General features: G+C 40.5%; 3 protein-coding genes across 11 annotated transcripts; 2 read left to right on the forward strand and 1 right to left on the reverse strand.

The window, feature by feature from the left end:
• Positions 1-1,343: 1,343 nt before the first annotated feature.
• creb1 (cAMP responsive element binding protein 1) lies at positions 1,344-45,600 on the forward strand. 3 transcript variants are annotated; one of them, XM_062962552.1, is made up of 9 exons: positions 1,345-1,684; positions 20,064-20,161; positions 23,973-24,088; positions 25,862-26,008; positions 28,015-28,115; positions 29,715-29,857; positions 33,277-33,459; positions 37,191-37,341; positions 39,443-45,600. In XM_062962552.1, the coding sequence occupies exons 3-9, from the start codon at positions 23,981-23,983 to the stop codon at positions 39,585-39,587; spliced, it is 978 nt and encodes a 325-aa protein (XP_062818622.1). In that variant the 5' UTR covers positions 1,345-1,684; positions 20,064-20,161; positions 23,973-23,980; the 3' UTR covers positions 39,588-45,600. The 3 variants fall into 3 exon arrangements, with proteins under 3 accessions (XP_062818628.1, XP_062818622.1, XP_062818618.1); XM_062962558.1 differs by lacking the exon at positions 20,064-20,161 and having other exon boundaries at positions 1,344-1,684; positions 23,973-24,058; XM_062962548.1 differs by lacking the exon at positions 20,064-20,161 and having other exon boundaries at positions 1,347-1,684.
• A 2,002-nt stretch (positions 45,601-47,602) lies between these two features.
• mettl21a (methyltransferase 21A, HSPA lysine) lies at positions 47,603-69,500 on the reverse strand. 6 transcript variants are annotated; one of them, XM_062962592.1, is made up of 5 exons: positions 57,545-62,324; positions 55,181-55,335; positions 54,104-54,340; positions 53,363-53,474; positions 47,603-50,763 (listed from the first exon to the last, which is right to left on the reverse strand). In XM_062962592.1, the coding sequence occupies exons 3-5, from the start codon at positions 54,149-54,151 to the stop codon at positions 50,366-50,368; spliced, it is 558 nt and encodes a 185-aa protein (XP_062818662.1). In that variant the 5' UTR covers positions 54,152-54,340; positions 55,181-55,335; positions 57,545-62,324; the 3' UTR covers positions 47,603-50,365. The 6 variants fall into 6 exon arrangements, with proteins under 6 accessions (XP_062818662.1, XP_008116984.1, XP_062818635.1 ...); XM_008118777.3 differs by lacking the exons at positions 54,104-54,340; positions 57,545-62,324 and adding an exon at positions 69,375-69,500; XM_062962565.1 differs by lacking the exon at positions 54,104-54,340 and having other exon boundaries at positions 61,403-62,322.
• A 22-nt stretch (positions 69,501-69,522) lies between these two features.
• ccnyl1 (cyclin Y like 1) lies at positions 69,523-119,704 on the forward strand. 2 transcript variants are annotated; one of them, XR_001730766.2, is made up of 11 exons: positions 69,523-69,933; positions 94,734-94,808; positions 95,607-95,641; positions 98,285-98,385; positions 101,169-101,204; positions 104,169-104,220; positions 104,878-104,997; positions 106,386-106,552; positions 112,929-113,091; positions 117,182-117,367; positions 119,068-119,704. XR_001730766.2 is itself a non-coding variant. In XM_008118772.2 (10 exons), exons 1-10 carry the CDS (start codon positions 69,687-69,689, stop codon positions 117,296-117,298), a joined length of 1,113 nt encoding a protein of 370 aa, XP_008116979.2. In that variant the 5' UTR covers positions 69,523-69,686; the 3' UTR covers positions 117,299-119,026. The 2 variants fall into 2 exon arrangements, 1 of the variants encoding a protein (XP_008116979.2); XM_008118772.2 differs by lacking the exon at positions 119,068-119,704 and having other exon boundaries at positions 117,182-119,026.
• The last annotated feature ends 3,249 nt before the right edge of the window (positions 119,705-122,953 follow it).

Consider the following 122,953-nt stretch of genomic DNA (forward strand, 5'->3'; position numbering starts at 1 on the left):
GCTGGTTCTTCGGCCTAGAAATGGAGATGAGCACCCACGCCCAGAGCCAGACACAACTGGACTTAATGTCAGGGGAAAACCTTTACCTTTATCTATTATACTTTTAATTTCTATTTTAATATTTATTTAAGTATACATTGTGTTGTTAGGCAGTGTGGTCCAACTTTTAGTTAACTGGGGGCCAGTCAAACTTTAGATTAGGAATGTGAGGGCCAGAGACGTTCCATAAAGAAAACGAATTACATACTGTATTCAAAAACTTAAAGCAGTAAGGAGGGAAACGATTTCCCCCCCTAATGTTAAATATTTTTCCAGTCAGAAGGGCAAGGGGCAACAGAAATGAATTGGTGGGCCACATGTGGCCCATGGGCCGCGGGTTCAACCACACTGTTTGAAGACATCAGATCATTAAGGTAAGGTAAAGGTTTCCCCTGACGTTAAGTCCAGTCATGTCTGACTCTGGGGGTTGGTGCTCATCTCCATTTCTAAGCCGAAGAGCCGGTGTTGTCCGTAGACACCTCCAAGGTCATGTGGCCGGCATGACTGCATGGAGCGCCGTTACCTTCCTGCCGGAGCGGTACCTATTGATCTACTCACATTGGCATGTTTTCGAACTGTTAGGTTGGCAGAAGCTGGAGCTAACAGCGGGCGCTCACTCTGCTCCCGGGATTTGCAACCTTTCAGCAGCTCAGTGCTTTAACACACTTCGCCACCGGGGCTCCTACAGATTATTACTGACATGTAAACCTGCCTTACATACAATTCCTCTCCGGGGTGCAAAACGCGAGGGTAGAAATGTTGTAAATAAATAAACAACTGTCTTAAGGGGTTGCGTGCGGCATTAGGAAGGTTGTGCACCACTGCAGGCTTAACCCCTGGGCCCTTCCACACAGCCATACAACCCAGAAAATAAAGGTAGAAAATCCCACAGTATCTGCTTTGAACTTGGTTATCTGAGTTCACACTGCCATATATTCCAGGTCAAAAACAGATATTGTGGGATTATCTGCCTTTATTTCGTGGGTTATATGGCTGTGTGGAAGATCCCCCAGTTCCTCTGGTTACAGGCCTTCGAGGAAGGGGGGGAAGCGCGCAAGACAGAAGAGAAGGGAGGGGGGAGCGCGAGGCAGGAGTGGAGGGAGAGGGCGGGGGAGCGCAGGGTAGAGAGACAAGGGAGACAGCGCGAAGCAGAATAAAAAGGGAGGGGGGCAAAGAGCGCGCGAGGCAGGAGGGGAGGAGGGAGAAGGCGCGAGGCAGATAATAAGGGAGGGGGGAGAGTGCGAGGCAGATAATAAGGGAGGGGGGAGAGAGCGTGAGGCAGAAGGGAGGGGGAGTGCGCGCGAGGCAGGAGAGAAGGGAGGGGGGAGGAGAGCGAAGGCATGCTCGGCGGCGCTTGCTCCCTCCCTCCCTGGCCTCCTCCTCCTCCTCCCCCCCCTTCCCTTACCCTCCCCTCCGTCGGCCGCTCTGCTGCCTGCCTTGCCTTGCTTTGCCTTGGCTGCCTGGCCTTGCTGTCGCCGGCGCTGAGAGAGCCGGAGCGAGCGAGCGAGCGGGCGCGTGGTGTGTGTGTCCTGTGAGTGACGCGGCGGAGGTGTAGTTTGACGCGGTGTGTTACGTGGGGGAGAGAATAAAACTGCGGCGAGAGCCTCGGCGCGAACGAAAGCAGTGACGGAGCAGCCTCTGGCCGGTAAGAGGAGAAGGAAGGAGAGAGAAAGCAAAGCGAGCACGAAGGAAAGAAAGAGAGGCCGAGACAAAGGCGGACCAGAGAGAGAGAGGAGGCAAACAGGGAGGGGCGGCGGCAAGAGCAGCAGCCGTTGAGGCAGCGAGCGAGGGAAGGAAGGAGGCAGAGAGAGAGCGGGAGAGCCAAGCTTGGGCCTAACGCTCGCTCGCTCCCCCGCTTTCCTTCCCTCAGTAGTGAGGCGTTTTTAATTTCTAAAATGGAGCCTCTCCTTCCTGGTCTCCTGGCCCGGCTCTGCTGCTGGAGGAACAAAGAGTAATGGCGGATGGAAGCGGCCGGGCCAGGCAGAGCCGAGGCGAGCCAAGCCTGGCGGGCGGGCCGAGGAGGAGGAGAATGGCGGCAAAATGGGGGCAAAACTAGGCCACGGCGCCCTTGGGAGAGGCGTGAGGGTCTTCCCTCTATATTCCTCCCTTATCTCCATCCCTAAACGCTTTTTGTAATAATGATTTGGTAATAAACGCGCGCTCCTGGGGTGCAATGGCGAGGTTAACAGCCGCCTCTTGGTCTTCAGTCCTCCCTTCTCCGCCCTTTCGAGCCTCTTCCTCTACTTCCAAGGTGTCCCCCCATTATTAGGGCGGCAATACGGATCTAGTGGATCCAACACACACACGCCTCGCTCTTCAAGCTTCCAGCCAAGGAAGAAGTTAGCCGCCCCACCCCAGCTTTCTCTTGTCTTTTCCCGCCCATTGCTGAGCAGGGATTTCCTTGACAATCTTGCACTAGGAGTCCTGGGAGAAAAGGGAAGTTGTGATCCTCGTCATGATGGATCGTCATAATACCTGCCTTAGCTGTGCTTGAAGCAGATCCCCGAGTTTGCCCCATGTGGTCTAGTGGGGCCCTCCAGGTATTTTGGACTTCAACTCCCATAATTCCAAACAGGCTGTTAGGAATTATGGGAGTTGAAGTCCAAAACACCTAGAGGGCCCAAGTTTGCCCATGCCTGATCTAGTGTTTCCTCTTTTCACATAAAGCATCCATTTGGCAGGAGTCCCCCTCCACTGTACCAGCAAGACGTTTTTTTTGGGCTGGAGGAGCTACTCTACTAGTAATGGGGGTTTGCCACTTCCTCTTAACCCCACTCTATTGTCTTTTTAAAAAAACAAAGTGCTCCAAACCCTCCGAAAGTTCCTTTTGAAATAAAAGTATTTTGGATCAACGCTATTTTTGAACATCTTGTTTTCCTCACAATTCTGTGTGGATATGATGAAAGCTTGGGGGCTGGAAACTTGTATTTGCTTCATCTCTAATCCTCACTGCTCTGGGCTTTATTTTTATTTTTTCCCTGTTGATCTGTACTTGGTTGAGTGCTTAGGAGCAGCGCTGTATTAAATGCAGCAGTTGTGTTATTAATGCTTTGTTTTATTTGTAGGTTCAGTTTACATGGCACTCAGCAAAGCAACAAAGGGAGATCACTTAAAGCAATGCACTAAATTGGAGGGCTAGGAAGCGTGCAAGCAAGAAAAGTTTACACATACTGTATTTTAAGTTTAGCTTCAGCTATGAGTAGAGTCGTTCTGAATAAAGTGTTGAGTGTGTGGTGGGCAATTTCCCACTTCCCATTCCATATTGCTTCTCCCTCTGAACAAGGCAAATACAGTGTTTTATTTCCATTTTATGGGAAGCATTCTCATTCATCTTTCCCTATTTCTGAAGTTATTAGGATGAAATTTGGAGGCCTATTCAAATCTTATGTCCATAAGAGTCCAAGCCTCTGAGAGAATGTCTTTTCCCTCAGCTAAAAGTCATATTTTAGAACAGGCATGGGCAAACTTCAGCCTTCCAGGTGTTTTGGACTTCATTGTGGGAGTTGAAGTCCAAAACACCTGGAGGACCAAAGTTTGCTCATAGCTGTTTTGGAATCTAGAACGGGGGATTTGTCGTTGGGGTTAATGCTCACAGGCCTCTTTGGGCTGGAGGAACCAGTCTACCAGTAAAGGGGGTTTACCACTTCCTGCTAACCCCTCTCTGTTGTCTTTCAACAATGGTTGGGATTTCAGACATTGTAAAACAAAAACCTGGATTTTTAGCTGCATTGGAAGTTCTGAGAATTTTTTATGTTGCAAAATAGGCCACAAAGTAAAAGAGCTAATTTTAGCAACAGTATCGCAGTATATTAAGTTTCAGGGAAGTTACTTGGTGCTGATTAATGCACACTTCATAACAACATAGGAGAGGTTTTACCATGCTAACAACACAGTTTAGTTACTTTCTGTTATAGACAACAGATTTAGCCATCCCCCAAAAGTGAATTTCACTAGATAGATAGATAGATAAATAGATAGATAGATATAGTTGGTACTCTCAGTCTAGGATTCCTTTAAAATTTGCATCTCCTGAAGTTCCAGTTTTCAGCCAAACATTGCTCTTGATTGTTTTCCCTAACATGCTTTAATATATAAGCAGCCATATTTGAAGTGTCACTTTTTGTTATTGTTTTTGTTGTTCCTGTATTGCTTCCATTTCACAGAAATGTTCTCACGTATCCTTGTTTAGGCCACCAAACTGTGGCCTAAATCCAGTTATTACCCACAATTAGGAAAACTAATCTGAACTTGGTAGTTGAACATGAATTCAATAGATTCGATTGATCTAGTTGGGGGTGGCAATTGGATTTATACCTGTATTCACAAATGCAACAATTTCACACAGTTCTAAAGAGGATTTGTTACTAAATTCTAACATAATTTTGTGGCTTTACAAAATATTGCATACTTTTAATGAACAAGAGCTTCCTAGCTTCATGGACTAGAGCAGTGGTTTCCTACCTTTGGGCCTCCATGTGTTCTGGACTTCAACTCCCACACTTCCTAACAGCTGGTAAGCTGGCTGGGATTTCTGAGAGTTGAAGTCCAAAACACCTGGAGGCCCAAAGGTTGGGAACCACTGGACTAGAGCCTTCCCTGCCAAACACACTAGATGCTATGGCCTGAATGTAATAGAGTTAATGCCTTTATAGAAAGTTGGACACTATATCTCTAGATCTTTTTTCAACATAGGCCATAGCCCCTTTGAAAATCTGTCCTTAAGTATTGAGAAATTTCTAGAACATAATGGATATAGTGCAGTCAATTGGGGATTTGGTAATATGGGCCATCTTCCACAAACAAGCTGCAATTGGCATTTTGAGAGTGCCAGTTAAGTGTAAAAAAAAACACACACCTTAGGTATAATCCTCTGTTATAAAATATATACATTGATAAAGTGTGTGGAAAAAATGAGCCAAAAAAAATCAATTCTCAGTGTTATGGTCACTGACATTTTTTAAAAATAAATTTTCATTTTTGCTTATTTCATATTTATAACAATTAAATGATTTTCCTTCCAAAGTAAACTCGAGTAGTTCATACCACTTTCTTAGCTTTGTGAAAGAGACCTGCCAGGAAAAAAGTTGTGTCCTGTGTTTTAAAGTCATGCTACTCAACATTGTGGTCCATGAAATTGTGATGATACTCAAGCCATCTGCTGCCAGACCCTAGAAGACTTCCAAGACAAAAAAAGACCCCAATCCAAAACAAAACCCAATGGACACAAATATACTAGTGCATTGGGAGAAAAGAACATGTTGATTCTCCACATCAGATAACTTAAGAAGCACTGTTGAAAGTACGTACTTTATAGACTTAAGAGGAGAAAGTACCTGTGCCCATCACCATACTAATTGAAATCCCTGTAGCAGAGAACAGAGGAACTGGGTCATCTGCAAACAATATCTTTAGTTCATTTGGTTCTTCTGTCACATAGTTCCAGATTTTATGCATGCTTTGTAGGTTCTCTTTTGGTTTCTCAAATTTGGCATATTGGGTTTATTTAGTTGAGTATGGAGTGCACATTCACATCCCAGGCACCATACACATAGGAAGTGATTAGAGATGGCTTTTCTCTTACTTCAAAGTCATTTGTATTCAGTTGCCTTTTGTTGAGTTACGTGGAGAGCTACCCTGTTTCCCCGAAAATAAATCCCTGAAAAATAAGACCTAGTAGAAGTTTTGCTGAATTGCTAAATATAAGGCCTCCCCCAAAAGTAATACCTAGCAAAGTTTTTGTTTGGAAGCATGCCCAGCACCTGCCAAACAACACCAGAGCATGCAGGATTGGTAAATGTACATACCAGTTGTACATGGAAATAATGGTAGTAACAAGAAATTCTTGATAGGATTCACAGTTTGTCTGGTTATGCTGGTTTGTGATAACTACTGTACAGTATATAATAAATGTTCATTTTTTGTTCAACAATAAATGTGAATTATTCTTCATGGAAAAATAAGACATCCCCTGAAAATAAGACCTAGCACATCTTTGGGAGCAAAAATTAATATAAGACACTGTCTTATTTTCGGGGAAACACGGTAGATTGTGAAGTACATATTATGTCTAATAAATATTGATTTGTGGTCACTTTACAATTTTCATACTGTAGGTGTCCTGTTCTGATAGCTAAGGATCTTTCTCAAAACCTAGTTGTGTATGGCTCTCATCACATTATGCTAGTTTCAGACTCCCTTCAATTTAACAGAAGATGTTGCTTAGGAAACAATTTCTGTTAGATTAGTTATTTCTAAAGTATAGATATTGTACCCCAGTGAAATTGTTGCAAGTGTATGTAACACACACAAACCAATTCTGATGGCTGTTTTTAACATTTAAAAGAGTCAGTAGTGTCCCCAAGACTCTGTAATATGTTCTTAGACATTCTTTTTTTCCCCCCAGGTGTTTTTGGCTTGCTTCACCTTTTTTTACAGGCCTGTAAGACACTGTTAAAACAGGAAGTCTAAAGAAGAACATAAATAGTGTCCACTCTAAAATTGGATTGCAGGCGTAACAAAGGCAATGAGGCCTTACAGAATTCCAGTAAGAGCTAGTGTGCCCCTGACAACAGCTCTTCCCTGTAGTCCGAGGTGAAACCATGAGTTAATTTCAGATTATCTTATCTAAAGAAATTAGAAAATAATATGACCACTGACTGACATCAGTATTATTACAAGGGCAGTAGAAAAATTGCTTTTTTGATCATTTGTCCTCTGGAACATCTGGCAGTGATGAAGACCATCCTAATCAGTGTTATAGTCAGGGAACTTTCTTTAGTTTCATGTTTATATTGGACTGCCGTAGTTATTTCATCTAGATTTTTTTTATATCTTTGACATATTTAGTATATGCTTTGCCACATAACTATTCTCCTTGTTGACACTTGAAGATATTTGGAAGATGTTTGAAAGTTGTACACAAGTCATGCATAATAGCCAAATACTGGAGAAGGTAACCATAGCTTCTAGTCCATTAACCAGTCTTATAAAATGGAGCCATTTTTAGTTTTTTAAATGTGTTTATCTATAATCTGTATACTTATAAACCAAGAATGGGTAATTGTGATCCCACTTTAATGGACTTTTGTCAAGTAGTTTTCAAGTTTTCTGTCTTTAGAAGCATAACCTTGTCGACCTTGCTGCAATGCCCTTGTAGGATATAAGATCCGAGGACATGTTTGTGAATATATATTTCACAGGTAGTTTTAACAAAATCTGTTGGAGTTCATTGTTGGCCTATATGAATTCAGTGTGCCCTATAATAAGTGGTTCTCAGGCTTGCCTCTGCTTCCCATGAAAACCTTGTGCATTGTCACTACTGGAATAAAGTAACTTTTATTTGTGGATCATGCTGTGAATCAGTAAGGGTCCCTTTTTAAAGTGTAATAAGCCCATTTTTGTTTTGGCTGGTAATCTGCCTCAGGATCTTATCACATCTCTTCCTGATGACCTAAGGAGACCTATCTAACAGTTTGAGAAAAACCTCCTTAGAACATATCCAACTCTTGTGGCTTCAACAGCACAGAGGAAAGTTGGTGATATTATTATTATTATTATTATTATTATTATTATTATTATTATTATTATTATTATTATACCCTTCTTTATCTCCCCTGAAGGGGATTCAAACAAGCTAAATAAGCTATCTGTTCATTTAATTGAAAACCCCTAAATATTATCTTGAACCCAAATGTATTCTGAAAGAACAGCCATAGTCACAATTTGCAAAAAAATGTGTTAACAGGGCTTATGATTGTACTGTAATCAAATTGATCTCATTACACATATGAGCCTACAGTCACTTGAAAGTAAACCTGAATGAGCTCAGTAACATACAACATACATAATATATTGAAAATGATAACACTAAAGCCAGAAAACCCTTGTGTTTTTTTATTTCCATGTATATTTCTGGAAATCAGTTTTCATATCTTTTGATAGAGATTGTTTCCTTTAGGCTTATTTGAAAAATGAAATAAACATGAGCATCTTTTTACTTGATTCTAATCTGTATATTTTAAGGTTTACGTGTTACATAGTGCTCAATCTAAAGGCATTTGGATTGGCATTTTCAAATAAAATGAAAAATTGAACTGGTTTTTTTAGTCACTTTTCTGAATATCTGGAAAATGCCTCCTTTTCTATTTAATTTCAGTACAGCATAGCATACAGTATTTTTAGCTGTAGTTCTTGGAAAAATAAATTATATAATCTCATGTATAAATCTAAAAATGTTAGTAAATAAGTCAACCTCAAAAACCTGGATTGGCTTATTGATGGGTCAACATAAGTACTGCACCTTAATTCTTATTTACTATGACACCACTTCTGGCCTTTATGAATCCCTATGTGGGGAAAATGATGGAGACAGTTCTATGATGCTTCTTCTCAAAGGAGCGTATAAAGAGTAGAGGGCTCCGTGCTTTTAAAAAGTTCTCTCAGGACAAATTAAGCTTTTGCCTGTCACGACTCTGCTCAAAGAAGGAAATGGTTCCTAAGAATTAGTAATGAACCTTTTATCAAAAAGAAAGAACCATCACCATCTCTTGTATATAGTGGTGAAAGGCCTTTTTTAATACCTGAGTGGGAAAATGGTGATGGTGGTAGCAAGGACCATGCTGGCGCTTTCCCCTTTTCATGAAATGACCCTCAACTTATCCAAGGGTCATTTCAAAGTCCATAAATTGGCCCCTAAAATTTATCCTCAACTTACACATGCGGTCGAGTTATACACCATGTATGGTACTCACTGACAACTTTGCTTTTTGTACATTATCATATTGTTTTCTTAAACAAATATTTAGCCAGAAACTGATAAGGAATTCAGTTAGTTGCTGTTTTTACGGCTATGTTCAGTTTTACCCTGGGGATATAGCGAGCAACACTGTAAATAAGATTACCCCATCCCATATGGATTTGGCAACTGAAGCAATGTTGTCTTCTGTTTTCTTTCACAATAAAGAAAATACTAAAAAGTAAAAAAAGAAAATGCAAGTGGAATTCCTGTTCGCAAACTTTTAATTCTTTCCAATTATTAGGAAACCAGTCACTTTTATTTCAATAAAACATTCTTCCAAAAAGACATAAGTAATTTTTGTGAACAGAAATTCCTTATGCAGGTTACCCCAGCTAACTTCTCTGTTCTTATATATGCGAAGGAACAACCTGTGAACTGGACAACCACTCTTTCTGTACTGCACCATATATTCCCGTTTGGAGTGCATTCATTTGTCCTCTTAAAATCATGAAAGGTTTGGTTTTTAGTAATTGAGATTGATTATCTTCCTGTCTTTATAAGTTAACCACTATTTCATTTTTTACATATTTTATTTGGTGTTTGCATATTGAGGAAGCCATGTATTATTGTACATAGGTTGGTGTATTGTACCTTGTTTTCAAAGTCACATATGTAAGGCTGAGTTCAAGTTACTTTTGGAAAAACTACCAGTTCTGTGAAAATAATTTAGATGTACTTTTACACCAAAATGAATTTAAGGTGTTATATAGGGTGTCTCAAAAGTCTCTAGACATAGGAAAAATGAGCAAACCCATATTATATTATATTTCCCCATTTGAGTTTTACTTGTGGAAAAACTTAAACACCATGGTGTACAAGGAAAAGATCACGGATCACTTGGAACACATTCAAAATGCAATTACTTGCATAACAACAGATATATTGGAATGTGTTCACCATGAGTGGGGGAGAAAGAGGTGGCCAACACAGAGAGTATTTTGTAATGAATATTTTGTTTTTAAAAAGATACGTTTAGCTACAATTTCCCTGTGTCTGGTGACTTTTGGGATACCCTACATATAAATCTTTGGTGTAATGGGAGCTTATAAAGACTTGGACAATTAAAAACATTAGCAAATAAGACAAAAAGGGCATCAGATTACTTTATTGCAGGGGCAGACAAAGTTTACCTTACAGACTTTGGACTGTAAATCCATCAGTCCTAACCATCATAACCAATGTTGGGGTTGAACCACCAACATCTGGGGATACAGATATTCCTCATTCCTGATGTAACATTTTGACTGTCTCACACCACTATTTAACATATCTGATAACTTACTGTACTAATTTCTCAAACAAGAAACATGACTATAGCACCTATTATGCATTTAGAGAAACCAACCAAGACGAATAGGAAAGAAAACTGCTTCCTGATCAGATCTCACTTTGTAATTAGGAAGGATGCTCTTTCAGAACCAATAATTACATCATGAACATAGTCTTGAATACAGCTGCTATTTTGAAGATTTTACTGTATTAATATACATAGGGTATTGCCTGTATGGACACAATCTACATGTTATATATGAATTGTTTTATATTTTACTGCTGTTGTTTACTTCAAGTGAAAGAAAAATAATCACTTCCCTGATATCATAAAAAGGGCAATCCACCCCAACCAGAATTTAAAAAAACATAGCATAAGAATCCTTTAATTCTTAATCTCTTTAGATATATTGGAATTGCAACCTATCAATAAAAAGAGAGCAGGAATATTGTTGTAGCAACTTAAGGGCTCTAAAAAGAGTTATCAGATAATAACCACAATCCTGCATGGCTTAGTATAGCATGATAATTCCACATGCAGAACTATGCTATGCTAAGCCATTTAACATTCCCTGGACCTATCCTTGAGCTTCTGAAGCCACCTGGCCATGCTGTGCCTAGCAGACAGCAGAATCACAGAAGCATCTGGCTGTGTTCCTGTAATGTGATTATGACCCTATAGCCAGATGCAAAGCAATTACTGATTCCACTGAGGTTGGCCAGGTTCTAGAGGTCTCCGTGGCTGATGTAATAATTCACATTTAGCTATGGTGACATAGCCAGATATTTATCTGATCTTCCCTCATTTCCCACATGCAAAATGCAAAGTGGACTTCAATTTCTTTACTAAAGGTTAGGGGAATTTTGGACACTGCTGGTGGAGGAAAAGAATCCCAACCCCCATAGTCACCAAACATGGAGATGTAAGGCTAACTTAGACTTGCATATGCCACTAATGGTGTGCCAGCCAATGAGTGTGGCGAGCATGGATTATTCATCTAGTTGTGTACTGTTCTGTGTGGCCACTATTCATTACTCCAGATTAAGGAAAACCCTTTCACAATATGTGACCTTGTATCACTTTTGAAACTAAGAACTTTGTAGTAGACGTTTTTATGTATGTTATCTTCATCAGACACATAATATATTAGGATTGTGTATACTGGATGTATAGGATGCATCTGATGAAGGTAAACTGGGTACAAAAACTACAGACTTCTTTCTCTCAATTAGTTTCAAAGTTGATACAAGATTCCCTACAAAATTTGCATGCTTATTTCATCACAAAGAAAAGGATTTTTTAATTACTTTCAACATACCATATAATATGCTGTGTTTATTCTAAGGAACTGAAAGCTTGCTTGCTTCTCTCTTTATTTTATCTTATTTATGCATATAGGTGTGTATGTATGTATGTGTGTATGTGCGTGTAAGTGTATACACACACTCATTTGTATATACTGTACTCAGTCGTCTTTGAAATGGCTATTGCTTTCAAAGCCATAACACGTCTACTTCTTTAAATTGTGAAGCTGCAAGACATCTGAGAAACAATGTCTGGAAAGTAAGCCTTCTGTTAAATAACAGATTACCTGATGTGCAACTAATTTAGGCAATCAGGTCACTTAAGGGTATTTTCATATATGGAGTAAATTGATGTAATAAAAGTGATCAAGATGTTGAACTGCAACTCCTGTCATCTTTTACTACTGAACTAGGGTTGGTGGGAATTCTAGTTTAAAAATTTCTGGAGGAAAATAATTTATCTATCTGTGCTGTATTGCAACATAAGGATGACAGAAATAGCACTTACATAAATATTAAAATATAGATTTATCTCTCTCTGGTTCAGGAGTTGGAAACTGCAGAGTTTATATGCTGTAATGGCTGCCTTATCTCATATGCTAAAAATGCCCTCAAAAGAAGAGGAAAAGCTGGGCACCTTTGGTGGGTTGCAGTTCATTTAAAGGATGAAGCTATGGATCTTCTATCTTAATTCACTTTGAGGGGAGGAGGTAGAAAAGATCTGTTGGGAAGGGGTTAAGGGTGGCAAAAACTGTCTCAGAAAGATACATGAAATCCAAGGGCGCACTTCGCTTCCCTCACTCTATTTCCAGGACAAAATGAAAATGCCCATGTCTTTAATGCTGTCTGTTCAGACTGTTAATCTTAGCCAGAGGTCCTCAAATTTTTTAAGTGGAGGGCCTGTTCATGGCCCCTCAGACTTTTGAGGGACCGAATTATCATTTGAAAAAAAATTCAAATAAATTCCTATGCACACTGCACATGTCTTATTTGTAGTGCAAAAAAACCCAGCAACAATAAAAGAACAATACAATATTTAAAAATAAAAACAATTTTAACCGACATAAACGTATCAGTATTTCAATGGGAAGTGTGGGCCTGCTTCTGGCCAATGAGATAGTCAAGTTAATTAGGACTGTTGTATGCCTTCAAGTCATTTCAGACTTTGGGCAAGCCTAAGTCTAAAACTGAGAGTGGGGGCCAGGTAAATGACCTTGGAGGGCTGCATCCGGCCCCCGGGCCTTAGTTTGGGGACCCCTGATCTTAGCAGTAGCATACAAGGGGATAATTTCGCCTCTTGTTTTCCTGGAATGCTTTGGTACAATTGTCCTACATTCTTAACATCAGAATGCTATATTGCAAATACAGTAGAGTCTCACTTATCCAACATTTGCTTATCCAACGTTCTGGATTATCAAACACAGTTTGCCTCCAGCCCGGATCCACAGCTGTTTCTCTAGGCAGCAAGGATTGAACTTTTTAGGGATTTAATTTCCAAAAATGTTACTATAAGTTCATTTTATGCAATTCTATCCGAAAATGTTGTCACTGTACGTTCATTTTATGCAATTCTATCTTTATTTGTGGTCAATTTGTTAGTAGCCAATGTTTTTTTAGTCAGCTTTTTCAATACATTGCGATGTTTTGGTGCTAAATTTGTAAATACAGTAATTACTACTTAATTTCCCCATGTATTGAACTGCCTTTTCTGTTGATTTGTTGTAAATCATAATGTTTTGGTGCTTAATTTGTAAAATCATAATGTAATTTGATGTTTAATAGGCATTTTCTTAATCCCTCCTTATTATCCAACATTTTCGCTTATCCAACGTTCTGCCAGCCTGTTTATGTTGTATAAGTGAGACTCTACTGTACTGAATTATGGAGAAAAGAGTACCAAGCACACATTAATACCAATCGTATCTGAGGACTGAATAAATTGATTTTTAAATAGCCTCTGAAATTTTTAGTATGCATAAGCTTTTTAAGTTACACACAGAACAAATAAGGTATTAGGCAGACATTTCTGTGTCTTCTGAGATTTTCGGTTTCACTTTCAAACTTTCTCATCTAGCCCCATTGCCTCTAGCTTTGTAAGTTAATTTCTATTTGAGGCTTTAATTTGTTGCATAGCATTTCACCTATATGTAAGCTCACAGGTGCTTTATTAATATTTTAGTCCAAGCACTCCTTAACAATCTTTATCGCTCCTTTGGTGTGAGAGTATGTTTTTTTTAATGATTATAGGATTCTTAATTGTACCTGTGAATAATTTGTTATTTCTAATATATTGAAGCATGTAGATCACAAGACAGCAAAAGGTGAGCACTTTATAGCTTCATTGCTTTAAATGAGGGCTTAAGAGCCTGACTGCAACTCTCAAGTTCCATCTGGCCTTTCAGGTGTTTATCTTTTCACTGCACTATACCCTGCAACAGCCCTAGGAAGGCATGTAGCGTCAAAGCAGCTGCTTGATAAGGACGAGTCATGACCAGTGTATCATCATCATGCATATTCACACTTTCCTTCCTGAACCATCACTGTACTTGTCTACTGTTTTAAAAATATTCAATTACACGTTCAGTTTTAACATAAATGTATTGAAAGTTTTGAAAATCTGAAGTGAAAAAATATAGTATCCCAGCTACACAGTTTATCTGACAGGGTTAATAAATATACTTGCTCTCTGATGTGCTTCCAAGATATTGGCATATCTTTTACTCATAGCCCTAAAAGTTTCTTTATGAGGCTCTGATAGGCAAACACAAAACATTCAGCTTGCTGGTTCACACTCAACATTTTACTAAGTGGTATATGGTATCAGGAGAGTAATTTCTTATTTTCTGTCCTGCAATTCCTTTCTCTGTTGAAGAACTGCTATAAATGTTTCTGTTCCTCCACTGCAGGTCATGTGAGCATTCAGAGCTACAGAAGGGAAGGAATCATCCCTCTCATTTCACTAACCAGAAGTTAATAATAATTTTATTTTTATATCCCACCACCATCTCCCCAAAGGCTTATATGGGGACCAAGCCCAACCTAAACAAAGATTACAAACTAAAATACAATTAAAAACTTAATAAACACACAATCTAATTAAAATAATTAAAAACAGAGTTAAAACATCATAAAAATACACCAACCAACATCAAGAACCAGTAAACCAGGACATTGTGGGCATGATCAGATTTGAGAGGAAAGGGCAAGGACTTGTGCAAAATGTAGACTATAGGGCCAAGGCTGGGGTAAAGTGCTGAGAAAACCTAATCAATAAATTAAGGCTGGGCAGACCTGATCAGGGACTAAAATTGTCATTCAAAGGTCCATTGGAACATCCAGGTTTTCAAGTCCTTGCGGAAAGTGGACAGAGTGGGGGCTAATCTAATCTCCCCGGGGAGGGAGTGCCAAAGCTAGGGGGCCACCACTGAGAAGGCCCTGTGAGGTTGCACCCTGTTCTTGAATGTGGATGAGACAAATGCACTTAATTACTTCTTGGAGTGCTACTAAAAGTATCCATAAAATGTGCTTGCAATAGAGAGTTAATAATTTTGTTCTTCCATTAATTTAATGTATATTTACCAAATATGTAGAAGAAGTCACATTAGTGTTGTCTTCTTTAGGAGGATAACTCATTCTGGTTCCTTTTGGGAACATTTTGCCCCTGCTCTTTGTAATTGTAAAACTCTTACCTATAAAGACTAGAGTGAAGGAGCAGTCTCGATATTGATGATGGTAAGAAGGTTATATGTTTCTTAATCTAAACAGCATTTTGGAGTCTTCCAGACAATTGAGGGAAGGCTGTAGCCTCTTGCTAATTTCTGTGGGTGCTCAGCTGCAGATTTGTTCATGATGAGGCACTTTAATTTGTCATTCAAAATGTGTGCAGGACTACACTATATATCCATAAGGTAATCTGTCTTTGGGATAGATATAGTACTGATCAGAAATATAATGCAAAATAAATAGTAGGGGAAAGCAATAGATACTAGTGATACAAAGCTCTTGTTAGAACAGTTTGCAGATATATACACTAAAAATAAGCCGACACACTCTCTTAGAGAATATGTGTTTTGATTTGTAAACATTTCCCAATGTAAATATTTAATTTCTATTAAATAGTTACTACATCTGTGCTAGTCTAGAAATTTTAGTCAAAAAGATCAACCCAAAAAAACTGGGTCAGCTTATCCAGTGATTAGTGTGGGTAGTGTACCTTGACTTATCAAAAAAAGGAAAGAGCCTATTCTCTAAACAGAGTGGAGAAAGGCAATGGCTTAGTCTGTCCCAGGAGAACTTAATAGAAGGCCAGATCCTTTCTAGTGTCTTCACCATGGTGCTTTCTTCTGGCCATTTTGAATGCCGGGATAAGAAATTTGTGGTAGCAGCCAGGAGTAACTGCCCCACGCACAGGGCTGTTGGTGCTTTCCTCTCTCCACAGAATGACTCTCAACTTATCTATGGGTATATCAAAATCCACAATTTTGGCCCCAAAACATGCCCTTGACTTATACATGAGTACATATGGTAGGTTATTTATATCAGATCCTCAGATTCTTCCTCTATCTCGAACATTATTATCTATCCTGACAGGCAGCAGTGGGAGGTGTTGTTTTATGTTTTTATGTATTATGTTTTAAATTTTTATCTGTATTTTAATCTGTTGTTGTCTGGGCTTGTCCCCATGTGCACCACCCCGAGTCCCTTCGGGACGATGGAGGCAGGATACAAAAATAAAGTAGTAGTAGTAGTAGTAGTAGTAGTAGTAGTTGTTGTTGTTATTATTATTATTGGGCAAAGGTCTTTCCCATCACACATTAGCTGTTCTTTTTAACAGGAACTGCTAGTCAACCAGGAATATTCTTTATGCAAACCATATCCATGTTACTCAAGTTATTCCTTCCCAAGAACATATGGATTCCTGATTTCTCTAATAGTATACAAATTAAAGCGGGCTTTGAGGAGTTCTCAAATTGTGGAAGTGTGAGAAATGTATAGACCTCCAGATGTTGAACAGCAACTCCCATTGTCCCTCATCCATTATTGACTCTACTAAGACTGGTAGTAATGGTAGCTCAAAATATGGAAACCAACATGTTCTCTGTCCCTTCTGCAGTGTGATCACAAAATGGTACCCACATAGGACAATGTAGATTATTGGTTTGGGTTGGCCTTCCAAAGGGACCTCAACTCCTAGGAGTCTCTGCTGGCATGACCAGTGGAAAGGAGGTGTAGGAGTTGTAGTAGAACCTATGTGAGATCCCAGAAATTCCACACCAAGGTCAAAACAGAATCACACTCAATTCCCAATGAGGGATATGAGACAAAGAAAGCGATAATCTGGAATTGCATTATGGAAGGTGTGTAGGAGTACTGGCTCTGAGAGTTCTATGAACTGAAGAAAACATAAGTAATAAATAAATAGCAGGCCTCATCACTTCCACAGAGATACCTCTGGTCATATCACACTTTAAGTATATAAGTGTCTGCCATTCTCACCTATGAGAAGAATGAAAGCATATTTCTTAAGGGCATGAAAAGCCCTCTCCCATCAAGGTCTAGCTCCAACAGTCCTCCCATAAATGATACATTCTCCTTGTTCTCGCTTGAATCCAGTATCATAGAAATAACTTATTTTGACAGACATCACACATGAGTTAAATATAAAGCTCTCCCACTTGCATAACAACTCAACCTAGCATAGGAATTTAAAAGTAAGCATTACTAGGAGTCAGTAGTTCTGTTATTTACAGGCCAGGATTATACTAATTTTTTTTAGACATAATGGGATATTTTTCATATGTTAGCATTGACATACGTTCTGATATATTAAGTACATAGAACATTTGATGTCTAATGTTAATCCTCTGTTCTTTTCTTTGCTTAATAAAAAATAAACACTCACCTTGTGGCAGATGTGTCTTTTAAAAATGCATATAATAATAATAATAATAATAATAATAATAATAATATAATTCTTACCCGCCTCCTCAAGGCTCAAGGCTGGTTACAACACCGCTAAAAACACACTATCTAAAAATGTTCTACAAATACACATATTAAAACATATTTCTACAAAATACATATTAAAATACACAGAACAAAGATTAAACATAAGACACAGATTTAAAATTCGTAATTAAAACTCGCTGGGTAGGTGTGCCGGAAGAGATAGGTCTTTAGATGGTTTTTCAATTCCAACAGCTCATTTAGCTGTCAGATCTCTTCCAGCAGGTCTTGTCTGCTGTGTCTGCCACAGTTGCATCTACAGGAGGTGAAGTTTCTCACTCCTTGATAGGTAAACTGGTACTTCACGCACAATGCAAGTTGACCTTAACTGTAGTAAATGTTAGCCAGTGAGCTGTGGAATCATGCATCCAACTCCACAACATTTTGGGACCTCATCACACTAGAGTATGGATCCACCTTAAATCCAGTTTCTTCCACCTGCAGAATTCTGGGACTTGTAGTTTAAGGAGGGGCCTTTAAACTGCTCAGTAAGAGAGTTCCTGGGTCTCACTAAACTACAAACCCCAGAATTCTGCAGGAGGCAGAAACCGGATTTAAAGCGGTTCGCTGCTTTAGTGAGTTGAGGCTGCATGATGCAAATTATTCTAGTTCATCCTTTGCTTGTTCCAGTAGAAACTCACAACTTTGGTTTCAAATCCCAGGCAAGTAGATAACTGAGTTCACATTGGTACAACTCTTAACACTGTAGTAAAGAACAACAGCTGATGCATAACACTGACCTATACTGAAGGGGAGTTGGCAGCTAATATTGGAGGGGTGGAGAAGAACACAGAATTCTATTAGTCACGATTTTTTGTTTTGGGGTGCGGTGATAAACTTCAGAGCTGGTAACAGGATACTTTGGGAGCATAAATTCATTTTAATAAAAGTGTCAGGTGCAGCAGTGAACATCAATAAATGGAATGTGCAAAAATGGGAGAGAGCCAGTGTGCTGTAATGATTTCAGGATTAGACTGCAACTCTGAAGACAAGGGTTTGAGTTCCCAGTCAGCAATAGACATCAATTGGGTGACTTCAGGCAAGTCATACTCGCAGCTTCAGAGGAAGACAAATGCTGCCAAGAAATCCCTGTGATAGGTTCACCTTAGGATTGTCATGAGTTGGAAACAATTTGAAGACACATCAAAGAACAAAATAAATGAAGGCAGGCTTTATAGAAGACTTGTTTGAATCTGAAGCAGGAGTTTTTTAATGGAAGTTCTAGATGTTTTGAATACCTATCGGTATTCACACTTAAGTCTCAATCCATAAATGACCTGATATAAAAATCTGGTGTTTCTGTATTCAGAATTATCAAGGTGTACTTAAAACAATCAAGTCAACAACACTCTAAATACAAACCCAAAGAAGTAGCGAGCTATATGATATCTGCTCTAAGATACCAGTGTGTGAACCTGTTATTTTCTCAATATTTAGCAGCTACTTTATCAATACACTCTGCCCTCTTTGAAACTGAAGCAGAATAAAGTATTCCCAGTTGATAGTTTTTTTAAAAAAACAAACAGAATGAGGTTTAACTTCACAATGTGATCAAAAAACAGTTTTTAAACTTTAAATCCATCATTTATCCTTCTTTCAACCACACGGTGTCTTGCAAGAAGAAATTACAAATTGAGCAGACTTTTATATATTCCAAATAAAATACATTTGCCCACTGGTGTATTTTATAATTCCACTAACACAGTCCAGAGCTAAACATATAAATAAATAAAATAAGATGATTATTTAAGAGTAATAATAATATACATATTTTAAAGAGTTGTTTTAAAATGGAGCACATATAAATAAATATTAATTAGTAATTTCAATCTGTAAATAGGAAATGGGGTATTTCTGGAATCTCTAATGCAGAGGGTGAAGAATATCTGGCACACTAGACCATAGTTCCCATCAACCTAGCCAGCATAACGAGTGACAAAGAATACGAATTCAGTCCTTTTCTAATACTAGTGAACAAGTACTGCCTCATTGTCTCCCAAGCAGTTCACTATTCTGGCCCCATACTCACTATTCAAATCATATTCTGTAGCTAGCTATTCCTAGGCTCAGGCCAGCAGAATGATCCTAGGGCTATGTCAGTGCCAGCCAAGAAAAACATGGGAGATGAGAAGTGAAGCAACGCACAGCACACACAGGCCATAGCTCTGCAAGTGTTAAATGTCATTAGCTCAGCCCGTCGACAGCGGAAGCTGAAGCTCCATACAATTCCTTATAGTTACTATTACCACATAGTGTGCCATAAAGGACAGTTTCTATTGGCTAGTTCTTTGGGTTTTGTGAGTACAGCCAGCTAAAAGCTATGATTAGCATGATGCTTCTTAATGGGAAACAGAAAATATAGTTAATGGAAAGGATAGCATATTTTTGAAAGTTAAAAAAATACTCTTTAAAGGTGTAATTTCTTTAGTCACTATGAGTTTTTCAAACTTGCTTATATATAGTGGTATTAGTGGTATTAATTCAGTGATGTCTTCTTTGTGTGGTTAATACAAGGTACTGGCATTTGGGGACAATGCCAAAAAATAAGTATTGTTTGGATGCAGGATGACATGGGGCTACTCGTATATTGGGTACTCTTATGCTCTTTAGTAAGAACTAAAGCTTATGTTTCTTGCCAAAATTTTAGGTTTTGAATCAACTTACGTTACCTGAAAGTTACAACAATACATTTGTGTGATCAACAGTACAGTATCTCCATGTTTATTGATACTGCAATTCATTAAGGTATTTGGTGATATTTTCCATTCATAATTCCTGAGATGGCATGGGGTGTTTAGAAAAACAGATATCTGCTTGTCTGTTTTTTTTTAAAAAAGATCAGTTTGCCTGAGAAAAACCTTTGTTTTAGTTCAGAGGTAGGAGAAAAAATATGAATAAGTTCCATGCAAAAACATTTCAGAAAGTAGGTGAGCCTTGCCTCTAGTTTATTGTTGATTGGGTGAAGCTGGGAGCTAGTTTCATGCCCCAGTACTGGCCATGGGTTCTACTTCCCAAATTCATTTGCAAAGCAATCTGATGTGTTTTGATGGCAAAGAAATGTTAAAACAAATAGAATATGTATCTTCTAATGGATCTTTCCTGGCTGGCTACTAAGTGTACTGTTGCAAGTTTGTTTATGCAGAAACTCTTTTAAAACAAGTGCTTATTTCAATGGCTTTTAAACCAGATTTTAGCAGTTTTGCTGCCAAGTTTTGGTGGCATAAACCAGGGCAGGATAGGGACTTCAGTGGTTGCATATGAACCATAGGTTAACCATTTTTGCTTTACTGAAACCAAGCCAAAGAAAATATAATAAATAAAGTGATCACAAATTAATCTTTCTCTGCTTAACCATATCATAATATCTTCTTTTCTTCAGTGTTTTCCCTATGCCTGTTTTAGATTAAAACTCCTGGCATAGAAACCTGTGCTAGTTAGAGGAAAGAAACTGGGGATACATTGGACAGTAAAAGCCTGCAGTGTTCAAATGAGACATTACCACTTTTAAATTATTAGCAGGTATACCTTTTTTCCTTTGATAAGTTGGAGGAATTCCTGACAGTCCCAATATTGATTGCAAATGCTAATTGTGATTTGATTCAGAATTAGAATTAGGAAGGGAAGAGTATCCAACTCCCAGAAATTATAGACATTTTCTGTTATCCGTGCTACTAAGATCCTAGGCATTGATGCTGACCATGCAGTATATGGTTTTCTATGAGAAGCAGTTCATGATGTAGTTAAAGAACTGAAGGAGATAGCCAAGGGGAAAGTAGTTGAGGGCAAAGCATAGGTTTTTGGAAAAGGTAGGTCTGAGAACAAATGGCATGAAATGAATCTCTTTCTAAAGGACAGACATATGCTCAGTGATCTGAGAAGTAAAATATTCTTCCACATTGTTGAAAAAGAAGTGTGTTCAGACATATTTCAGAGTTTTCTTGTCAACCTTTCTAGAATTTGACTTGTCAAAGAATGTGTTCTTTCAACATTCAGTTCTTGAGTTATGAAGGTACGAATAATGGAGAATCTAATAAATGATAAGTTTCTGAATAATCAAGCAGTGGTCTGAATTATACTGTCAAATAAAATTCTATGTGTCAGCCCAAAACTAATTTTCTCTTTTCTAATATTGATTTGAACCTTGATCCAGTATTGACAATCATCTGAAAAACAATGTCTGAAATCCATTGTCCTGTGATTAAGCTTTTGAATTTTATTCACAGTACAGCCTTCCTTTCCGTCATAATTATACCATCAACATTATAATATAATAATGAAAAACAGACCAAATCTCAAAATCAAATGCAATGGAGGACAGTTATAAAACAGTAGTTCCCGACCACAAGTAACCCCAAACCAAATTTCAGTAACATTTTCTCTAGTTTTTATCTACCTACAAGTGCTAAGTGGAAAGTACAAATTTCTGGTGGAAGAAATGCCCAATGGAATCAGCACCACCAAAAGGCCAACTGACAGTAGTGACCTTCTTTAATGGTTCTTGGCCTGCTGTTATGCTTCATTTCTGAATTTTAACACATGGATGTATTTGTATTTGAGGGAGAAACCAACCCAAATACACATTGCATTTGGGCTTGCAAACTCTAATAACTAGTGAAATTGTGGCAGTAAGCATATTTGATGTGAAAGTTAGAAAGCATATTTTAGACTATGATCATGCAATGTGTGGTTTCATTTCCAATTTTCTCTTTAGTGTGAACATACTTTGCTGTGAAATTCATGGTTAATTACCACATATACTCATATATGAGTTGAAAAATGTTTGACAAAAAATTGAACCAGAAATCTAGGTCAACTTATACACAGGTTGATGCAGCAATGCCACTTCTGACCTTTTGTAATGCTGCATGCTTGAAAAGTGGGAGCAGCTCTTTGACACTTCCCTGCCTCTGTGTAGAGAGCAGAGGCAGTCTTTTTAAATGTTACTGGGACAGACTAAGATAAACCTGAGTTCTAAGCTACTAGAAAAGCACACGCCCCTTTTGCAGACTGCCTCCTGTCTCATCTGTTGCTGCCCTGTGTTCACACTTCTGCTCTGGCTTTGATGATGATTGCATACTTGTCTCACAGCCAACATAATGGCTATTTCTCCTTGATTATATGTTAGATACTACAAATCTAAGCAAGTAGATTACCACAAATGTGCAGCTGTATTACAATGGACAGTTATAACTAAAAATACTATGGTGCCTTTAGATCAAGAAATTGCAGACCAGTCAATCTATTAGAATGGATTGTAAAGGAATCTCTTTGCAAGTATCTTGCTGACAATACAGTGAACAACAGAAGCTAAAAGGGGGATTTCAAGAATAAATCTTGCCAAATTATTAATCTTATTTTTTAATAAGGTCTCTAGCAGATAGTGGTAGTGCTGTGGATGATTTATCTGGAATTCAGCAAAGCTTTTGATAAGGTTACCCATAATGTAAACTGATTACATGTGGAATAGATGGGAACACTGTCAATTGGAAAACGGTGCTCAAAAGAATAATTGTCCATAGCAGCCCTTCAAACTGAGTGGAGTTCTGCCTTACCGCCATTCCCCTTCAACATTTTTATCAATGACGTAGATAAATAGAATAAATAAGTCCATGTCAAGTTTGCAGTTGACACAAAACTGGATGGGTGACTTACAGTGAAAGATAGGAACAGAATTTAAAAGGACCTATATAAATTAGAAAATTGAGCAAGAATTAATAAAATGAAATTTAAATATACTGGTATAGTGCACAACATGGCACGACTGTACATTATATAAAAAGAGCCTTGGAATTATAATTTATCATAAATTGATAAATTGCCTTGTTAAGCTCATTTTAAGCTAATTTCATTTTAAGTTAAGTTGTTTTTGCAGATACATTTTGCGACACATCGTGTTAAATACAGTAATGTAATTTTTTTGCTACATGAATTTTTAATACAATAGTTCTTGTTGACCTTACATTTATTGAATAAAATTTTAAAGTTGGGAATCAATTTTAAACACAAGGAGTTTGATCCAGAGAAAAGATCACAAGACAGGGTTGATGGAAGCTGACTTTATTGTTCCCCCATCCCTATGGCCAGGCTCCTTAGCCCCCAAACAGGCTCTCCCAAGGAACAGAAGATCCTGCTAAATGGAGTGAGTGCAGTATTGAGGCTGTGGGTTAGGAAACACCCTGAAATCTGACAAAGGCAACTCCTCACATCATGTGGTCCCCTTTAGCACCAATCTCAAGCCAAGTTTGTTTGGGAGGCTGCAGCAGGAGGTATCCTCTGCAAGCTAAATTACATGCCTTTCTGTGGGCCCTACCCACTTACTAGAGGGGTTGACAATAGGTTTAGGCTTGTGTTGTTAACTCCTGGTTGTTTATACGCATATCTGTAATTGCTAAAATATCTATGCTTATGCTTAAAGCACTATGTGTAAAAGGGGGGAAAGTTATGTGGCACAACTTATGCAATAACCTGGTGATATATTTAATATAAGCAAATCCTTAGGAAGGAAATGTACAGAACATAAAAAATTAAAACAATAATGCAAATTGTTACATTATAGGTAACTAAATGACCATGGAATCTGGTGCAGACAACCAGCAGAGTGGAGACGCAGCTGTTACAGAAGCAGAAAATCAACAAATGACGGTACAGCCACAAATAGCAACATTAGCCCAGGTACAAAGCTGGCCCGATTTGGCCTGGGTGCTATTTTCTATATTTCAACGTTCTATTTCCATTTAAAAAACAAATCCTCCTTCCTCGTTTTTTTTTAATGGGAAGAATCTTCTTGAATGTATGACACTTGGTCTGTCGTACTCAAACTCTTACATTTTTCCTCACTCTCAACTCCTCCAATACAAAAAAAAGACAATAGCTGTCCAGAAAGGTCAGGAAAAACTTGATGAAAATGCAGTCCAGCCCCAAAAACTGCTGTAATGTAGGGTATGCATGTCTGCACACGCACTTTCCTCTCTGATCCCTTGGCTGCAAGCACTACCTGAAAGGCTCCTTAATAAACAATTAGAGCAGGGGTCCCCAAACTAAGGCCCGGGGGCCGGATGCGGCCCTCCGAGGTCATTTACCTGGCCCCCGCCCTCAGTTTTATAATATAATATATTGTATATACATATAATATTGATAATAATATTATAATGTAGTACAATATAACACTAATAATAATACCGTATAATAATATTTATTATATATTCTATATTACATATAATATTACTAATAATATTACAGTATAGTGGTATAGTTCAATATACTAATCTATAATGCTAATATTGTGCTATGCTAATAATATAATATATTGTATGTACATATAATTTGTAAGCCAGTCTGAGTCCCCTTTGGGGTGAGAAGGGTGTGATACAAATGTAGTAAATAAATGCAGTAAATAAATAATAAATAAATTTTAGACTCAGGCTCACCCAAAGTCTGAAATGACTTGAAGGCACACAACAACAACAACAACAACAACAACAACAACAACCCTAATTAACTTGACTATCTCACTGGCCAGAAGCAGGACCACACTTAAAATTGAAACCCTGATCAATGTATGTTGGTTAAAATTGCTTTTATTTTTAAATATTTATTGGTCTTTCATTGTTGTTGTTGTTGTTTTTGCACTACAAATAACACATATGCATCGGAATTTGTTTGTATTTTTTTTCAAATGATAATCCGGCCCCTCAACAGTCTGAAGGATTGTGGACCGGCCCTCGGCTTAAAAAGTTTGAGGACCCCTGAATTAGAGTATAATTCTCCTATCTGCACTACTACTGGCATGCTACCACTTTTAATAAAAGTGACAGGAGCCACCAGCTACATTTGGACCATATTTATGCAAACAGTCAAATATGTTGTTTAAAAAATTACATAAGCACAAAACTCCATTCTTAAAGCAAAGCGTGACAATGAATTTGACAGGTTTATAGACTGTTACAATATATTACATTAATTGCTACAAAATGAACCAGTTTCTGAGCAGACAGGGCTAATTTCAGAGCACCTTGGCTCTGTGTGTTCGTTAACCTTTTGCCAACACGCATACGTTGCTTTCCTTCCTTTGTGAAATTAAACCCAGAAGTATCAAATTAACCATACTTTCCCATTTCATCCAAGATAATAATCTATAGTTATCAGCTTCAGAATAAATCAGGATCTTCAACCAAAATCAAATTGTGGTTTAAGATTTTATTTTTTCCCATAGCTGGTGACTGTTGTTTTTCCAATCCAAATTACATGGGAAGCTATTGTCATTTGCTCCCTTGTTTCTTGTTACATTATGCAAAAAGATGGGAGAATGGGCTGCATACAAATGCAAAAGGTTTGTCCATATCTCACCCTATTAAGTCAAATTTGTCCATCACAGTTTTGCTGTACTGTGATCAAGAGATTTCTTCCATTGCTAAAGTAATGGCTCTTGTTGTCTCTCTTTTTTAGGTATCTATGCCAGCAGGTCACGGAACATCTTCTGCTCCCACTGTAACCTTAGTACAGCTCCCCAACGGGCAGACTGTTCAAGTCCATGGTGTTATTCAGGCTGCCCAGCCATCGGTGATTCAGTCTCCACAAGTCCAGACAGTTCAGGTACATGGAAAGGATTTTAAAAATTGCACTATCTAATGAAGCATACCTTAATTATTCCTTAGTGTCATTCGTTAGTATATGCCTATGATGTGTCCATTGATTTTTTAAAGGAAAATTTTATACTGCATTCTGGACTGGACTGGAGACTTGATTGCTAGAATGAAACTTCTCCCCACTTTGATCTCATCTCTTTAAAATTCCTTGTGGCTCTTAATAATTAACTTTGACTCCATTTTGTTTTTAAATCTCTTTTTGAGGCGAGGGCTCTGAAGGACACAGGCAGGGTCTGGTTTCAGCCCCAAGAGATGTTTTTTGAGCAGAGAAGTGCAGAAAAAACCCAGAGAGGTCTAACTTAGTTTTGTAAGGAGCTGTTGGAAATGTATGTGTAAAGGAAAAGTGTATTTGAACTCTCAGAGGATGGGTTCTACACAATTGCTAATTAGTCTGCTATAAACAAACAATGGTTTGCTTAGATGTTTAGACAGCAAAGCAGTAAATGTAACAGTTCCATCTCTGAGGAGATGTTTGTTTGAGTTTGGTAAGACCCAAATATCTCTTTGGAAAGTGTGAGTTTGTGCAGTTTGATGGGCATCAGCTGAGGAGAATTTATCTGGTCCAGGTATGAAGCCTGGGATCCAGGTTACTGGCTTTATGATTCAAGCATGTGAGGTGAAATGACCAAGGTTTCATTTAATTCTGCCAATTTAATTCTGGATTCTTATTTTGATTTTGTAGAATTGCTTTATTTAAATGCAAGGGTACATCTGAAGGTCTTTTCACCTGGACCTTCACAGACAAGCCTTGACACCCCCTGCACCATGAAAAAAGTATCTCTGCCCCCCCCCCCCCCAGAACCAGCAAACTGCACTTTAGGAAGCTATTAGGGTAAAGAAGCCACCTAAACATGTAATTATACCACCTCTCAAAACTTTTCTTTCTTTCTAAAAAGAAATTACATTTAGGAGGCAAGATGTACCCCACAAAGAGTATTTATAGGGCTATTTTTCAGGATTCCGTGCAATTGGGCAAGATCTGTGGAGCCTTCTGGACCATCGTTTGCCCATCCCTGTTTTTTATTTTTAAAACAAAATTAATTTGTTTTCCTGATTGTGTTTCAGATATAAGTATTTTGATAATCTCAAATAAGCAAATTTTTCAAGCTAGTGTTTGCATAGATGTTTGTATCAGCTATACTCTATTTCAGCTGCCCCATCCTCAAAATGAGATCATTTTGATAAAGACTATTGTTCTCTGTTTGCACTTTATGAGTTCTGTAGCTCCTTTTGTGTATACTTCTGCATACACTGAAAGCTAGATTCCAGATTTATCGCGTTGGACAAATGAAGCCCACCAAAATTCAACAGGCATGCAGGGATTTCTAATTACAGTGAAAGAAGATAAAGAGACTGATAACAAAAGTATTTGGAATGTAGAAGGTGAAGATTAAAAAGAAGAATGCACTAAGAATGTTGAAATATGAAGTTCACTGTTTCACAATCTTTCAAAGTTCCATGAAATATTGTGTAAACCTGAAGTGTGCCCCCCCACGTCCTACAGATGAAGGGAACTGATTGCCACGACAATGTGTGCATGTGTGTGCTGTTCCCGCACCCTTAGAAAATATGTTTAGAGTAATAGTTTTGAAACATAGTAATTTTTCCTATATCCTATTTTCATGCTGAATAGTCAACTAGTTCTGCAAATTCTTGCCAGTCTTCTGTGATAAGCATCTTATATTTACTGCCTGCTACCAAGCACCTCTGTTGTTTTTGGAGTTCTGTTGTTGTCCCAAAAGTTGGGATTATTAAAGCCCATAGTACCTCATTTCCTGTGAAAAAAATTCTTCTGTGTCTCAGAATGTCCTCAAGTAACAATTTTGTTGACCTGCAGTCTATTTGGATACATAGAGATGCTATTTGGGTGTACATGTATTGACAGTTTTCCAACTTTATATCTCTTACTTAAGATATTTACAGTAGAAAACATGATTATGTTCTTCATTTTAGATATCCACCATTGCAGAGAGTGAAGATTCACAGGAATCAGTAGACAGTGTCACAGACTCCCAGAAACGCAGGGAAATTCTCTCCAGGCGACCTTCGTACAGGTAGTCATTTAAATTTTACTACACACTTGCAGCAGGTCAGCATATGCAAAGTTGCCAAACCACTAAGGATGCCTCCCTATAATTAGCATCCACAGCAAGTCAATTGGAAGTCCTTTAACCATGGTTGTTAGTTTCCTTAACAACCAAGACTTGTTTCTTATTTTGGAGTCCAGTACAGCATTTACACCAGTGGTTCCCAACCTTTGGGTCTTCAGGTGTTTTGGACTTCAGTTCCCACAATTCCTAACAGCTGGTAAACTGGCTGAGATTTCAGGGAGTTGAAATCCAAACCAACTGGAGGCCCAAAATTGGGAACCACTGATTTAGACAGACAATATCTGTCCCCTGAGTGTTAATGATTCACCATATCTTATCTGAGGGCATAAATGAGTTTCCTATGTCCCATTGGCCAGTTGTAGTCCTCAAGTTTCCATTTTGTCCCTTGAGGCCTTAGGCAAGACCTTTTCCTCTTCCCAAAGTTTCACTCTTTTCAAATAAGGGAGATTGATTGAGAGAACAACTGTATTTGGGGGACCTCCGCAATTGTTATCCTGGAGTTCCTGGAATCCAAGCCCAAGGGAAATTTTCTCCTTCAGCTATGACAGCTTGTTCATAGTAACAAGCTGGGATATTATAGCAAATACAGTTAATCTTGAAGTGTTTAATTGGAAGTCCTAGCAGCTCAATAAAATGTTTTCTCTCTCTGCTAATTCTTTTTATTTTGTAAAATGCTAGCAGTTCTAACTTATATAAGTGTGATTTAAAAGAATTTTCCATTTATGAAGTTTTGATTTATTGGCCAGAAAACCCTGAAAATAAAACACAGAGTACTGTGAAAAAAGCAGATTCCATCTTAGACATAAATGGAAAAGGAATTTTAAAACATTCCAGTACCATCCTGAACTTAAAGCAACCACATTATGGAATACTCTGTATAGTTCGGTCACAGCACTTGAACAGAGATAATGTGGGGTTAGAAATGTTGGAATAAAGGGCCTAAATCAACTTGTTAGCCCTAATTAGAGTAGACCCATTAAATCAGTGAAACTTCAGTAAGTGTTCATTGGCCACATTCCCATTTCTTACTGAATTTGCTGTAATTGAAATTGACAATTGGATTAACGCCAACATTATAAACAGACTAGAGCCAGTCTCCTATGATGAAATGTTTAAAAATAGGACTACTTCTAATACCCTAGAAAGGAGGGAAACAAAGGGTGATATGATAGAGGTGCCCACCATGGCATCACCTTTCCACAGTGTTGGGATTGCTTGCTTCTGTAAGGCAAGGGGCTATGCTGATGGCAGGTAGGTTTTTACTGGGGAGTAGTGGTTCTCAACCTGTGGATCCCCAGGTTTTTTGGCCTACAACTTCCAGAAATCCCAGCCAGTTTACCAGCTGTTAGGATTTCTAGGAGTGGAAAGCCAAAACATCTGGGGACCCACAGGTTGAAAACCACTGCTGTGGAAGCAGAGAGACTACTTCCAATTCCTCAGTCCTCTGCATATCTAATGTGACTTGGTGGTCATTGTGATTGCCCAGAAACATGATAGCTACTAGAACTGGGTGAGATTTCTTCAATATTCTTTCCCTTTTAGAAAAATCTTGAATGACTTGTCCTCAGATGCCCCGGGTGTGCCAAGAATTGAAGAAGAAAAGTCTGAAGAGGAAGCAGCAGCACCTGCCATCACTACTGTTACAGTGCCAACTCCAATTTACCAAACAAGCAGTGGGCAATACAGTATGTGACTTGTGTTTTTCATTAAATAACTGGAGATGAAAAGGACATAGAGATCCTAAATTTTAAAATAAATACTGCTTGATGTCTGCATTATCGGTTTCTTAGAAAGTAGTCAAGAACGTGGAATGCTCCAGATTTCCCACTATCACAATTTGAGAGGAGGAGCCAGAATTGTTTAGACTGCATAGGGAGGACATATGTGGAAAGTGCCCAAAAGATATCCACAATTTGATTCTAGAGATGCTGCAAGAAAATAAAGATGTGTATGTTCCAGTTGCAAGAGTTACACTGATGCTAAAGGGCCAGATCGTATCCAAGCAGCATTGCTAAAGTGACAACCCTCCTATGATCAACATCCTGTTGCGCATCAGCCCATGCTCAGTAAAGATAGCAGGGCAAATAGAACTTGCTTCTACACTCTTCTGCTGGAGGGTATTTATTTTAGGCCAAACACTCCTCAGAATTAGCTGAAGATGCACTATCAATAAGGGCCTTATTCTTTCGAAGGAATAAAGCATCCCAAAGTTGAGAAGCATTAGAACAATAATGGCCCGTTGACAGCAAAAAGTTAAAATCAGAGCTTTTCAAGTGACAAGGTGCCTGCATTTCATTTAATTTCATTTTCTGTTGATAGATTCTGTGATTATTGCCCTTCAATAAATCATGCATACAAGCATACATTCACCTTCTAGTTTCCATTACCATGCAAGAAGCATTGCCACGTGGATCATCTTTAACTTGGCAAACTTTAATTATTATTATATTATTATTACTAGCTGTACCCAGCCACGCGTTGCTGTGGCATAGTCCTTAGTGGGGTTTTCTTCGTGGCATGGAAGGTGGCATAAAGAGGATTCCCCGTAGGTATGAAGCAGCCAGGATTTGATGCTGCAAGGCTATTCAAGGGTATTCAAGTTGGCGGACAATGGAGTCCCCTAGGTATGAAGCAGCCAGGCTTTGATGCTGCAAGGCTATTCAGTGGTATTCAAGTTGGCCAACAATGGAGTCCCCTAGGTATGAAGCAGCCAGGCTTTGATGCTGCAAGACTATTCAAGGGTATTCAAGTTGGCCAACAGTGAAATCGCCTAGGTATGAAGCAGCCAGGCTTTGATGCTGCAAGGCTATTCAATGGTATTCACGTTGGCCGACAATAGAGACTCCTAGGTATGAAGCAGCCAGGCTTTGATGCTGCAAGGCTATTCAATGGTATTGAAGTTGGGCAACAATGAGTCCCCTAGGTATGAAGCAGCCAGTCTTTGATGCTGCAAGGGTAATTAAAGGGTATTAAAGTTGGCCATCAATGGAGTCCCCTAAGTATGAAGCAGCCAGGCTTTGATGCTGCAAGGCTATTCAATGGTATTCAAGTTGATCGACAATGGAGTCCCCTAAGTATGAAGCAGCCAGGCTTTGATGGTGCAAGGCTATTCAATGGTATTGAAGTTGGCCATCAATGGAGTCCCCTAGGTATGAAGCAGCCAGGCTTTGATGCTGCAAGGCTATTCAATGGTATTGAAGTTGGCCATCAATGGAGTCCCCTAGATATGAAGCAGCCAGGCTTTGATGCTGCAAGGCTATTCAATGGTATTCACGTTGGCCGACAATGGGAGTCCCCTGGGTATGAAGCAGCCAGGCTTTGATGCTGCAAGGCTATTCAATGGTATTGAAGTTGGGCAACAATGAGTCCCCTAGGTATGAAGCAGCCAGGCTTTGATGCTGCAAGGGTAATTAAAGGGTATTAAAGTTGGCCATCAATGGAGTCCCCTAGGTATGAAGCAGCCAGGCTTTGATGCTGCAAGGCTATTCAATGGTATTGAAGTTGGCTGACAATGGAGTCCCCTAGGTATGAAGCAGCCAGGCTTTGAAGCTGCAAGGCTATTCAATGGTATTGAAGTTGGCCTGGAGGAGGTACCTGTGACTTCCTCGTTGTTGGTGTGGTTGGCTGCCGTTTTTCCTGACTTGGAGAAGAAGCTGAGGAGGGTGCTCTGGTGAGAGATCATGATGATGGCGGCAAGTGAGGGGAAGGAGGCAGCCAGAAGGAGAAGCTGTGGCTCCGGCTCCCAGGGCGCGTGCGGGGAACAGCCGTTGTCGGCCGGCCGGGGAGTGACGTCATGGGAGGAGGGATAACAGAGAGAGAGGAAAGGCAAAGCTGGGCATTCCCTCTCCCGCCCTTGTTTTGGAGGAGTGTGGGGTGAGTGGATCCTGTGGAGGTTCTGACCTGATGTTTTGTTGTTTCAACCTGGAGGCGTGGATAATGGATTCTGTTGTCAAATTTGGAGTTTGGAGGGTGTTTAGTTTCGTTGTTTTGCTCGGTGCCGCGATTCCATCACTCTTTTATATATATATAGATAATGGAAGGAAGGAAGATGTAGTGCAAGTCTTTGTCCTGGTCCCCAGTGTGGTCCTGATTTTGTTTTAGGGAGTGGTGCTGCTAATATCCACTATCACTATGGCAGTGCTGTGCATGCAGGTATTGATTGGTGTTATCTGTAACAGAGCTGGGATGTCTATACTGGAAGCATTAGATGTGGGCTCATATGTGTGTAGTATGCTACAGTAGAATTAACTAGAATGAATTAAAAGCAGAGAAACAAGAGAAGCTGTTTGTGAAAAAGGAATCAATATCAAGTGGCAACAAAGAAGAGATTACTAACATGAAAGTCTTGGTGAAAAAAAAAGATTTAAATAGAAATGTTGAAAAGACATAACGGAATGTAAATAACGCATGGTGAAGTTATTTTTGGACTAGAACTTCAAGTTCTGGGCAAGACATATAGCACATAATATAGAGAAAAGTGGAAAACAAAATGAACCTTCTTAACCATTGGAATAAACAGATAACACCATAGCCCTAGTAAAAGTGGATTGTTATTTCTAATGACTTAATTGTGCTGCTGATTAAAATTTTTATTACCATACATATTTAAAAACTCAGGAGGCATTTAGCAACTACTTGATGATAATGAAGAGAAGTATTAAATGATAGACTATAAACCAAAAAAATTGCTTTCCCCTCTATCAAATAATAGATTCCTCACACTAAAAAGAAAAGTTTGTTTAAAGGGGACTTTTGAAAAGAAACACAGCCAGTCCCAGCTATAATGACTGGTATACGAAATTAGAGGAAAGCATTAGTAAAGAGTAGACTGTCCCATAGTGGCCAAAAATAATGTGCGAAAAAGAAACAAAAGTCTGCATCAGCTGCAGGGATTATGTCGTTAGGACAGCATCTCACTTCATTGGCAATTGCAGCAGATATCATTTTTAAAACCCACAGTATCACATAGAAAACAAAGCAGGAGTAAGCTTTGAGACAGACTATTTTTAATTATCTGTTTGGGAAAAAAAGTCTGGAAATGTTGTATATATGACTGTGAAGATGTTACTATTCAAAATGGTGACTGCCATTTCCATGCTTTCAGTTGCTATTACCCAGGGCGGTGCAATCCAGTTAGCCAACAATGGCACAGATGGAGTCCAGGGCCTGCAGACACTGACCATGACCAATGCTGCTGCAACCCAGCCTGGTACCACCATTTTACAGTATGCCCAGACCACAGACGGACAACAGATTCTTGTACCCAGCAACCAAGTTGTTGTACAAGGTAAGGCTAGAAAAGTCTTATGGTTTTTAATGTTTTTAGTTGGAGTTACAAAAGTATGGTTACAAAATGGGGAGCAGGGCAGGGGAAGAAGACATAAAAGGGGGAAAAGGAAGAAAGTAGTTAGTATATGAAGATGGACCAGCACTTTACTTCCAGCCCTGCCCTAGTTTCTGTGATTTGCACTAGCCTTGCCCTTCCCTCATAAACCTTAATACTGTATGCCCACATTTCCCAGTCAGTGGTTTTGTGATGTTGATTGATGTATTTTATTATGTTTTTACTTTTTTGTTTTAATTATATTGTTTATTTGTTATGTGTTTTTAATTTTGTAATTTGGATTCTCTTGTTTATGCTGGGCTAGGTCCCCATGTAAGCCACCCCGAGTTCCTTTGGGGAGATGGAGGTGGGATATAAGAATAAAGTTGTTGTTTTTGTTGTTGTTCTTATTATTATTATTATTATTATTATTATTATTATTATTATTATTATTATATACATTTATAGAGCTGGTCATATTTCCAAAAATACATTAGCTTAAAAATGTTTGTAGAATACACATTCTTAGGTCCATGAACAGCTAAAGCAGTGAGAATTTCCAACCATTAAATGATTGTTTATCTTTCCAAACTTGAAGTATAAAAGTATGCAGGCTTCAACCATGTCGTTGTTAGTTGCTGTGAGGTCGATTTTGACTTACAGTGACTCTATGATTCTATGAAAAATCTCCCAAGTCCTTGTCAACAACAGCTCTGCTCAGGTCTTGCAATCGCAGAGCTTGATTGAGTCCATCTGGTCTTTACTTTCTTACTGATTTCTTTTTTGCCATAAATTATACTATGTAACAAAATTTGAAAAAAAATCTATTCCTCGTTTGAAAGTGTTATTCCTGTTTAATTGTATGGTAATTACTTTGAAAGTAGTTGTTATTCTCCAGAAACTTAGTTTTTGTGACTGCCACAAACTGTCGAATTGATGGAAAAAGTTTTTGCCGTTTAATAAAAAAAAGCAGATTCCATATGCTTCCATATTTTTATAATAGAACCAATTAGAAAATGAAATTTATAACCCAGGGACAAAAATCGTGTTACATACTATTACTGTCTTTTCTAGTAATGCTCTTGCCATAATCCTTTTGGCTTCTAAGGAGAGTTCTGGTTTAATTTGCTCTAAGACCCATTTATTTGTCCCTTTGGCAGCCCAGAATATCTTTAGAATGCTTCTCCAGCACCGTATTGTGCATTAGTTAAATTCCACATTACCCCAATAGAATTTAAAACAACTTTATCACCACAAATCACAGTTTTTCCAGTCCAAAATAGATATATTGTAATACCTGCAGAAGAGGTGCTTGCCATTTAGGGTTCTAACCTGGGGTTGGTCTTATCTGAATCTAGATAGACAGAAGTACAGTAGAGTTTCACTTATCCAACATAAATGGACTGGCAAAACATTGAATAAGCGAAAATGTTGAATAATAAGGAGGGATTAAGGAAAAAGCCTATTAAATGTCAAATTACATTATGATTTTACAAATTAAGCACCAAAAACATCATGTTTTACAACAAATTGACAGAAAAAGCAGTCCAAAACACGGTAACGTTGTATAGTAACTGTATTTATGAATTTAGCACTAAAACATTACAATATATTCAAAACATTGACTAAAAAACATTAGCTACTAACAAATTGACTACAAATAAAGATAGAATTGCATTAAATGAATTTACAGTAGCAACATTGTCAGAATTAAATCCATAAAAAGTTCAATCCCTGCTGCCTAGAGAAACAGCTGTGGATCGGGGTGGGAGGCAAACTGCATTGGATAATCCAGAATGTTGGATAAGCGAATGTTGGATAAGTGAGACTCTACTGTACTTGCAATTAAGGTTCCCAACCTAAAATTGGAGGAGTATTAACCAGTCCTGGATGGGGTTACATTCCTCCTGAAAGATTGTGTTTGCAGTTTGTGAGTGCTCCTGGATCCATCTCTCCAAATGTCAGTCCAAGTAGATGTGATAGTCATGAGTGCTTACTACCAGCTTAGGCTGTTATGCCAGCTGCATCCCTTCCTAAATTTGGAGAACCTAAAGATGTTAGCCCGCTCACTGGTAACCTCAAGGTTGGACTTTCGCAATGCGCAATTTAAGACGCAATTGCAGAGCTATCTCTTCCCGCATGCTCACCCAATCAATTTTAAACTGATTTATCCTGCATTTTATTGGTGTTGGTCTTGTGTGTATTTTGTTATATATATATTAATAGTACTGTTTTCTATCAGTCTGTTTTAACTGAATTGTACCCCACCTCGTAGGGTTGTCCAAATATTCGTTATGTTTCTCGTTTCGTAATTATTTCGGATTGTTCTCGTTTTTTGAAACGAGTATTGAAACGTTTTCCCTGGGTGCAACTGGCAATGTAATTCGAACCATCATTGGCCCATTCTCTAATTGTTTCTTAAAATTTTCGTTAATTTTTTTCCTTCCAAAAATTTTTTTTAATATTTTTTAAAAATTATTATTTATTTATTTTTTTGTTTCTGCAACCTAACATGAATGGGAGCCTAGCGCAGCCTAACATGGCCGCTCCCTGGCCAATCAGAGTCTTCCACGATGGCTGCCAAAGGTGGGGGCTAGCGTCCTCCGTGTCCACGTGGAGGATCTCTATAAAAATCCCCAACTGCAGCCGACCCAAGCCATTCTGGGAGATACCGAGGAGAGAGGGTGTTTGGCGCGCGCTGGGAAGCTGCTGCTTTCTTGTTTGGGGGAGAGAGGGCTAACTGGGGGTAGAGTGTTTCTGTTGTTGCTGGTTCGATATTGTGTTTTTTTTGGGGGGAAATTGGCTGGGGGCTTGGGGCAGAGTCCTTGCTGTGGCTGGCTTTAGGGAACTTTTTTTTTCCAAAGGACGTCTGCGTTCCTGCAAGTGCATTGCTTCCCTCCCGCTCCGTTTGTAATCCCAAGCCCCCGGGCTGAGTGTTATTGCAGCAATCACAAAGACACACATTGTTTTCAAACCTAAAGGGTACATTGGAAGAAATAGTTTCCAAAGGACGTGGGGCACCCGCCAAGGCATTGCTTCCCTCACGCTCCATTTCTATTCCCAAGCCTTGGGCTGAGTTTTATTTCTGCAATCACAAAGTCAGACATTGATTTGATTCAATAGAGGGTCCACAGCAATTTATAGTTTTCAAAGGACGTTGCCAATCCTGTCAAGGCATTGCTTGGCGTGTGCTGCATTTCTAATCCAAAGTCTACACAAGTAGAAGAGGGACTTTTACAGTGATAAGAACCCAATTGAACAGGAAATAAGACTTTCAAACCTGGAACAGGTTTCTTCAAATATTGAAAAATAGTGTATTATAAAAAGTTATAAAAATTCGCCAAAAATCATAGGAGACAGGAAACATTCTGCAATTTGTTGAGCAAAGAGTGTGGAATGTGTTCTCCCAGTGTACCAAATTTGATGAGAATAGCTCAAGAAATGAGGGCGGGAGACCCCCAGAAAAGTCCCCCCCCCCCGTTTCCTGTTTTTTGGCGATTGCGCATGCGCGTCCGCCATTTTAGAAACGAAAATTGAAACATTTTTTCCATCGATCGGACAAGCCTACCACCTCGAGCCACAAAGAGAGGCTGGCAATAAACTTATTATTATTATAATCATCATCAACAAGAACACTTACATTGTTTTGCAATTTTCCAGACCGGTCAAAGCTAACAATTTTTTTCACCTCCTAGCTGCCTCAGGAGATGTCCAGACTTACCAAATCCGCACTGCACCCACAAGCACCATTGCCCCTGGTGTTGTCATGGCATCGTCCCCAGCCCTTCCCACCCAGCCTGCAGAGGAAGCAGCACGAAAGAGGGAAGTCCGTCTAATGAAGAACAGGTTTGTTTCTGTGCAAGGCCAGGTAGCGAGATGTCACTGTGTTATGAATAACTTTTCAATAACGTTAAAGCATAGGTTCTTTTTATTGCCATTTCAGTCTGAAAGGTATATCAGAACTTTTACAGAACAACAAAGAATGACATTAGACATACAGACATACCGATTCTATGTAACTACATTGGATTTACAAACAACCTACTACAGTTACATTGGCTAACAAACAGACAAAGGGTGGGTTACATTTTCACTCAGCATTCACACACATCTACATGCATCCATCTTCATGCATACAAAGATTACCATATCTTTTCTCCCTCCTTGGAGAAGCACCTGCTTAGGCCAGACCCAGCTTCCACTGCAGCCTGCCAACACATAGTTCCAAAATGCCAAAACACCAAAACTTCAAAACTCCAGAAAGAACATCCCCAAAACACACTCCTTTCTCTTCCCATGAGAAAACGAGGCTCCAAAAGTGACCAGAATCCTGCTTTCCCATAGCAGATCTGACACATATTTATCTTTCTCCTTCCCAATGGAGCAGAGCATAGCGGGTGAACAGCATCTCTATCTGTCACAATTTCTGGATTGTCATATGGTTACTTATATAGCAATATTTTGCTTATGTTGTCCCAAAGTTGGAAATGAATGATAGACATCTTCCATCCTGGCATATCCTGGCTCCATCTCAGTTTCGTGGACCAGATGTTGATTCTTCTTGGTTGGTGTTGCTCTTGTGTTGACTTTCTTCTTAACATCCTTAAATTAAAAGAACGATTGTCTTTGCCCCAAAAGTTCATCAAGTCAGCAAATGTTGACAGATGTAAACATTTCTCTCATCAGTCACAGTTCTTATCACAGTTGACCAGGTAGGTCAACTATTTCAGGTCTTACTAGCAGGATTTAATTACAATTCAGCAAGCAGGTAGTTAATGGTTTGCAGGCCTTAATATTAGAATGGTGCCTCCAAAATTATTAGCTCTTATTCATTCATCTTCCATTCATACCCACACATAATATATTCATATTTTGTTACATCTGCCTCAAACAAATGAAATGACAAGATCCAGCTTTCCTACAAAAGGCTTTGGTATAGGATGAAATTATACTAGAAACTTGACTATGTCCCAGGTGGAAAAAAATTAAGAAGCCCTAATTTAGAGAAAATCCCTGGGAGCAGTGCTGACTGGTGTTTGCCCTGTCGGTGGAGTAGTAAACCCACTCCAGGTTTTTAGTTTGAACCTTAAAGAAACTATCCAGGGCACTAGGCCTATCTGGCTGTGGGGTTCAGCATCTTGAATCCTTTATAAAGTTCATCATAAAACCTAGAGCACATTGGTGATGTAGGGCCCTTTTTATAAAAAGGACACTAATACATACAACAGAATTTTCAACCCTTTCAGCTTGTATGCTTAAAGATAGCAACCTAATGAGAAGCTCAGTGAGCAACACAACAAGCGATCTTTTAAAATTGCATGAAGTTAATTATTTTTCTTCTGTACCGCGTTGAGTGATGTAAAAAGTTTCTTTTAAGAAGGAGTGGATTTTCACTCCCTCCCCACCCCCACCCCCTTCTTGTTGCTCTAGAACAGTGGTTCTCAACCTGTGGGTCCCCAGATGTTTTGGCCTTCAACTCCCAGAAATCCTAACAGCTGGTAAACTGGCTGGGATTTTTTGGCAGTTGTAGACCAAAACACCTGGGGACCCACAGGTTGAGAACTACTGCTCTAAAATTTATTTATAATTGATTCTAAGCACTTTTACTGACTCTGACTCTTCCATATTTTTCATTTAACTTACCAAAAATATTAAACTTAGTACAGTGGTTGTCAACCTTTGATCCTCCAGGTGTTTTGGACTTCAACTCCCAGAAATCCCATCCAGGTACCAGCTCTATGTGGGAGCTGATGTCCAAAAAGGACTGAAGGTTGACAACCACTGTAGTAAAACATAATGCTTTACCTGTCCGAAAAGAGATTTGTGTTGGCTGTAGCCCGCAAATTAATATACCACCCAGACATTTTTGCTTACATAATCATAGTTCAAAACCTATGAAGCATATCTTCATATTGATCTGATTTTGAATGTCCCGTTTCACCCACAGGGAAGCAGCACGCGAGTGCCGCCGGAAGAAAAAGGAATATGTCAAATGTCTAGAAAACAGAGTGGCTGTGCTTGAAAACCAAAACAAGACATTGATTGAAGAACTGAAAGCACTTAAGGACCTTTATTGCCACAAATCGGATTAATTTTAGATCCCAATTTTTTGGCTCGTTAATGCAGGAGAAAGACTGGTTTGGTGACAGCCAGAAAGACAAAGTGAACTTTTAATTTTCTAAACATTTCTGTTTTTTTTAATCTACGCGCAAAACTGCCTGAAAGCAACTGCAGAATTTAATTCGTCTGTGCTTTGCATTAAACTGTGAATGTTGAGACACCTGCCTCCACTCCCCCCCCCCCCCCGTCCCCTGCCCCCAGATTATTTTTGTCACTAGTGTGAAGAGAAAGAATTGACTTCCTCACTTCCCATCCTTTTCACGGAATAAGCATGTTCACTTCCAAAGTTATTGGATGCGGCAACAATGCTGTAAGGATTTCAAGATGTAGTGTGCTCCACTTGTCGGAAAACCCCAGAGAGGCAGCCTCTGCCTCTGAAGTAAACAGAGGCCATGTACAGGTATGATACACCAAGGAAGCTATGGTTGCCAAATTGTTTCATGGTTTCTAACATCCATCCTCAGACTGTACAGTTGCAGCTCTCTATATATGGTGGAATGATGCCAAAGGATATATACTGCTTCAGGTGTTATAGATATCAGAGTAACAGAGAGAAAGGGTCAGAGAGAGGACAGGTTGATGGCCTGTCCTCCCCCTCCCCAGTTTTTCAGAGCTTTTCTATACTGTAAAATTGATTACGTTGATCTTCTGTAATTTGGGAAGAAGTGGTATATTCAATGATATGCATTCATGTGCAGAAGTTACCAAATACCTTTGACATAATGATCAATTCCTAATGACCAGTACAATAGGAACAACAACTTTTAGTGTAGAAAAGACACTGTTATAAGGAATTGTTCATTAAAAGCACTACCTTTTTGTTTTGCTCCATCCAAAGGTGATGTTATCCAAGGCCACCATTATCAGAAACAAAGCCAACACAATGTACATTTTGGGTGAAGATGGAAAAACATACAGCCCATCCTAATTATATTATGCAAATACAAGTTTTTTAAACACTCCCTTTTGATATAGCCTTTAAATTATCATTTAGTGCCCCAAAAAAGGAGCCAGGGTTAATATAAGAATCAGAGCAAATGACATAGCAGAAAAAAATTCTTACTAAAATTTTATTGTGTACAATTGTGAATTTTGTCCAGTAAACTAATGGATTAAACACTGTCTTCCAATGCAGTTAAAGCCAACCAATCTGAGCAGAACCTTGGGATTATCAGTAAAGTTCAGCTGCAGAAATTTAAATGCAGCACTTGCATTTAACAGCTACATTTTCCCTGCAATACTTTGTAAGAATCTTAAATGAAACATGACTATTCAGACTGATAATTGAAGAAGTTAGGGTAAGGGTTAGACCTTCATAGTGAATATGGAAACAGAAACATTTTAGAGAATGTAAATTTATTTTAATCTCTAATTTAAGCGGATAATCTTGATCTTTATCAATGTAGGTAATTAATGTATATAGTACTGGATAATAGATTTTCTGAAACAAAAAGAAACACACAAAACATTTGAGAGATGTTATCAGATGAGATGAACATCTGTAGTCATATTGACTAGCCATTTAAGAGAAAGGAATTCTATTGACAAAGTCTAAATGTAATGCATGGGAGCAAATTAGATTTGGCTGTTTATAAAACACTGAAATAGTTCATAGAATTAAAAAGTTTTCAAGCCTCCCTTTAAGCAGCCTTTCCGTGGGCCTGCTTTTATTCACTATCAAATTTGCTTTTCAATCTATAGTTGGTTCAGAAGATGGACCGTATGTTTCTAAAACATTTTATGTCTCGCTTGTCAACTGCTTTGAGCAAACTGGAGAAAGCAAGACAAAAACATATTAATTACTCAATACTTTTTGTAATAATTTGGACTTCAGCTCCCTTTTGAAAATAAATAGATTCTTGCAAAGATTGAAGCAGACAGATTATGGAGAACTGAATTGCACAATTTTTATCTGCATTGTGAGACTGGTTTGCCCAACCACAGAATTCTGGTCGAATCATGAGCTCTATTGATTTTCAGAACTCATTCTTGTATTGATAGTTTCCCTGAAAACCATTGTATTTAGTGGTCATAGTTTGAGATTTTTTCCCCCAAAATGCCTGTTTCTGTGTCAGATAATTCATTTAAATTGTAGAAATTATGCAATAATTCATGATTTGTTTTACAAAGATAGTATCAGAAAAGCAACCACCCTCACTCTTTTGGTGTCCTCCATAATTTGTTGAGATTGTATTTCATCAGAAAGGCCACCAGCAAAATGAGTTATTATGAGGCTGCTGGCCCTACCTTAGATGTGGCCTTTTCAGGGTCTAGTTGGTTTGCCTCAGTATATATACCATTTGTTGTGTCACAGTATCTGGCTGTTCTATAGGTAAATTCAGGGTTTTTATTCTGGACTGTTTCACCAGCAATAAGAATAACATTTTAAATCAATTTTTATTTATCCAGTACCGAACTATTTGGACGCCTAGTATTCCTTAAGTAGTATAAATTACATTTTCATTAACCCAAGCACAGAGCTGACTAGTTGACCAGTATATGCTTTGCAAATCTAGTATCCGACAGAAGTGAAAAACAATGTAGGCGGGAAATCCCCTCATTTTATATATTGGTAATATATTTAATTAAGAAAAAGACCTGTGTTACTGAGCTGTTACACATTTAGCCCTTTGGCAGCATAACTGAAATTTTGTTAAAAGTCGGGGTTAATTGAATTTTTTAAAAGGCATAGAAAGGGCTAGCTCCATTGTAATCATCATATATAAATTGGTTTCAAGTACAGTTTTTGTATTTCACAAAATAAAAGGTACCGTGCAGGTAGTTAAAATATTGTCCAAGGTGCTCTTTTAAGAGATAATCTTGGGAAATGCTTATGTATAAAATATGTACATATATAAAATATATACACAGTATATAATCTATAGCTCTGAGAGCTTTTAAGTCAGGAATGCTGAGTATTATAGTATGTTTAAGGTCAGAAAAAAGAGAATTTGTGTGTGGGTATGTTTGGGTTTGCGTGTGCATTATTAAAGTGGGTATAGGCATGCACAAGTACACACACACACACAACGTTTCTTCTTTTCCCTTTTCCCTCCCCTCAGTACTATGAGATACATTGTTCTGGCGCTTATTGATATGTTGTACCTTTGTTTTCAGTTACTTTATTTCATTGCTGTTTATAGATATATATATATATATTTTGATAGTGAATTATCAAACAATGGCAACTGTTTAAAAGTCCTCAAATCCCCATAGTCTTCACTTTGTGCTTTGTCTCTTGGCAGCTATACACTTTTACAGAAATAATAATTGGAAAACATTGGAGTTGTATGAAGGGAACACAATAGGCCCTTTTGCTATTTTTGTCCCCTCTTGTAAGGAAAAAAGGGTTGCTCAGTTTTGTGTGATTGCTTCTTTTTGTGGCGTTTCATAGCAGCTCACTCCAGACTCCAGCAGTTATCAGCAGTGTTGCTTGAATCCACAGCACACTTTTGCCCAGCTATATTTACTGTTTCTATAATTTTCTCAGTTCCAGAGGTCATCATTTTACCCATCATTACACTGGGGAGAAATTCCAGTATAGCTGTCTTCCTCTTGACATTTTAGTTTTTAATGCGTGGGAAGATTTTTTATAAGAAGAGGCATTTTCCTAATTTCCTTTTTGCAAAGGTATAGTCCAGGAGTTTTAATCATGTGGTTTTGCTCTTGCTTAACTTGAGGAATTTCTAGCATGCTTATTTTGGACCTGTTCTGTTTGTACATCTCAATACTCTGATCAGCTGACTCTCAGGATAATTATAAAAGGAGACGGTTCTCTCAGGGTGATCTGCACAAGGCAGTACCAAAGATGTAGAAGTCAGGTTAAGTTAGGAGTATTCCAGTCCCCCTGGTGTCAGTGGAAATGTAATAAAGGTGGATATTTCATTATTAGAGCAGTCATACGATAAAAGGGAAAATCATACATTTCATATGGTTTGCCTTGCAGTTTGTGAACAATGTTCTGAGAACCTGAGGCTAGAAATATGAAAAAAACTTTTTATTGCTAGTGATAGAGCTTTATTATCATCTGACCTTTATTTATTTTTTTAAAGCACAATTTGAATGTTTCCCAGTGGCAATGAATATGGGCAGAATATTGTGCCTAATACTGAATCCTTTAGTGTAAAGTGAGTTCATGCATATGCCGTACAAACCAATGGTTTATGAATCTTCTAATGTTGCTGTGAGCATAATCATACTGAGAAGCACAGCAAACAAATAAACAGACGGTGCTGAAAATTTTGTAGCCTACTCAGCTTCTAAGCCACTCTTTGACTTCATTTCAAGATTACAAATCAGGAGTTAGAGGCCTGAAATGTAAACCCAGATATTTCAACTTGAAATGCATTCTTAAAAATGAATACAAACCATATGCAGTCCAGAATAAGCTGATAATTTTTCAAACACATTGTATTTTTGGTACTGCAAAGTGCAGGTCTCCATTACCCTGAATTCACGTCTTTTAAAAGCTTTTTCCTATAATCAGAAATTCCTGGGGTTCTTTGTAGATCATTTGTACCTTGTTTACACCTGCAAAGATTCTCATGACGTCTTGTTACACACCTTCTTGTTCATTTTCTTAGGGTTTGCATACCATTTTATTTCTATACAAAGAATTATTGAGGATTTGCTTGTGGGATGTTAAGAATGAATTGGTAGATTGACTGTCAGGAATCTGCAGTAATGTGATGCAATAGTAACTATGTTGGGATGCTATTTAGAGCCAGTTACTATAGTTTTCAGGATCCATCTCCACTGTGGAAGCAATGAGGTTTGTCACCAATTTAATTGCCATGGCTCAATGCTTTGGAAACCCAGGAGTTTTAGTTTGGTGAGGACTAGCCCTCTTCGGCAGAGAGGAATAAAAGACCCTGTAAAACAGTGGTTCTCAACCTATGAGTCCTCAGATGTTTTGGCCTTCAACTTCCAGAAATCCTAACAGCTGGTAAACTGGCAGGGATTTCTGGGAGTTGTAGGCCAAAACACCTGGGAACCCACAGGTTGAGAACCACTGCTGTAAAACTACAACTCTCATGGTTCCATAGCATTCAACCATGGCATTCAGAGTGATGCCAAACCGCGTTAATTCTACAATGTATATGCATCCTCAGCCTTAACCAGATAGGGTTGATATTAGGGACAATCCAAGACAGAATGAAGCCTAAGAGAAGAAAATAATACAGGTTTGGGTGTAATTAGAAAACCCATGAACGATTGAGAGATCCTTTTGTATAAAATGCTTTTTCAAGTTGTTCTTCCTCCAGCTGCTACTAATTGTTTGTGTAATATTCTATTTTGCAAAAGCAAGTCACTGGATGTCAGGCTTTTAATTCCTTTCAAAATCGAACAGCTTCGCATGTAAACTGTTCTGGCTGAAGGTGTACTGCTGGGGTCCAGGGAAGAGAGCTATGCAACCTTGGCACCTTCTGTAAAGTTCCCTCTTTTTTTCTTGGATGTAATTTTTCACATCAAGAGTTTGTCATGCAAAACTCATTTAGAATAATGTGGGAAGTCTGGAGTGGGGATGGCTATGTTATTTTTATTTAATAAATTTAATTCAACCCCCTTTATTTCTAATTCTTTGCCCAAAACAATCAGCACAAAACAGGGTATTGAACTTTCTAAAAGTTTTCTCTGGAAATTATATTACTCAACAGAGAATATGGACAACACATGGATTAAGTTAATTTGAGAATTCTGTACTTCCTCAAACCATCCCCATTTTAATTTTGTAATTTATCCTTTTCTGCTTTATGGGTTTTTTTACATACTGAGTTATAATGCATTTTATTAACATTATGTACATACTAATTGCTTTGTGTTTCAGAATGCTAGTAATTGCTTTGTATATTAAAGTGATCCTTGTGAATTTGTGAATTATTGTCAAAAAGTCCCTTTTCTTACTGTAAAGTTTGTGGTATGAACTGTCATAACACCCTTTTTACACATTTATGTGCAGACACATAAACATGCTTTTGAAATCTTTTTGAGGTCTCTTTTTTCAGACATGGGAATAATTTCTTAAGGGCTTAGTCCCAAATAGCCATGAAATGCAAAAAAAATGCACTTTTAAAGAGGCAATTCCTTGAAATATATATGGGCTACTGTTTGTGTTTTGCTAGTGGGAAACTGTCAGTTACATTTTAAAGAAACTATAGTGCTTGTCTTCCTAATATTTTCAGTTGCAAATTCTATGCTAGAATAACGAATTATGGTTGAATTATTGTAGTTTTATTCAGCAGTCTCCAAGAAGGTATGTAGACACAGTATTTTCAAAATTTGACTAATCAGGGGTTCCCCTACTGAGACCTTTAGATTAAACATGTGTCACAACATTAAAGGACAGTCACAAAGTAGTTCTAAAGTTTGTGCTCACTGGCCAAGAATTAGCATGATCAACTGTGAATAAACTCTCCAGCTCCCTGTAAACTGCACAGAGGTTGAATGTGATAGATACCTTAAGCCATGAATGAGGAATGCATGGCTTTCTAGATGTCGCTGACTAACTCCCAGAGCTTAGCACAGACCATGGTGGCTGAGGGTGATGGGTTTAGGAGTTCAACAACACAGATTCCCTTCCTGAGACACTAAACCAGTGGTTCTCAACCTGTGGGTCCTCAGGTATTTTGGCTTACAACTTCCAGAAATCCCAGCCAGTTTACCAGCTGTTAGGATTTCTGGCAGTTGAAGGCCAAAACATCTGGGGAGCCACAGGTTGAGAACCACTGCAAATACTGATAATGTGCAAAGGGATCATTTAGCACCAAAACCTGAGACAAACTTCTGTTGAAATGCATTTACACTGTAGATTTAATGCCATGGCTCAATGCTATGGAATCCTGGGAATTGTAGGTTCCCAAGTTTCCATAGCAGAGCAGTGGTTCTCAACCTGGGGTCCCCAGATGTTTTTGGCCTTCAGCTCCCAGAAATCCTAACAGCTGGTAAACTGGCTGGGATTTTTGGGAGTTGTTGGCCAAAACACCTGGGGACTCACAGGTTGAGAACCACTGGCATAGAGCCATGATGGTTAAAGTAATGTCAGATTGCATTCTCTGCAGTGTGGATGCACTCTCAGGTGATGCCACATCCCTTTGTATACTGATATTCCAGACTAAAGCCACTATGTCTTTGCATTTTACCACACTGATAAACACATTCTTAAAGCATGTACCGGTGATTCTTAACAACAAAAAGCAGAGTATGCCTTAGTTAAAGTATGTCTTCATGTGGATTTTTGAAACATTTATTATTGTTACATGCATTTTCTTGGAAACCACATTTGTTTTATTTTGGATTATAGGTGAGATCTTAAAGCATGCTGGCGCCTATGGTAGGTGCTTTCCCTTGCATAAGCTACCAAAGGCAAGCCAAAGTAAGTGTGTAAACTAGTCTTTCCAAACATAAATGGACTGTAAACAATATGAAATATCATTTCTAGTGGCATTCTTTTCTGAGGAATTTCAAGCATCCCCTTTAAGTGAAAGCACAACCTCTTGGACCACTTTCACTACACGAAGAGCTAGGTTGAAAGTGAGAAATAGTTCGTCAAAGGCTTTTATGGCTGGAATCATTAGGTTGCTGTGAGTTTTCCAGGCTGTATGGCTATGTTCCAGAAGCATTCTCTCCTGAAAACTCACAGCAACCCAGTTCTTGGAGATTCTGTATATATTCAAACAGGCAAACCTAGGGCACACACTATTACTCCTATTAGTTCAAACAATCTGAGGCAGAAATGAGAAATTGTAGCTCAATGGGATGTACTGTACCACCAGCTGTGTAACTGGAAGGGGAAAATATTTTTTATTTATTATAAAACATTTCAATAAAATGCAACAATTAGGGCCTGTATACCATTTGTCCCTGGATAATCTCACTTTGTTATAAAAGTGTCCCTATGAAGGTCAGCGTGGTTTCCCTGTTATTTGGAATGAAGAGAGAGAGGACACAACATTCAGTGCTTCTAGTAATAAAAGTCCTAAACTCCCTCCTGCTTTTTTCAGGAAATAACATGTAGTTTATTTTACAAATATTGCATTCACAATTACACAATATTCTTTTTCAGGTCAGTGAGCATGGTAGTTTTTCATCAGGCTAGTTTAAGGGTGAATAACTCTGGGGTTCCTATTGGCTTTCCATGGGACCTTGGAGGGTCAAGCATATCACCTACCACATCTCTGATTTTTTAAAAGCTTTTCTTTCACTGGCCAGAAACATCCGCAATATCCCTAAGGAGAATGAGGAGCAGTTTTCCATGGGGAAAAATGGGATGAGCTGTTTTATGCTCATGAGAGAGCCCTTTATTTAATCAATCTCTATTTCATTTTTGGTTCTGAAAAAGCCACTTCTGGGTCTAAAATCAACTCTATTTGAAAAGCTGTGGGAACCTCAAAAATGGCCTCTAAATTTATTGTCTTTTTGTTACAAAGCTTGTAAAATGTGACACAATCACATTCTTGGGCCAAGCTCAACATCTTTTTAAAGGTATTCCCATATTTATTGAATAGTAGAATAGTATCCTGTCTTTCACTACAAGCAACTTTCAGACTTTAAGGATAAGGCATGTAAAACATAAATATAAAATAAAATATATACAGTGTTCCCTCACTTATCGCGGGGGTTAGGTTCCAGGACCACCCACAATAAGTGAAAATCCGCGAAGTAGGGACACTTTTAATATTTATACATTATTTTAGTAGTTATATACTATTTTAAGTCTTTATAAACCAATCATGTGTTGATAAATCGTCTCCTCCTCCTGTTGCCGCTTGGGCTCTTTTTCTCTCCCTTTGGCTTCTCCTTCCTCCCTTCCTTAGGCTGTAAATTGTAATTTTTAATGATTTATAATAGTCTTTTAGAGTTTATTGAAAAACTCAAATCCGCAAAACAGCAAATCCGCAAAAAGTGAACCGCGAAGTAGTGAGGGAACACTGTACATGCTTTTAAATCAGCAACTGAAAACAGCTGGCGTTATTAAAACAGGCACACCCTAAGTTAAGAAAAGCCTCTGACAGGGAAGCTCCCTTTTATAAAGTCTTTTTACACCTGCTCAGTCCCTTTTTCTTCCTTATTTTCTGTCTACAACTGCGGGTGATGAAGGATTTTCAAAGGCTTTCATGGCCAGAATCACTGGGTTGCTGTGAGTTTTCCAGGCTGTATGGCCATGTTCCAGTAGCATTCGCTCCTGACCTTTTGCCTGCATCTATGGCAGTCATCCTTAGAACTTTATTCATACAGCCCAAAAAATTCACAGCAACCCTATAATATATCTGTCACAAACAATACATTAAGCTAGGAAAGAATACACATCTCCAAGAGGAATGCATATAGCACACCTTGGCCACTGTAATGATTAATCAGATTGGCAATTCTGATTTAATCCTTCTTTTACCAAGTAACATGTGAGACTTACTTCTAGGTCAGGCAGTACAGGACTATGGGCTTCATTTCTCAAAGATGCTTGTAAGTCAGACAAAGGAATTGGCACTCAGAGCTGCCCTTGGAGACAACTCAGAAACTGCAATGGGTACTTTGCTGACAAATATGCAAACCCCATATTGCACCAGTTTTAATTGCATGTTTTCAATTCATTTTAAACAATTTTAACCATGTTGATGTCTTTTTATTGTTTAATGCATTTTTAGCCTTTTACAATTATTTGTATTATTTATTTTAAATTTAAATTGGTTATATTAGTTTTATCGTATGTTGCCCAGGGAAGAAGGGGGAGGGTAAGGGCCTGAAGTTCCCATGGTCCCTCAACAGCAGCCATAATGGATGACTTGTACAACTCCCATTATATAGCACTTAAGTATTTGCCTACCTTTGCTTTAAGTTAACTATGTATATCAGAATGCATGGACTACTCAGCAGCATCCCGAGTGCATTCAAACAAAGCACTATAGGGAAAATAGAAACAGTTTCAAGATATGCCCATCATGGTTTTACATGTACATCTAAAACTGTCTCATCTATCCAATGGAAATGGTTACTTTCCCTATCTAGGATAGCAAGTACAGCTTTGGTACCTGTGGGATCATGTATGAAATTCTCCTTAATAGCCACCATGAAAGTCAGCAAAGGTACTAGGCCAGAGTGGGCCTGATTTGTGGTTCATCCACTGTTGTATTCATTGGGATAAAATGTCTTTCTGCCATTAATGAAAAAGATGATTTCTTGATTTTTTTTTCCCTTGTTGGTCCCTATTGCAGGCTGTCAAAGATTGTCCCCTCCACAGTTGTCCAACTCTTGTTTCTGAAGCAAACAGCAAAACAATCTAATTGCACATCATCTCATAAAGTATTTCCTTTGCAATTGTCATTATCTTTTTTTTCAATCACAGGAGTGTACTTGTTTTCACTGTTTCGTTTCCACCTTGTCCATCAACTTATATTATTCCACACCAGTGGAAATCAGAAATAAAATGTCATTATTGTGAATCTAATTGGATTGTGCGCTTATTCTACGCCAAAATGTGTTCTGCTTCCTGCATTGGTGCCAAATTTCTGTCTGGGAATCATTCACTGAGTCATGTATATTTTAGTTAGTCTGAGATACTACTAACAATAATTTTTAAAAATCAGTAAGGTCAGGGACTTGATTCTTTGCTCCATGTATACTGGAGAGGTGATAAACCATGAAAATATTTTTACTACAACTCCCAAGGTGTGCTGTCTTGGGGATTCTGCGAGTTGTAACCACATGATCAAATTGACAAAGGGATAAGCTGGCAACAAATTCACAACTGACCCAATCACAGATCTCTGTTCCGGACGTTTCTCTGTGCTTTAAATATATGCACATCATGATTGCTGTCATAGAACACCTCATGTACTGCAAAAAGTCCCTTCAGCATCTTCAGGAAGTTCTGGTCCCGTTCATAGCGGAGGCGGCATGATAACAGGATCACAGTCTGGTCAGAGCAGAGATGGTCCAACGTTTGGAGAAGAGCACCAAATGTTTCTTCCAGGTAAACTATGTCAGCACCCAAAATGACATCATACCCTCCTGGAGCGAAGCTTGCTAAATCTTGTCCCCAAGTCAGTTCTTTGACTACTGCTTTTGTCCGGAGGTCGGTGGGCACATTGGCCCCAACATTAGACTCAAGGAGTGCCAAGGCCGCCTTTCTGTCAGTGATGGTGACATGAGCACCTAATGTGGAGCCCCCAAAGAGAAGCAGAGAGTTAACACATGGTTTTCCAAAGGTACAAAACCACCACAAACCACTATGCTTAATCACATATGACTAAAGGTGGTGGGTGTTTCTTAGTGTTGATACATAGTCACATCATTCAGCAAAACACCCCAGAGAAACACAGTCCTGATATTCAATGGAAGCTAAGGCCCTAGTACAGTGGTTCTCAACCTGGGGTCCCGAGATGTTTTTGGCCTTCAACTCCCAGAAATCCTAACAGCTGGTAAACTGGCTGGGATTTCTGGGAGTTCTAGGCCAAAAACATCTGGGGACCCCAGGTTGAGAACCACTGCTCTAGCAGAAGGCTTTTCCCTGTCTGTTCTTTCATAGTTATGCTGCTGCAGGACACTATTCCACTTTAACATAGCATTAAACACAGCAAGATGTATTTCCACACACTAACAGTTATAGTTAAAGGTTTCAGGAGAGACCATACTCACCCATTTTCACCCGGCTGGTACAACAAGGGAAGTTGTATGGATGAGCAGTGTCATCTTATTTCACGCTTGGTCAAAGGGCAAACCCAAATGGGCCCTCCGCATTTGCAGATTTGACTTATGCAGATTGATTAAAGTGTGATCTCTCAGAATCCTGTGTGACTCTATAGTTAACTTCTACCAGCTTCTATAAGAAGTTGAGTACAGAGTCAAGCTGGAGGAACCAGAGGTTTCTAGAGAGAACACCTATAAGCATATCTAGGTCCTGAAGTCTGGTGGACTAGATATTCATAGAAAGGTGTTCTCTCGAGTCAAAACAATAGTGTTTTCTTGTTCATTGTTATTCCACTTTCGTGGAGGTCCTGGGTCCCTAACCTCAGCAAATATGGAGGGCTGGCTGTATATGTCCTGATTCATTCATTCATCCCTAGAAGATTAATTATTATCTGGTACAGTATGACTACCATGTCTGTGGGGTGATGTCTTCCCAGACTTCATGGAGCTACGTGAAGCCTTGGATAATAGTGCACCCTATGAAATGAAAGACTTTTGGTCTAAAAATACTGAGTCGAGTCATGTAGGAGTATCTAGAAAACACTTAGGGACGACATGTTCTGTCACATGTAGATAAATGAAATCACAGGTGCCAGTCCTGTTGATATTGGGTTGTAACTGTACTCCAAACTCACAAGAGACTATTGTAAAACTAAAAAAGGTAAAGGTTTCCCCTGACGTTAAGTCCAGTCGTGACCGACTCTGGGGGTTGGTGCTCATCTCCATTACTAAGCCGAAGAGCCGGCGTTGTCCATAGACACCTCCAAGGTCATGTGGCCAGCATGACTGCATGGAGCACCGTTACCTTCCTGCCAGAGCGGTACCTATTGATCTACTCACATTTGCATGTTTTCGAACTGCTAGGTTGGCAGGAGCTGGAGCTAACAGAGGGCTCTCATTCCGTTCCCGGGATTTGAACCTGGCACCTTTCAGTCCGCAAGTTCAGCAGCTCAGTGCTTTAACACACTGTGCCACCAGGGGCCCCTACTAGATATTAAATTTAAATTTTTAAAAATTAAGGACTATACCTAGAATATTCATTAGAACATATTTGTTGAAAGGCTGAAAAAACTAAAGACTGTGACTTTAGTCTCACTGTGAACTCACTTTATCCTCACTGTGAACATAACTGCAACATCAAAGCTCTGTCCTGTAGTTAAATCTTCATAGTCCTGATAAACTCCTTATCTCAAGGCATCCCACAAAGAGAACTACAAGTCATTTCGTAGCTCCCCAATCTCCAGAACTTGGATAACCTTTGGTTTGGGCACGGCCAAATTGCAAAGGTAAGCGTTGTGAGTTTTTCAGGCTGTATGGACATGTTCCAGAAACATTCTCTCCTGACGTTTCATCCACATCTATGGCAGGCATCCTCAGAGGTTGTACGATATATTGCAAAATTAAGCAAGGGAGGTTTATATATCTGTGGAAGGTCCAGGGTGGAAGGAACAGCTCTTGTCTGTTGGAGGCCAGTGTGAATGTTCTCACCTTGATTGACATTTAATGGCTGCTTCCTGCCTGGAGGAATCCTTCGTTGGGAGGTATTAGCTGGCCCTGATTGTTTCCTGCCTAGAATTCATCTGTTTTCAGACTGTTGGTCTTTATTTATTGTTCTGATTTTAGAATTTTTTTTAATACTGGTAGCCAGATTTTGTTCATTTTCATGGTTTCCTCCTTCCTGTTGAAATTGTCCACATGCTTGTGGATTTCAATGGCTTCTCTCTGTAGTCTGACATGATAGTTGTTAGAGTAGACTAGCAAGGTAAAGTTGGTGGATCACATTTGATTCTTCACCATAAATATGGAGCTTCCACAGTTATGAGACATTAGTGCAACTCAGTACCTCATAACTGCTAAACAGGAAGCCAGCTTTAACAAAAGTGTCTGGCAAAGAATGGAAAATAACTGCCTGCTATATATAGCCTGCCCATCCACCACCCACTTCCACAACGATAATGAAAGCAACTAATATAGTGAACATAACTTGAATGCCTAGCTCAGAATCACTGTCTGATATGGAAATGAGATTAAACACCGACATTCGCTCCAGTTCCCCCAAACTCACCAAGTAGCGCGGCTACAATTCCCAGCAAGCCAGTTCCAGCTCCTAACTCAATCACCAAACGCCCTTGGAGATCAATGCCTCCCATCTCCAAGAAAGTACACAACACCACAGCCTGGCCAAGAAGAAAGAAATAATGCAAAGAGTAATTGTTATTGTTGTTGTTGTTATTTATACCCTGCTTTTTCTCTCTACAAAGGAGACTCAAAGCAGTTTACATTAAAAGCATTTCAATATAATGTAAAATCCACATATATACAAACACTGAAACAGAATTATATATCAAATGTATTTAAAAATTTCAGTTAAAATCCATAGGTAAAGGTAAAGGTTTCCCCCTGACATTAAGTCTAGTCGTGTCTGACTCTGGGGGTTGGTGTTTATCTCCATCTCTAAGCTGAAGAGCCGGCGTTGTCCGTAGACACCTCCAAGATCATGTGGCCAGCATGACTGCATGGAGCACTGTCACCTTCCCGCAGGAGTGGTACCTATTGATCTACTCACATTTGCATGTTTTTGAACTGCTATGTTGGCAGAAGCCGAGGCTAAAAGCGGGAGCTCACCTCCCTCTCCAGATTGAACTTTCGACCTTTTGGTCAGTAACTTCAGCAGCTCAGTGGTTTAACTCACTGTGCCACTGGAGGTTCCATTAAAATCCATAAAAACTGATTAAAAATATATTCAAAGCTAAAACCACAGCACCCCAGGACTTGATCTTAATAACCTCCTTCTTTTAAAGCCTACCTGAATAAAAAGGAAAGACAGCAGGAAGCGGGCCGTTCTGGCTTCCATGAAGAGTCGAGGGGCGGCCACCGAGAAGGAAGGCCCACTCTCTCTCTCCTTCCCACCAGCCAAGCATTAAAGCAAGAGTTCCAATAGATAATTTCTCCCTGGCTCTTACTGCTAGTAATCTTCATTAAACTCCCATATGTAATATAGAGTCTCCTGGAATTTCATATTTGGTGCTGGCTCCCATCCACCCTAATAAAAGATTAATATAACTGTCATGCGAGTTTCTTTAGCCTTCCGGAAAAAAAGTTGCTTAAAAAGCATCTTGAAAATTAAATAGACAAAGAAATCTTAATACTAGGAACATACGTATTTAACTTCTGCTAAAATAAATCAGCAGAGTCAATTTTCCAGATGGCATGATAGATGCACAAGTCCACTGGAAAAGACTCACCCTTCACTTTAAAAAAAAAATAGACTTTACTAATAAAGAAATCAAAGTGTAAGAATAGTCAGGATGAAAGAGAGCATAGGATTTCGGTCCATTGGTGGGACTGAATTAGTAGCAGCATCTTGTTGAAAATCAGAACACTGGAATAACATGCACTGGAATAGGTAAAAGGTAAAGGTTTTTCCCTGACATTAAGTCTGGTCGTATCCCACTCTGGGGGTTGGTGCTCATCTCAATTTCTAAACTGAAGAGCCGGCATTGTCCGTAGATACCTCCAAGGCATGACTGCATTGCCAAAGCGGTGCCTATTGATCTACTCACATTTGCATATTTTTGAACTGCTAGGTTGGCAGAAGCTGGGGCTAACAGTGGAAACTCACTCCGCTCCCCAGATTCTAAACTAATTCACCCCGCTCCCGATTTTATAAGAGTCTAGACTGCCATATAATACAGTTCAAAGCAGATAATCTGCATTTTATACAGCAGTGTAGAAGGGGCCTAAGGGAAGAGCATGGGCCAAGTGGTTCTTTCATATGAAGGTCCTGATTTCTAAGCCAGCCCTGTCAACTGCCCTATGCTGCTTCTGCTTCAAGCCGTCCGTGGATCCAAGTTACCAAATGTATATGATAAAACAAACCTACCGCATCCCATACCACAGCAGCTACACCCAGCTGCTTCCAGTCCTGCTTGATCTGGATGGTGCGGTTGGCAAAATTGTATACAGAGGAAGACTGATGCAGCTTTTGCGTCCCCCAAAGAGCTGAGTCATCATAAGGAACCAAGGCCATCTTCTTGCCTATCAAGCCAAAGAGAAAGAAAAGGAGTTAGACTCCAGTTGGAAGAGTCAGTTGAAGTGCTATTTATTTATTTATCATGTCAGAAGCAAACCGAGGGTACAAGTTGTAATGTATTTGAAAACATAAAGTTAAAAAAAACTTGGCATTATACCAATAGCTGGCCGCTTGGAGTGCCGCTGATGTTGCTATAAGAAGGTCCTCCATTGTGCGTGTGGCAGGGCTCAAACTGTATTGTAATGGGTGGTCTGTGGTTTGCTCTTCTCCACACTCGCATGTCGTGGACTCCACTTTGTAGCCCCATTTCTTAAGGTTGCCTCTGCATCTCGTAGTGCCACAGCGGAGTCTGTTCTGCGCCTTCCAAGTCTCCCAGTCTTCTGTGTGCCCAGGAGGGAGTCTCTCGTCCAGCATCAGCCACTGATTGAGGTTCCAGGTTTTAGCCTGCCACTTTTGGACTCTCGCTTGCTGAGGTATTCCTCTGAGTATCTCTGTTGATCTTAGAAAACTATTTCTTGATTTAAGGCGTTGGTGTGCTGGCTGATACCCGAACAGGGGATGGCCAGAGATGTCAATGCCTTGCTCCTTTCATAGCTGGCTGCTACTTCCTGGTGGAGATCAGGTGGTGCAATGCCGCCTAAACTGTATAATTTCTCCAGTGGTGTAGGGTGTAGACATCCTGTAGTAATGCAGCATGTCTTATTAAGAGCCATCCACTGTTTTAACGTGGTAAGATCCATTTTGTATCTCCATTTCCTAAGATTGACTCTGCATCTCGTGGTGCCACAGCGCCGTCTGTCCAGCGCTGACATCAGTGCTGGGATCCACTGGGATCCTCCGAAAATGTCAGAACTGCTCTAATCATTGTGTGGCTATCGGGACATAGCCAGACATGACTCTGAGTCACATAGGATAGCAGTCATTCCGAATCATACAGTTAGAAGAGACCCCAAGGGCCATCCACTCCAAGCCCATTCAGGAAATGAATGATCAAAGCACTCCTAACAGATGACCATCCAGCCTCTGTTTAAAAACCTCCAGAGGAGGAGACTCCATTATGCTCCCGGGCGGCAGCAGATTCCACTGTCAAACAGCTCTTATGGTCAGGAAGTCCTGCAAGAGTTAGCCTTTGCTAATTCTACTATTTGATAGCTTTAGTATAATGAGGAATTGAAGTTTTGTCTCTTTTGTAGGAAGTCTATACTTTTTCGTACATTCTCTTATTTACTTTGAGTATTCAGTTCACTCCATCTTGAAGGCCCTGGAGTGACGAATGGGATGTTTTTTTCCACAATATTTTGTATTGTTTCAGCATCCCAACATCTTGCTTAAACTTTGTTTCCGTTGGTGCTAATACTTATACATACCTTCATTTTCATGTAACATTTTTGTCTGCACCTTCTTTTTTTATACATCCTTCTCCTCGATGACATTTTTTGTTAACATCCCTCATCCCTACCCCATCACCCTTCCCTCTGAACACATATTTATCCCATATCTTTATCTTTAACCATGTGCACAATTTCCTTAATTTCTGTACAATACTTACATTGGCTTTGACTCCATTCTATATATAGCTTCCATTTACTTTTAATTTCTTCTGTTTTATCTTTCTGTGTATCCTCCCAAATTACATAGGCTATGATTTCGGTTTGGATTGATTATAAATATAGTTATTCCAATTTTCAATAGTCCTCGTTTCCCCATCCCCGGGCTATTATGGTTATAATGCATAAACTATAAACTTTAATTATAGGATTAGATGGTTTTAAATGGCGTCATATATTGTTTTTATAGGGTTTTATAATTTTTAACATTGTGTTGTCGAAGGCTTTCATGGCCGGAATCACAGGGTTGTTGTGTGTTTTCCGGGCTGTATGGCCTTGTACCAGATGTATTCTCTCCTAACATTTCGCCCACATCTATGGCAGGCATTCTAAGAGGTTGAGACGCATAGAGAGTTTTCAAAAATTCTGGTTTAACCTATTCCGGATCAGCGTTCAATGTTTCGCCCCGCCTTCTCTGATTCTCTGCGCGCGGATTGGCGCCAGACTGCGCGGCTCGCGCTGACGTGATCCAATCGGACAGGCGGGTTCGCATTCCTTTGCCCCGCCCATCCCTTAGAAAGGCATACCGCTGCGGACGCTCGCGACCCTCCTGCAGGGAGAATCCTTTCCTTTCCTCCCTCCTAGCCCACCGCGTTGCCATGGTTACCAAGCAGACGAACGCTGGATTCTCCTTCGGTCTCCGCGCCGAGAAAAAGGATCCTGTTGTATGCAGAGCCACACTCCTGCTGGCGCATGCGCATTGGAAGTATTTAAAAAGCCTGCGCTTTGGGGGAATTGCGTTAGCGTCGCTCTAAATTTTTTTCTCTCTACGAATCGAGGTGGGGAATTAATCACAGCGCCACCTACTGTTGGGCGGACGACGATGCTTTGTTTTTTGGAAAGGACTTGAGTTTTTCAAGCATTCCTAATTCAGTGGGTTGTTGTGAGTTTTCTGGGCTGTATGGCCATGTTCCAGAAGCATTCTCTCCTGACGTTTCGCGCACATCTATCGCAGGCATCCTCAGAAGTTGTGAGGTATATTGGAAATCTAAGCAAGGGAGGTTTATATATCTATGGAGGGTCCAGGGTGGGAGAAAGAACTCTAGTCTGTTGGAGGCCGGTGTGAATGTTGGGATGAATCACCTTGATTAGCATTAATGGCCTTACCAACTTCAAGGCCTGCATGATTCCTGCCTGGGGGAATCCTTTGTTCGGAGGTGTTAGCTGGCCCTGATTGATTCATACCTGGAATTCCTGTTTTCAAGGTGTTGTTCTTTATTTACTGTTCCTCCGCCAAGCAGGAAGAAGCCAGGCCTTGAAGCTGGCAAGGCCATTAATGCTAATCAAGGTGATTAATTACAACATTCACACTTGCCTCTAATATACAAGAGCTTTTTTCCCCCACCCTGGACTGTGTGTGTTGAGGTAGTGGTGGTATTAAATGAATGTCTGTTGTATGGTAGTCTTTATGTTTAGTATGCACACTGAAGTGGATTATATGGCAGTGTGGAGTCAGGATAATCCAGTTCAAAGCAGATAATATAAGATTCTAAATGGGTTATATAGCTGTGTGGAAGGGCCTTGAGTCTACACTGCCATATAATCCAGTTCAAATCTGATAATCTGTGAAAGAGGCCTAAGTGAGGCCTAACTGTGCCTGTCCCCTGGGCTGAGTAGGTTGCTAGGAGACCAAGTGGGTGGAGCTTAGCCTTCTAACTGGCAGCAATTGGATAAAAACTATTATTCCTCTCCCTGTAATTAGGACTTTATTTTTCTTTTCTTTTTGTTGTATCAACCTAGAGCCGTGAATGATGGGTTGTGTTGTCAAATTTCGAGGTTGGGGGGGCCTGTAGTTTTGTTGTTTTGTCCGCTTCCCTGATGCCATCACTCTTTTATATATATAGATATATACAGTAGAGTCTCACTTATCCAAGCCTCGCTTATCCAAGCTTCTGGATTATCCAAGCCATTTTTGTAGTCAGTGTTTTCAATATATCGTCATATTTTGGTGCTAAATTCGTAAATACAGTAATTACAACATAACATTACTGCGTATTGAGCTACTTTTTCTGTCAAATTTGAGGTATAACTTGATGTTTTGGTGCTTAATTTGTAAAATCATAACCTAATTTGATGTTTAATAGGCTTTTCCTTAATCCCTCCTTATTATCTAAGATATTCACTTATCCAAGCTTCTGCCGGTCCGTTTAGCTTGGATAAGTGAGACTCTACTGTATATATAAATCAGGCATGGGCTGGACAGTGGCAGATGGATGGAGAGTGTTTGTGTGAAATAATTCACACAATGCAAAAAAGGGAAAGAAAGAACAATACAATATTTAAAACAAAACAATTTTTAACCAACATAAACTTAACAGTATTTCACTGGAAGACCACAGGCCCCCCCCCCCTTATTCTGCCAGGCAGAAAAAGCACAAAGCACTCCCAAAAGATGGCCACCCAGTCTTTTTAGTAGTAGTAGTAGTAACAATAGTAGTAGTAGTAGTAGTAGTAGTAGAAATAGTGCCGAGGAGCCCCTCACTATCACCCGTGAAGCCCCAAGGGCTCCCTGGAGCACAGTTTGGAACCCCTGCTCTAGACCAAAGGATGCTATTCATGCTTTCACATTATTTTACAAATGTGATGGAAGGAGGGGTGGCACCAAAGTCTGCCATAGCAAATAATTACCCAAGCCATTGTTGCAAAAGCATGAATTTGCCTCAAGACCAAAGCTGTATAGTATATCCTTGCTTTCTGCTGGCAAAGCAAAATGATATGTTGTGACTTGCCTTCATCTTATGGCATGGCTGCCTAATTTGCCATAGAGATTTAGGATCATATCTGGCTCACTGACCATACACTAACCCAAGAAGCCTCAGAATTGCTTACGTCTCTACAATGCAGTCTGGTTGACTATATGACCAATCAGAAAGAAAACAAACTTTGCAAGTTTGTGTGCTATGAATTGGTTGTAGCAGTTGTGGATGAATCACCTTGTAAGTAATGTGGCTATGCTGTCATAGGGAAGGGAGGGGCTGCATGACAAAGTTTAGTAGAAATGGTGAGCACTGCTTTTCTAAGGAGATAAAGGAAATAAGACAATAGGTTCAAAAGGGTTACTGTGAGGACTTCCACTTACCCCATCTCTGTCTCCAATTATGAGTTTTTTCTATCTATCCCCGATGGCTACCAAATATTAATACCTTATCTGTCCCACTGCTATGTCATTAGATGTGGAGGCATCTAGATGGCCTCATGGTCCCTAAAAGATAAAGGTTTCTCCTGACGTTAAGTCCAGTCATGTCTGACTCTGGGGGTTGGTGCTCATTCCATTTCTAAGCCGAAGAGCCGGCGTTGTCCGTAGACACCTCCAAGGTCATGTGGCCGGCATGACTGAATGGAGCGCCGTTACCTTCCCGCCAGAGCGGTACCTATTGATCTACTCACATTGGCATGTTTTCCAACTGCTAGGTTGGTAGAAGCTGGAGCTAACAGTGGCCGCTCACGCCGCTCCTGGGGTTTGAACCTGAGACCTTTCGGTCTGCAAGTTCAGCAGCTCAGCGCTTTAACACACTTTGCCACCGGGGCTCATGGTCCCTATGTGGGACTTATTTGTCTAACACCACTACTGGACACAGTCACAGTAAGTACTGCCACCACAGATGCCATGTGTGTGAATGCAAGCATTCCAATGATTCTTAAGCAGAGGAAGAAGTGTTTAGTACCAAATAATTTACTAAACAGAAGTTTGACATACAATTTAAAGATTTTTAAAACATCCAGTGTCACTGAAGTTCAATAATCTCTATCATATCTCTATCTCTGATCTCCTCTGGCCTTTTAAAAGATCCCTTCGCACATTCAGACAATCACATTTGTCATTCCATATTCTCAGCCCCTCCTCACAGATCACTTACTTTATTGTTTTTACTGTGAATCACATACATATCCAAATGTGTATGTGTATAGCTTCACGTTGCTCATCAACCTATGAAAACCACATGATTTTATTTTCTTAGACAAGGACTACTTGTGCCATCCTGCACCGTACATGAATCATCCCATTGTCCAACATGCTGTCTACTCTATCCACCCATTAATAACTTATATCACAAGTATATAAGTATAGAAAACAAGCATAGTGAGTGGGTGTGAGTGCAAAATATAGAGAGGGGGTGGAGAGAGAGAGAGAGAGAGGTTTGGTACTATCTGTGATTTCACTGGGGTACTATATTGTGCATGAAATTAGTATAATGCTAGATGTTCAACTTGGGTATTATACAACAAACATTTACCCTGTGCCTGTGTAAACAGTCAGCCTTACATATAATGGATTCTTCATCTATAGATTTCAACACCCATAGCTTGAAAATGTATCCTTTTTAAAATCCAAAAAACCCAAACCTTGATTTTGCCATTTTATATAAGGGACACAATGACCCTACACAATTACATATTGTAACAGTACCAGTACTGATACAGATCTTGAAGAGGCACAAATAGAGGGAGAAAGGAAGAAACGTACCAAAAAGAAGGTATGCCAAGCATATCCTTGTCGTGACCACCTTCCATCTGGAACTCCATGTCCTCATTGTGAAAGACAATGTGGATCCAAAATAGGTCTTCATGGTCATCTATGGATCCATTGCTAAAACTCTGCCTTTGAAAGATAATCATATTCGGCCATGAGTATAATGGAACTTGAGCATCCCAGGATTTGGGTGTTCATGGGATATCCTCTAACCTAAACCTGGCAGATATCAAAGGCCACTGTATTTTATCTGGGACTTATTGAGAGAATTGGGTTATGTACTACTGCAGTAAATTGAACCCACCAATAAACACAAGCCAACTGTGTTTCCCGGGAGTAAGGAACCTTTCACCCTCCAGAGGCCTTAAACTATAACTTTTATAGTACCTTGCCATTAGACCTAGTAGCTAGAGAGATAGGAGTTGAACTCTGGAAGGCCAGAGATTCTCTTCTTCTGCCCCTGCTTCCTGATAAAGCTTAAGAATATCCTCAATAACATGTTGTAATTTCACTCCATGTTGAACAGCCTGGATAAACATTGAATCTACACTTTTTCTTTGCATTAAATTGCATTTAAGCGTGCTTTTTAAGATGCCACTTCCGATGTAGGATCTTCTCACTCTCCCCCTTTGTCATTCTCATAAAGAATATGTTTACATCCCTACTTTTCTTTTGGAAAGAAAGTCCTTCTCACTTTCCTTTCACCTTCATTTTTTTTGTTTCTATTTCCCAATGTTAACTACAAGCCAGTGCCTTCTGAACCTGCCATCAATGACCAATATTTTGTATTTCTCTGTCAGTTCCTTACTAGATTGCTTGAGATGATCAGCTGCACATCTGCATTGCTGATAAATTATGTGTATAGTAGCTGGGTTGCTGTGAGTTTTCTGGGCTGAATGGCCATGTTCCAGAAGCATTATCTCCTGATCTTTGACCCACATCTATGGCAGGCATCCTCAGAGGTTGTGAGGTCTGTTGGAAACTAGGGAAGTGGGATTTATATGTCTGTGGAAAGTCCAGGTTGGGAGAAAGAACTCATGTTTGTCTGAGGCAAGTGCGAATGTTGCAATTGGCCCTGGTTGTTTCTTGTCTGGAATTCCCCTGTTTTCTGAGTGTTGTTCTTTATTTACTGTCCTGATTTTAGAGTTTTTTTAAAAAAAATATTGGTAGTCAGATTTTGTTCATTTTCAGGGCCAGCTAACATATCCCAACAAAAGATCCCCTAAGGAAGGAAACTGCCAGGCTTTGAATCTGCAAGGCCATTAAAAGCCAATCAAGCTGGTCAATTGCAACATTCACACTTGCATCAAACAGACAAGAATTCTTTCACCCAACCTGGACTTTCCACAGATATATAAACCCCACTTGCCTAGTTTCCAACAGACCTCACAACTTCTGAGGATGCCTGCCATAGATGTGGGCAAAACATCAGGAAAGAATGCTTCTGGAATATAGCCATACAGCCCGGAAAACTCACAGCAATTCAGTGATTCTAGCCATGAAACCCTTCGACAACACATATATGTATAGTAGTTAGTTACCAGAGGCTCACATGTGTCAAATCTATGTGGCATATCTGCATACTTATCAAAAGCCACAAAGTGCATAGGGTACCTGAATTTGCTGGCCTGAAAATTATTCCCCAATATGACTGGCAACTTAAAAGGAGTCTCACTGCTAACATCGCCTAGGCCTAGAAATATGGTAATTACAAAACAAACCAGAAGATGTTAAACTGTATAAACCATATCCAACTACCCTGAAAATAAAGTGAAGAAGATCACATGCAGACGAAGTTTAATCTAGCCTCCCCAGTTAAGGTCTTTCCCTCCTAATATGTTTTGCTTTCTGCTTTGCTTCTCTTTTTTCTCTTCTGTTAGGGCTTTTGTGAAGATGATTAATCCAAGAGACAAGATTTGTCTTTTTTAAAACCCGATTCTGACAGCAGCCTTTGGATTACAGGCTTTGGGTGTGTCCAGATTGACTCTGTCCTCAAATATTTTTCTGTACAGTAGTAACTATTTCGCTGCTGTTTAATTGAAATGCACCATTTCAACTCAGCTGTGAACCCAAACACACTTAACGAGAAGTAAACACCACTGGGCACATTAGGATTTATGTTTATGTAAACATACTGCCAGTATGTGTTTATATTACATGGGGCTTGCATTGTGGTTATGCTTCCTGCAACTGTCAAAATGTGGCGAAGTGTGTTAAAGCGCTGAGCTGCTGAACTTGCGGACCAAAAGGTCACAGGTTCGAATCCGGGGAGCGGAATGAGCGCCCGCTGTTAGCCCCAGCTTCTGCCAACCTAGCAGTTTGAAAACATGCAAATGTGAGTAGATCAATAGGTACCGCTCCAGCAGGAAGGTAACGGCGCTCCATGCAGTCATGCCGGCCACATGACCTTGGAGGTGTCTATGGACAACGCCGACTCTTTGGCTTAGAAATGGAGATGAGCACCAACCCCCAGAGTCAGAAACGACTGGACTTAACATCAGGGGAAACCATTAGCTTTACCTTGTGTTTGTATATTATACTTCCTCCAAGAACACCATTATAGGGTTTTCTTCTTCTTCGGACAGCCTTGTAAAGCAGAATGGAGAAAACCCAGGCTGAATATATGCATCTTCACCAAAGTCTAATTGAATTCAGTATTCCAAATTCCCAGTAGTAGACTGGTAGTAGACTGGTGACTCCTGTACCAGTGGGACAATGAATCCACTCCAGGATTTGGCTAGTTTTAAATGAGCTCTCCAAGGTGCTGAATATTTTTAGGACCGACTTCAGGATCTTGGAAAGGTCCTTTAAATTCTAGTTCTGGAATAGGTTCGCCAACCCTCTCACATAAATGCCACTGCAGATACTCTATCATACAGCTTAGCTATGCCTCTCTGCCTTGTGTCTCCATAATTTTCTCCAAAGTTGCATGATAGGTACCAGTTAACAACAATCTCATCCTGAAACTGGAGAGAGTACTTATTGTATTGATGTTATCAAGAACTCATCTTTTAATGTCTCCCATAGAGAGGAAGTTCCCTAATCATTAGCAGGTAATTTTTATGGCAAAGATCTACATGTAATTGCTAGTCCCACTGAAAATAGACTAAGTGACTCAACGGAGAGCTGGTAAATCAGTACTTATGTACATCCTATTGTTTAGCTCTAATAAGAGGTCTATCCAACAGCTGGATTTAGGACAATGCTAGCTTCCATATATCCAAGAGACACCCTGGCCTGATGATTTGAACATCAGGAGACAGGGTTCAAATCCCTGCTCAACCACGAAAACTCACTGGCTGACCTTGGGCAAGTCACATTGTCTAAGCCTCAGAAAACATTGTGATTCATTTGCCACCAGGTAACCATAGGTCAAAAATGACTTGAAGGTACATAACAACAAACTTTCATACTAATAGAAAGCCTTGATCAAGAGTATGTGCAGTCTTTATAAATATTCACAAAATTGATAGGTTTGTAGATTCTGCTTGTTTGTTTGTTTCTTTAAGAGAAAGGCTGTTTGAAGATTAAGGATATAATCCTGAAACTAACGAAAGCACTTTATGAGGGCAACTCTAAGGAAGGATATTTGATTTGCTATCCAATCTAGAGAGAATCAGGGCCCTTCCACATAGCCATGTAACCCAGAATATCAAGACAGATAATCCACAATATCTGCTTTGAACTGGATTATCTAAATCCACACTAACATATAATCCAGTTCAATGTGGATTTTATACAGTTGTGTGGAAAGGGCCTCAAAAGTTCCCTATCGCTATACATTTATCCATGCGTACAGTAGAGTCTTGCTTATTCAACCTTCACTTATCCATCCATTATTATCCAACATTTCCGCTTATCCAATGTTTTGCCGGCCCATTTATGTTGGATAAACGAGAGTCTACTGTATATTTCAATGAACTATACCAATACTGAAGAATGCCAATACTGAAGAATGCCAGCTGCTTCAATCTAACATCTGGCAGGCTTCAGAATCCCAAATCCCTGCAATTAATAATGTTTTGTCCAGGATCATCCTAGAAGTTTTGCCTGCTAATTCTAGATCTCTGAAGGCTGGAAAAGCTAATAAGTGAGGATCTAAAGGTATGATGTTTTGTTCACATACCTGTACTAATAGCCTGCACATGATAAAAGCTCCACACTCTCATGCGTAATACATAGGCAGTGAGATCTTATGTCAACTCTGAAAAGAGATTTGCTGAAATAAAGTTTAAAAATAAAACACTAGTTGTCCTGGGCTGTATTTGTAAATGGCTGCTTTTCTTCTTAGTCATGCATCTTTTAGTAGCTCCGAAGTAAACAATCATTCAATATCAATTTTGCATTTCTTAATATTTATTAATTCATGGGTGGGGGAGTGACACCAGAGTTCAAGTGGGGCTGTGCCCCAATGGACTCTTGAATAATGCCTTGGAAATGTGACTGGGGGAAGTTCCACATTCAAATATGGACATGAGTAAAAGGCATTTAGTACATCTGAAACTAAGAACAGGGGCTGTATTCAAAACCTGGCATTTATTCTGTTCAAACAGCAACTTGAACTCCATGCCAAGGTCCAGGACTTGTACAAAATGTTCCTAAGGAACCTCACACAGCCATACATTGATGGAAATAATCTCCTGACTTATGTGTGTTTGTTTATGCACACAAATTAACCTTTTAAAGGAAATGGGAGCAGCAGTGTTGAGCCTAACTCCCAACCTGAGGCAGCTACAGTAAACACTGCTTTTGGTAAGAAGAGGCCTTGGCAACTTCCAAATCTGGAGATTGCAATGCTTCCAAAATGTAAGGTAAGGGTAAAGGTTTTCCCCCTGAAATTAAGTCTAGTCATGTCCAACTCTGGGAGTTGGTGCTCATCTCCATTTCTAAGCCAAAGAGCCACGGTCATGTGTCCGGCATGGCTGCATGGAGTGCCGTTACCTTCCCACTGGAGTAGTACCTATTGATCTACTCACATTTGCATGTTTTTGAACTTCTAGGTTGCCAGAAGCTAGGGTTAACAGCGGGAGCTCACCCCACTCTCCAGATTCGAACTGCCGATCTTTCGGTCAGCAAGTTCAGCAGGTCAGTGGTTTAACCCACTGTGCCACCGAGGGTTCCGAAATGTAAGCGTATAGTTTTTGTAGTCCTTACGGTGCTTCATAAAGCAAGCACTGTTGCTTTGAAAATCGTGTCCTTGCTATAATCCATGGATCTGTAAATATGGATGAATGACTACAAGGCTGAAACGCTATACTAAAGGGCCTTTTGAACCTCCTAATGCACATGTGCTTCAGTCAGAGCTGTCATTATTATCCAATGACCAGGACATTTTGAATCATGTGTGGTGCATATACTCTGCAGAGTGAATGCAGTTTGGTACTCTTTTAACTGCTATGCCTCCATGCTATGGAATCCTGGAATCTGTAGTTCAGGAAGGCACCTGCATTCTTTGGCAGGGAGGGCTAACGGCCTTGTAAGACTACAACTCCCAGGATGCCATAGCATCACCTAATGGCAGTTAAAGTGGCATCAAACTGCAATCATTCCACAGCGTAGATGCATCCTAAGGCCCCTTTCACACTGCTGAATAAAATCCCACATTATCTGCTTTGAACTGGAATATATGGCAGTGTGGACTCAGATAATCCAGTTCAAAGCAGATATTGTGGGATTTTCTGCCTTGATATTCTGGTATATAGGGCTGTGTGGAAGGGCCCTAAGATGCCACTATCAGAAGGTCAAGATGTTACTATCTCAGCCACCCACCTGGCCAATTCTAGATCATTTCGGATGAAAGAATCCCGGATAAGAGAAGCTCTACCTGTACTATTACCTTTTCCCCATAAGTAATAGTAATGGTAACTCTGGCCCCTTCCACACAGCTTTACAAAAGCCACACTGAACTGGATTATATGGCAGTGTGGACGGAGGGCCCTTCCAGACAGGCCCTATATCTCAGAATCCGATCCCAGGTTTTCTGTTTATCCCAGATTATCTGGTGGTGCAGACTCATACAATCCAGTTTAATGCAGAAAATTTGGGATAGGATCCTGGGATATAGGGCCCTCAGATAACCCGGTTCAAAGCAGATATTGTGGATTATCTGCTTTGATATTCTGGGTTATATGGCTGTGTGGAAGAGCCCCCTGTCGCAGGAAAAAACAAACCACAAAAAACCCACAAATAGTTTGGTAATTTCCTGCACCCCCTGAGACAGAGCTCTGTCATCGCGAGTCGGATTTCCCACGGAAACTGAGGCGGGGCCACTCCACCCTAGGCAGGAATGGGAACCAGCTGCGAGCACAAACTGGGGACAGAAAGAGGAGATGAAGGCAATCTGGCTATGAAGCCACGCCCAAAAGGGAAGGTGCCTGTCAGGACCCTGGTGGGAGAGGCGTGGCTTCGAGGGGGCGTATCTATGCAGATTAGAGGCGGGGCGGGGCTCAGGCGGGGTTAAGGACACCATAGAGATAGGGTAAAATATAGAGGCCCAAGAGCTCTCTGAAGGAGAAGGGTCGATAATATAACACAAAAACTGCAACATCCAAAATACAGCGTCCAACTGTATTAACAGCCTTGGTGTCATAGAATTCACCACATGGGCCATCTAGTACAAGCCCATTCAAGAAAAGTATCAAAGTATCCCTGACAGATGGTCATCCAGTCTCTGTTTAAATAAGCTTCCAAGGAAGGAGCCTCCACCACACTCTTCGGCAGAGAGTTCCACCGTTGAACAGCTCTCACAGTTATAAAGTTCTTCCTAATGTTCAAGTAGAATCTCCTTTCCTGTAGTCTGAGCCCACTGCTCCATTGAGCCCTCCTCTCCAGGGCAGCAGAAAACAAACCTGCTCCCTCTTCCTTATGACAGCCTTTCACATAAGCCTTCTCTTCTGCAGGTTTTTAAAGATGCTCCTCATAGGGATTCATTGTTTCCAGACTTTGGATCATTTTAGTTTCTTTCCTCTGGACACCTTCCAACTTGTCAATATCACTTTTGAACTGTGGTGTCCAAAATTGGACACAGTGTTCCAGGTGAGGTCTGACTAAAGCAGAATACAAAGCCACCATGATTTCCCTTGGTCTAGACCAGGCATGAGCAAACTTTGGCCCTCCAGGTATTTTGGCCTTCAACTCCCACAATTCCTAACATCCTACAGCAGTGGTTCTCAACCTGTGGGTCCCCAGGTGTTTTGGCCTATAACTCCCAGAAATCCCATCCAGTTTACCAGCTGTTAGGATTTCTGGGAGCTGAGGGCCAAAACATCTGGGGACCCACAGGTTGAGAACCAGTGGCCTACAGGCTGATGATGAACCAACCTGGACACAGAATATGATCTGAGACCACAGAAATACTGAACCACTCTAACAACCACCATGCCAGACTACACAAAGAAGCCATTGAAATCCACAAGCATGTGGACAATTTCAATAGAAAGGATGGAACATGAAAATGAACAAAATTTGGCTACTAATATTTTAAAAACCCTCCAAAATAATGACAGTAAATAAAAAACAACACAGAAAACAGGGTATTCCAGACATAAAACAATCAGGGCCAGACCAACACCTCCCAACAAAGGATACACCCAGACAGGAAGCAGACAGTCTTTGAAACTGCAAGGCCATTAAATGCCAATCATGGTGGTCAATTGCAACATTCACACTTGCCTCAAACAAACAAGAGTTCTTTCTCCCACCCTGGAACTTCCACAGATATATAAACCTAATCTGCCTAGTTTCCAATATCTCACAACCTCTGAAGATGCTTGCAGTAGATGCGGGCAAAACGTCAGAAAAGAATGCTCCAGCTTCGGCCCTCCGGGTGTTTTGGACTTCAACTCCCACAATTCCTAACAGCCTACGAGCTGTTAGGAATTGTGGGAGTTGAAGTCCAAAACACCCGGAGGGCCGAAGTTTGCCCATGCCTGATGTAGAACATGGCCCTACAGCCCGGAAAACTTACAGCAACCCAACATCAGGTCTAGCGGCGGGCATAATAGCGGTGGGCGTGGCTTCGGAGAGGTCACGCGGCCTTCGGGTGGCACCACCGGCTCCTGGGCGCGCGGGCGCGGCTCGCGGGGCTTGTCACGTGCGCTGGGGCGCGGGCTGCGATTGGCTGGCGCGGGCGCGAGCGCGAGCCGGGGCTGGTTGTGCGGGCGAAGGAGACCTCCCTCCTCTCAGTAGGAGCCTCGGAGGCGGCGGCACAATGAGGCGGCGCAGGGGCCGCGGCCTCCGATAGCGCTTCCTTCCGCCCGCCCTCGCGCCCCCCTTCCTCATGGGGAACACAGTCACTTGCTGCGTCTCTCCCGGCGCCAGCCCTAAGCTCGGCCGGGCCCGAGGGTCTGTACTGGGCGGCGGCGGAGGAGGAGGAGGAGGAGGCGGAGGGGGACTCGCGGCGGCGGCAGGCCTAGACCGGCGAGGGGCCGCCTACCGGGAGATCACTGAAGCCGAGTCTGGAGACTCGGACCCCGGCGGGGGCGGGTCCCACCTGCAACATATCAGCGACCGCGAGTTCCCGGATGGTGAGTCGAGGAATAGGGGGCTGCGCTCTCCCTCTCGGCCCTTCCACACAGCCCTATAACCTATGAACTGGGTTATCTGAATCCACACTGCCGTATATTAAAGTTCAAAGCAAATAATGCCGAATTTTATTCAGCTGTGTGGAAGTGGCCTGTCTGTTTCTCTGTCTCTCTGCGGCCTAAGAAGTCCATCCTTCGAGCTTCTTGAGCCCTTCCATAGAGCCCAAGCGTTTGCGAATTAAACCTTCTTTCCCCCTCTTTTTGCTTTGTTTCGTATGCCTTTTTGGTGAGCCTAAAGCGACCCAGGCCCCTTCCACACAACTGAATATAATCCCACATTTTCTTTGGATTGGAATATATGGCAGTGTGGACTCAGATAACCTTGGGCCCTTCCACACAGCCGTATAACTCAGAATATCAAGGCAGAAAATCCCACAATATCTGCTTTGAACTGGGTTATCTAAGTCTACACTGCCATATATTCCAGTTCAAAGTAGATAATGTGGGATTTTATTCATCTGTGTGTAAGGGGCCTCAGATAACCCAGTTCAAAGCAGATATTGTGGGATTTTCTGCCTTGATAATTCTGGGTTATATGGCTATGTGAAAGGGCCCAGCCTTAGGGTTTCCTGGGCCCAGGAGGTTTCCAAGGATTCAATGGCAAAGGGTGCTTCTATACTGTGTAATTATTATATGCATTTATACATACATCCCTTAACTCCCCCAAAGGTGACTCAGGACCCTTCCACACAGCCATATAACCCAGAATATCAAGGGAGAAAATCCCAAAATATCTGCTTTGCACTGGGTTATCAGAGTTCACACTGACATATATTCCAGTTCAAAGTAGAAAATTGGGGATTTTATTCAGCTGTGTGGAAAGGGTCTCAAAGTGGCTTGACAGACAATAATAATAATAATAATAATAATAATACTTTATTTTTACCCCACCCTATCTCCTTGAGGGGACTCAGGGGGCAAAGCATTCAACATTTAGTGTAAAATGTGTATTTCTTTATTACGGAGATTTCTATGCCACCTGTAGTAGTAGTAGTAATAATACAGTAGAGTCTCACTCATCCAAGCCTCGCTTATCCAAGCCTCTGGATAATCCAAGCCATTTTTGTAGTTAATGTTTTCAATAATGTTTCCTAAATTCGTAAATACAGTAATTACAACATACCATTTCTGCATATTGAACTACTTTTTCTGTCAAATTTGTTGTATAACATGAAGTTTTTGGTGCTTAATTTGTAAAATCATAACCTAATTTGATGTTTAATAGGCTTTTCCTTAATCCCTCCTTATTATCCAAGTTATTCGCTTATCCAAGCTTCTGCCGGCCCGTTTAGCTTGGATAAGTGAGACTCTACTGTAATAATAACAACAACTTTATTAGTAACCTGCCCCATCTCCCCAGGGGGACTCAGGACGGTTTCCACACAAGGTGGTAAACATTCAGTGCTATAAGAAAAAAAATGAACCAAGTACATAATCAAACGATACATAAAATAGACATCAAAGTGAACTAATAGTAACTAACTAAAGAAATAAATACATATAAACAAATAGGCCTCACCATCCACAGTGACATCATGATGAAATCTCAATAAATTAAAGTGCCTTGGGGAGAGAGGTGTGGGATATAAATAAAGTTTAACTACTTTTTAAGGCACTTTATTTTTATTTTTAAAAATTCCTAGTTAAAATTCATTACAAAAATATTCACGGTTAAAACCACAGCAGTCCCTGATTTGACCTTAAACACCACCTTCTTCAAAAGCTTGCCTGAATAAGAAGGTTTTTAGCTTGCTGCCCAAAGGAGAGCAGGCAAGGGGCCATTCTGGCTTCCCTGGGAAGAAGGGAGTTTCAGAGTCGAGGGGCAACCACCAGAAAGGCCCGCTCTCTCATTCTTATCAATTGAGCTTGGGATGGAGGTGGAACCAAGAGAAGGGCCTCTCTCTTTTCTCCAGGCCCAGGCAGGTTCATACAAGGGGATGCGGTAAACCAAATAGCCTGGATCTGAACCAGCTAGGGCTTTAAAGATCATAACCAGCACTTTGAATTGTGCCCGGAAACAGACTGGCAATCAATGGAGCTGCTGCAACAGGGGTGTTGTCCGCTCCCTGTAATAAGCCACAATGAGCAACCTGGCTGCAGTTCTTTGGACCAGCTGAGGTTTCCGTGCACTCTTCAGAGGCAGCCCCGTGAATAACACATTACAGTAATCCAGACGGGAATGAACACCATTTGACACCTCTTGAACTGCCGTGGCTCAATGCTGTAGGATTTGTGGTTTTGCGAGGACTTCAGCCTCCTCTGCTGCCTCAAGCCCAGGATTCAATAGCATTGTGCCATTGTTGAGTGTCAAACTGCATTCACTCAGCCCAGTATGTTGGCATTGTAAAGTAGAGAAAGTTTGATACGCACACGTGGTGGGAATGCCTAAATGTTTTTTTTAAAAAAATGGAGAAATTATTCAAAATACCAGTCTAGGTAAACATAGAATGTATGTTTACAGGGAACAAAAACATTGGTTTGAAGAACCAAGATGTTTTTGAAGCAATTATTCTAGCAAGGTGGTAAAAAGGGGATTGGAGAGATGAAAAAAAATGTAATCTGGAGAATTGGAATAATGTCCGATTGGACTTTATTTGAGGAAGTCCAATCGGACATTATAGCAAGTATAGTCTGAGAAGGTACACAGGAGGATAAAACAGACAAAATTAAAGGGAAGTGGGTGATTTATATGAAATGGATAGAAGATGGTGAAGTCAGTATAAATATTGCACAAAGATTAAGAAGACTATTCATGGTTAAAGATAAAGATATAGAGGAAAATGTGGTAGGAGAAGGGGAGGGAGAAAAATAAAAAAATGTAATGAGAAGAATTAACTTTGTAAAGAACACGAATAGATAATATAGAAATTCTTCTATACTTGCAATGTATACACACAACAGTTGTTTATTATTTGCTCACAAATTGTGCTGCTATGTACTCCATTATTTTTATTTTTATTTTAAAAAAACATAATTCCACAGTGTAGAGCAGGCCCTCCTCAAACCTCGCCTCTCCAGCAGTTTGGGCCTCTAACTCCCAGAATTCCTGACGATTGAACAAGCTGGCTAGGGCTTCTGAAAGTTGGAGGCCCAAACAAGTTTGAGAATGCCTGTTGTAGAGGCACTCATATTCAGATGCTCAAACCCCACTGCACAGTCTCGCCTCCTTAGGATAGGACAGGATGCGCTTGTTGGTTGGGATGCATTTCTGTGAATGGTGCTCTCCAGCCAGTAGAGAAGTACGAAACTGTACAATCTGAACAGCACACACTGACAGAAAAGGCGAGGGCCCTTCCACACAGCCATATAACCCAGAATATCAAAACAGAAAATCCCACAATATCTGCTTTGAACTGGGTAATCTGAGTCCACACTGTCATATATTCCAGTTCAGAGCAGAAAATGTGGGATTTTATTCAGCTGTGTGGAAGGGCCCGGAAAGATCCTAGGATTTCATAGCAATGAACCACAACAGTTAAAGTGGTGTCAAATGACATCAATTCTACTGTGTAGATACACCCTTTAGTACTAATGATTTCCAAAATCTGATCCTCCAGGCATTTTGGATTTGAACTACCAGCAGCCTCAGCCACTTGGGCCAATGGCCGGTGCTTATGGAAGCTGAAGTCCAAAACTCCTGGAAAATGCGAGACTGGTAATCACTGAACTAAACAAATAAAAACCTTCAGGTAAATCAGAAAGAAAGGATTTGAGATTGACTCATCTCCACCCATCTTTTTTTTTCGTGTCAGGAGCAACCTGAGTTGCTTCTGGAGTGAGAGAATTGGCCGTCTGCAAGGACGTTGCCCAGGGGATGCCCGGATGTTTTTGATGTTTTGCCATCCTTGTGGGAGGCTTCTCTCATGTCCCCGCTGGAGCTGATAGAGGGAGCTCATCCTAATAAACTCTTAACATTTCTGGGTAGATTTATCTAAAAAGTATAGCAGTGTGTGTCCCCTCCTTAACTGCAGTTCAGCCATTTATCGTAGGTCATCTCTAAATATCCTAAAGACACCAGATCCCATGTGTACTTGGAAGTGCGATCAGCTTTAGTTAATATGTGGATGGAAGACTCTCAGTGAATACTAGCTGCTGTAGGCTATACAGTATTTTGGAGATAGGAACTGGCAAAGCCACCTGACTATTCCTTGCCTAAGAAAACCCTATGGATTTCATGAATTTGCCATCAATTGACAGACAATGTGAAGGTACACAAACAGAGGAGAAATAGCACTGATTGCACAGCAGTGATTGTGCACAAGATGTATAATAGTACTTCTCTGTTGTCCAACATCCAGTTTATAGAAATTTGTTATCTATGTTCCCAGAAAGAACTGGTTCTCCATATGAGGATGGGAGTTTGCTCTTCCTTCATATTCTAAAAAATAGCACACTAATAATGCTTATTCAGTTTTAACTGTATAAAGTGACCTGGTCCCATCTAAGCCGTGGCTTACTGCCAGTGATTACATGAAATTCAGTTTGCTGTATTCCAAAGTCATCTGGGCACTTTGTGGGATGGTGTACACGTGGCCATTTCTTCTCAGTTAATCTTAAGGATAGACCTTTCCCATACCTGACAATATTTGTACATGCCTTATCCTACTAACAAAATATATTTGGTTTGCATTGAAATTATGTGTACACTTGCATGAAATGAGAGATTCAGATCATAACCAAATGTTCTAGGCACTTCTTGGTGACTTATAATTAGATTAAATCAGGCATGGGCAAACTTCAGCCTTCCAGGTTTTTTGGACGTTAACTCCCACAATTCCTAACAGCTGGTAAACTGGCTGGGATTTCTGAGAGTTGAAGTCCAAATACCTGGAGGGCCGAAGTTTTCCCATGCCTAGACTAAATGAAGTAAAGTAAGTGATTACATTCAGTCCTTAAAATGTGTGATTTATATGAAGTCCTGGAAATTCAGTGGGTTGGGTTTTGACTTATTTTTGTTTACAGTGGAACTGCTGAAATCAATAAGAAAACTCGGTCATTACTAACTGAAATCCCTGTACTAAAACTATCAGCTTTAACTACAGAAGGTCTTTCACTTTTTCAGGATTTAGGAGCACAGAATCCTGTGAAATTGAAAACTTACAAAATTTAAAACACTATTTTTTAAAATTCCTAGGGATTCCTAAAGAATGCACCTCTAGGAATCTCTAGATCATTCAGGGCAGTGTTTTCACACACTGTGCCTCCAGATGTTTTGGACTTCAGGTCCCACAATTCCTAACAGATGGTAAACTGGCTGGGATTTCAGGAAGCTGAAGTCAAAACACATAGAGGAGCAGTGTTTGAGAAACACTGCTCAAGGGTGTCTTTGTTGTCAGCTCCCATAAGATTTTGAGGAGATGCCTTTATCTTAAATCTTGTTCCAATCTTGTGAGTTAGGTATTGACCTGCTGGTTTTAATCAACTTTTGGAAATGAGATAATTATTCTCAGGATTTCTTTTCTATAAATTTCATTCTCAAGAAGAGACATCTGTTACAGGTGCATCCCTTATCCAAAATGCTTGGGACCAGAAGTTCTGTCGTCTGCATTTTGAACTACTTGTATTTGCATAAATGCACATAATGTAATATTGTGGAGATGCTTAAACCCAAAATCCATATATATTTGTGGCAATGGTTTGGGATGATACAAATCAGACACTGTCATTGGTATGTTGCTATCATAATTTTAAAGAGCTAGTTTTAATTTTTGAGTAAGTTTTAATGTTTTTATTGGAAAGTGTTTATAAAGGTCTCCTGTTTTTAACACTGTATCCTGCTTGTTGATTTTAATGATTGTTTTTATTGATGTTGATGTTTTTTACTGGGATAATTGTTTTATTGCTTTGTTACTGTTTTGTTTGTTTTATCGGGCCTGGCCCCATGTAAGCCGCCCCGAGTCCCTTCGGGGAGATGGGGTGGGGTATAAAAATAAAGTTATTATTATTATTATAAGGTTGTATACTACTGATGTCATGGCCTATGGCTAGTACAATAAACAATTCATTCATATATATGTGTGTGTGTGCGCACACACACACACACACATACACACACACACATAGTCTGAAGGTCATTTTAAAATAATCTAAGTCCACACCCCACAGAGCCTCGTGTTTCTCTCCAGCTTTTTGTCTCATTCATTCACTACCTGCGTTGTATATGAAATGCAAGGTCAGAGAGAGAGAGGGGGGGGGGGTGGGAAGGATATGTGAAAGGATGAGAATGTAAGCATAGCACTCAGTACAAGTTTGTAACTCTCATCATTTCACAGTTCCTAGCATTTTTCACATATTTCCCCTCTGGGTAGCCCACTAGTTGGCTGAAGTGCCATAGTCACCACCTTGAAGGCAGAAGTGGGCGACTGACTGGCTGGAGGGGGGGGGGTAGATTTCATGGGATATTGGATTTCTGGGAAAGGGATGCTTAAACTGTAACAAATATGACTGCTCAGTTGTTTTTCACACACAAAGGTATGGTTGGATGGTTTCTTCTGAGCTAACCCCTCTGCCACTGCCTGCACTAGTACTGCCTATCAGCATGTGACTAGAAAATTCCACTGATTTTATAACTATGAATTATTGATGAAATAGAGTATTAAGTAATGACTTTATTAGCAAATCAGTGCTGAGATGCAAAGGGAAACTCATCTGTTTTAACCACCCATTTGTTTCTATTCAGCTTATCCATACATACAAGCACAACACACCTTAATTCACCTCACATCCCATAACACTGAATGTTTATGTACTTTCAAAGTGAAATGTGAATTGAAAAAAACACAGAAAATGAACTAAAGAAGAGAGTTGTAAAAATGAAGTAGTTCCCATTCAAAATGTACAAGACTAATAGGTGTGAGTGTACAACAAGCAAAGAGATAAAACTTGTAATGATTGAAAGACCTAAACTTATAAATGTAATTAAAAAGAATTGAAGGATACTGAGAAGAAATTCCATGATACAGTAATAGCACTATGTAACACGATTTTTGTTCCTAGATTATAAATGTCATTTCCTAATTGGCTCTATCACAAAAACATGGAAAAAGTTTATTAAGAGTTGTTGTGGGACATCCTGCAGCACATTTTGCTATAGTTTTTCAATGAATATATCATCGAGTCAACCAGTTCAACATGGTTTGTGGTAGCCTCTAAAATGAAGTGTCCTGGTGTATTTACAAGTACAGTACTATCCAAGTAAGTACTGCACAATTAAATAGGAAATAACACTTTCAAATCAGGAACATTCATTTTTTTCAAATGTTGTTACATAGTGTAGTCAATAATATCTATGTCACTTCACACCTCAGTATTACAAGAACAGTTCAGGAAAACTTTACTCCTGTGGAAGATGGAAGCAGAGGAAGATTAAATGCCTCATATTCGAAAAGATGCACAGAAGTCTCAAGTGAATGTAAGAACAATCAACATGAAGTAGTTAAGAAGCAATGAGCAGTGTTGTGTAGTGGATTCATCACTGGACTATGATTCTGGAGATCAGGATTCGAATCCCTGCTCAGCCACTCCCAGCTTCAGAGGAAGGCAAATACAAATGCTCCCAGAACAAATCTTGCCAAGAAAATCCTGTGATAGGATAACCACAAGTTAGCATTTCAGCAACAAAACTAAGACCCAGAAGAAGATTTGGAGAAATGTTGACAAAGTGCGGATAGAGGACTGAAGGAAAAACGAAGAACTCTGAGATGAGTAAAGGTTAAAGAAGATTAAAGCATTAAAATAAATTACAAACAGTAGGACATGACCCTTTACCCCTTAAAGCAAAGATTTCCCCCAAACACATAAAGAGAGAGGAAACTGGAATCATGAATTTTATCAAAGTGACGGACCTTCCTCCAAATCATTGTGATTGGAGAACTCATTGTCAAAAGCTGTACAGTTAAAGGGAGTCATGCTAATCAGTTAACACTATTGACCCTCTTTCCCCTATCCTGGAAGCTTTTGAAGAAATGTAATGTAACAGACAGGATTTATGTGTGTCCTGCATTTTTGAAATCTGAATAGACCGCTTCAGTTTTGATGCTTTCAGGTGTGGGCTCTAGTTATTTATTAAAAGTATATGTAATTGCTTTTCTGCAAAAACACTTTTATAAACAGTAAAAAGCCTGTTTTCAAATCCAGATTTAAAACCCAAAGTCTTGCGAAAAAAAAAAAAAGTAGGCTTTTCCCTCTTGGTATAAAAACAGCAGAACTAGTCTGATGGATCTTGATTCAACCCTGACTTTGGGGCTGTCTGAGTCTAATCCATAACAATAGTATCAAGTCTAAGCTTGGATACAAAAACAGTTTATTCTATTAGATTTAAAGGTGAAATGATGGCTTTCAAGACAAGCCTGGATATTTTACATTGAAAGCTTTAGTGTTTTATAAGAAGGAAGGAAAGGGTGGTGGAGCAAAGGGATTACTAAGGCTGGGAGGAACATGCCACCATTGTGACTGGACAATGGCAAACTGTTTCCGAACTGACAGGAAACTGCTCCAGCAGTAAAGTCAGATGCCAGCTGCTCACTTCCACCCATATTTCTCACTCAGAGCTAGGTCATGCTTCATTCTTCAGTCAAGTAAATAATGATAAATCTGTATATACCTATTAAAAAGTGCTTCAGTGGTGGAAAAAACATACTTATCAACGGTGGACATTGTAATGTTTTTAAAGGGGTCAGTAGCTTTTCCCTGTCCAGACTGAGTCATCTTTGACAAAAGTGTATGTATGGCAGCAGCCCAATCCAATATGTACAGAATGACTTAACTGGGAGGCCGTCAACATTCATAGTTGACTTTTGGCCAGCCACACAATCATGTTGGGAGGTGGACATTTTTGCACTGTCTCCTATTGTTGGTCCTGTAGTTTGTGATAGGGGCTGCTTGACTTTTGCCCCAGCCAGGTCTCAAGAACAGAACATAATGTTTAAGTGGGGGCCCTTCCAGTCAGGCCCTATATCCCAAGATACGATCCCAGGTTTTCTGTTTTAAACTTAATTATATGAGTCCGCACTGCCAGATAATCTGGGATAAACAGAAAACCTGGAATCATATCCTGGGATATAGAGCCTGTCTGTAAGGGCCCTGGGACTGTGAGTGTGTGATTGTATGCAGAAAGGACCCAATTTTCCCTTTCTGGTCTAGCAGCATGAACAGTACACCGCAGAACTATGCTATCTCAATGAGAGGCTTCCATATCACTTGGTAATATTATTTTCTTATTAAATTAATAGTGAATTCGAAAGTAATATTTCTATGTAATAGGGAATCCTTTGAATGAGAAAATAGCTATAAATGTATTGATTAAGAAACAGCTCAATTCATGCTTTTCATGTATTATCTCTGAGTAGACTTCGGATAATGTTCTTGAGAGAATGATAAGCAGCATTGGTAGCCAAGAGGTTATAAAATGTCTCTTGCTATGTAGCCCTGTGCTAGAAAGTATGATTAACTTTACATCAGTTTGTTTTACTATCTGTTTCTTGCATTACCATAATAGTATACCTGATATTTCTAACTTTCCTTTATTTATTTATTTATTTATCTCAGGTGATTTAAGGCAATGTTCATCACTCAAGCCAGCATAATTCCATATAATAAAATAAATACATTAAATTACAGTTGTTAAGACCTAACAACATAATTGGCAAGAAATACTATAAAAGTCCAAATGATTGAAAAATGGCAGTAAAAATGCAGCAATATTAGCAGCAGACAGTGTAAATACAATAACAATAGCAGAAGAAAAATAGATAAAACAAATTCTAAAGGCAGCAATAATAACAGCAGTTATAAAAATGAGTAACAATATAGAGACCAGGTAAAGCTGACTATAACTTTGCTTGCAGGAATGGAAAAAATATTCTTTTGATGAATAATGCTGACATAAATCACAATGTTTTGCAAAATAATATTAAATCAGAATGTGAGAGTAAATAGAATAGTTCTAAGTCACACCTTCACAGTGTTCACAAGGCTGGTTGCTTAATAAAATGGTTTTTTTCTGTTCGAATAAACTTATCAAGTCTAGAACTAAAACTTATTGTTTGATATTGCCATAGACCTAAAGTAAAAAACATTGGATCATTTTCATAAGGCACAGCTGAAAGACAGGAAATACAGTACTATCACAGCGGGTTTGATACCTCTTGGGTTTTGGTGCCAGGGCACCCACCCACTTAATGGATACCAACGTGCATGGATAATTAAGTCCCATTATATATAGTGGTATAGTAAAATATCATCCCTTAATATACAGTGGCATAATAAAATAGCATCCCTTATATTGAAATAGCAAAAAAAAAATCAAAATTAATGCTGAAGAGAGCCTCAGGATCTGTGAAATGTTGGGAGTCTTCAGCAGGGTATTCCTACATAGTAGCATAGTGCTTGGCAGGCAGTAAAATCAAGATTTGCTTTTTGGATTTGCCTTCCCCCCTAATATTTTTGAGCCATGGTTGGTTGAATTTGTGGATATGGAATCTGCAGATACAGAGAGCCAACCATAGTTTAATTAGGAATGTAGAATAATGCTCTAAACAGGACTTATTTCAAAAGGAGGTATCAATAACTAATATATTCAGTGATGGTTTTCTAAAGATGCTAATCTTAGGGCAAAACTTTATGCTGAAAGTAAATAGTACTGAGGACATTGAAATTTGCTTTTTTTCATTGCACAATAGTCGCACCGTCATCTACATGTCTTCCCCTTGGATCGCCCCCATAGTTCCAGGGTGTGGGCAAGTGAAGGCTCGAGAGCTAGAAATCTTTGCTCAGCTGCCTCCAACCAAAGAACGCCCTATAGCTCTGGGCAGCAAGCAACTACAGTATTTCATATTTCCCTCAGCTGTCAACTAAGGGAAGCCCTGTAACTGCCAAAGAATTGCTGCATAATACCATAGTCACACCCCTCCAAATGGGGGTGAGTGGGAGCATTATGTAGTGAATAAAGGTATCATCCAAATTTAGTATATACATATTTTTGGACTTGGCTGGATTGCTTTTTTTCACTTGCTGTTTTATAGTGAATTATAGCATCCAGGCTAGTCATGACCTAATGGCCAAGAACATTACATATTCTTTAAGAGCCAAGATCTGTGTGACATATGCAGTTATTTAAAAAGGAAAGCAGCTTCTCTTAGGAGTTATTCGACTTCTAACATAATACAGTAGAGTCTCATTTATCCAACATAAATGGGCCAGCAGAATGTTGGATAAGTGAATATCTTGGATAATAAGGAGGGATAAAGGAAAAGCCTATTAAACATCAAATTAGGTTATGATTTTACAAATTAAATACCAAAACATCATGTTATACAACAAATTTGACAGAAAAAGTAGTTCAATACGCAGTAATGCTATGTAGTAATTACTGTATTTACGAATTTAGCACCAAAATATCACAATGTATTGAAAATACTAAGTACAAAAACATTGACTACTAAAAGGCAGACTGTGCTGGATAATCCAGAACGTTGGATAAGCAAATGTTGGATAAGTGAGACTCTGCTGTAGCATAAAGTCTTCAACTACGAATGAAATACGCAAAATCATTATGGAAATGTTTATCAAGGCCTAGGCGATCATTTACTTAAATATTTTTCCCATCTTGAAGTTTAGGACCATATATGTGGCCTTTGTTTCCAAAAGGTACCAAATAAAAATGTGTTGGTGGCAACACATTGTTGGTTAGGAGTAGAACATTATGTACCCATCAAAACTGTCAAAATGTATCAAAATACTTTGGTATAGGATTTGGAAAATTGTATTTTATAGCAAAATAATGTATATCCTTGGCACTTTTTTCTGATACCTGAAAAAAATTGTTCAGATAGATTTGGTACTTTACATTTATTTTAAGACAGTTCTGAAGAATTAGTTGCATTTTAATATGTTATGATGAAGAGAAGGTTTTCTCTGTGATTAGAGAATTGTTTCTTAATGTCATGGCTGATTCTTCGTTAAGTAATATGGACATAGGTTGGGAACTAATTCTCCAATAGGTAGATAAAATCACTGTCTTAAATGTTGGTTTAAATGTGTGTTTAGATTTCATTCACTACTCATTATTTTAAAACCTAAATAAGTTAAAATCTATTCTTATGATCTGTTAAAAATGCCTCTGTAGGTGTCAGGACCCAGGCTGCAGAGCACCAATAACCTTACACAGAGGCCAGAATCTATCTAATATCTTTATTATAGAAATATATAAAGTCAATAAAAACAAGTGAAGAATAAAGTTCAGAAGCAGACCTTCCAGATGAGGTCAAATATAGTCCAGAAATGTATTGTCCAATATAAGATAGTAGAGTCCAAAGTTATAATCCACTTGACCGAAACACACACTTTGCCAAGCAATAGTGTGGGGAATGACAGAGTCTTTAAGGTCCAATGTAGCTTGACAACAAGGTTGGAAAATAAACTTGATTCTTGGCTAGATCAAAGACTTGAAACGAGGCAAACATGAAACATGAACAGAGTCCAAGGAAGTCCGTGAAACAAGGCAAGGCTGGAAACTTGATCTGGGAAACAAGGAACTGGGGTTACGAAGTCCACACACGATCTCTCTCCTCAAGCTGAACAATTGACTCCGCAAAGTTCCCCTTGCGACCAGCACCTATATTGGGTCTCGTTTTCCCGCCAACAGAACACTTTCCCTAGAGAACGAGAAGCGAAACCCAACTCTGTCCAGATGCATGACTCCTTAGAATTTCCCAAGGAAAGCAGACCTAATCAGCTAGTTGTTTGGCAGCGATTCTCAGGCTCCGGCGATTAGCCTCTCTGGCTCCTCTATCTTTATTATAATTGTCCCTCCGGGAAAACGGGGGGGAATTCTGCCCAAGGCCTGTTTGGCTACATTCTTGAGGACAAACATCCTCCAGGTGGAGAGGCTCCGATTCTGGCTGAAACGGCGGAAATCCCATGTTTTCCTCTTCGTCTGCCACAATAATACTAGGAACAGGACTACAAGGCCCATAAGTCATCACACTATCCCCGCCCTCAAGGCCCCCCTCAAACATGGCCCCTCTCCTCGAGTCGCGGGGCCGCGGCTTGGCAGGGTAGGCCTGATGGAAGCGGCGGACTAAGTCGGGGGCATGGACTGTGGAAGCGTCTTCCCAAGAGCGTTCTTTGGGGCCAAAACCCACCCAGTCAATGAGATACTGGAGGCGGCGGCGATGAAAGCGAGAATCCAAAATGTCCTGAACCTCGAATTCCTCCTCCCCGTCCACCAAAACAGGGGCGGGGGCCGACCGGCTCGCATCAGGGCGTACACCATCCGCCGGAAGGAGCAGGGAATGATGGAACACCGGATGAATGCGCATGGAGCGCGGAAGTTGGAGTTTGAAAGTCACGGGGTTAAGTTGCGCCACCACTGGGTAGGGACCAATGAAACGGGCATCTAACTTCCGGCAGGGACGGTGGGAGGGCAAAAAGCGAGTGGACAACAGAACCCGATCTCCTACCTTGATCTCGGGGCCCGGCTGGCGATGGCCGTCAGCGTGGCGTTTATAGTCCTCCTTGGCTTGATCCAGTTGTTGGTGCAAGAGTTGTTGCACCGCTGTGAGTTCTTGCAGCCAGTCCTCCGCTGCAGGGACTTCTGAAGTTTCAATGACAGAAGGAAAGAAACGTGGATGGAAGCCGTAGTTTGCAAAGAACGGGGTTTCTTTAGTTGAAGCCTGGACACCATTGTTGTAAGCAAATTCCGATAGAGGTAACAGGGAAGCCCAATTGTCCTGTTGGTAGTTTACATAACAGCGAAGGTATTGTTCCAAAGTGGCATTGGTGCGCTCAGTTTGCCCATCCGTTTGGGGATGGTGAGCTGAAGATAAACGAGAGTCTATGCCCAATAGTTTCTGTAGTGCTTTCCAGAAACGAGAGGTGAATTGAGATCCACGGTCAGTGACTAAACTCTTGGGCAATCCATGTAGTCGGAAAACATGTTGAAGGAATAAATCTGCAGTCTCTTTGGCCGTGGGGAGACCATCGCAGGGAATGAAATGGGCCAACTTGGTAAAAAGGTCCACCACCACTAGGATCGTGGTGAATCCAAGGGAGGGTGGTAGGTCAGTGATAAAATCCGCGGAAATTATCTCCCATGGGCGAGAAGGAGTGGGAAGGGGATGCAGTAGCCCTGACGGCTTCTCCCTTCGTGTCTTGGAACGCTGACATACAGGACAGGTATTGACATATTTCTCCACATCCTTGCGGATCTTGGGCCACCAAAAATCTCGTAGGATCAAATGCATGGTTTTAAAAAGTCCAAAATGCCCTGCTGGCTTGCTGTCATGACACAGATGAAGTGCTTTTTCTCTGCCTGGACCTGGGGGGATTTAAACATGATTCCTGTAGCATAGTAGCCCATCCTTAAGTGAGAAAGGGAAACGTAGTCCTTGGCGAATCTGTTCTTGAGCCCAGGCATCTGCCTGTTGACTGGCTCTAATTTCTTGAGTGCAAAGGGATTCCGGGTTAGAGGGAGTTGGTTCAATTGAAGTGGATTTGGTGTTTCCCACTGTGAGCGTGGCAAAGTTTTCGGGTTGCAGCAATCGAGATTCTGAGGTCTCTCTGCGTCCTGTAGCATACGCTGGTTTCCGTGATAGAGCATCTGCCTGCTTGGTCTGCGCCGGGGTTACATAATGGATCTGGAAATCAAAACGTTCAAAGAATAAGGCCCAGCGCTGCTGCCTTTGATTTAACTTTCGTGCGGTCCTTAGGTGCTCTAAATTTCGATGATCAGTATGAACTTCAATGGGAAATTTGGCCCCTTCTAACCAATGTCTCAAATTTTCAAAAGCTGCCTTTATGGCCAAAAGTTCTTTCTCCCAAATAGTGTAATTTCTCTCTGGGGCTGTCAGTTGACGGGAGTAATAGGCACAAGGATGAAGATGTTCTCCCACTGGCTGCATGAGTACAGCCCCAATTGCCACATCAGAGGCGTCAGCCTGCACAACAAAAGGGGTTTTAGGATCAGGGTGCTGTAGAATTGGCTGGGTCGTGAAAAACTGCTTTAGCTGGTGGAACCCTTTCTCTGCTTGCTCCGTCCAGCGGAAAGGCTGTTTCCCACGGATGCAGCTGGTGATTGGGTCAGACCAGCGAGCGAAGTCTGGGATGAATTTGCGGTAGTAGTTTGCAAACCCCAAGAAGCGCTGCACTTCCTTCTTGTTGGTTGGCGCCCGCCATTCCAATACTGCTGAAACCTTTGCCGGGTCCATGGAGAGCCCTAGTGGCGAGACGCGGTATCCCAGGAAGTCTACTTCTTGCAGATCAAAGGCGCATTTTTCTAACTTGGCATATAGTCCATGATCCCGCAATCGTTGTAGCACCATTCTGACGTGTTGCTCGTGTTCCGATTGTGATCTAGAAAACACCAAAAAATCGTCCAAATATATGATCAAGAACCGATCTAGATAATCCTGGAAGATATTGTTGACAAAATGCTGGAATGTTGCGGGAGCTCCGGATAAACCGTAATTCATGACTAGGGATTCAAATAATCCGAATTTGGTCTGGAAGGCGGTTTTCCATTCGTCCCCTTCTCTGATGCGAACTAGATTGTAAGCCCCCCGGAGATCCAGCTTGGTGTAAACCTTGGCCCCTCGGAGCCGGTCTAATAGGTCTGAGATCAAAGGCAGGGGGTAGCGATTCCGCTTCGTGATATTGTTCAATGCTCTATAGTCCACAACCAAGCGTAGGTCCCCTGACTTCTTTTTCACAAACATCACTGGGGAAGCAGCTGGGGATTGAGAGGGTCTGATGAACCCCTTGCGAAGGTTTGACTCTATAAACTCCCTGAGAGCTTCTTGCTCTGGTTCAGTCAGGGAGTAGAGGTGTCCTCGCGGAATCGGGGCCCCCTCCACCAAGTCAATGGCACAGTCGTAGGGTCTATGTGGGGGTAGTTTCTCGGCTTCCTTTTCATTGAAAACATCCCACAAGTCCGAATATTTCTTGGGCAAGGTGATGATGGGCTCAGCGTCCGTGGCATGACAGACCTTGGCTACTAGACAATGGTTTTGGCAATATCTTGAGGCAAACTGTAGTTCTCTGTTGGACCAGGAGATGTTTGGGTCGTGGAGTGTCAGCCAAGGAATCCCCAAAATCACAGGGAAGTGGGGAACCTCGGTAACGAAGAAGGAAATTTCTTCCATGTGTTCCCTTATCCACATCCTGGTGGGTTCAGTCCATTGGCTTACTGGACCTGTCTTTAGGGGACGGCCATCTATGGCCTGCACCACCCGGGCATTCTTGAAATCATGATATTGTAATCCCAGAGAGTCGGCATACTCTCTATCGATGAAGTTGTTTGTTGCCCCTGAATCTATCATGGCATGGATCATGACGGGTCCTTTTTTCACTGACCACAGCGTGACCACCAGGAGAAATAGGACCCCGGTTTGCGGCTCTTGAGTGGGGTTTTTGACCGGGTTGGCGAGCCTCTCTACGCCCGGTCGCTGGCTTCCCCCGCCGGCTTGGCTCCAGCCGCCTCGGCCGTTTCCGGCTCCATGGAGGACGCCGCCGCCAGGCGGGCGGCGGGCTTCCTTTTGGCTGGACATTCTCTGGCGAAGTGGCCCCCATTCCCGCAGTACCAACACAAATTCAAACGTTGGCGGCGGGCCTTTTCGGCAACATCCAGTCTGGGGCGCACATTGCCCAACTGCATCGGCTCCTCCTCGCTACCCATGGGGTTTGGGGCTGGCGGTGGGACTCTCCATGCTGGACGTGGCTGAACACTGGCAGTAGCGGGGGGTTTCACTCCGGCTCTTCCACTCTGGCCTCTGAGCCACTGTTTTTTGTTGGCTATCAGGGCTTCGGCACGTAAACACTGGCTGATGAGTCTCTCAAGAGTCCCTGGAGGATCCACCTTAGAGATCTCTTCCTGCATCTCGAAGTTGAGGCCCTCACGAAACTGTCCTCTAAGGGCTATATCATTCCAGCAGGTGCTCTGAGCCAGCACCCGGAACTCGGCTATGTACCGGGACAACGGCCTGTCCCCTTGGAAGAGACGCCGGAGTTTATGGCCGGCCGCCTCCTCGTCGTCTTCGATCCCCCAGGTCTTTCTAAGGTGGTTCAGGAAACTTTGCGCAGAGCTTAGGTGCGTGGAACCCGCATCAAACAGCGCCGTCGCCCAATTGGCCGCAGGCCCATCTAGGAGACTGTAGATCCACGCCACTTTGACATCTTCTTGGGCAAATTCGGCTTGGCGGGCTTCTAAGTATGCCTGACACTGGCGACGGAAAACATGAACCTTGGAAGCTTCTCCAGAAAACTTGGTTGGTAGCGCTAGGGCAGGAAGACGCACTCCGCGTTCCTTCAAGCCCAGTATTTCACCCTCCTGCGTTCGGAGAGTATCACGGATTCTATTGAATTCTTCTTGGGAAATGGTGTAACTGGCCGGTTGAGCCTCCGCTCCGGTTCCTGTAGACATTCTGGCCTTAGGTTGTTTGGTGCTTAAGGTGGCGGAGTCAAACTGTCAGGACCCAGGCTGCAGAGCACCAATAACCTTACACAGAGGCCAGAATCTATCTAATATCTTTATTATAGAAATATATAAAGTCAATAAAAACAAGTGAAGAATAAAGTTCAGAAGCAGACCTTCCAGATGAGGTCAAATATAGTCCAGAAATGTATTGTCCAATATAAGATAGTAGAGTCCAAAGTTATAATCCACTTGACCGAAACACACACTTTGCCAAGCAATAGTGTGGGGAATGACAGAGTCTTTAAGGTCCAATGTAGCTTGACAACAAGGCTGGAAAAGAAACTTGATTCTTGGCTAGATCAAAGACTTGAAACGAGGCAAACATGAAACATGAACAGAGTCCAAGGAAGTCCGTGAAACAAGGCAAGGCTGGAAACTTGATCCGGGAAACAAGGAACTGGGGTTACGAAGTCCACACACGATCTCTCTCCTCAAGCTGAACAATTGACTCCGCAAAGTTCCCCTTGCGACCAGCACCTATATTGGGTCTCGTTTTCCCGCCAACAGAACACTTTCCCTAGAGAACGAGAAGCGAAACCCAACTCTGTCCAGATGCATGACTCCTTAGAATTTCCCAAGGGAAGCAGACCTAATCAGCTAGTTGTTTGGCAGCGATTCTCAGGCTCCGGCGATTAGCCTCTCTGGCTCCTCTATCTCTATTATAATTGTCCCTCCGGGAAAACGGGGGGGAATTCTGCCCAAGGCCTGTTTGGCTACATTCTTGAGGACAAACATCCTCCAGGTGGAGAGGCTCCGATTCTGGCTGAAACGGCGGAAATCCCATGTTTTCCTCTTCGTCTGCCACAATAGTACTAGGAACAGGACTACAAGGCCCATGAGTCATCACAGTAGGAGACCCTGTATTTCTAGCTAGTAGAACAATTTATGAAGGAAATCATATAGTATAGATTTTTATGAATGCTTTTTCCTATGAACAGAAAGTTATGGACAATTCCTTTGAGTATGGATTTCTTCCCCTTGTAAATGCTAGTCTCATTTTTGGAAGTCTAAACACTTGCAGGATAATAATAATAATAATAATAATAATAATAATAATAATAATAATAAACTTTATTTATACCCCACCACCATCTCCCCAACGGGGACTCGGGGCGGCTTACATGGGGCCATGCCCAGAACAATACAATATAACAAAATATAATAGAACAACAAATCATAGCACATTAAACAACACAATAAAAGAAAATATACACTACATTAAACAAGATCAAAAGAACAATAAAACCAAGGGTGGGCCACATGAACACTAGATTAAAACTCGAGGTGAGAAAGGAAGTAGGAGTAAAAACCACAGAGGACAGAGTCATAAAGTGGTGGTGCAATCTGGAGGACAAATATTGAAGGAGAGCAGCAAAAGGGATGTATGTAGTGATTACTCTCCAAAGGCACAACGGAAGAGCCATGTTTTCAGGTCTTTCTTAAAGGCTGCTAGTGTGGGGGCTTGCCTAATCTCACCGGGCAGTGAGTTCCACAATCGGGGGGCCACAGCAGAGAAGGCCCTCTCCCTTGTTCCCACAAGGCGGGCCTGAGATATTGGCAGTGGCGACAGGAGAGCCTCCCCTGACGATCGAAGGGATCGGGCAGGTTTATGATAGGAGATACGGTCACGAAGGTAGGTGGGTCCCAAACCGTTTAGGGCTTTATAGGTGATGGTCTGCACCTTGAATTGGGACCGGAAAATAAACGGCAGCCAGTGGAGCTCCTTGAACAGGGGAGTGGATCTCTCCCTGTAACTCGCCCCAGTTATTAGTCTGGCCGCCGACCGCTGGACCAATTGTAATTTCCGGGCCGTCTTCAAGGGAAGCCCCATGTAGAGTGCATTGCAGTAGTCCAGTCTAGAAGTAACTAAGGCATGGACCACCATGGTCAAGTCAGACTTCACGAGGTATGGTCGCAGATGGCGCACGAGTTTTAGTTGTGCGAAAGCCCTCCCAGCCACCGCCGACACCTGCGCCTCAAGCGTCAACGCTGAGTCCAGGAGGACCCCCAAACTGCAGACCTGTGATTTCAGGGGGAGTGCAACCCCGTCCAGCACAGGCTGCCACCCAATACCCCGATCAGACGAGCGATTGACCAGGAGGGCCTCTGTCTTGTCAGGATTGATCCTCAGCTTGTTCCTCCTCATCCAGTCCGCCACAGCGGCCAGGCACTGGTTCAGCATCCGAGGGGCTTCCTTGGAGTCAGATGGGAACGAGTAGTGGATTTGCGTGTCATCTGCGTAGAGATGGCAACGCCCTCCAAAACTCCGGATGACATCTCCCAGCGGTTTCATGTAGATGTTGAATAGCATGGGGGATAGGATAGACCCTTGCGGGACCCCACAGGTCAATGGCCAGGGGTCCGAGCAGGTGTCCCCCAGCTTCACCATCTGGGAGCAACCCTCCAGGAAGGACTGGAGCCACAGCAAAACCGTGCCACCAAGGCCCATCCCAGAGAGTCTCCCCAGAAGGATACCATGGTCGATGGTATCGAAAGCCGCTGAGATGTCCGCAGGGTCACACTCCCCCTGTCCAGCTCCCTGCGGAGGTCATCCACCAAGGCGACCAAAGCCGTCTCAGTACTGTGCCCAGGCCTGAAGCCAGACTGTGAGCGGTCCAGAAAATCAGTGTCATCGAGGAATTCCTGGAGCTGCGTGGCAACCACCCGCTCCAGAACCTTGCCCAGAAACGGGAGGTTGGAAATTGGTCTGTAGTTGTTACATACAGATGGGTCCAGGGAGGTCTTTTTTAATAGCAGTTTTACCACCGCCTGCTTAAAGCAGGATGGAACTGTCCCCTGGCCCAAGGAGGCATTTATTATAGCCACAAACCAATCCAACAACCCATCTTTGGCCAGCTTAACCAGCCAAGAAGGACAAGGATCCAGAGCGCAAGTGGTCGCCCTCACAGACCCAAGAATCCCCTCCACGTCATCAGGAAGAACAAGCCGGAAATAATTCCACAAAATCGGACAGACAGGTATCTCGGTTACCTCCGCTAGAACTATAGTTAAGCTGGAGTCCAACTCACGGCGTATCTGAGCAACTTTGCCTGCGAAGTGGTGCGCGAAATCGCTGCACCGAGTTGCCAAGTCATCGGGAAGCCCCTGGGCCTCAGAGGGACGCAGGAGCTCCCCAACAACTCGGAACAACTCCGATGGCCTGTTGGCCGCAGACGCTATGCGGGCAGTCGTGAAAGCTTTCCTGGCTGCTCGCAAAGCCACGGAGTAAGCCTTAATAGCGGCTTTAGCCCGTGCTTGGTCAGACACATCCTGAGATTTCCTCCAGATGCACTCTAGTCCCCTCCTCGCACGCTTCATCACGGCCAGCTCCTCAGTGAACCAAGGAGTCGACGTGACACTACGCAGCGAGAGGGGACATTCGGGAGCGATCGTGTCAAGTGCCCTTGACAGCTCACTATTGTAGTGATCAGCCAGGACATCGACAGGATCGCCAGTCTCCAGAACAGGAAGATCCCCAAGAGACCTCAGGAGTCCATCCGGATCCATCAACCTCCTGGGGCGGACCATCTTAGTGGGTCCACCACCCCTGCGGAGGTTAGAAGACACGGCGAAACTTAAACAGATCAGATGATGGTCAGACCATGACAATGGAAGGATGTTTTGCTCTTCCACTCTGACTGTCCCACCATCCACAATAAAGACAAGGTCCAGCGTGTGTCCTGCCTGATGTGTGGGCCCAGATATAACTTGAGTCAGCCCCATGGTCGTCATGGCAACCATGAAATCCTGAGCTGCACCAGTCAATGTGGTCTTGGCATGGATGTTGAAGTCTCCCAAAACTATGAGTTGTTGGGAGACTAGGGCCGAATTGGAGACCACTTCTGCTAGCTCAGACAGAGAGACTGCTGGGTCGCGGGGTGGACGGTACACCAGCAGAATCCCCAAGCTGTCTCGGGCTCCCACCTTCAAGTAGACACACTCAAACCTCGAGGATTGCGGAACGGCACATCTGATCAGGGCGATGGACTGCCAAAAGATCACCGCGACTCCTCCTCCCCGCCCCCCAGCCCTGGCGTGCTGATGCACCCCGAAACCCGGTGGACACAACTGGGTGAGGTTCACCCCACTCAGCTCGTCCAACCATGTCTCGGTGATGCATGCCAGATCCGCCCCCTCATCCAGGATCAAATCCTGAATGACAGCTGTCTTACCGTTGACGGATCTGGCGTTCAAAAGCAGAACCTTAAGGATGGCCTGTCTTCAAACCATGATTTTAAATGGCCAGGAAATGATTATTTAAAATAGTCTTCCCTATTGTGGAAGATATATTTCTCAAATAGCCATGCCCACTTAATCTCTATAGCAGTTAACTCACTTGTTTCAATTAAATAAAGAGCTTTATAGTACCTACAGCCCACATGGACCCAACTTTTTTTTAATACTACAGCATTTTATCTATGGAGGCAAAGGAAGTGAGTGTGAAATTAGTGGATGTTTTTCTAGTTCTCTTCACATAGTAAAATCACTCACTTGAAAATAAGAGCCACAATCCAGAACAGAGTTATATGTGCTGAATTGTGAACTGCTTGCCTGAACTTTCTAGAAGTGTCAGTTATTGAGTGATTTTTACAAGCTAGAAGTTTGAGTAGCTACTGTATACTAGTAGCTGGTAGTATTCAAAAATGTCCACCAGAAAAAAATGCATGACCTATTATTATGGTTTGTTCATGTTCTGGGTCCAAAATAGATATCTTAGTTAGTTTTGCATATCTCCCCCTTGCATGCTATATCAGCATGGCCCTGATAAGCCTAAGCATGTGTGCCCCAGTGATGTGCCAGAACTAGATGAAAATAGGGAGGCCCACATGTTCAATGCATTGCAGACAAGTTGTGTCTGCAGTGCAGCCATATCCTGTATAAATCAGCTTGCCTTTGTGATAAGCATGCTGCATTGTATTTCTCCATCAAGACTTCATCTCTCTACTAGATGGTGCTAGACTACAATCCTCATCCTATTGTATTGTGTCACCTAGGCTCTGCTGGCTCGGATTTATGGTGGTTGGAATTCTAACAATAGTCTGGAGGCTCTCTGGTTCTAATCTGGTGAATTGTAATTAACTGGATTTTCTCTCAACCAAAATTGAATTGCCTGGGTAATGCAATGCTGGTTAAAAAGAAAGAAAGGGGGAGGAATGCAATGTAAAAAAGAGTTCCCACATTACAAGTGGGGATTAAAAGTGGACCTAGTTTCAACATAATTGGCTGCAAGTTTTAGATATTTCACTTGTGTGCACCCTGGCTATTTTCTGAAAGACCTTTTGATGTCTACAAGTATCGTACATGCATTTTCTGCCTCCTTCAGAGCACAGCTTTGGCTTGCAGAACTTCCGGGACATTATGCAGGGTTTCTCTTAGCAGAAGTTGGAGAAACTTTTCACATCAGCCTATGGATTGTGATCTGTTGAAATAGCATGCAATGTCAAATGCTTATAAGCAGAAAACTCTCATTGTATTGATACTGTGAAGGATATAAAATTATGCTTTTTGTGCATTGATAATTTCAGAAGAATTTGCTGCTACTATTTTCTGTATGTTCTCTCATTGCATGTGACAATGCAAGAAGTTTGTAAATCACAGCATAAGGGTACAAACTGGAATCATGGCAGCAAGTCCACTTAAAGGAGCAGCATGATTTTTGTTTGTTTTAACTCTTCGGAGTCTGGAGTTTGCTGTCATTGTGTGTTTGCCTACGTGCCTTCAATTCACATGTCAACATGTGGCAACCCCATGAATTCCATAGGGGTTTTTTTGGCAAGGAATACTCAGTGGTGGCTTCCTAAGTTCCTTTTTCTGAATCATAGCCTGCAGCACCTGGTGTTAACAGTCTCCCATCCAAGGACTAACCAGAGCTGAACCTGCTATGCTCCCAAGATCTGGTGTCTTTACTATTAGATTAATGCATTCACACAAAATTAAAGAACTGCATTCTTTATCCTGGAAGAAGTGTGCTTTGACTTGTTTTTCTGCATTGCTGAGAATAATGTAACAATCTTATTCACATGCCTGTTGGCTGGTTTGTTGAGCTTAAGTGCAGAAATATGTAAGAGTTGTCAAGTTAGTGTCGTTAAGAGGGTGTTTACAATCCTTTATAGGATAAAACTATCTTAGTGTGGCATGAATTGTTCCTGACAGCAGTCCACAGGCATATAGGCATGTCTAAATCCCTCAGAGCACCTGTTTTCTTTTTAAAAGAAACCTGAGCCATGACTCTCATTTCCCATCCTAGTATACTACAATACATTGTATTGACTTGGACAATATGTATTTGAGCATTGCATTGTATTACAGTATGCATTGTATTTGAGCTCATCTCCAACAATTTTTTCTTTGAAATCCGCTACAGACTGTTAGCATGTACACAGCTGCACACACATGATGAAATTTTTGTCTCACCTTGTGTACTGGATTGGACATGAAGTAGGAAAGGTAGGATTGAGAGTAGGAAAGAAAGGTAAATTGAAAAAATAAGTGCAGCTTCACTAGAATGGGCATATTGTAAAAAGAACTTTAGGCTAAAAAAAGTAATGCTGGCCTGAGATGACTTCACAACAAAGTACATGGGGTTTTTTTTCTCTGTGAATCACAAAGTAATCATTCATATTTGTTGAATCTAAATCCAACTTTGGTGAATAACTGTGAAATATGCTCAATACTATTCATAATTGGTTAGACTTTGTTAGCACATTGAAGTTTATGAAGATTTCTTGCAAACTTTTTAACAAAAACAATAGTGGCCATGTGCAGAGAAACCAATGGACAAATGTATCCTTGTAATGGGCTATGTGACATATATTATAGTTATAAATATGTGTGGAGTATTACCAAGTCCCTAGCTGGCTTGGTTTGTGTGTCATAAAACTACAAGCTAGGCACAAGCCAGAGTTCAGCTCCTACTGAATTCATACAGCATCCAAATCAAAACATGAAAAGACCCCTCAGATTGTCCAGTTTCTCACCTTTATGGCAGGAGCAGTTGACCAGCATGCATGGACATGCTGTTTCTCCTATGGTAAGTCAGGACTTTAGCTTAACATGATGCCTTCATGATCTAATGGTTTGTATACAAAATATGTCATAGGTGTTAATGATAATCTATTGAGGAAAGTGGTTCATTCTCCTAGAAATGAAGTTACTTGACTCTGAATGTTTATGGTTGATTACTGCTTCTTTGGGGAGGTTTGAATTTTTCTCTTGCATTTGTGTTCCCCAAACAAAGGGATACCTGAATAGTGCTTCATGTTATTTGTTTCAGATTTAGCATTGGAGTCAAATCCATCTGACCATCCTCGGGCAAGCACAATTTTCTTGAGCAAATCCCAAACAGATGGTAAGAAAACTTTTTTTCTCTTGAAAAGGGAGGAGAGAATAGTGTGCATATTTAGATCTTAATTGAGAAATAGCTACAGATCTAATTTTATTTCTATGGAATATTTTTGTTTCAACATTTTAACTCAGTATTGGGAGACATATGACTCTCCAGGTGTTTTTGAACTTCCAGTACTCCTGGCCTTTGGCTATGCTAGCTGGCATTGCTGGAACTTGCAGTCCAACAGCATCGGGGAGGCCACATTATTCCCGTATGTGCTCTGGATAGTGCATCTTCAAACAGCAGTTATTTTTATAGTATAGATGTTTCAATTTTGCTTGGATCATCCCAAACTAGCACATTGATATGCAGTTATGATACTATTGAATGATAACATTTCTGGTAATATACCTCTTTATGAAAAATAACTATCACCCTTCCCCACAGTCTGGTGCTTATAGATATCTCTTTTACAAGCTTGTTTGAGGAATGCATTTTTGATAGAGTAAATCTAATGACCCATGAGTTACTTCACGTGCATCCCAATCCTAACAGTCCAATGTAGAGTATGATTTTGTTGGATTGACATTCATTCTCTGTAATTTATTTCAATATTTCAAATGCAAGTTACCAGTGATATATCAATGTTGAACAGATGAACTACTGATCTGTTATTGGATAAATCATAGATATCCGTGACAGGTATGAATGTATACTAGAGAGAAAAACTCATAGCAACTGAGAGCATAATATATTTTATAATGTCATCTATTTAGAAATTTGCGTATTCTCTGATAGAAATCCTTTCTCCCTTTTCAGTGAGAGAGAAGAGGAAAAGCAACCACATTAACCATGTACGTACATAAAATAGATATGGGAAGTGTAAGTAAAAAACATGTCAGCTAGTTTTATAAATGATACAGCACCATCTTCTTTCACAAATTTAATCTGAATTGCTGTGTTTGAAATTAATGCGATTTAAGGGTACAGTCATGACAAGGATGTGGTTTATATTGCTCAGTAGAAGAAAGGTAATCCTTAACATCCATGCTGAATAGAATTGAAGCTGTTTAAAAATACCCATAGTTTTTTTTCCTTCTGTTTTGCACATATTGTACTAAGAGAACTAAAAATTGATTATTTACTTGGCAAAAATTAGCAATCAGAGAGAGTTCAAAACATTGTAGACTGGAAAGTTGATAGGACTTTTTGCTCAGAATGATGAAATTATTAACTGCATAGTGAAAATGAGATTACTCTGCCTGTTAAAAATCCTCTTTTCTCCCAGCCCTCTAGAGCACAGTGCCAGGTTCAGTAGTTAGCTGCTTTGTAGTATCGAGGCTTAGGTACATATATGGAAGTTGGGATTATTTAAAGCTATTGAATTTAAATACATCTTTTACAAGTGAACAGAAAACCATTCTTTCAAATGACTAATACCTTGATGGGCTAGAACATTCATATGTACTTTCGTGATAGTTAAAGAAGGAAGCTCACTTATGATTAGCAGGAGTAGTGACATTAAATTACTTTATAATACCACTTCTGTATGAGTTCTGCCAGCAAACATTGATAAAGCAAATAATCTGTCCTTCCTTTACTAATGAGTTTAAAGTATACTATGCCATCAATGTGGAGTGGAAGGGAAAAGTTCTCTAGATGCAATTGTTAATTATTATTATTATTATTATTATTATTATTATTATTATTATTATTATTATTATTATTTCTTACTTGCCTCTCCTCATGGCTCGAGATGGGTTACAGAACAATTAAAACACATAAGCACAGCAAAAATACCACAGATGCACATATTAAAATGTACCTCTATAAAAGCTACACACCAAAATGTATCTCTATAAAATACACAAAACAGAGATTAAACTAAGGACATGCAGTTATGCAGAGAGCTGGTCATGCTAAGTTTCCAGCAGACCACTCAGTATCAGCCCACTTCTAGGGACTCTTTGAAGAATGTCAGACTTTAGTAAAAAAAAACATTTAAAAGCACCTTAACTTCAGCAAGAATGATTTCCTATATTAGTTAATATAGATTAAAATTGCCTTAACTGTTAGGGAAACTGGCAATAGTCTCCTGCTTTGTAACTATAAAGATTCCATAGGCTGTCCAGTATAAATTGTCTATTCTTTTTTTTAAAAAAAACCAAACACCTGCATAAGACTGAAGTAAGATGCCTTCTGCTTTAAGATACCTTTCTGCTGGTTTTCAGAATGACTTGGTTGAAGAACAAAATTTGCAGGGTTAAAAAAGTGTCCTTAGGGAATGTGATGGCAAGGGGCTCTGTAGTGTGTGTCAATAGAGTTCCCCTGTTCTTAGTCATTTGCACACATTATTGTAAGTGGGGGGATATATTAAGTTTTGATAATGTGCTTCTGATGTTGAGGGAACAAGTTTTTTTCCTCTAATGTGCCAGCAGCCTGCAACATATATGTGTCCATTGACTATAACTGCTACTTTCATTTCTGCCAACTCCAGGGATTACCCTTTGAGTAATATGATATGATACTCTCAGTGAGGTCAAATTAGAATTAGTGTTAAATGTTACCCTCTCATGCTATTTTGCTTTTCAAAATAGCTTCAAGTGGGCCCTGACACAAATAGAGATTGGGAGATTTAACTCCCATCTCCCATTTCAAAATTCCATTAAATTTGTTCCCCGGTAGCGAAGTGCGTTAAAGCACTGAGCTGGAGACCGAAAGGTCCCAGGTTCAAACCCCGGGAGCGGCATGAGCGGCCACTGTTAGCTCCAGCTCCTGCCAACCTAGCAGTTTGAAAACATGCCAATGTGAGTAGATCAATAGGTATCACTCCAGCAGGAAAGTAATGGCGCTCCATGCAGTCATGCCGGCCACATGACGTTGGAGGTGTCTACGGACAACGCCGGCTCTTCAGCTTAGAAATTGAGATGAGCACCAACCCCCAGAGTCAGACATGACTGGACTTAACGTCACGGGAAACCTTTACCTTTACATTAACATTTTAGTATTTGGTGAGTATTTTCTAGAAATTGCACAGCAGGAAAAATTATATCTCCCTTTTCTTAGTTGATTCATATTAGCCTCTCCCTCCAGCTATTTTAAAGCAGCGAAAGCAGACGTTGAAATAACGTACGGTACATGTAATTTTAACTCTAGAGTTCCAAGTCACCTTTCAATGTTTTGATGTCTCTGTTTGCAGTTCTTATTTTTTCCACATGTCACTGTTGTCAAATAGACTACATAAGGAGCAGCTGTGTGAATGAATGGGTGTAGAGTAATCCTGGGAGTTTGGTATTTTGGTGCTTAAAAGTTTGCTCTCTTATGTAGATATTTGTAGCCCAGCATGCTGCTGTTGATCTCTGCCTATCACACTATTGGTTTTCAGTACACACATTATACACAATTATTACATATGCGGCATTGGGTATGCATGCTGACTAAACCCAGAACTCATGGGTTTTAAAACGATTTTTAAAAACTTTTCCCCCTCCTTATAGGTTTCCCCAGGGCAGCTTACAAAAAAATATAGTTCATGTTCAACAATATTTATAGATGACAGCACAGTCAGCCAGCCTAATCTTAGGAGCACAATAAAATGGTAAGTACCACTGGCTCTTGAGATGATCCAGTATTCTCTGACCAAATCTAGTTGGAAGTGCTAAATCCTGATTTGTTTAAGGTGAACAGGAAAATATCACCTCCCACCCTTCTAAAGAAAACAATAAACAAAACAGTTATGTGAAGCTCTGGGTCATGTATAAAAATGACTTTCATATAAGATATGCAGAACTAGTTCATTTTGGGCTCTGATGTTGGTCTGCCATCTAGTGGTGCCAAGTTAGCTCTTACTAAGTTGATTCCAAAATGCTCTGAATAAAGGAAGTTAGCTGAAATATTGCATTTTATAACATTTGTTGGTATCCTGGCTATCTGTATTTTTTGGTCTATTTGTTACTCCAGTGAAAATGTGTAGTTGAATAAGTCTCTATCCTTGCTATTGTCTTAGATCTTTTCATTTAAAGTAAGTTTACTTTAAAAATGAAATGACAGGTTAGGAAGAAAGAAGGGGCAAAGTTTATTATTTTACAACAAGGAACAATTCCCCTCCTTCAAGTAATTGAACTTTACCATTGTTTAAGCTGATAAAAGTCCTCTAATGCTTGAAACTCATTCTGAATGTGAAAGAAAAACCTGATATTTTTCTGTGAATACAACCAGATCATGCTTATTCAGATATCTCAGGGGCAGAGAAAGTGTGGACTGCAGTCTGCGCATTGTCCCTTTAGCTACCTGCCAGTTCCTACAAGTCCCCCAACCTTCAAAACCTAATTAAAATTGTCTTGACTTCCAGACAATCAGAAAGTAATATTGTCTCTAACTCTCCAAACCACTCCATAACCTCACCCCTTCAAATACCTTCATTGTTCCTGTTTCCCATCCAGAAGGATGATTAGCAGGGGCAGAACTTCACTTCCAGTCACTATCTTGGAAGATAAACTGGTATTTTGGCATGCCTGGGTCGGATGTGGCTTGGAGTTGGTATTTGTGATGAAAACTGGTACCTGGTACTCTGTTGTTGTCTACTCTAGAGATAGCTTAGATGTGTGATTGGGTCCTGTAACAGGGACTATTTCACAAGCAGAGTATGTTTCTTATAAGAGAAAATAGAATCTGTCACATATTTTCACTGCAGCCTTATGCATCTTTTCAACTGTGTCATGTATGAATCATGGCACAGTTGTGCCAAAGAAGCAATATTCAGGGTAGAGTGCTTGAACTAACCTTCCTTTCCTTCAGTTTGACAGAGTTTTGAAACTAAATTACACACAGTTCTTTTGGGCAATTGACTAGAGGTTTTGAACCAGGTTCTCCCCCATTCACTTCATCAATGTAGAAGTAATGAAATTGTACTTTAGATCATTCTGTTGTCTAGAACAAAGTCTCAACCATCATCCAGACAAATGAAAACCTCCACAGAATACCACACTCTAGGATATTTTCTGATCTCAGAATTCTAGTGTAATGCAGGGTATAAAAATGCCCTGTGTTCAGGTATAGATAAAATATAGGGTTATTAGTTATCCACAGTTTTAGGTATCCACAATGCTGGGTGGATTCTGGAATATGTCCCTAGTGGGTATCATACTGCATAGAAGCAAGAGTATTCTGTGGTATGCACACACCTAAAGCCAGAAGCACAAGTTCATATTGGGCAAAAATGTTAATTATCTTTAAAAACCTCTTTTACATGGCAGGTAGCTTTGGAACGCAGGAATGTGGATTCCTATTCTTTGATGGCAATGTCATAAAACTCTTATCTTATAAATCTGACTGTAAAAGAACTTTGCAAAGAAACATGACTCTGAGGGACTGATATTTCCCATCTGCCTGCCTGCTCAAGAGTTAAAGAGCTTTGTCACAGAGTACTTTAGATTCTTGTAGCTCAACAACCATGCAGAACAATCTGCTTCAATGCAGGGCAAGCTGCTTAAGGGATAATTCCATGCAAATAGATTTAGCCCATTTATAGGTGATGCCCTACTAGATGTTAACCCCAACTTATACTCCCCAAAGAAGACAACTCCATTGTGTGTGAATGTTCTTGGAGCTTATACATGGGAATGGAAGGAGAGTTGACTATCCGTAGTTAGCGAATGGTGATCATTCTTTTCTTCGCAGATTCTTAGTATGAAGTATATTAATATGAATCATGCACTGTTGTATTTAATGCTACTAAGCCAAGTTACCTCTCCCTTTTCCTTTTTCTAAAAGGTATCCTATCACACGACCTCTGAACTTCAACATTGTCAACATTAAGTTGCAAGCATATTCACTGATGTGCTTAAAATATTGCCTAGGACTAGGAAGTGATGCAATTATCATTAGTTCACTTTTATAGTAAAAATGAGTAAGTGGTTAGAGGACTTTGTCAGAGCTCAATAGCAAACGATATACAGCATATCTGGATTTCCTCTCAACTCAATACTCCCACCCCTGGTAGCTTCATCTCCAGCTTATCTACACAAACTAAATTCATTGACCTTTTATAATGAAATCATACCTCTCTTAAATCTGTGGGTGTCTTGTTTGATTTAATTGTGAAACCTTTACTCTTACTTCACTTAGCCATTAGTTAATACCAGTGTTGAAAGTTTTATGGTAGAATTTTAACATTCATAGATTCATTAGCATTTTAATATTCATAAATGCTTTAGAATTTTGGGTGAATGTGAACCTTAGGGGAAAAGACGAGGAAACAAATGTCTCCAACGTAGATTTTGGTATAAAATCTCTTTTTATTCCTAACAGCAATTTTGTATCAAAATGGAATCCATAGAACCACTTACAATGAAATGCCTTTTTCCCCCTTTCTCCTCACAGTGTTACATTAGCAATATACTATCACATAAAGAACAGGTGAGCAATTTTAGAAATTGTTGTTTTAATATCATTACAGTAATGTTATTTGTAATTTCGGTACCACTTCCTGAATTAGAGGTGTGGCTGAAATGTGAATCAATTGTGCTAAACTGGAGTGTAATCAGTCATTTTTTTTAAAGATTCGTATGTTCATATCTAAACATATAAAGAGGGGCATTCTATGAAATTGAAAACATTAAGTTCCTAAAGATAAAAAGTATTAGGCAGCTGGTTTGTAAATGAATTATTTCTCTACTTTGAGATGTGATTAATGTCTGTCTATTCAGAAATCTTCAGTGTTTTAAAATTCAGCTTTCCATATAAATCAGATACAATTTGAACACTAAATGATAAGTTTTTACTAAAATAAGTTAACTGGATGTAATTATAATTTCTCACCCAGAATTCATGCCTCTGCCAGATACATTTATTTTGTTCAGTGTGCTTTTCTATGTAAATTAAAAGCCTTGCTGTGAATATTTTCACTCTGTTTAACAACACAGACATTTCACCTTCTCCAAGAGAAAATAACTACCAGAACTTGTTGTAACCTTGTTTTCTGTGTTGTTCTTGAGAGAATGTGGATAAGGCAAAAAGAGTGAAGAAGTCAGGGTGCTTTGAATGTAATTTTCCTGCTTCTAGGCAGGGGGTTGGACTGGATGGCCCATGAGGTCTCTTCCAACTCTATGATTCTATGAAAGAAGCAACTCTGGAAAAAGGAAAAGAAGACAAAATGATCTTGTGTATACATTTCAAAACTTTTCTTCTAGGCCAGGTTATAAGAAGAATAGTCTAGTTGTACCCTGCCCTAAGACCCTATGATAAATGGCAGGATATAAATATTTTAATAAATATTTAAGGGGTACCATTACTCTTAAAATATGTGAAAAAACATCACAGGCAAACATGAATTAGACTTTTAAAAAACTTGATTTTCAATCTTGTTTTGAGTTCATCAGTCTTGCAGTGTTTTATTACTTAATTTATGATTAAAGAGCTCTGGGATATTGAAAAAATGAGGGAGAGAGGCAAATTCGTAATGGATAGTATGGGATTTCTGCATTTAATGCCATTAAAAAAAATTCTCCAAAAGTATATTCAACTGCCATCTTCTGTTGTTTTGTGTGAAATAGCTTTGTAAACTGAGCTGGGAAAGAAGAGTTGCAAATACAAGCTTCTTCAGGATGCATTTAACAGCAGGAGATTAGTGTTAAATATAGCACTCTGGAAATGAAGGAACTACTTTAAAGACAGGAACCACAGCGCTCATGAATTAGAGCTTAGGCTGGTTTCTTTGACTTCTTAAACATCCACATGAAGTTTTGCAGTATCTTTCATTTATGAAAACAGGATTTAAAATGTATCTGAGACGCATTTGTGGAAATGTCATGGTAAGTTGAATGGTCAGGGGTAGCACGGGAGGAAGGCCGTTTGCACAATTTCTGCTTTCATGCAAGGCCCTTTGCCCAATTTTGTCCTTCTCCTCTCATTGTAGCCCTGCATTCTTCTAAGAAAGGTTTTGGGACAGCAGGCAGCAGTGGGAGGGGATTGTAGTAAAGCTGAAGTCAGACTACAACTCTCACTATTTCTCACATTGGCTATGGTGGGTCAGACTATTTGGACTTACAGTTCAACTCTGCAGAATCAGGGTTGTTGTGTGTTTTCTGGTCTGTATGGCCATGTTCCAGAAGTATTATCTCCTGATGTTTCACCCACATCTATGGCAGGCATCCTCAGAGGTTGTGAGGTATATACAACAACCCTGTGATCCCGGCCATGAAAGCCTTCTGCAGAGACACCTGGTTTCTACCCCCAGCTTTTGAACATCTCACTCTTGCTATTCTTCACTTTCCCACATCCCTAATTTTGCCACCACTCTAATGCTTGGTAAAAAGCCTGTATTTGACTCACATGAAATGGCCTTTCAAATAAGTCTACAAAGGTTTACAGCCACATAAAATATATATTAGGCTCATTTGTGGCATCTATAGTAATATAAGAAAGATGTAAGGACACTTTCTATACAATTATTGTTCTCACTCTTTTGATGTATTCTATTACTATATATGCCAATAAAAATAATTTTAAAAGAGAAAGATGTAAGGGTCGTGGTGTGCTATTCCACTTGGTAAACATCTTTGTCACTCGTCTCATGGAATTAAGTGCCTCTTGCAACTAGGGTTTGACTACTGATATACCTAAAATAACAGAATCCAAAATTAAAGCAAGGCTTCACTTTGGCTTAACAGAAAGGCAGTATTGATACATGCATTAAATAAATGCACATTCCTTATGTGCTTTTTGTGCTATTTTTTGTTAGAGTCAGTGAGACATTTCATCAACTCCATATTATGGTAGGACAGATTTTGTTTTTTGTCTAGCACTGTCCAGTCAACTGGAGTTCTCTTCTAAAACAAACACTGAATCCCTTACAGGAGGATTAAGGGAATGTGTAACTCCACAAATGTTTTGGGATTGTAGCTTTTAAGTGGGCTGGTTTGGTCTGAAGCAGTGGTTCTCAACCTGTGCGTCCCCAGATGTTTTGGCCTTCAACTCCAGAAATCCTAACAGCTGGTAAATTGCCTGGGAGTTGTAGACCAAAACACCTGGGGACCCACAGGTTGAGAACCACTGGTCTGAAGGAAGTTACGGTCTAGCAGTACATGGAAGACTGAGGAGATTACATGTTGCTTAATTACACTGTCTGGGCTGCAATACCTTGAAATTCAACAAAGTTTGATGGCAGATTCCAAAACTACAAAGTGTATTGTAATGCTTTAAAAATGCTAATTTCAGCATTTTTTTTAACCAGAGGAATACAAAAGAAAACAAGGTACAGATTGTAGGCATACGCTGCTCATAGGGTGTAGCCCTCCTGAGATTGAGTTAGGTGCAAACTGCAAATGTATATATTGGTGAAAGCTTGGTAACATCAATAGCATGTATCTTTATGTGTTGCAGGGATTCAGATAGATCACTGGATATTTTTGATGAGAAGTCACATCCACTCACGGTAAATCTGATTGTTCTCTTAGTTTGACTTGATTTAATGTAAGCAATTGTATTTTTATTCTTGACATGTTATGCCTACCTATCTAAGTTTGCTTGTAAGGAAAACCAGGATTGTAGAAAAAAAATAAGAGAACATTCCTGGCTTTTAGCTTCTCCTGATAGTTCTTCAGACTATATCTGCCCAGACTGATTTTTTACTTCCTGGATTTAAGATCTGATGCTAGAAGAATCGCGGCCTTGGACTTTTAGTTCTGTGCCTGGTTCTGTCTATATTCCTTTTGAAGAAGACAGCTGGGATTATATTTAATCATGTTGGGGAAACTGTGCAGTGCTTCTAGAATCCAAAAGCTTATTCATGCATATGGAGGTAATTGTCATTTCCTCCTCCTGATGGCACCCTGCCATACAACTTTGGAATGTGTATCTGCCCCCTCCCTTTTTAAACCTAATGTGGAAGTGAGCTCCAGTAGAAAGGGATGATGCTTAAAAGATTACAGTATGTATGCTCTCAATCCCAATTATCATATGTAACCGATTCAAATTAATCCATGCAGAATATTTTCACATCACTAATAGCATAATGCTCTCTGCATGTTCAGTCAAATCTCGGCCCTGCTGTTATTTGCAGTGGAGTATTTAACATTATGTTACGTTTCAGCGTGAAGAAGTTCCAGATGACTACTTTAAGCATGACCCTGATCACAAGCACATCTATCGCTTTGTACGTACCCTTTTTAGTGCAGCGCAGCTGACAGCTGAATGTGCAATAGTGACACTGGTAAGGCTTCATTCATTGCTGCCACCTAGTGTTTAATGTTTGAAAATGAAGTCTTGCATCTTCTATATTTCCTGTACTAAGTTTAACAAATAGTAAAATATCTACTTGATGATGGTTTGGCTAAAGATAATTAAGATTGAAGTCCACTTTGAACATTAAGAATATTTCTGGTGCATTATTGTACCTTAAATCACACTTCTATATACTTCTACTAACAGCAATTTCACTGACGCTTGTATTGAAGTTTTCGTGTTCCATAAATATGACCCAAGCCCATTACACAAATTTAATGATAATACTCCAATTTTCTGGTATTACAGAAATGGAAAAGAAACATATTCATTTGCATCTTCTTGTGTCAGAACACTTGCACATAAAGCTCCATGCCTAATAAACAGTAACATTTGTTATTAATGGGGATTAAGGGCCTCTCTTAAATACAGTGGACTCTCAAGATCGGATTTCCAGTGACCATGAGTCATCACACCTCACATTAGTAAATGACAATAACATTAATGTGATCATGCCAATGTGTACATGTTGAGGTCGCTGCCATTTAATAATATGGGATGTGATCATCTATATTTTTTTGTATCTGTGGGGAGTTCAAGAACCAAACTCTTGCGAATAAAGCAAGCCCGCTATATTTCTACTATTGTACCTTTTGGTGATTCTTGTAGAAATATATGCAAATTAGAACAATCAAGAATTGGGAATCCTTTCACAGTATTACTTTGCATTATCAACATGGATGACTAGTTATGAACATTTCTTATGGAATACTTATTTTTATTCCAGTGAAAATAACAGAAGAGCCTTCTGGCACCTAAAAGAGTGACAAATCTATGACATAATTTGTTGACAGCCAGAATTCATTTCCATTGTCTTTTCTGGGCAGTACTATGGGAATTCTTGTGAAACATGTTACAAGATCAGAAATCACTACTAAGGGAAAATATGATACAGTATTTGAAACACTTGAAAAGCGTTACCACTAGTTGGCAGTGTTTCACCAAAAAAGAAAGCCTAGTTAAACTATCAGGCTGAGCATCCCTTATTCAAAACATTGAAACCAGAAATGTTCTTTATTGTTTTGAAATACTTATATATCCATAATGTGATATCTTGGAGATGGGACCCAAGTCTTAATATGAAATTCATTGATGTCCCATATACAACATATTCACATAGCTGCTACAGCAGTTTATTTATATCAAGTAATTTTTAGTTCAGTTTTAAATAGTTTTAAATAGAGTTAAATAGATTGTATTTGGTTTGATTCAAAACAGAAACTTTGGCTGTAGACAAATTATGGTGAACAAAATCTGTGTGTTGCATAGATAAAATGTGAATTATGAAGATATGAAAACAAGTTTTTTTCTCGGCAGGTTTACTTGGAAAGGCTTTTAACCTATGCAGAGATTGATATCTGCCCAAGTAACTGGAAGAGAATAGTTCTAGGTGCTATACTGCTGGCTTCAAAGGTGTGGGATGATCAGGCTGTATGGAATGTGGATTACTGCCAAATTCTGAAGGATATTACCGTGGAAGACATGTAAGTAGCATGTATTGGTTAGATTCGTTCCTCTTTCTTTGCTGCATCATATTTGCTAAAAATGTAGTATATTTAGGACAATTTATTTACAGTATTTATATTCCGCCCTTCTCACCCCGAAGGGGACTCAGGGTGGATCACATTATATAGATATAGGGCAAACATTCAATGCCCATATACACATAGAGATAGACAGACGCAGAGGCAATTTAACCTTCTCCTGAGGGGATGTTCGATTCTGGCCACAGGGGAGCAGCTGCTTCATCATCCACTGTGACGGCATTTCCTCATTCCAACGTCGTAAATTAGTTAAATTTGCCTCCCCACTTTAAGTGGTACCTTATTTCCTATTTGATAGATGCAACTATCTTTCGGGTTATTTTTTATTTTTAATTGACGGGTGCTCACCCTGCCACGGGCTGGCCTCGAACTCATGACCTCATGGTCAGAGTGATTTATTGCAGCAGGCTGCTCACTAGCCTGCGTCACAGCCCAGCCCCCATTGTATATTCTCCATTGTACAATAAATCTGTGCTTTTCCCTTTAATGACTCTTGTTCTCTGAAATCATCATTTTTAATGCTTCTAACTAATGGTGTGCATTCACTCTTTCTTATATGTATTCTTCAGCTATGGACACTAAAGAACTATTGTTGGGGACCAATGCAGCCAGTTTCAGCAATTCACATAAAATTGCTGATAATTTATACCACTTCTTCAATCTTGTGTACTTACCAAGTAAATGAGTGTTTTCCTTTAGAAATATATAACAAAAATAGCCAAAAAATAGCCAATATAAAATACAACCCACAGAGATGTAACATTTCCAGAAATGTTCTGACCATGTGGGAAAAACATTTTTGAAAACCCTGAAATTTGGGCATCACTAAGGTTCAACAAGAATTCAGCTAGGCTGAGTAAAGGAAATGACTGGAATGAGGATGACTGTTAGTAAGGGCACTGCCTTGACAGTGGAGGAAATGGAAGCGGCAAACATATGAATGGCATTGACTTGGTCCCTGTATGTGTCTGTTCTGTGTGTATCCATGCCTTCTGATGCCTCTTGGCTTATGGCACCCCTGTGAATTTCACAAGGTTTTCTTAGGCACAGAATACTAAGATTCTTTGCTTGACCAATATCTTGTTGCTGGTGCATAGCCACTCCAGGCAAGGCAAGTACTCACCTGTTGCTTTAGAAAAGTATTTCCTGTTATGTTCCTAATCTGCCTTATTTATTTTTCTCCTTGCCTCATCCAGGAAAGGTCTTTTTCCTCCATCTGTCTCTGGGCTATATTTCTTCTCCATCATTGAATTTTCTTGAAACTTTTGTTCATGTGTGTTTGTTATTGCCTTCCTCTGAAACTGAAAGTGTGACTTGTCCAATGTCATCTAGTGGGTTTCTGAGCCTGATCAAGGAATTCAGCCTAGTCCTTATCTAACACTCAAAGTACTACACCTCCCTGGCTAAGCTTAATTGCCTATTTTATAAATACAGTAGAGTCTCATTTATCCAAGCTAAACGGGCCGGCAGAACCTCGGATAAGCGAATATCTTGGATAATAAGGAGGGATTAAGGAAAAGCCTATTAAACATCAAATTAGGTTATGATTTTACAGATTAAGCACCAAAACATCACGTTATACAACACATTTGACAGAAATGTACTTTTTGTATGTCTTACGTGTTTTGACATGGTCAAAACTGACTAAACAATAAAGAGTTGTTGTTGTTGACAGAAAAAGTAGTTCAATACGCAGTAATGTTATGTTGTAATTACTGTATTTACGAATTTAGCATAAAAATATCACGATATATTGAAAACATTGACTACAAAAATGGCTTGGATAATCCAGAAGCTTGGATAAGCGAGTCTTGGATAAGTGACTCTACTGTAGATGTTAACTTAAAAGTCATACATAGTTCTGGGAAGAGGGGAATAGAATCTTGCACACATCATATCTAATTAGTATCTTGAAGTATAGAGATTTTCAACAATACTTTTAGGCCTACCTGGATAAGGTTAAAAATATAAAGTAGGAAATTTAGAAAAGGAGAAATAGAATTTCCCTCTGCTGAAAATTTTATTTGCGTTGCACTTCTGATTCTGTGATGAGAAATCTGAACCAAGAGGAAATTGTATCACTTGATTAGCTAAATGTTCTAAAATGCTTGCCTTAATGAAGTGTTGTAAGAATAGGGAAACCCTTCTAGTCGTGCATCTGGTAATCCTGTAGATTACGGCAAATAAAAAAGAGGGAACATGCTGTTCATTCTTGGGCTCCGCATCATGGCAAATATGGCAAGGCAAATACAAGGGTCCTTTTTGCTATTCCGAGGCTTTAAACCCTTATTAATAGACTTTTTAATCTCATAAAGCATTGTATTTTTATACAATTAATATGTATTAGTGAGGTCTGCACAAAAAGGGGGAAATGAATGCATGATCAGCTGATCATCAAAACATCATCTGATTTGCATTTCTATACACTTTATGGCCATATGAGCAGGAAATTAATTCTGGCTGTGGAGTTAATGGAACCCTAGTCCATCTTGCAAGGGAAAACACACAAAGCTTCTTTTCTCATTGAGAAATGAGCTGGCTAGATCATTTATTCTTCTTTGTTATCAAGCTCTGCAACTGAACTACGTTTTTTTTAAAGGAATGGTTGGCTGCTGTCCCCAGCCCCCCCCCCCCCCCCTTTTCAGGTTATCAAGAAATCGTGATGTAGACATTTAATACACAATTGTGCATCTGCTATTTCTATGGAGGAAACTGTGTTATCAACAGGATCGATGGTGTGGTTTTTGCTTTGCCCAGAGTAAATTGGGGAAAATCTATTTGGAATTGCACAGTTTGAATACATAGTTCAATCTACAGCTTGCAGAAAATGGGGGCTAAAAGGCAGGCAGTAATAATATGGGACGGCAACTCCTCTCACTAGGATGTGTGCCAGCCCTTAGTTTCTGCCTCTTTTCTTATTGTCAAAGTACCTTACAGCTGCCTTTTTTCTTGCTGAGCCTTTCCCTCCCATCTATAGCTAGACATCTACAGGTCTCTTTATTTAAGACTAGAAAACAGAGTGAATGGCAGTGTATTATAGTGGTTTGAGTGTTGAACCATTGACTTTGGAGACCAGAATTCGAGTCTACACTTGGTCATGGAAACTCACTGTGTGCCCATAGCAAGCCATATTCTCTCAGCCTCAGAGGAAGTCAAAGCCAACCTCCCCTTTAAAAACAAAATATTGCCAGGAAAACCATGTGATAGGATTGCTGGCACAACCACTGGAGTCATGCACTCCCAGGAGTGGCCGCAGGGGAGGTTCCAAACCAAGCACAATCCGAAGACCCAAAGACCTCAATGGCGGAGCAGGTGGAGGATAACATGATACATGTTACAACGGCTGTGAAATCTTCAAAGCGGGTGGACCTGAGCTGATACAACAACTCCACCAGCTCATTGAAAAGGTGTGGGTGACCAAGAAAATCCCAGCAGACTTCAAAGATGCCACCATCATCACCCTTTTCAAGAAAGGGGACAGAACAGACTGCGAGAACTATCGCGGTATCTCCCTTCTAACCTCCGCTGGGAAAATCCTTGCAAGAATCCTTGCAAACCGCCTTCTCCTTGTCTTAGAAGACACCCTCCCAGAATCCCAGAATGGCTTCCGGCCCTCCAGAGGAACAGTGGACATGATCTTTACTGCACGACAGCTCCAAGAAAAATGCAGGGAACAAAATCAACCTCTGTACATGGCATTCATTGACCTTGCAAAGGCATTCGTCACAGTGAATCACAGCGCTCTCTGGACCATCCTCCAAAAAATTGGGTGCCCTGACAAATTTGTGAGCATCCTGCGGCTCCTCCATGATGACATGATGGCAACAGTCTTGGATAGCAACGGCTCCCAAAGTGACCCATTTAAGGTGGAATCAGGTGTCAAGCAGGGATGTGTTATTGCCCCTACCTTATTTTCCATCTTCATCGCTATGATACTTCACCTTGTTGATGGGAAGCTTCCCACCGGGGTGGAAATCATCTATCGGACAGATGGCAAGCTATTTAACCTCAGCAGACTGAGAGCCAAAACCAAGGTCACCACAACATCTGTTATAGAACTCCAATATGCCGATGACAACGTAGTCTGTGCGCACTCAGAAGAAGACCAACAAGCCACTCTAAACACCTTTGCAGAAGCATACGAGAAGCTCGACCTCTCACTGAACATCGAGAAAACCAAAGTGCTCATCCAACAGGCACCAGCTAATCCCTCTGCAATGCCAGGAATACAGCTTAACGGTGTAACATTAGAAAATGTTGACCATTTCCGCTACCTTGGCAGCCACCTCTCCACAAAAGTCAACATCAACACTGATATACAACACCGCCTGAGCTCTGCGAGTGCAGCATTTTTCCGTATGAAGCAGAGAGTGTTTGATGACCGGGACATCCGTAGAGATACCAAGGTGCTTATTTATAAAGCCATTGTCCTCCCAACCCTGCTCTACGCCTGCGAAACGTGGACGATCTATGGACATCACACCCAACTCCTGGAGCGTTTCCATCAGCGTTGCCTCAGAAAAATCCTGCAAATCTCTTGGGAAGATAGGTGGACAAATGTCAATGTGCTTGAGGAAGCAAAGACCACCAGCATTGAAGCGATGCTCCTATGCCATCAACTCCGCTGGACTGGCCACGTTGTCCGAATGCCCGATCACCGTCTCCCAAAGCAGCTACTCTACTCCGAACTCAAGAACGGGAAATGTAATGTTGGTGGGCAGGAAAAGAGATTTCAAGATGGGCTTAAAGCCAACCTTAAAAACTGGCATAGACACTAATAACTGGGAAGCCCTGGTCCTTGAGCGCTCTAATTGGAGGTCAGCTGTGACCAGCAGTGCTGTGGAGTTCGAAGAGGCACGAATGGAGGGCTTAAGGGAGAAACGTGCCAAGAGGAAGGCCCGTCAAGCCAACCTGACCGAGACCGCCTTCCACCTGGAAACATTTGTCCTCACTGCGGGAGAACATGCAGATCAAGAATGGGTCTCTTCAGCCATCTACGGATCCATCCCCAGGATAGCAAAGATGGAGGACCATCATCCTCTAACTATGAGGGATAGCCTAAGTAAGTAAGTAAAGTCAGAAACAACAAGAACAAAATGAGAGTGCCCCTTTCTTGTGCAACAGTAGACTACTAGACAGTGTGGGCCCAATTTTTTAAAATGTTTTTCTTCTTATAGTGGTTGTGTTTACTGGTTTGTGTGGGTGAGATATTGTGGTGTATTGGTGATGTCAAAAAGCACATGTAACTTTTTACAGGAATGCTTCTGTTTGAACATACTGCATTGTATTCCAGTATTATGCTAATTGGGGTTGGAAATGACTTCCATGACTTCAGATTTTCCTAATATGAATTAATTTAAAATATATCCTTGAGGAAGACTATATTTTACCTTCTATATTTTAAGCTTGGTGGATGCTTTTTTAAAAAATTAATTATTTTTGAATTGACAAAAAATGGAAAATTTTCAATAAGAAGAAAACCCTGCACATTTAAATGAAAGCTAAAACAATGCTTTTTAACAGTATTTGACAACTTTAGAACTATTACCTAATGCTATTGCTTTTCAACCCATTTGAAGACTATAGTTGTTTTTTGTAGATTGCTCAGCCTCTGAATGCATAGGATGTATTTTGGTGGAATAAGATGAGACTGCCTTAAAAAAAATTCTTCCTATCTTGCCCTGGAAAAGTATCCTCTCAGAAGTTTCAGGACAGAGGACTCCTTTGCCTACCTAATGCGGCTAGCTTGCTTATTTATTTATTGCTAGAGATGAATCCATGTTGCCTCAAGAGGCTTTTTACTCCAAGATAATAGCAGCCGCTCTTCAGAGATCCATTTGTTGCCGTGGTGATATGCCCACTTCTTTTGTTGGTCTGGCTGTACTTCAACAAGGAAAAAAGCCTTTCCTGTTATCAACCCTCTGAAAATGTCTGCAAGTTCTTCAGAACTAATCAACAGCACACCCATCATTCGTTTCATCTGATAACTGCGGCACAGGGCCTGGTGAGAATGAGAATGGAAGGCGAATTGTGTACAGCTGCACTAATGGAAGTCTAAACAGGGCCTCCCAAGTCAGCCAAGGGAGTGTGCGACAGAACACAACCTTTTCCCCCAAGTTGGGGGTCCCGTATTTCAAATTGCCTATTGCTTCTTACAGAAACATATTAACATTGCCCCCCTTTTTAATGCTTTGACTGCAACATGCACCCTTTTTTCTAGTTCAAAAAGTATGGGTGAGATTTGTGTTTGTGTCTTAATAAAGTTTACAAGGTCCTGGTTTGTTTTCCACCAACTTGCTTTTCTTTTCTTTTCCAGGAATGAGATGGAAAGACACTTCTTGGAGCTGCTGCAATTCAATATCAATGTTCCTGCCAGTGTTTACGCCAAATACTACTTTGACCTTCGCTCCTTAGCAGACGACAACAACCTGAGCTTTCTGCTGGAGCCCCTTAGTAAAGAGCGAGCACAGAAACTGGAGGTAATGGTGGACTTTGTTTGGTGGTGGACAAAGTCTGTGGACTTTGTTTGCAGAACAGCAGTGTCTGTTGCTGCTAATCACACTAGTATGGCTTGCACAGCTTTCTGGTTTGGTTTTATTGGAAGGACTTCTACCTTAGTGACAGAAATCCTTCACATAATGATTATATTTTGTAACAGAATTAGAAAACATTTCTGTTCCTGGTTTGAAAGTGTTATTTCCTATTTAATTGTACAGTACTTATTATTATTATTATTATTATTATTATTATTATTATTATACTTTATTTGTACCCCACTAGCATCTCCCGAAGGACTCAATGCGGCTTACAAAGGCCAAGGCCTCAACACACAATATAACAGTACAAAACAAAAGGCAAATTAAAAACAATTAAAACAGTATAAACAACAAGCAATAAACAATACGCTAAAACACAATAAAACTGGGCCGGGCCAGAGTAATGGGTACAAGATTAAAAGTGCTGATGTGACAGGTGATATATAAGGCTTATAGGGCAAGTGCAGAGTGCGATATACGATCTTAGTTCTAATAAAGTGCTTATGGGACTTGGTGTTGGAGATTTCCTATTAATCTGGGAAGGCACATTGGAACAGCCAGGTCTTCAAGTTCTTTCTGAAGACTGCCAATGTAGGGGCCTGTCTGAGATCCTTGGGGAAGGTGTTCCAGAGTCGGGGGGCCACCACAGAGAAGGCCCTGTCTCGTGTCCCCACCAACCGCGCTTGCGACGCAGGTGGGATCACGAGCAGGGCCTCTCCAGATGACCGAAGTGAACGCGTGGGTTCGTAGACGGAGATGCGGTCACGGAGGTAGGATGGTTCCCAAACCGTTCAGGGCTTTGTAGGTAAGCACCTGCACCTTAAATTGGGCTCGGAAAGTAAATGGCAGCCAGTGGAGCTCCTTGAACAGGAGGGTTGACCTCTCTCTGTAAGGGGCCCCACTTAACATCCTGGCTGCCGCTCGTTGGACCAGTTGGAACTTCCGAGCCGTTTTCAAGGGCAGCCCCACGTAGAGCGCATTACAGTAGTCCAGTCTGGAGGTGACCAAGGCATGGACCACCCCGGCCAGATCAGCCTTCGCGAGGTATGGTCGCAGTTGGCGCACGAGTCTCAATTGTGCGAAGGCCCTCCCAGACACCGCCGACGCCTGAGCCTCGAGCGTAAGCGATGAATCCAAGAGGACTCCCAGACTGCGGACCTGTGACTTCAGGGGGAGTGTAACCCCGTCCAGCACAGGTTGCCACCCTATACCCTATACTTATTTGAAAATAGTTATTATACTTCAGAAACTTCATTTTTGTGGCTTCCACAAACTATGTTGAATTGGTTGAGACACTATCAGATATTCATTGGAAAAACTCTAGCAAAATGTGCTGCAGGATGTCCCATAGAAATAATTTTTTTGCAGTTTAATATACTTTTCCCATGTTTTATGATAGAACCAATTAGGAAATGCTATTTATAACCCAGGAACAAAAAACGTGTTATGTAGTGTTATCATTTTGGAAAGGCAAAACGGTCTCAAAAAGACACTGTGGATACAGACAAGTATGGGTTTGGATACAGACACAAACTGACTAGCCCAACAGTCTGCATATTTTACACATTATGATTGAGGCTGAAACCCCTGATACCTAGAAAAGAAGCTGTGTCACTTGAGAAAGAAAAAGATAATATGGGGCACCTACCATTACAACCTCTTCCTGGTGCCATAGGTCTCAACCAAATAAGAAGCATGCACATCTTGATAGAATTTTGTACACTATGACTGTAGTGCAAGCCTCCCTGTCCACTTAGAAATAAGTTTCATTAAGTTCAGTGAGATTTCCAGGTAAGTGGGCATAAATAAGTATTGTTGCTTCAGACTGTCTGTTTTCTTCAGAGGGTATCTTGATTCAAAGCTCCAAACAGGAGGAAAAGTCAGCCGGTTGTGGACAGTTGCTGAAAGTGCTTCTCTCTCACTTTGCGTTTCCTCCACTTTCCTTATTTTAGGTATCCTGAGCAGTAGAGAAATCAGTAGGGAGAAAATTAGCCGTTCCATAGAGCTGATGTGGCATCTCACATTCATAGTCGATTAGGATAATGTTTTCATTTCATTATTCTGGTCACACTTTGGGTTTCAGGTGAATTTAACAACTTCCCCTAGTTAATCATTATATACATCCTGTTTGAGTTCTTGAAACAAAATGAAGGGTTATTATAGCACTGGGTGGAATGCTGAGGTACTGTTCTATACAATTACAGGCATTTCCTAAGTTACAAACTTGTGTGTATTTGCAGTGTTTTTACCCTTATTTATATGCACTTTGCATTGCATTCATTCTGCATTTAAGTGGTCTTATCAGTTTATGAATCTGTTGGCAATTGTGGACTTCTTACCTCTGAGCAGATTGGGTCTTTGGACTGTAATAAAGTTTGGTTTTATTTGATTTGAAGTTATAAGCAAGATAGGTTCTGTAGGTTCATTGAATTTGTATGTAAGTTGGAACAGGTCCAGCAAAATGTGTACTCCTTGTCATTTGGCCCCAAAAGGTGCATATTATAGTTCCTGTCTGATTAGAATCCCCTTTTGAAAAAAAACCAAACCTTCCAAGCAATGGAATGGAAAACCATCGAAATGGATAGTTCAGGAGCCTCCCCTGTTTATTCTGCCTCAGTTTGCTTGGGGTGAATTTATGCTGTGGAATGAATGCAGTTTGGTACCACTTTAGCTGCCTTAGCTCAGGACTGTGGGTTCCTGAGAGCTGTAGTTTTACAAAGTCTTTATCCTTATCTGCCAAAGAATGCTATGCACCATCAAACTATAAATCCCAGCATTGCATGGCATTGAGCCAGGTCAATTAAAAGTTGTGTCTTGCATGAAGGAAAGGAGAGGTAGCAAGATACAGGAAGGGTGAAGGAGATATTGATAGGAAGAAAAAGAAAAGGAAGGTGGAGTGAGATCGATAGGAAGAAAGAGAAAAGGGGCTTGGAGAAATATCCATATGAGGAAAGAGGGTTTTGAGAGATCGATATGAATAAAGAGTTTGGAGAGAGATTGATGGGAAGAAAGAGGAAAGGGGGTTTGTAGAGACATAGATAGGAAAGAAAATTAAAAGGAGTTTGGAGAAATGTATGGGAAGAAAAAGGAAAGGGGGGTTGGAGATATATCAATAGGAAGGAAAAGGCATTTGGAGAGACATTGATAGGAAAGAAAAAGAAAAGGTGTTTGGAGAGATTTATGAGAAGAAAAGGGAAAAGGGGTTTGGAGCGATTGATAGTAAGAAAGAGGAAAGAGGGTTTGGAGATACATTGATAAGAAAAAAAAGGAAGTGGGTGTGGAGAGATAGACACACTTCGGCTCAGCACTAAGATTTCATGGAGGGAGTGAAGAGAGAAGCCAGTTTGTAACTATGAGTTGTACATAAGTCAGATGTTCGTAACTCGGGAATGGCCTATCCAGCCCTCTTTTCCTTTTCTTAGGCTGAATGTTTGCTTGATCTCCTAAAAGGAGATGAGCAGCTACCCCTTCATATCAGTAATGAACTTAGCAATTGGATCTGAACTTAGAAATTGGTTTTGATATTAAAATTCATCTATACACGTCAAGCCCATGGGGATTCACTCATAAATGTTAAGCTAATTAGCTTTGTTTAGAAGTTACTATGGAGCTTTTTGCTGAAAAGGGAGACATGAAAACATTGATTATATGTGATGGTTCTGTAAACTTGATATGCTGTAGGATGTTGCTCCTTTTTTTTTATTTTGAAAAAAGATAATGCTTCTTAAAGAAAGTAGGTATACCTGCCCACTTCAGAACAAGTCTCATTAAGGTTTTTCTCAACATAGTAGTAGTTGTTTTTTCTATAAAGGCACAATGTAAGACACCATTGATTGTAAAACGTGCTGTAATTTCAGTATCACCACCAAAAATACATAAAATCCACCTGCAATTCTAATTACACACCCCGTTTTAAGAGAGGTTTATATAGGGGGGGGGGGAGTGCATGTTAGAATTGAAGAAATACAGTAGTGTAAAAAATAAGGCTGTGCTAATGCTGAACACATACTTCTGCCTTGACCGTGTTTTTCAGGCCATCTCCAGGCTATGTGAGGACAAATACAAAGATCTGTCAAAAGCTGCTATGAGACGATCGTTCAGTGCTGATAACTTAGTTGGCATTCGCCGTTCTAATGCAATCCTCTCTTGAGCAAGATGAAAAGCTGCGGCATTGTGGCACCAGCATTCCTACGAACAGGAATACCACCTTCACTCACAGGTCAGCAGTGGCGGCATCTTCCAGCCAGAGTGAGGGGTGAGCAAATCCAGCCAAGGAAGTCCAGAGGATCATAATAATTCCATGGGATGCAGGGGGGGCGGGGAGATGGGACCTCGACAAATGGGCACACTCTTTTCAAACTCCAGAAACGCAAGAACATTTTGGAGAGTGTTTTGTTTCCTTTTTCTCCTCACCCCCGCCCCCAATCCACAGACATTTGCTTACTGTGTAGGCCTATAGCTGTGAACTATGTGAGTTTTTAATAATGACTAGTTTTAATTTTAGAATTTGAACGTTAACACAGCAAGAGTCACAATGTTTCCCTCCCTCAGTCAACCAGGTCCTGGCTGCAGTTGCCTTTCAGAGTCAGTGCAGTGCTCCTGCTCATACAGAGTATGTATAGCCACTCTGGAAACAGTGCTGTAGCACCAACAAGTGACCAGTTCTTCTCCTGTCCCACTCCTTGCACCGCACATTTACTAACAAGGCTGTTTGATTGGGACATTGGTATTCAGTGATAGACCAAGGAGCTGCTAAACAGCAAGCATATAGCTTCCCTTCATAAACACAATGTCTCTATTTTGACATTGTCAGGGGATTGAAATTGTCTTTCGACTACAAGAAAGAAATGGCATTCTGTGTTCACTGGGAGGAAAACAAGTTGGTCAGGGGGCCACTTCTTGTCAGCTATGTTGTTTCCCATGTTCATGCCCTTTTTGGCCCGGCCTGGAAGAAACACAGTCCATAATACTGTTTTTTTTCTTTTTGGCTGAAATTCTGAATAGAACTTCATTGAAAGCTTAGCTTGAACAAATAAACCGGTTTGGTGATCAACGGACAATAAGGCTGCTCTGCAAAACTTTTCTACTGCAAACAATGGATATGGAGCACGTTTTTGCTTTTGTCCTGTGCTTCCAAAAAGCTTTAGATTCACAGTGGGGAAGTCTTTTGATGACCCTGGCCTTGCTGATGAGGGAGGCATGATAATCTTTAGTTCATGTAATTGCCTTTTAGAAGACTTCTTTTATTAAAAGCCTGGTATTTAATGTCCCTTTTTCTGGAAGTAAACTACAAAAGGCTGAGTTTTTCCTCTAAAGCAGTGGTTCTCAACCTTTGGGTCCCCAGGTGTTTTGGCCTACAACTCCCAGAACTCCCAGCCAGTTTACCAGCTGTTAGGATTTCTGGGAGTTGAAGGCCAAAACATCTGGGGAACCACAGGTTGAGAACCACTGTTCTAAAGCTAGTTTGCTCTTCCAGAAATGGAATTTAAATGAATTCATCTTTTTGTTCCAAAATTAGGAAGCATTAAAAAACTTACCTGGACTGCAGATCTTCTCAGCTTCAGGTCAAAATATTTAAATCATTTGTATTTCAAAACATCCAACAACTGGTGCAGCACAAACCCGTGTGCAGCCTCTCTTATAATCGTTGTATTTAATGCCGAGTCCAACTTGCTTCCCGAGTGTACACAGGTCCTCAGACTGTTATGGTCTCATGCAGTATTTTAACTTACCAGCCGCAAGCAGGTGTTCCACGAAGTCTGTGGTTTCAGGTATTGATCACAATTCAATTTTGAAACAAATGCTACATCTTCAGGTGGCTTTTCTTTCTCATGTTTGTATTAAAAGAGAAGCTAATAATAAACTCTATTTTAATTAAGATTGGGCATTGTTGCTTCACTTTGTATTCCTCTTTCCCAGGGTGTTTATCCCAACTGGATTTTTGTGCATCCTCCTCCTTATATCACTGGGCACATATGGATACCTGCAGCAAACATCACTGAAACCGTATGCCACAGTGCCTGCTGGACTCTACTAACCTGTTCGCCTCATGTTTGTTGACAAAAGACCAAATCTGCAGTCGGAAGACTTTGCAGAGCAACTTGCACTAATTATGCAGATAAGGATGTGCAACAGCTCCAGCACAAAATAATAGAAAGCCCCCCACTCTATACATTCATAAGATCTAAAAGGCATAGACACCCAATATCGTTTTCACCTGGCACCATGGAGACTTGAAACTCAGCACCAGGTTCGCCGCCCAGCAGAGAGCATCCCATTAACTCAGGTATCGCCACTAAAAAGACCCTGTATCAGATCAGCACCTGCCTCTCCTTTGAAGGCAGGAAGGAAAGGGTCTTTGAGAAGTACTGTAGTGGCATTTTAATACTGGGTCCTACTTTGCTACGTGGCCATGTGGAGAGTCAGGAAAAAGCATCTTTGGGATAGCCTGACAGCTGAAATTCTTGTAGTTTGCAAGTCTATGTGAACCTCTTTCATGTCTCACAATGAACTTTCCTGGTTTACTGAGAAGTAATTTCATAAATTGTATACTGTGTATGGTTGTGCAATGTGTTTCCTTATTACCATTTTAATTAACAGTCATTGTAAATACACACTACAACTAGATTTGGTTTATCAGAACAAATCTGGGAGCCCCCAGATGGCGTAGTGGACTAAGTGACTTGAAGGTTGGGTTGCTGACCTGAAAGCTGCCAGGTTCGAATCCCACCTGGGGAGAGTGTGGATGAGCTCCCTCTATCCGCTCCAGCTCCATGCGGGGACATGACAGAAGCCTCCCACAAGGATGGTAAAAACATCAAAACATCCGGGCGTCCCCTGGACAACGTCCTTGCAGACAGCCAATTCTCTCACTCCAGAAGCAACTCCGGTTGCTCCTGACACGAAAAAAAAAATCAGAACAAGTGAAAGCTTTTAGGGTTTCTTCAATATTCAGATAATACAACTGGTGTTTGGTAAGGCGTTTGTATCTTACAAGAATAGGGTCTGTATATTGGCAAGTAAAATTGAAATCAGTAAGAAATAGAGATTGAAGAGAGAGACTCCTACAAAAATGTTCAACTCCTTTGGCTCAAGTCCAGCTTTTGTACACCTGAACAGGTTGCATACATCTGTCTGTGAGGAAGTAGTGAGGCTGAGATGTTGCATAACAGAAAATGGAAGAGCACACACTCAGAAAATATGCAGAACAGTGCAGTATAAATATGAATGTATTCATCTGTAGATATCAAAGTGCTGTGGTGGGATATTTAATTTTGTTAGCGTCCCAGTGATTATGTGAATACTGCCTTTTGATACAGAAGAGAGGTCCCCAGCGATACACCTGTTATGTACATGCTAAAACCAGAGGAAACTGTTTCCAGTATGTTTGTGCCTGCCACCTGAAGATATTTATGACAAGGAGGCCAGCCTTACCCTTTTGTGCCTAGATACTTAGCTGGAAATTCAGAAACTGGCCATAATTCAATAGGGTGTCTACTCACTTGAGTGCTGCCATATTGCTCCTCTATATATGGATTACTTTGTTTTTGTCTCCAAGGCAATTATATATTGAAACCTCTTAAAGTGGGTCTGGCCGGTAGAGAACATGCCCTTGAAAAATGGAAATGAATGTTAAGAACAACCCTTTTGCTGAGTAAGGAGGTATGTGTTAAACAAGAGAAGTTGGAAAGGTGACTGTTCAAACCACAAATACCAAAAGACATGCTTAACATCCATTTTCTGAGTGCTGCAGTTGTTTGTATTGACGTAGTTGCTGCTAGAGAGAAGGATGCTCAGTTTTCCAAAGTGGCAGGGACCTGGATGACAAGTCTGCTTCTAAATGGGACGTTGTTTCCTAAGACTTTCTGGCACCTTTTTTCTTAGTGAGCCCTGATACTGAAACCCCGACTCAGGTCTGTCTCTGCTTCCTAACCTTGAGTACCTGGATTGAGAATAGGATCACACATGGTAGCTGTACAGTTCTGCCCTTCCAAATAGAGCTGTGGGGAGAAATTGGAAGTAGTACACTCCAAATTCAATGGCAGAAGCAATTTTTAATTATTGCAGGTTGTAAAGTGTTAGATTGTGCACACTTATTCTTTGAATGCACAAGTACTGAACATTGCCATAAGTGAGCACACTAACCCCTTCCTTCCTTGTATTTTAAGGGACTTCCTGAGCACCTCCAAAAGATTTATGACCTGAAGAAGAATTTCTTTCTGAACAGCAAAATGTCCAGTTTGCTGTAAGGCAGCAGACAAAAAAGCCACATTTCCCTATGACTTAAAAGCTATGTTCATGCCTTTCAGTGGCATCAGGACATACACCTGATTCACAAGTAATACTGTGTAATATAGTAGAGGTTATAACCTACATTTTCCACTAACACCCCCCCCAGCTTTGTTTACCTATTAAAATCCTATCTGATGTTGCTGTTATATTTTCAGAACTTCCATAAAAGGCAGAATTTCCTCAACTGTCAAAGTGCTGTAGTAAAAAGAGATGCCATGGCTTGTGAGATTTTCCCCTGAGCCATAATACCCTGCAGTTTCTCAGTCTTAACCTTACTTGTGAGCGATGTTGGGAATTGTGGTCCAACAATATCTGGAGGTAATAGACATTGCTCGCCTTGGTAAAAAAAAATTCTGAGGTTATAGACCACAGCCCAGTGTCAGGCAAGAAATGTCATTATTAATTCAATTTAAATATACCATATCGTCAACTCTCCATATACAATATGAGTAATTGTTGTCATGTGCCAGTAAGTAAACCCCAACTTATGGTGATCCTATTACAGGGTTGTCTTGGCAAGATTTCTTTATAGGATACTTCTTTTTCCCCCCTCTAAATATAGCCCAACAGCATTCAGTATACTCTGGCAGAATCCCAAGTCTTAGCCAAGCCTGGCCCTACTTAGCTTCTGAAATTCAAGGTATTTAGGCAAACTTGAGGTTAATAATATCTGCCTTGTGCAAAGATGACTTCTGAATCCCTAAAGCGTTATGTAAAATATTTAGTAACAGTATATAAAGAATCTGCCTGTGTCTGTTTACACTTGCTTAAGAGCAAAGCTGCTCAAATCTGAAGACGAGCCAGGATAACCTTTAGTACTTTCACTGAATTTGAAGGAAATTGATTAGCTGACATGGAACCATTTTCAATCTTCAGCATTATAGGTATTCAGTAAAAGAGAGCTCTTGACACTTCTAATGTGAATGCAGCATGTAAGTGAAGTTGTAGTATATACAAATAATATCCAGAGGCAATGGTTTATATAGTGGGCAACATACCACTATACAGTCAAGCTCCTTGTTGCCCCCTTTACCTTGCTCACATTCATGGTGATCAGAACCAAGCAAAGTGTGACACTTAATTCAGTGTGGATGAGGAAAGCCGTTGCTTGACCAAAACCTTCTAGGTAAGTTGCATTTTGTTGCCTGCTGTAAATATGTAATATGACCATGAAGGAATGGAAGGATAGTTCTTGTGAAAGTTCCTTCAGATTAGAGATGAATAACTTGTGACCTTTATTGCATTGCGGCTTTCCTCTGGCCTAGCTAGTATATCCATTGGTGAGGGATAATGGGAGTTGCATTCTGGCATCATCTTAGGGGGCTGCACATTGCTCACCCCATGCTTAGCTTGGCCATTGAGAGGTTAACCCATCTTTGTGAGTTGAAGGCAGGGAGCAACACAGTGGCTCCTCCAGAAATGCTCCTTGGCTTTCTCTCGCCCACAAAGCACAAGCTTGCCAGTAGTACACAAAACTTCCTTGCTAGTTTGTATCCTGTTTCTTTTCCAGAAA

Source organism: Anolis carolinensis, chromosome 1 (genome assembly GCF_035594765.1).
Source record: "Anolis carolinensis isolate JA03-04 chromosome 1, rAnoCar3.1.pri, whole genome shotgun sequence".
Taxonomy (NCBI): domain Eukaryota; kingdom Metazoa; phylum Chordata; class Lepidosauria; order Squamata; family Dactyloidae; genus Anolis; species Anolis carolinensis.

Coding starts and splice junctions, on each gene's coding strand:
- creb1 (XM_062962552.1), top strand. CDS start 23,981: ATGACCATGGAATCTGGTGCAGACAACCAGCAGAGTGGAGACGCAGCT. Junction 33,460..37,190: donor CAACCAAGTTGTTGTACAAG/GTAAGGCTAGAA, acceptor TTCACCTCCTAG/CTGCCTCAGGAGATGTCCAG. Junction 37,342..39,442: donor GTCCGTCTAATGAAGAACAG/GTTTGTTTCTGT, acceptor TTTCACCCACAG/GGAAGCAGCACGCGAGTGCC.
- ccnyl1 (XM_008118772.2), top strand. CDS start 69,687: ATGGGGAACACAGTCACTTGCTGCGTCTCTCCCGGCGCCAGCCCTAAG. Junction 69,934..94,733: donor CGACCGCGAGTTCCCGGATG/GTGAGTCGAGGA, acceptor TATTTGTTTCAG/ATTTAGCATTGGAGTCAAAT. Junction 106,553..112,928: donor GATATTACCGTGGAAGACAT/GTAAGTAGCATG, acceptor TTTCTTTTCCAG/GAATGAGATGGAAAGACACT.
- mettl21a (XM_062962565.1), bottom strand. CDS start 61,511: ATGACCATGAAGACCTATTTTGGATCCACATTGTCTTTCACAATGAGG. Junction 53,475..55,180: donor CTGCTGTGGTATGGGATGCG/GTAGGTTTGTTT, acceptor CTTCTTGGCCAG/GCTGTGGTGTTGTGTACTTT. Junction 50,764..53,362: donor AATTGTAGCCGCGCTACTTG/GTGAGTTTGGGG, acceptor GCTCCACATTAG/GTGCTCATGTCACCATCACT.